The sequence below is a fragment of the Gopherus flavomarginatus genome, chromosome 3 (assembly GCF_025201925.1).
Source record: "Gopherus flavomarginatus isolate rGopFla2 chromosome 3, rGopFla2.mat.asm, whole genome shotgun sequence".
Classification (NCBI taxonomy): domain Eukaryota; kingdom Metazoa; phylum Chordata; order Testudines; family Testudinidae; genus Gopherus; species Gopherus flavomarginatus.
In genome coordinates this window covers 208,653,142-208,760,634 of record NC_066619.1, presented here as the reverse complement: position 1 = coordinate 208,760,634, position 107,493 = coordinate 208,653,142, and the positions used below count along the sequence as shown (strand labels likewise).

Genomic DNA, 107,493 nt, shown 5'->3' with positions numbered 1-107,493 from the left:
AAGGGGGGTGAAAGGGCTTGAGGGTACTCCACAGGGAGGAATTCCCAAGTGCTCCTTCCTGGGTTGAAAGGGGGATTTTTGTGTTTGGGTGGTGGCAGCGTTTACCAAGCCAAGGTCAGAGAAGCTGTAACTTTGGAAGTGTAATACAAGCCTGGAGTTGCAAGTATTAATTTTTAAAATCCTAGTGGGCCTCCACCTTCTGCACTCAAAGTGCCAGAGTGGGGATTCAGCCTTAACAGACCTCAAAAAGCCCGGATACAATTTTACTTGAACAGTTCACAAGGGTGCACTTGGGAGGTGGCTGGCCCTGTCATGCTTCCCTGTTCTAATGTGATATTTTTTGTTGCCCTTAACAAAACAAAAAAAACCCGGTGTAATAAAATGTTACTTAAGCACACAGATGTTAAGGCCAGAAGAGACTATCATGATAATTTAATCTGACCTCCTGTCACAGAACCTTACCCACCCACCCTTGTAATAGACCAGAGGTTGTCAAACTTCATCGAACTGCGACCCCCTTCTGACAACAAAAATTACTACATGATCCAAGGAAGGGGGACTGCAGCTTGAGTCCGCTCAAACCCTGCTGCCTCAGGTGGGAGGGGGAAAAGTCAAAGCCCCAGGGCTTCAGACTCAAGTGAGAGGCCTGTAATCTGACCCAACCACCCGGGACTGAAGCCCTTGGGCTTTGGCTCTGGGAGGTGGAGCTCAGGCTTTTGCTGTGGCCTCAGGCCGTAGGTCTTGGGCTTCAGATTTGGCTCCAGCAAGTCCAAGCCAGCCCTGGTGACTCCATTAAAATTTTGAGAACCGCTTTAATAGACCCATAACTTCTGGTTGAGTACTGAAGTCCTCAAATCATGATTTAAAGACTTCAGTTATGGAGACTCCACCTTGGTTGAACATGAATCTTTTACCCCTTTTTTGACCACTCCAGAAAAGACTAAATTTGCTACTTTTGCTTTATGTGCACATTATTTCAATCAGCTCCATAAAGAGACCATGTTCAGAGTTGTGGCAGAGGATGGATATAATGGTGGTGTTTGTACATTCAGGTCTGCTGAGGGTTGTGCAAAGAGGAGACATTCTTGGTCCCCTATTTCATTTATCTGCAGGATGGGTAACATTCTAGCACCTTTTCTTTCATTTACATGATTGACTAGTTGAAAATAGAATTTGGCTGAAGGTAGTCAAATACAGGTACTGTTTACTGATCTGCTTGTTGTACCGATCTAAAGAAAAGAAGGCTAGTTTTCTGCGGTGCACAATTTCTGGAACTTCATTTTGCTGGGTATTTTGAGCATCAGGCTCATGGTTAGGAATCGTAATTTTAGATTACTTTATTGGCCTGATTAGTAATAAGTGTAAGATTATCTCTAAATGTGCGGGTGTTGTAAAGCGTTATACCAGGGGTTGGCAACCTCTGGCACGCGGCTCGCATCCAGGCCAGTTCGTTTACCTGACACATCAGCAGGTTTGGCTGATCGCAGCCCCTACTGGCCGTGGTTCACCACTCCAGGCCAATGGGGGCTTCAGGAAGCGGTGCGGACTACGGCATATGCTGGCCATGGCTTCCCGCCACCCCCATTGGCCCGGAGCAGCAAACTGCAGCCAGTGGGAGCTGCGACTGGCCAAACCTGCTGACGCAGCAGGTAAACAAATGGGCCCGGCCTGCCAGGGTGCTTATCCTGGCGAGCCGTGTGCCAGAGGTTGCTGACCCCTGTGTTATATGGTGGATGAGCCAGATATAAGTTGTTATGAAAATCTAGGCCCAGTTGTTGTTTAACAGTCTTGCTGCCTTGAACTTGTGATATCATTAACCTTTATTCTAAAGTAGTCAAGCTTATAGTTGCATATTTTCACCTGTCATTAAGTAGAAATAGTCATGAAACAACATGTGAGATTTGAATATCCTTACAGGTTGGATTCATACTTCATAAATGGCCTTTAAGATATAACTTTTTTTGTTTGTTAGATTAGTGGGAAGCATGTTATACCACAATAAACCAGAAATAGAACTTTGGAAAAAAGGGTTTTGTAAATTGAAGACACTGAAAGATAAATGTTTCAAAATAGTGCTTGAATCCAAAAACTATGCAGAAAATAAATGGTGTATCTCCTATGAAAAATAAGCACTCAGTTCCTTCTGCTCTCCCAAGGTATGTATGGTTAACAGGCTCTCTTGGCATGCCTCCATCATTTGCTATTTAATAGGCAGAATAATTAGTTTTAGATGTTCAGTTCACAGTAGAAAGGAACATTGATGGACCAGCTAAGCTCATAACAGCCTATCCAGCCTGATGTAATCCTGAGCCAGACGGGCTGTAAGCAACTCAATCATAATAGAGGTTCAGTGAAATGTTACCGCTGTTGCTTATTGCTCAAGAACATAGTGCTTTCCAATAAGAAACCATCTGTCAAGTAGAAACTACAGAGAAGTTCCATATCAAGATTTTTTTAATAATCTACTCAGCCATAAGAAACTATAGGAACCCCGTCTTCCACTTATTGGCATCAATGGGAATTTTGCCATTAACATCAAAGGTGCAGGACTGGGCACTAAGGCCTCAGCTCTGCAGAGACTTTTATGCATGTATTTAACTTCACACTTATTAGTAGTCCCAATAAATTCAGTGGGACCACTCCTGAGCTTAATGTTAAACATGTGCATAAAACTTTGCAGGAGTCTTCAGTTGAATCTGTCTTTGATATTTACATGAAGATTCAAGTTTTGATTCAGCAGGTGGCCAGGATAATGCCATCTTCATCCAGAGAGCCTTCACTTGCATCAATATTATAACTGATACAAATTGCCTTTGAAGAGGTGACCATTAGACTTCTAGGTTACTTAAGCATGTTTTTCATTAGGGTGTCCCTGGGTAGCAGATAGGGGAACATCCTGCACATGCCAGACATCTGCAAATACCCTAATGGACCAACTGGCAGCAGAATCTCTCAGCAAGGCATGGTGGGGCAGTTAGTGGCATAGCTACCACTATAAAGTGCCACATAGGGCCTATGACTAGGATGTCAAAGAGAATAAAGATCTCCTTGTAGTGGTACCAGACTCACTCTGCAGCACCTCCTGCTGGTCATCTCAGGGAATTAGCTTTCTAGCCATCAAAGCGCCCCCTGCAGGCTGGTGTCCCGCTTGCCACTGCCCCCCCCCATGTCCCTCCCAGACCCTAGTGCCCTTTTACCTAGGGTGCTGCCCCTCCAGGCAATACCCCACAGTCCAGGTCTCCCCTCCCCAGGGAACCCCCACCCTCTATCTCCACTTTGCCTAAGCCTATGGGCTACTGCCAGTCACCATCTAGCCCCCTTTCACTGGGGCTGACTGCAGTCTGTATAAGCCAGTCATCATAGGCAAGGGAGGGTTTTAACCTGCTGCTTTTCCCTGCAACCCAATGTCTCCAGGGGCCTTGGACCAGGCTCTGCAGCCTGGAGAGTTGCCACCCTGGAGCTCCCCGACTCCTCTAACCTTCCCCAGCCCTGCTTCACTCCAGTACCCTTAAGCACTCAGGCAGCTAGGTCCATCTCCCTCCTCAGCTAGAGGGAGACTCTTGCTCCTGGCCCACTGCCCTCTTACAAAGGCCAGCTGGGCCCTTATTAAGCCAGCTACAGCTGTGGCTGCTTTCCCAATCAGCCCAACTTTCACAGTTGCAACCCTCTCCAGGGCTGCTTTTACCCTTCCAGGGCCAGAGCAGTGTAATCATCCCACTACACTCCTTAAAATAAGTCTTGCCAGGGTATTGTGGGATTTGGTAGTGTTGGTAGGCAGTTCACTCAGGAAAAGAGAAACTCAAATTTCAAGGGTGTCAGGCTTGGACAACTAACCTATAAAGTTCATCCAATAGATATGCTCATATGAACATGCCTACTTTGAATAGGGAAGTGGGAACAAAGATGACTTTGGTACAAATTAACACTCTTTTCTTTTGCGTTTTTAATTTCTTGCCTCATTTCACCTTTGTTCCCTTTTTTACTCAAGACATACGTTACTTTTTATATTCAAAGACTGTCATGTATTAATATTAATGATCTGACTTGTCTGACAACTTCAAGTTAGACTTTTATTAGTCATTTAATAAAGAGACTCTTGTGATTTCAGGGATGTCTAAATGTGCATCTGAATATAAAAGAGGAAATGCTTGTTGGGGTGTCTATTAATTTGAAAGAAAAATTGATGGTATATCATCACCTGCTTAAAAATAAGGGTTAACATGAATTTAGCTATTAACTGAAATCAGTTTGTTCTTACCCTTAGTAGGGAAAGGGAGGCTGTTCCTATAAAAAGGATATATTGAATTGAATACTCCTAGATATGACCATTTAATTTGTTAAATATCCCACAGAAGTGCCTGGATGACTAAGGATTCCAGATCTTATTTTCAAAAGTACCTTAGTTATGTTAACAGTACAGAGAAAGATGTGTGGCAGTGAACCTCAGTCAACTGATGAGGGTTTGCAGGGTTCATGCTAAGGGGCTAAAAATAGAAATATAGACATTTAGGCTGGAATCCAGACTCTTGCCTTGGCTACACTCACACTTTACAGCGCTGCAACTGGGGTGTGAAAAAACACCCCCCTGAGCGCTGCAAGATACAGCGCTGTAAAGCGTCAGTGTAATCAGGGCAGCAGCGCTGGGAGCGCGGCTCCCAGCGCTGCACGCTACACCTGTAAGGGATGTGGTTTACATGCAGCGCTGGGAGAGCTCTCTCCCAGCGCTGCCGCTCCGACTACACTCACGCTTCAAAGCGCTGCCGTGGCAGCGCTCCGAAATTCCAAATGTAGCCATACCCTCTGACTCCAGCGAGGGGGAGAGTCTCAGAGCCGTGGCTCCAACCTGAGCCCAAACATTTACACTGCTATTTTTAGCCCTGTCATGAGAGCCCCATAAGCCCAAGTCAGTTGACTCGGGCACTGAGATTCACTGTTGTGGTGTGTAGTTTTTGGTGCATTTAAAAAAAATTTTTTTACCTCCAGACATTTAGTGACAAAGTCCTATTGACTTTTAAAAGACTTAAGCTCCTAAGTGCTTAAGATCCTTTTGAAAATAAATGGAACCTAGGTTATTCAGGGTATGTCTACATTGCAATAAAACACCTCTGGGACCTTCCCCACTTTCGGAGTCCCAGAACCCAGGTTCCAGTCTGAGCCTGAATGTTTGCACTGCAATTGCAGTGAGCCCAAGTCAGCTGACAGGCCAGGTACAGGTGTTTCACTGCAGTGTAGACATACCCTTAAGTATTTTTGAAGATTTTACTCTTATAGGTTTTGTCATTACAGATGGACCTGGTAGCTACATCTATGGTGAAATTTGCCAGACATATTTCCGTAATAATACCCATTTTTCAGTTGTTTATAACTTTACCAAACTTTGACCATTTGCGCTAAAATTTTCCATACTGGATGTCTTCCTCAGGCTGATTTTTTTTTTCTTTTCGTTTGAAAACTTCAGCTAAAGTGGTTCAGTGATTCCAAGAATGAGATTAGGAAAAATATGTTGCTGTGTCTATGTTAAAAAAAAATTCAAACAACCATTCATTGAAAAGCTCTAATCCCTCCAGGCTTTGGTGCAAGTCCCTCAGATTTGGCTGGGAGTCTCCCACTGTCAGAAACATGACTTTTTCTCTTCCTTTGAAAAGATGCCCAAATTTGGTCAAGTAATATGCTTTTGAAAACTGTTTGAACATGATCAGTAGAAACTCGTTAGAGTTGTGCAGATAAATTCTCTGAAGATTCTGCCAGTATTGAGTTTACTCCCAGGGGCTGCAGGTTTGTAGAAATTTTGGTGGTGCCCAGAATGCTCAAAGCCCCTTGCCCCCCCAAATTCCACCCCTCACCTGCCTAAGGCTCTGTGAGGGAGTTTGGGTTGGGGGAGGAGGTCTGGGGTGCAGACCCTGGGCTGGGGCAGGGGATTGGGGCATAGGACGGTTGAGAGGTTGGGTTCTGGGATAGAGTCTGGGGTGCAGGCTCTGGGATGGAGTTTGGATGCAGGCTCCAGGCTGGGGCAAGGAGTGGGGATGCAGGAAGGGGTGAGGGGTGCAGGCTCTGGGAGATGGTGGGTGGGTGCTGGGGGGGGTGGGGACTGCCATCACATGTGGCTTCCTTCCTCCCCTACTGCAGCCTGCTGCCCCTCACCCTAGCCTCGATGGGGATGAGGATGGGGCTGCTCCCTGCCCACTGTGGGGCAGGAGTGGTGGCTGCTGGGGAGGTGGGGTGGATCACAGGGTCAAACACTTACCAAAGCCCCAGAAGCTGAGGTGAGTGAGTTCCAGTCCAGATGTCTCCCACCGGTAGCCCCCTTGACGTCTCCTCCTGGTGGGTGCTGGGAGAGGGGAGGGCTGCCAAACAGCTTCCTCCCCCTCCTGAGGTGCAACAGCAGCCAGCTGCCTCAGCCTGCCATGGATGCTGCTCTTGTGCTGTGCTGTGCTGTAGCCAGTGGCACAGGCAGTTGAGGGAGAGGTACCACTTTCAGGCAGGGACACTGGGGACAGAGCCTGGGGGAGCCGCATGGTGGGGGGCAAGCAGAGGCCGGGGACTGCTCCAGATAGAGCCAGGGGAGAGTCCCAGCTCCAAACATTGGTGGAGCAGAGCTCCTGGCCCTGAATATTCCTGGAGCCCAGGCACGACGGGCCATATAACTCGCCACCCCTCCTTACTCCAGCCCAGCGGTGCTGGAACTGAATAGGACTTTCCCTGCTATTGGGAAAGAGATGAGGAGTCCTGGAGCCTGAGGACTTGGATTGGCTGGGCAAGGAGACTGAAACTGGGACAAAGAAGCCCTAGCAACCTTAATTCTGGCATTTCCTAACTTCTGAGTGTTTGATTTTGCAATCTTAATTTTCTTTCAACATAATTTTTTGGATGTAATTTATGTATACTTTGAATGAGATACTCCTTCCCATATTTATGTCTGACAATTTTTCTAGTTGAGGAGAGGAGGAAAAAGAAGCAACTGAGAAAGAAACTCAGAAAAGGAAAGGAGAGCATATCATATTTAAGAATGAGAAAGAAGTTAGCCAGAAAAAACTAGGGGTATATCTTCAATGCAAAGTTAACCCAGGCTCTTACTTGGTTTTGTTCCTCACATGGCTCCTATTCTCACACACAATTCTCTCACTGGAGTTTAGTGATGCTTTCAACCCAGGCAATCTGGGCCATTTGGGACTATGTTAAAATCTGAGTGCTTCTTTCACTTAGGGCTTGGCTACACTGGAGAGTTGCAACGCTGGTGGTGGGTTTACAGCACTGCAACTTACTCACCATCCACACTTGCAAGGCACATACAGCGCTGCATCTCTCTGGCTGCAGCGCTGGCTGTACTCCTGCTCTGCCTGGGGTATAACGATTGTGGCCACCAAAAGTGCTGTAACTGGCCTACAGAGGTATTCGGAGGTATCCCAGAATGCCTGTTCAGCCACTCCCAACCGCGCTGCAAATGTGGCCACACTGCAGCACTTTCCCTACACAGCTGTACGAAGACAGCTGTAACTCCCAGTGCTGTACAGCTGCAAGTGTAGCCATACCCTTAGTCTAGTAACCTGCCCACTTTGTGGTGGGAACTCAGATTAAACCACTCAAGTGCTGATAGTCTTCCAGTGGCAACATCCCTCTCCCCCTTCCACAGTACCCCCTGTGTGTCCAGAAGGACAGAAAGGTTCTCCCACAATTCACTGGGAAAGAATCATAGCACAGCTCAGCTCCCTAAGTACCATGGTGGATTCTCCCAGAAGTCCTAATGATATACACAGGTGAGTGCAGCACCAATAGGGACACTGCAATTTGGGTCTGGCTTTGCAGTGTGGCTGCTCACATCTGAGCTAGGCTAACTTGGGTGCCAGTCACCTGGGTTAACTGTGCAATGAAGACATATGCTAATTCAAAAGAAGGGAAATATGTGTGAATGAGGATGAGCGGCCAAATTAACAACTGTAGCTGTGCCTATAACTGAACTGGCCTGTATGTAAGCATTGCTCTGTTGAAAAGTGCTGATGGCTGCCATCAGGTTTTTGATCCAAAGACAACTACAGACCTAGTTAAATCAATGGGTATGCCAAGCATTATTTCAAACTCAATGGAAGGAACAGTTAACTCCCTTTTGTAGCCATCTGTTCTACATAACAATGGGAGGATGCCCAAGGCACATGGCAGGTGAGAGCTAAAATGTGTGGGCTTTAGGGTTTCTCTGATTGAATGTGTGGGGGTTAGGATATCGGGTTTCCAGCCTGTGTGTGAGAGAAGCAGAAAGCTAGGAGAAGCTGCTGTGTGACCCTGAGACAAAGCAGAGGGACAGTGCTTCTTGGGCACACGGCTCACTGGAGTGGCAGACATGGGGATTTCTAAGCAAGGAAACTGCCTGCTGTTTATTTCTACTGTGTTCAGGAAACAAGATTTTGTGAAAAATTTTGAAATAAACAAAATTTCATCAAAGAATATACCTGACTCATATCATTGATTTCTTCTCATAACAGAAACCAACTTGCAGGGTCCTGAATATTGGCTCATTACCTATGCCAAAGGCAAACAGTATAAAAGAAAATGCAAGGGGAAGAGGGATAGCCTGGGAGACAGAAAAGTTACTCTCAGAAATTATCAAAGGCTGAAAACTCTTAACTAGTGCTTTAGTAAGAGTAGAATTACTCCCAGGTTAGGGGAAAAAGACATTTCTCCATGTTAAGAGGATTATATGTGGGTCTGGTTCCTGCTGCTTCTAGTGACTAAATCCAAAGTGAAAGCCACTTGAACCTCTGCCTGTAGACCAGATTAGCCCTTGAGATAAGGATTGAGCTCAAAACTACAGTAAGAAGAAAAGGTGACAGTCCTGCATGTCCAGCCAGCTACCACTTGCTGGTGACCAACACCAGAGATGAAATATAGGGCTTGTCTACAACACAAAGTTGCAGCGCTGGTGAGGGGGTTACAGCGCTGCAACTTAGGAGGTGTACACATCTGCAGGGCATCACCAGTGCTGCAACTCCCTGTTTGCAGCGCTGGCCGTACTCCCGTTTTGTCTCGGGTATAGAGGATCCAGCGCTGGTGATCCAGCGCTGGTAATCAAGTGTAGACACTTACCAGCGCTTTTCTTGACCTCCGAGGAATAAGCAGGTATCCCAGCATACCTGAGGAAGCCTCTGGTAATCAAGCAGGTCTCCTTCCCCGGTTTGTTCTCGCGTTCCCCGAACCAGCAGGTCTCCTTCCCTGCGGTTTGCAGAGTGGTTCGGGGAACGCGAGAGCAAACCGCGGCGAAGCTGGTCTCCTTCCCCGGTTTGCTCTCGCGTTCCCCGAACCCCCGTGCAAGCAGGTCTCCTTCCCTGCGGTTTGCAGGGTGGTTCGGGGAATGCGAGAGCAAACCGCGGCGAAGCTGGTCTCCTTCCCTGCGGTTTGCTCTCACGTTCCCCGAACCACCCTGCAAACCGCAGGGAAGGAGACCTGCTTGCTCGGGGGTTCGGGGAACCCGAGAGCAAACCGGGGAAGGAGACCAGCTTCGCCGCGGTTTGCTCTCGCGTTCCCCGAACCCCCCTGCAAACCGCAGGGAAGGAGACCTGCTTGCAGGGGGGTTCGGGGAATGCGAGAGCAAACCGCGGCGAAGCTGGTCTCCTTCCCCGGTTTGCTCTCGCGTTCCCCGAACCCCCCTTGAAGCCACCCAACAGCGCTGCAGTGTGGCCACATCTAACACCACTTGCAGCGCTGGTTGCTGTAAGTGTGGCCACTCTGCAGCGCTGGCCCTATACAGCTGTACTAATACAGCTGTAACAACCAGCGCTGCAAAATTGTAATGTAGACATACCCAAATAGATTCCACCTGGAGTTCACATCTTTAAAAAGAAAAAAAAAAGTTGTATGCTGATAGCTTACTGATTAGGGTGAAGGCCTGGGTTGTGGGAAACTTCGTCCCTACTGTGTCTGATCTGGAGTGATTCAGAATTAAATCTGTTCTGAATCAAGCTGAGCAAGGACTCAAACCTGGGTCTCGCAGTACCATAACCACCCAACTATAGAGTCTCTCTTTTTTTCTGTGCCCCAGACCCAAAAGCATCCTGCTGAAAGTTCTGTGGACACTAACACAGATCTGTGAAAAGTTTTGGCTTTCATTTTGGCAAAAATGTTCTACAATAGCACTACTTCCAACTGTAGCATCCAGCTAAAAGTTCTTCAGTAGAACACAGACACTAAGAATTTGTTTGATTTTCTCTCTTGCAAGGATTCAATTACATAAATTTACCTTTATCCTGAAAAGGGTGACTGCTGGAATAACTGTTGTTAAAACTTGAGAGTTGTTTAAACATGTTACTTGGGTAATACAAACTCTTCACCTGCATAATTATGTACCCAATAATACTATTTTTGGAATAAAAATGTGATAGCATCTATAATTAGGCTTGGAAGAAATCAATTTTAATTTTTTTACAATTTCAGTGGATAATCTGTCTAAGCAATTTTTCAATTTTTGTTAATTTAGATGTTCAGTTGTGGGAAATTATGGGAGGGATCAAATAATAGAAGGGTTAGACAATTATTTAATGACAATAGATGCTGAGGTTCAAAAAGTTAAAGCTGTATAACTGTTAAAACAAAATCAACACCACTTGTCAAAATATACAAAGTAAATATCCTTAAATCAAACTGAGTTCTAATAAGCATTTTTCTTTCTTTGTATTTTGTAAATTTTTATTATTACCAATATTTCTTATAATTGCGTGTTGCTTTGCGTGTGTGATGAAATCAATGTTTACTGACATTTACCAATAAAAATCTATCTATAACCTACAGTGTAGTTGATCTTGCAAAACGATATGCACGCTGCCTTTAAATATGGGCTGTAATATGATTATACCATTTGATTTCTTGCTCTCTGATGGAAAATAATAAAAGTAGATTCTAGATAACTGAGTGAGTACAAAATCCTGCATCTTGGGTTATTGTGTGGGACTGCTAATTGCTTTGGATTTTTTCATAGTGCGGAGATGAAGGAAGAGGGAGGCATGCGTCAGGACCGTAATTGGGCCCTGGATGATCACTACTTCCCACCACCCAACACAGATGTAATGAGGTTGAGTAGTGCTCTTATAAGAAAAATTAAAAATACTGATTATTCCTCAAAGGTTTTTAATTACTTTCAACTATAAAGGCAACACAGACAAAATAAGAAAAGCAAGATTATAGACGAGCACTGAATAAGGATTAATATAAATGGCAAGTTATACTGAAGACAAGCACAAGTACATGTTAAGTTATTATTCATTAGCTTTTTACTACTATCTTAACACTATAGTATTGATGCAGCTTGAGATCAATTCTGCCTGAGCAACCAGACTTCTTTACTCCATAACCTTACCCTGCATTTGCCCAAAAATACGTTACCCTTCAGTCGGCTGTTTTCCGCACTGGCCAGGTACAGACGGTCGTGAAGTGCACATCCCTTCGGTTCAAGGGGTGTAGGTCAGGTTTCCCTTATGACTGAAACACACACGCTGTCCCGTGGCTTCGCACTTTTTATCTGATCTGTCGGCCATGTCTTAAAACAGACTGACCAATTAGGGTCAGTCAAATCTTGAATGTGGTTAGCATTGTTACCTTGGCTGTATCATTTATGCTTACTTATCTCCTTGTGTCACTTTGAACGTATAATTTATACTTATTTTCTTGTAGCCAATTGTTTTAATTGTGGGTTAGACAAGCAGTGCCCAGGGCACAACTTATCTCACTTTATAAGAGTTGGAATGTATTATCTGGTTGCAGCGCATTTTGACCACAAGTCAAACTTAGCTTACTTCTGCAAAGCTTGCCCTTTTCACTTCTGCAAAGCTTGCCCTTTTTACCTTTGCAAAATGGAAGTTTGAGGTCTAACACTGACAATACCTTTGTTCATTTTAAGCTTGGCAATACTTTTGTTCAGCAATTAATCACACACAGAAAATTTGGCTTTCTGATATCATTGAAAAGTTAGTAAGTCTTTGTTTGACTTGGTCCAAGAAACTTCTAACTTCAACAGAGCTCCTTGCAGATCAAAATCAATGAAACCTTTCATAATTTCAAGACAAACTCCACATTTCTCTAAAAGAGTAAACTTAGGTTCAACTTAATGTTAAAAGTAAAGATACCTGTTTCTTTAACTAGTGTGTCTGTGGGTGCTGTGTAAAGGTTATATTTGATTAAAGTGGGATTGGCTTATATAACACATTTATTGAATCCTTGGTTCACTATGTGTATTTGGTGACATGATACCAAGCAATCCTGAGATGGAATGTGGTGACAGAGCAGGGTTGCTCGGTATAAGAAAGAACCTTATGGACAGTTTGAAAGGAAAGAGTAATGGATACGAGGCATTATCAGATTCATTTAGGCCTTAGCCATGCAATCATTCAAATATAATTAATTTTAAACACATCAGTAGCCTCACTCCCTTAATGGGCTACTCTCCAGCTCAAAATTAAGCATGTGAATAAGTGCTTGCAGTTCCGGGGCCTTAATATAGACAGAATATTTCCTGAGTAGAAGATGGTACAACTAGAGGTTTTGAAGCAGCAGATCATTCATTTAAAAATGTGGACTAAAGAATGGGAAGGAGATTTAACTACTGAAACTGATGTGACAAGTGAGTATTTGAGACAGACAGATGTGTTAGACTGCTGGAAAAGAAGAGGGAATAAAAAATAAAATCTTGCCAGATATAAGTGAATCACTTTGGAATTTGCTTTAGCACCAACTGGACAACATTAAGGAATACAAGTTAAAGAATTAGGATCTGAGAGAACTTTGTCAAGCAAGAGCTAAACTAGAGACAAAAAACTGGAAGGTGGTATCTCCTAAGCAGAGAAATTTATATAAAAGGTATCGGCAGAAGCCACACAGGAAAAAAGAACAAAGAGATAAAGCTGACAAAAAGCTATGGAGCTTGAAGAAAAATTAGAAGCCCAAGCTAAAGAAAATGAGGATATATCTGAGTTACAGGAAAGTGTTGCAATGTTCAGAGATTTTAATCAACAGACTGGAAAAGAGTTTGAAGAATGTGCTACTAAGGTACTAAACTGAAAGAGATGCTGAGATTAAAATACTTAAAGAGGAGCATGCGGAGGGTAGATAAGTTGCTTCTGTGAAAGAGAGACCATAGAAACTCCACCTACGAAACTGTTCCAACCAACAGCTGAATTTAATCTTTGTATGATCGCAGCTATTGTGTAGAGAATATTAATGAAACACTGAGAAGGTATGAGATAGACTTTACAAAAGACTAGTTGCCAGGATAACCGTAAAATGAGTCTCATAAACTAACAGCAGCTCCACAGGTAAAAAGGAGTGTTGAAATTTTGCCAGAAGCAGTTGCAGGACATTTAGAAAGGGTTTGCGCTGAGTTGCTGGAAAAAATAAACCCTTGGAAGACTTAGATGGGCGTGAAAGATAAATCTCCTCCAAATCCTTTATGTCTAGCCAAAATTGATACAGTATATTACTAAAACCAGGTTTAATCCTGATAAAAATCAGTCCCCTCTGCTCTGCAAATGATGCCAGCATTCACAGTCTATTTCCACTTTTCACACCTTTCTGCGTGGAGCATCCTTGCTGAGCTCATTTCCATTGCCCTCTATTCTCTCCACATTTAAATCCCTTTAGAGCACACTTTTCTGCCATGCTCCCTACAAGGAATCTAGTTGTTTTACACAGATGCGTTTTGCCAAGATGGGGCCAACCACCACCTCAACTACTCTATTTATATGTGGGAGACTGTTCCACTACTGTCTGTCTGTCCTTGGATTGTGAGCTCCTCAGGCAAGGATTGTGCCCTCTTGTTTCTCTGGAAAGCACCTACCATAACCAATAATGATGAAGAATCATGAATTATGAGTTTGTGTGATGATTTAAGGAAGATATGAAGCACTATTTGCTAATTTCAACACCACATTTTCCGCTAGCAGAAATAGCCAAGAGGTTTTTGTCCAGTAAGTATTGCAGGAAAAGTGTTTTATAAAACTACCCACTCTCCCAAAACAAAACAAGTAAACACACTAAATACAGGCAGCTTTAAGTAGGTGTTCCTGAGGTCCCTGCGGGATTGCAAATGGGGAGGAGTGGAGAGGGAAGGAACAACCACCCCATCACCGTAAGTTCAAAGCAAGGAAGAGGGACTGGAATTTAAATTCAGAGGCTATTGTAATATATGGACAATTGCAATGGCTCCCAGAAGGCAGGAATGGGGAATCACTGGAAGACATAATGGGAATTGTTAGCTGGCCAGCTATATGGATGATTTTGTGCCCTTTTTTTGCTGATTCTGTACCCAAATATTTTGTCTTTGTATTCCATCAGAATGTCTGTGAGTAGCGCTATTTCTACTGCTAATGTCATCCCATTCAGAAAACATTAAATTGGTAAGGCAAATATTCAGTAGCAATTCTATAGGCAACAAAAAGACTTGATAAATGAAGGATCTGCTCTACATTTGTTGCACTGGTGAATTTAGATACCAACCTATTAAGAATTTACTCAAATTGTGCGGAAAACCTTAGATACCTATAGGACTGTTAATACAGGGTTAGGGCCCAGTCCACTGTAAATTGAAGTCAGTGGGATTGCTTCCATTGTCTACAAGTCCCTAATAAGGAAGACTGACAGAAGTATCAATGACTTAAATAGACTGATATCAGGAACTTAATCAATTCTAATTAGGATAGATCCAACTACTTTCCATATACAGTCAAGAGAATTGAGTCAAACAAAAGATGATACAACCACCTAAGCTGTAGCAAGACCATCAAAACCTAAAGCTATAGGAGCTCTTACTATGCTACCTGTGTCATAACATTTTTTCCCAGATCTGGACCTTAGCGTCCAAAATATGGGTGTTAGCATGAAAACCTCCAAGCTTAGTTACCAGCTTGAACCTGATAACGCTGCCACCAGCCAGGGATTTATACAGTGCCTAGCTCACTGTGGTTTCCCCAAAACCTTCCCTGGGGGACCCCAAGACTCAGATTCCTTGAGTCTCACAACAAAGGGGAATAAACCATTTCCCTTCCCCCTCCTCCCCTCCAGGTGTTCTCTCCCTGGGTTCCTGGAGAGATATACAGAAGCAAGCTCCGTGAATCTAAACAGAGGGACTCCACCCTCCCTGTTTCTAGTCCTGGAAAACACAAGTACCGAGAGAGCTAATCTCTCTCCCCCTCGTCACCCAGAGGGTATGCAAAGTCAGGCTAGTAAATCTAACACAAAGAGATTTTCCCCCTGTCTTCTTCCTCCCACCAATTCCCTGGTGAGCTGCAGACTCAATTTCCTGGAGTTCCCACTAAAGAAAAACTCCAACAGGTCTTAAAAAGAAAGCTTTATATAAAAAAGAAAGAAAAGGACATAAAAATGGTCTCTCTGTATTAAGGTGACAAATACAGGGTCATTTGCTTAAAAGAAAAAAATGAATAAACAGCCTTATCCAAAAATAATACAATTTAACACATTCCAGCAACTACACACATGTAAATACAAAAGAAAACAATATAAACCTATGGTCTTACTATCTTTGTACTTACAACTTTGGAAACAGAAGATTAGAAAGCCAGGAGATAGAAAATCACCCTCATAGCCGAGAGGGCACAGACACAAGACAAAGAACTCACACCCAAAACTTCCCTCCACCCAGATTTGAAAAAGTCTTGTTTCCTGATTGGTCCTCTGGTCAGGTGTTTCAGGTTACTCCTTTCCAGGTGAAAGAGACATTAACCCTTAGCTATCTGTTTATGACAACCTGTAAGTGCCATTATTGGTATTATCCAATAGATTTCCCCAAATAATTTGCAAGAATGTTACTTAGAATTAGCTGAATAGCTTGAGATATTAGCAACACGTTTGTTAGGATGTCATTGCTTGGTTGCTGACATAAGTACTGTGCTATTCTTGGAGAACTCGGACTGTGCTTTGAGAGCCCTGGGCTGAAATTGATAATATTGGATAATATCATGAGAGCTTTTTGGAGGTCAATTTGTTACCTACCTGAAGATTGTGATAATTTAACAGCTTTTAGCAGCAAGCCTCAGATTATTTTTTTATTGTCTGCTTTTATCTTGCAATTCAGTGTATTTTTAAATGAAATAATACATATTTTACAGCAGTGCCTTTCTGTAAGGGGTATATTTGTGGGGCTTTAGTTGCTTATCTTCTGTTAAACAACTTCATTTTTACATCACTTGGAGAAGTAAGTGAGAGGAAAACTAACATTTTATATACATTTTTGCATCGAGAAAAAAACTTTCCATGGATAAACAAATAGATGCAACAAATTTACAATTATTGTTATATGTATTAAAGCAGCAAATATGGGTCCCAAGTACCAACACACAGTAAGTGACAGCCAGTGTGCAAAGCATATACCATCTAAATAGCGAAGACAAAGTTTGGGAGGGGAAAGGGGCAAAGAGACTTACCCAAGAATATGCAGCAGCTCAGTGGAAGAGCCAAGAATAGAATCTTGCTCTTCTAAGTCTCATTCCAAGGCCCTTTCCACTAAGGGTAATTTTACATTGCAAATTAGTTTGGGTGATTAGCACTCAGGTGTAAGTGCCCAGATTGTCATAGCTTGGGTGTGAGCAGCCACACTGCAAAAGCCACACTTGTGGTCACTCAGCTGTACTCACTCATGGAAGGTTCCTTCAGAAGTCCTAGCACCTCACGTTACTCTTAACGCTACAGTTTGCTGAGTCTTTTCCGGTCAACAGTGAGAGGAATTGTCTTGGGCACATATGGAGAACTGGGAAAAGGGAACAGAAGACTAAGGCCACTCTAGTGGGTAAACAGCATCCACAATACAGAGTGGGTGAGTTTCTAGTCTGAGTGTAAGCAGTACTCAGACTTTAGTAGGGATGGGCCAGCTAGCCAAAGCTTTAGAAATTTTGTGTGTAGATGGGAGTGGGGTTATGGACAACCCCTGAATAAGAGCCCAAGTTAATTCTGAGGTGAAGATGAAGACAAGCCCTAGGACGCACTACTTCCCAAGAGGCATCTGTGTTTTGAGTGACTAGGTGAAATTCTGACCCTATTGAAGTCAATGGCCTCTCATTAACTTCAGTAGGTCCAGAATTTCACTCATTATACTTACAAAATACACTATGCAGTAGTTGTAAAGCACTCATCACTGTAGTATGTAGATTTCTTACACAGCTGATTCACTGGAATTTGCACTTTATGTCAGAAAGCTACACAGCCACTACTTATGCACTATTTGTTTCTTGGCTAGGGAATTCAGTCTCCAGAGCTGGAAAGTTGGAACCTTTCAGAAGCTGTAAATAATAAAGGCATGGGTCTTAATTTTGATTTTTCTCCTCTCCTACAAATGACTTTGTATATTTTAGGCCTGGTCTACACTATGCATTTAAACCGATTTTAGCAGTGTTAAACCGATTTAACAGCGCACCCATCCACACTATGAGGCCCTTTATATCGATATAAAGGGCTCTTTAAATCAGTTTCTGTACTCCTCCCCAACAAGAAGAGTAGCGCTAAAATCGGTATTACCATATTGGATTAGGGTTAGTGTGGCTGCAAATCGATGGTATTGGCCTCCGGATGGTATCCCACAGTGCACCACTGTGACCGCTCGGGACAGCAATCTGAACTTGGATGCAGTGGCCAGGTAAACAGGAAAAGCCTCGCGAACTTTTGAATTACATTTCCTGTTTGCCCAGCTTGGAGCTCTGATCAGCACGGGTGGTGATGCAGTCCCAAATCCAAAAAGAGCTCCAGCATGGACCGTACTGGAGATACTTGATCTGATCGCTGTATGGGGAGACAAATCTGTTCTATCAGAGCTCCGTTACAGAAGACGAAATGCCAAAGCGTTTGAAAAAAATCTCCAGGCTATACAGTGCTGTGTGACAAGCATAACAGAAAGCCAAAGAATCAAATGGACGCTCATGGAGGAAGGGGGTACTGAGGACTCCAGCTATCCCACAGTCCACAGCAGTCTCCGAAAAGTATTTGCATTCTTGATTGAGCTCCCAGTGCCTGTAGGTTCAAACACATTGTCCGGCGTGGTTCAGGGTATAGCTTGTCAATTTACTCCCTCCCTCCACCACGTGAAAGAAAAGGGAAAGAAATCGTTTCTTGACTTTTTTCAATGTCACCCTTTGTCTACTGAATGCTGGTGGTAGACGCAATGCTGCAGCAGTGAAGAGCAGTATCCGCTCTTCTCCCCTTCCCGGTGGCAGACGGTGCAATATGACCGCTATCCATCCTCACCATCAGCCCTTGAGTGTTCCTGGCTGGCCTCAGGTGAGGCTGGCCGGGGGCGCTTGGTTAAAAATAGGAATGATTCCTGGTCATTCCCAGTAGATGGTACAGAATGGCTGGTAACCGTCCTCATCATAGCAACTGGGGGCTGAGCTCCATCAGCCCCCTCCCTTTCCTATGTAAAGAAAAGATTCTGTACTGCCTGGACTATCATAGCAGCAGCATGCTGGGCTCCTCTCCTCCGCACCGCTTAATGTCCTGCCTGGACTGTCATAGCAGTGGGAGGCTGCCTCCCCTTCATTTTATCTCACTAACAAGTCACTGTTTCTTATTCCTGCATTCTTTATAACTTCATGACACAAATGAGGGGGACACCACCACGGTAGCCCAGGAAGGTTGGGGGAGGAGGGAAGCAATGGGTGGGGTTGTTGCAGGGGTACCCCCCGTGAATGGCATGCAGCTCATCATTTTTGCGGGATCTGACACGGAGCAGCTGTGCTCTCTGATACATTGGTTCTCTAGTACACTTTCCCCATATTCTAGGCAGGACTGACTCTATTTTTAGAAATCATAAAGGAGGGATTGACTCGGGGAGTTATTCCCAGTTTTGCCTTTGCGCCCCCGGCCGACCTCAGCCAGGGGCACCCATGATAGCAGCAGACAGTGCAGAACGACAGATAACCGTCATCTTACTGCCAATTTACAATGGCAGCAGATGGTACAGAATGACTGATGACCGTCTCTGCTATCATGCAAAAGCAAACGAATGCTGCTGTGTAGCACTGCAGTAACGTCTCTGTTAGCAGTATCCAGTACATATATGGCGACAGTAAAAAAAAAAAAAAAAAAAGCTGAACAGGCTCCATGGTTGCCGTGCTATGGCGTCTGCCAGGGCAATCCAGGGAAAAAGGGCGCGAAATGATTGTCTGCCGTTGCTTTCCCGAAGGAAGGAATGAGTGATGACATTTACCCAGAACCACCCGCGACCATGATTTTTGCCCCATCAGGCACTGGGATCTCAACCCAGAATTCCAAGGGGCGGGGGAGACTGCGGGAGCTATGGGATAGCTACAGAATAGCTACCCACAGTGCTACGCTCCGGAAATCGACGCTAGCCTCGGACCATGGACGCACATCGCCGAATTAATGTGCTTAGTGTGGCCATGTGCACTCGATTTTATACAATCTGTTTTACAAAACCGGTTTATGTAAAATCGGAATAATCCCATAGTGTAGACGTACCCTAAGTGTTGTTGTGAGCACTCCTTAGATTTAAAAGGGGTTGTTATTGGAGTAGGTATAGTGAAAGTGAGTATCAGTGATAGTTGTAATGCTAAAGCTAGAGTTAAGAACTACTCCACATAACATCTTTCTGCATATAATTGTATAATTATGTTTTGCAAGATAGTATCACTCAAAATTCAGTATTTGGTAAAATCTCTGCTTTGCAGTGCCATTATTTTCAACATTTTCTGGTTAGTGTGGCCGCCTTCAGAGTATCTGCATGCTCCTAACCATTTATAAAGCACAAATGAGACCTGACAATGAATGCATAAGCAATTGTCTCTTTATCATTGCATATTGTGGCGAAATTGCCAGAGCCCATCTTCGTGTTTACAGGCTGTGTCAGAGTTATTGTAGTTATCAGTCAGCATCATGATTCCCTTTAGCAGCCTGTTATGATGGGATATTGGATTTAAATGGGATATAAAATCCGTTCTGAGTTTTCATGCACTGTATATTGACAAAACATTGCATTTTTTTATTCCCATAAATCTACTGAGATTGCTTTGTTGCAGTGAAGTAGGTAAAGAATAAGTAGCTGAGCTGAGGTATGATTATCCTTTGAGGACACAATATTCTAGAAATTAATGGCTTCAGGGATGCTTCAGGACACTGGGGAATATAGCTAGTCACTGCTAAACTACAAATCTAAGTAATCTAAAAAACTCTACATGGAAGTTTCCCAGAAGTGAACGTACTAGTAATTCCATTTTCCACCACTATAAATGTGTTTTATTTTATATCGAGTTGTGACTATAGATACTAAACTATCATTTCTCAAGCAACCTCAGCTCAGCATGACTCTTCCACATCAGCGTTGTTAAACTGATATAATTTTTAAAGGCTACCTCCACTGTTGCCAAGCTACCTGATTCCACTTTGCTGATTGGAACCTCTGGAAACTGCATTTCCCCTTTTAGTGCCATGTCTTGAAGTGTTGATTAAGCACAGTTAGGGATTAATGGCTCAGAGAAAATAGCATGAGCCAGAAATTCAGGCAGGATTGAGATTCTTCTAAACAGTTCACCTAACTTTCTACAAGCACTAAAAGAGAAGAGGGCACAAGGGATTGAGTTCTTTACCTTTCCATATTAGACTCATGCTTCTCTCTAATCAGCAATGATTGAGTTCCCTTGAGTAGTACATTTGTTACAACAGCTTGCCCCTGTTTTCTATCATAAAGAACACGTGATCACTACTGTCAGTAACCTAGTCCCAGATTTGGACCTTAGCGTCCAAAATATGGGGGTTAGCATGAAAACCTCCAAGCTTAGTTACCAGCTTGGACCTGGTACTGCTACCACCACCCAAAAAATTAGAGTGTTTTGGGGCACTCTGGTCCCCCCAAAAACCTTCCCTGGGGACCCCAAGACCCAAATCCCTTGAGTCTCACAACAAAGGGAAATAAACCTTTTCCCTTCCCCCCCCTCCAGGTGTTCCTGGAGAGATACACAGAAGCAACCTCCGTGAATCTAAACAGAGGGATTCCACTCTCCCCGTTCCCAGCCTGGAGAACAGAATTACCAAGAGTCAGTCTCTCTTCCCCCCTCACCCAGAGTGAATGCAAAGTCAGGCTAGTACATCTAACACACACAGGTTTTCCCCTGACTTCTTCCTCCCACCAATTCCCTGGTGAGCTGCAGACCCAATACCCTGGAGTTCCTCACTAAAGAAAAACTCCAACAGGTCTTAAAAGAAAGCTTTATATAAAAAAGAAAGAAAAATACATACAAATGGTCTCTCTGTATTAAGGTGACAAATACAGGGTCAATTGCTTAAAAGAAATATGAATAAACAGCCTTATTCAAAAGAATACAATTTAAAGCACTCCAGCAACTATAGACATGTAAATACAAAACAAAAAACCAACTTTGTACTCACAACTTGGAAACAGAAGATTAGAAAAGCAGGAAATAGAAAAATCCTTCTCTAGCTGAGAGAGATTCAGGCAGAAGACAAAGAACTCAGACACAAACTTCCCTCCACCCAGAGTTGAAAAAAGTCTGGTTTCCTGATTGGTCCTCTGGTCAGGTGTTTCAGGATACGTTTTTTTTTTTTCAGGTGAAAGAGACATTAATCCTTAGCTATCTGTTTATGACAACTACTACTGAATGACTAAGAATTGGACACATCCTATTAGATTTATTTGTTACAGTGCCTGTCCCAATGCTATCCTGACCTGCTACTTTTTCTCATCCATCTCTTACATCCTGTCTTGTGGATTGTAAGCTTGTGGGGCAGGAACTGTCACTTATTACATACTTGTACAGTGCCTACAACAATGGGCTCAAAGTAGTCAAGACCACTAAGTGCTACCATAATATAAATGTTGCAGTACAGTACAATTATTATTTTTTTCCCCAATAGAAAGTATTTGAGATTTGACGTGAGTCTAGTTTGTCACTTGTTTAAATTACCCACACTGTGCACACACAGTCAGATTTTATAACATCAGGTGCTCAGTATAGCTGGTTGGGAATTTTCTGTTGGAATGATTTCCCAACAGATAAAGCAGTTTCTCCAAAAATGAAATTTTCCACAGGAAAATCTCAATATTTTGCTCAAACTTTTGATTTTGTTTTCCATTGGAAAAATTTAAATGAAATTTTGGGTCAGTTTGATCTGAACTGGAATATTTCATTGAGATGAACTGACCTGAAACATTTCATTTTGAATCAGTTCATTAAACTGTATTTCACTGTTGGCATATTGCCTTATGGATGTTTTAGTTAGGCACCCAGTTTCTCTGAGATGAGCTCTCTGATGGATTACATCTCCCATAATGCAATATGGATTTCCCTACAACCAAGCTCTCTGATGCACCATGAGAGATGTAGTATAGCCAGGGAGCCTAGTCCATAGGGGAGAACAAAGGCACTATGACCCTACACTCCCATAAGGTAATGCACCACTAAAGGAAAATGCAGTTTAATATTGAACTGAATCGAAAGAAAGTATTTTAGACCAGCTCAATAAATTGAAACAAAACATTTTGATTCCAGGAATGTTGAAATCTTTATTTCCAAATTTAATTTTTTTCAGAACTTCCAATCTATAAAATTTGATTTACCCTAATTTGAAGGGAAAATCAAAGTTGAAATTTTGACATTTCCCACAGGACAGAAATTCTGAATTTTGCTTAGATGTAGTCCTCCTTTTCCAGCTAGCTCTCTTAATTATTCTTTAGTATCCTCAGAAGTGCCAGGTGCTTCAGTGGTAACTACAGTGATGCCCTTGACTGCAGACATCCTTTGATTATTCAGGATTGCCGGTCACTGTAACTTCAGTTTGATACAGTTAGTTTTGAAGGAGCTACCTTGCTGTCCTACTTTTCCCAGGTGAATGGCTTTGCACAGAATGTCCTTAATCTTGTTATAACCCTTGTGTCCCACTGTGCCAAAAGGACAGCAGTAAAACAAAATATTTATGGGACCTGAAACTGTAACTGTCCTTTTCATTTCTGCAATTGCAAAACTTGCAAATATTTTGTTTCTTGGTGTGTTTTAAATCTTTTCATAAAAGTTTCTGTGGTATTCTGAGCTTGCTATTCATAATACTCCCACAGGCTTATTTCAGGCAGTTTGATGTCTAGCAAGAGAGAAAAAATTCTTCCATGAACAGTTAGAAATAGGTAATGAATCATGATATGAAATTCCTTAGATACATTTTGACCCTGTTTTGAAATCAGTCAAAGGGAGTACTTCTATTTTTTTAAGAAGTAAAAATTAAATACTGAACAATTTATGAAACCATCTGAGCAAGAATATAGATAGTAGTACAGTTTCCATGGTGAGAGATCTGAGCAAGATTTTTGTCCCCATAAAGGAAGCAGAGTATCCTCTTCTGAAAAATCATTTGTATTCTGGGTCATGGGCAACTCTATAACATGTCAGCTGTCTGGCAGCAAAAATATGAGGATGAGCTGAAAGTATGAATGATGTGCACATATAGAAGAAAAGCTATCCTTCTACAGCGAATTGGTGTAAAGTCCTCAATGCAGCCCATTTGTCCAAGTTAATGATTCTTAGTTTCCTCATTATACATCATTCCTCTTTGAAGATTTTGTCACAGTTGCAGGTTGTACAGCTTATTGTCTCTTTTGTGGTTTCTCTGGGTACATCTACACAGCAAGCAGGATCCCATGGGTGCAAGTCTCAAACCCCGGGTCTACAGACTCAAGTCACATGGCTTGTGTTACAGCCCTAAAAATTTCTGTATATACATTTCAGGGTTGCGCTGGAGCTCAGGCTCTGAAGCTCAACCCTGTCCCTCAGCTTCAAAGCCCAAGCTCCAGCCTGAGCCCAAATGTCTACATAGCTATTTTTAGTGCCACAATGCAAACTCCACAAGCCCAAGTCTGGAAACCTGGATTCTATGACTCACTGCCATTATATCTGGCTGGCTGTGAAGACCTTTAGGGGTTAGGCCTAGTGCCTTTTACCTATCCTGGAGTGGAATTCCACAATTCTCCTTCTTAAGATGGATCCTGAGATACAGTGTCCTGTGTATTGACTATTACCTAGCAAGTCTGACTAGGTCCAGGGCACCTGTGTTTCTCCCCTGTGGGAGTCTGTGATCAGTTGCATATATACTGACTACACAGCCATCTTAAAATCAAAGTAACGTTTATTTTAAGAACAAAGCATTTCCAGAAAAAAACAAAACAAACAAACAAACTAAACCAACCCATCAACAGTCTACAGGAATCTCTATCTTACCTAAAGTCTTACCATACTTGGGCAGAAATAACTTCTTCAGACACCCCCAGCATGTGCCTGTGTCTGTCTGGTGCCCTCAAACAACTTCCTCCTCTCTTGAAAGAGTGTACCTTTTAAAAACCCTGCTATAGTTCTTTTGTTCTTCTGTGTTCACTAGACTTTTCCTGTCCGTGTTCAAACCAGTTTTATAGATTGGCTGGAGGGGGGAGGTAGAATCTTCAAAGCTAATATTTTGGTCATTGTCCCTTAACAACCCTAACATGTTTACTAAGGGTTGGCTTCCCTTCAGCCATTCTTTCCCATCCTGCCTGCTTTTCCAGACAACCTCTTTAAACGAAACCAACATATTCCTCCTGTAAACATCTCAATAATGAGGTTAGCATACATTGTTCATAAATATTACTGAGCAGCTCCAAATCAATCACAGACGCTACCCTATGTTTTCTAACACATTAAATCAGCCAAACCTGTAACTGCCCCTTCTCTGAGCAGAAGGATACAATATACTGCTCATACTTAGGTGCTGCTCTGACAAGTAGCAAGTGTCCACCTATTTTAGAGTCTGATTCAAAGTCAGTGTCATCATTTGACTTGACTTTACTGGCTTTTGGATCAGGTCATTCATGTTTACTCTTTTGCTTCAAATAATTGTAAGTGAATTTAATTTTAGTAAAACAGAATATCACTTGAATGTCCATAGAGATGGAAATTCTCTATGATTCTGCTCTACCTATTTTTTTTTTCAGTGTGATTTCATTTGGAATTTAACTTACAAGTATCCTGTCTAGATGTGAGATGGTATCTCACACTCCATGTATTTTAAACTCTTGGCTACTCTGGTAAGACTACTAAGGTTGCTATTAATGCTGGTGGGTTTTGTAATGTGAAACTGTACTGTTTACTAAACCATTCATTTAATATAGGACACAGAACAGCTATGGTAACAATTCTGGGTCACTCAGCTGGACCAAATTCAATCCAGTCCACTTAGCTGTGGCTCCATATATCCTATTAAAACCCCATGAACGATCTACTCTATTTTTACTTAATTTTCATTCTGTGCCTAAATCAATGCATTCTACAAGAGTTTTAGTTTGAAGAGCTTTTGTTTAAAAAACAGCCTTTTGCTATCATGGCAAAGACGCTTCTTCTATAACCATTGAGGATACCACCTGTTGCTTCCAATACACGGTGGAATTATCATGTACATACACACACACACACACACACACACACACACACACACAAATAAAATTTAAAGTAAAATCAATCACCATGCAATCCTTATTTAACTAAATACCTATAGCATTAATTGGAGGAGTGACAATATTTTTTCAAAGCTGGCAGATGTTTGATTTGCACATCCAGCTTGTACTGAGTCAAAATATTTAGAATGGAAAAGAATACTATGAAGAATTAGGTCACACTTGCTGGTGAGTAGATCTGGTTGAATCTGATTACTGGAGAGTTTAGTGAATGAAAATGATGAGTCTTTTTGGAGATCATATTATATATTGTTTATGAGTATTGTGAAGACCAACAGCTCTTTGTGAAAATATGCAAAAATCCTAAGAAACCTGTATTTTAGGGCAAATGATTTTTTGTATGAAAATTCATTCCACAAATGTTCTCGGCCTTTTGGCTAAGATCATGTGTAGCTTTGCTGCTCATTGTTTTCCTGCTTTAAAAATTTCAGTCAACTAGTAAGGGATCAGAAGCAGCACCAAATGAGTTCAATGGCCAGCACACAGTGATTAACGTGGGCGTGGTTGTGAGGGGTTGCAGATGTAACAAAATAAATAAAAATTGATCTGGATCATTGAAGGGCACACTAGAAGCACCACAGGTAAGTAAAAATATGGACACCTAGGAGAAGGGTCAGAATCTGGGGAGTGCATGGGCTATTATAGCAGGGATAAGGGAGAAACAAGAGAGAACCTGGGGGTGGGGAATCAAATCCATATATTCAATGTCTGTATACTAATGCAAGAAGTATGGGGAATGAACATGAAGAACTTGACATACTAGTTAATAAACACAACTCTGATGCAGCTGGCCTCACAGACACTTGATGGGATAATACACATGACTGGAATATTGGTATAGAAGGCTACAGCTTACTCAGGCAGGACAGGCAGGGAAGAAAAGGAAGAGGTGTTGCCTTACATATTAAAAATGTGTAGGTTGAGATGGAAATAGGAGATGAACCTGATGAAAGTCTCTGGGTAGGTATAAAATGGGTGATGTCATGGTAAGAGTCTACTACAGACTACCAGGCCAGGAAGAAGAAGTGGATGAGGCTTTTTTTAAACAACTAACAAAATCACTCAAAGCAAGTGACTTGGTGGTGATGGGGAACTTCAGCTACCCAAACATATGTTGGGAAAATAACACAGCAGGGCTCAGATTATCCAACAAGTTCTTGGAATGTATTAGAGGCATTTTTTTATTTCAGAAGGTGTAGAAAGCTACTAGAGGAGAGGCTGTTCTAGATTTGATTTTGACAAATAGGGAGGAACTGGTTGAGAATTTGAAAGTGGAAGGCAGGCAGCCTAGGTAGAAGTGATCAAGAAATGGTAGAGTTCATTATTCTAAACAGTACAATGATGACGGTGGATTTCAAGAAAACAGATTTTAGAAAACTCAGGGAGTCAATTGGTGAGATGTCATGGGAAGTAAGTCTAAGGGGAAAAACAGTTCAAAAAGACATTATTAAGAGCAAATTATCCGACTGCATAGGAAAGATAAGAAGTGTGGCAAGAGACCACCCTGGCTTAACCAGGAGATCATCAATGATCTGTAACTCAAAAAAAGAGTCCTAAAAAAAAGGAGAAACTAAGTCAAATTACCAAGGATAAATATAAAATAACACAAATATGTAGCAACAAAATTAGAAAGGCCAAGGCACAAAATGAGATTAAACTAGCTAGAGACATAAAAGAAACAGATGCAACTTTTAGATAATGTTTTCACCTCTTACTTCTACAAATACATTAGAAGCAAGAGAAAGACCAAGGACAGGGCTGACCCATTACTCAAAGAGGGGAGAAACCAATAATTGAAAATGTGGAAATGGCAGAAGTGCTAAATAACTTTTTGTTTCAGTTTTCACCAAAAAGGTTAGTAATGATTGGACATCTAACATGGTGAATGCCAGTGAAAATGAGGTAGCACCAGAGGCCAAAACAGGGAAAGAACAAATTAAAAATTACTTAGACAAGTTAGATGTCTTCAAGTCACCAGGGCCTGATGAAATACATCCTAGAATACTCAAGATGCAGACTGAGGAGATAGCTGAGCCATTAGTGATTATCTTTGAAAAGTCATGGAAGACAGGAGATTCACAATGGGCTGGCGAGACTGCATGCAAATGACCTTGTGGGTGTCACCACAAGAACAAACACATTTGAGATACAAATACAGATTGTAACTTTTCCATTAACACCTTACACAATACACTTTGTACAAGAGTTGTTGCAGTTATATAACAATAGTAATATCAATGATATAAATGGTCATCTTCAATCATGCAACCTCCAAATTACCACAAATAAATACTTTCAAAGGGAGGCATGGATCAGTGTTCACATCGCACTCCCCATCGGTAACTGGCTCAAGCTGGGGAAACTAATGATCCAACCAGTGGACAAAATTCGGTGATGAATCCTGGTCATGTGCCACCTGAGGCACATTGCACAAATGCTAAGAAGAAGAATACCTTCAAAGAAAATCAAGATCAGTTCACATACAATTCACTAACCTAGAAAAGTGTCTAAATTCATAGTGAAACAAGATCAGCTTGTGAAGGTTCTATGGTATTATCTGTTGGGTTATTGCTAAAAAAACATGTAGTTGTCACTGTAGTAATACACTAAAGAGGACAGAAGACAGCAATATTTTCAGCCACTCTTTTGATCACAGACAATGTAAAGCTGTTTAAAAAATCTAGCTCAGACTGAAATGGAGTCTTGTTTCTTCAAGAGCCTTTCACCAAGCACATTATCATGCATGTCAAGTCACTTTGATCCAAAGAAAGCCAAGTGACTCCCTAAGAAATTTTTTTTACAATTTTCTTAGATAAGGACACACTGTTGAGGCCTCAGCACCTATCTCAATTATAGACTTTGTATTAAGAGCTTAGGCCCTGTTCCAAAGTTAATTAAAGTTAAAGGAAGTCTTTTCATTGACTTCAATGGGCTTTGGATCAGATTCTTACTGTGTTTGATATATAATCTGAAACAGATCCATTTGCAGCTCCAAAAATAAATCAGGGGCCTTTGGCACATCAGTACTTTAAGATTATGTAGATCTCATATCTATAATCTATATTGTCCCCAAACACCAGAACCTGAAATAATAAACTCATTTAAATGTTAACTTTTACATTTACTTTCTATTTTATGTAAATTTTCCTCATTTATTATATGGAGTTAAACAATATTTATGTGAAACCTTTTATCCAAAGGATCCCAAATGAAGTCACAGCACATTACTTTAAAATTTGTCAATTGGCTTGGATAACTAAACAAGCTTTAGTTATCCAAGCCAATTGACAAATACTGACAGACAACCTCAGTATTTCTAGTAACCAAAAGATTTACTATAATAAACAAAACAGGATTCTACAAATTCTGAGGTCAACATTTTTATTCAGCTTAGCTAAATTGGACCCATTATTCTTTACCAGCCATGTAAAACATAACCACTATACCCACATCTTGAGGGTGTGGGGGAGGCAAGCAGGTAGCTTGGCAGAGAACTTGGCCACATGGTAAGTGAGGCGAGGGTAAGTTTGCAATTAAAGATTAAAACATAGTCTAAGTACATTTTATGAATTTTCACTATCACATAATGTTACGAACACTTTAAATAAGGGATATAACAGTATACAGCTGGTGCCATTAGAAAACCAGTATTGACCAACAATCTCCTCAGCACAACCTCTAGGATTCCATAGTTGGTCTCTATTCTCAGTATGAGGTGGAAGGATGTCCCAGAGGTTAGTGCACTAGCCTAAGACTTGGGTTCAAGGCTTTGCTCTGCCATAGACTTCCTGTGTGACATTGGACAAGAGCCTTGTGGGTAAAATGAGGATACTAGCACTTCCATACCTCACAAGAGTGTTTGTTGTGGGGATAAACACATTAAAGACACTTGTGAGACACTCAGATAGATAGATATTGCAGTACAGCAGATCCCCAGAGTTACAGATACCTCAGGAATGGAGGTAGTCTGTAACACTGAAATGTTCATAACTCTAAACAAAGCCCAGTTCAGGTTTCAGACCCAGCAGCTAACACTCCAGGCCAGTCTTCAGCAGCAGTTGAACCCCTACTCAGCCCCCAGATGAGTTGTCCCCCTCCCTGCAGAGGTGTGTGTGTGTGTGTGTGTGTGTGTCCGGGGAGAGCGGGGGTAAAAACAGCATGTCCCTTTCCTGGTGGGTGGGGGCTGGGAGGGGTGAAAGTGGTGCAGACCTCAGCCCTGCTCCTGCTTTGCTGGCTGATTCCGGCTGCTTTGGGTTGGCAGCCCCAGCCTCTTGTTGTAACTGGCTGCCCTGAGTGTGTTTATGGAGGTGGTGGTGTCAGGGTGGGGACAGGCAACCCAGATGTGTTTACCTATAAGATGCACAGGTACAGTACAGTATTTGTGCTTTTTTTTTTGTCTTTGCTTCTGCCTGATTGATTACTTCTGGTTTCACTTGGTGTCCAGTTGACCGATCAATCCCTAACTCTGGTATTTGTTTGTATCTTTGAGGTTCTGCTGTATGTGTGATAAATGTTGAGTTTATAATGGTAGCTGAACATTGCAGGCAAAATCCTGGCCCCATTGAAAATGACATTTTTCCATAAACTGCAATGGGGTCAGGAATATACCTTTCGTAATATTTTTTACTTTTTTGATGTCATGTTGCTTGTTTTACATTAATTAATTAATTATAATACTTTTGTGCCCTACACAATTCTAAAACTGTGTTCTATGCAAATTCTTGATAGGCCCCTTTTTAAGTGCAAAGATTCTCTGTGCACTGAAGAAGCATAAGGACAAAAACTGTAGCATATCCTAGGTCCTGAAATTCCTTGAAAAATTGTCAGCTCTTAAAGACGATTCAATATATAATATTTGTGATTGATATTATGAAGGAGGGAATATCCAGCTAGTAAAAACATATTAACTAAGCTCACTAACTACCCCAGGCCATAGAACTTCACCAAGTGATTCCAATATTAAGCCCATAATGTCTAGTTGCGCTATGATATATCTTTTAAAAAGCAATCCAACATTGATTTAAAGACTTCATGTGATGGAGAATCCACTACTTTCCTCAGTAAATTGTTCAAGTACCTAATTACCTCATCTAAAACTGTGCATCTTATTTTCCATTTGCATCTGTCTGGCTTCCTTTTCCAGTCATTAGATTTTGTTGTGCTTCTGTCTGCTTGGTTAAAGAGCTCTCGCTATCAGAAATCTTGTTTTCACATAGGTACTTATGGATCATGATCAAGTCACTTCTTAATCTTCTCTTTGATATGATAAACAAACTGATCTTAAGTCTCTCCTTATAACATGTTTTCCAGACCTTAAATAATTTTTGTAGCTCTTTTCTGAACAATTTTCAGTTTTTCAACATCCTTATTTAATTGTGGCCACTAGACCTGGACACCGTATTTCGGTAATGATCTAACTAATGCTTATTCATACATGATACTCCCCTGTTTATACATCTAGCGTTCACTCTCTTAACCATACATAATCTAGTTCTTTCAAACTGATTTTTTTATTACTTTGGAGCAGTCTGCATTTTGGCAGATGTAAATGATATTTGAATGTTTCTTGGCACTCTGTCAGTGAGATTTATTATAGTTATATTTTATTTTAGAAAGTGTTGTACCTTTTCTTCTGCCAACTGATTTACCACACATTTTAAATACAATTAAATTGTATTTCTTCTCCTCCAGGAAAATGTGAACTTCTGTAATTGTGTAGGCATATATTGGGAAACTGGTTGTTAACTAAGGGGCAGAGTCTGCCACACTTACTCATGTTGAGTAGTCCCTTATTCCTTCAGCAGTCCCATTGATTTCAGTTGCTCTAAGCTTTACTAGTGGTAGGCAAATACATATTTGTGGGTTGCGATTTTTAGACAAATATTCAGGCAAAAATTTTGTAACAGAAGGGTTTGGAATGAAAAAAATGTCTCTTCAATGTGGGGGAAAGGAATAAGATGTAGTATTCTTTTAAAAACAAACAAAAATTAATTTGGTAATTCAAAATCAAGGTGTCATATAAAAATAAGATGGAAAAAAGAATTTATTCAAATAAATTGAGATTGCCAAAGTAATATTAACATTGATCAAAGATATTGCCAGCTTCCAGTTTCCTCTCCTCCCAGATGACCTTTGTACCTAGTTTGTATTTAAAAATAAATTAAATAAAACATCCTTTAGTTTCCATGATTCCATGTTCTGAATGAGTTTAAAGGTTTTAAGGCAACTGAAATTTGAAAAGTATCTTAGACAGATTCTTTTCTTACATCAGTGTAAATTTGGAGCAACTCCATTGAAGTGATTGGAATCACAAGGGTGTTAAATCAGTGTAAGTGAGAGAAAAATCAGGATCCCTGTACTTGGATAGTCAGTATGTGGAATGAAATGTAGTAACCATCCCACAGCACACCGACTGAGGTCTTTATAGGGTAGATGACTGGCTCGTTTGTGAACCGCAAAGTATGATGTTCCAGTCAAGTTCTCCTTTCTTTGTGGGATGTACAAACTGGCAAGGAAGTTTCATATCCCCCTCCTCAATCCTGCCTTTGAGGAGAGTGGATAGTGTGCCCACTACCATCAAGTTAAACAGCAACAGAAAGGTTAGATTCCACCTTTTGCCATTGCTATGCACAGTTATCTCATACTGCACCATGCTATAAAGGACATGCTCTGGAAGAAAGACAAGTTGGCACAGGAGAGGTAAGATGGTTGTTTGTTTATTATCTGCAGTGTTCTTGCCACTAGAAGACAGATTTAAACAGAACCAAAGCTCTGTTAGTATTGATTTAATAAAATAAAACTTGATTATTAGTCATGTCCTCAGAATGCAGAATTACATCTAACATGCTCCTCTAGCTGCTGCAAATATAAATTAGTATCAACTATGAAAATAGAACTGGAAAAGTTCAATTAAGTAATAAGGTCCTCTGCCATATGACATTTTCTCTCTACCCTTCCTCCCACACCACCAAAGAATTGAAGAACAGTTGTTAAGGTTCTGGAAGAACTTTTATGCTAGTCCTAAAATACAGAGTAGAGAAAATAAAATTTAAGTGGAATGTTAGGTTATACAACAGCAGCATCTGCTAACCCTGCTAATTGGAGTCTGCTAAATCTCCATACTCCCACTTTAAATTGCACTATTACATGTCTATCAGAATTTCCATTATAAAGCCAAAGTATTCCTGGGAGACTAAGTAGCTCAGTGGGTTATCATACTTACCTTTCACCTCCATGGTGCATTCAAATCCTGACTGAATGAGAAGTGAATTGAGTTTGGTGTTCACATTCTGATCTCCTATTTGTCTACACCACATAATGATACATGACTGGCATGTCCTATTCAAGAGGTGACTGCACATGAAATTAGAGTGGGTGTTGTAAAATTAATCAGAAGGCACTAGCAGAACTGCAGCATCTGAAAAAACTTGTACATCTCCTGGCTATAGCCAAAAGTATTCGTACCATTGACTTACACTTTCCTAGGGATTTGAGTTCTTTGCTATTCGCAGCAACTGTATAAGAAACCATGATCGCTGGAACTGAACAAATTCAGGCACTGTAATCCATAGAATTTGTGTGTATAACACCAATATTTCCTTTGTTTTAGTTTCTCTAGCAGAGAAAACAATGTCTTTCACTTCTTTGTTTAGAAGTGAAGGAACACTAAGGAGAGTGGTGCTGGTGTTTAGCAGGAGTTTTAATTTAAAGCATAATAGCTAATTTAGACTAACTTCTTGTATAGATGAGCCCTTAGGTTTTTCAGTAGTATCAGCATTTTGTCTTTCTAGTATATCATGACATTGGTTATCCAATTTCTTCATTTGGTAAGATTGCTCATTTCCTGAATCAGCTCCCACCCTAATACTTAATTATCAAATGGTTTAATTCTGGACAACAACACTAAATTCTCTGTTGATCGTGGTCCATAGTTTGAGATCCACTACCATATCAAGTGGTATGGACTATGATTTCTAATCATTATGATTCCGTGTGGTTGTGATGCTGCTGTTGTAATTCTGGAGTATGTGTACCAACTATTAGAGTGCTAATAAGAAGTATCTTCATATTTTGTGTTCCTCAGAGACTGTCAAAGGTTACATATTAGTCTTCAGTACTTCTTGTAGTTTATAGGAATTGGATAGTACCCCTTTAAATAGTTTGTGAGCCCTTTGGTGGCCCTCACTATTTGATTTTCAAAGCCACCCAAACCTTCCCTGAACCAGCAGTGTGTATATGTAGCTTGTCCTTGCATGTGGTAAATAATGGTTATCTGCTGTGCTTATATTGCAGCAAAGAATCCTGTGGCACCTTATAGACTAATAGACATTTTGGAGCATGAGCTTTCATGGGTGAATGCTGCATCTGACGAAGTGGGTATTCACCCACAAAAGCTCATGCTCCAAAACGTCTGTTAGTCTATAAGGTGCCACAGGATTCTTTGCTGCTTTTACAGATCCAGACTAATACGGCTACCCCTCTGATACTTTGCTTATATTGTTTCTTCATATGCCATTTGTTGTGTAAATAGCAAAAGACAACACATCTCTTCTCACTTCCTTGGCAACAGGAGAGCTGGATCATACCACAGACATCCCCTAACACAACACCCAGTTTTTCGTAGTCTTTCCTTTGCCCCTCATTAACACATCCTGCCGTCCTAGAATGGGCAAATGGCCTTATACTTCTTATGCATCTCCTTTCACTCCACACATCTCCTTTTGTAACATTTTTGGAACTGAAGAACCAGGATTTCTTATCCAGGCTAGGCAGGTGTGTGTATATTATGAGTATTTTCTGAAGTACCTGGTTTCATAATGAGTCAACAAGATGACCTAGTTCAGTGGTTCTCAAACTTTTGTACTGGTGACCCCCTTTCACACAGCAAGCTTCAGAGTGTGACCTCCCTTATAAATTAAAAACATGTTTTTATATTTAATACTATTATAAATGCTGGAAGTGAAGCAGGGTTTGGGATGGAGGCTGACAGCTCATGACCCCCCCCCATGTAATAACCTTGTGACTCCCTGAGAGGTCACAACCTCTAGGTTGAGAACCCCTGATCTAGTTGCAACAAAGGCTAATATTGTTCTGAGGTATATTAACAGGAATGTTTTATGTAAGATCTAGGTGGTATTGTCCCACACTGGCTGGCACTGTGAGGCCTCAGCTGGAGTACTATGTCCAGTTCTGAGCATCCCCTTTTTAAAAAAAATGTGGACACATTGGAGAGAATCCAGAGGAGGGCAACAAAAATGATACAAGGTTTAAAAAACTTGACCTATGAGGAAAGGTTAAAAAAAACAAACCTGGGCATGTTGAGAAAAGATGACAGTGTTTGGGGGGGGAGGAAGAAGGATGGATCTGATAGCAGCCTTCACATAGGTTAAGGCCTGTTATAAAGAGGACATTGATTGATTTATCTCCATTGAAGATAGGACACAGAGAAATCAGTTTAATCTGCAGAAAGGGAGATTTAGGTTAGATATTAGGAAAAACTTTCTAACTCTAAGGATAGTTAAGCATTGAAATAGGCTTTCAAGGGAGGTTCAGAAATTCCTGTTCCTGGAGGTTTTTAAGAGTAAGGTAGACAAACTCTTTTTAGGGATGGTCTAGGTCTACTTGGTCCTACTTCAGGGCAGACTCAGTGACCTCTCAAGGTCCCTTCCAGCCCTACACTTCTATGATTCTGTGGTTCTATTACATGCTCACCCATACAGCTGGTTTCCATATCAGTTCTATTTGATGTCTCCAACCTGATATCGTAAAGTGACCCACCTTCTTCCTACTGGGTGAGAAGTGGGGGACTTTCACAGATTATAAAGACAGAAGGTGTCACTGTGATCATCCAGTCTAACCTCCTGTATAGCACAGGCAATAAAACTTACCTGAGTTAATATAGTACAGGGAGGCAAGAGAAATACACAATCCCTATCCTATGCTAGTACTCTGGTTAATGAAACACAGAAATTGCCTAACAAGAGCAAGACACTTCCATGTTTACTGAAGGATTTGTGAGTTATTTTGGACCCTTATATTGTCTAAGTAAAGAGTCAGTATAATAGCTTAGACTTAGCTAAAGTTCTCCTCAGGGAGTTTCTTATATTTTACTTATGGTGATTCTTGGCACTTAATTAAGGCATCTGAAATTCAGAAGCACTTCAGGGCAATTTTCATTTGGTAAGAAGCAGTGCATAGGACTATACTTTTGCAAGGATGCTATGTGCTGGCTATAATGGCATATCGGCACAATTCCCTAATTGTGGATGTGTAATGCCTGGTGGCCAAGTGGGTTAGCTGCACAGCTGTTAAGGCTGATGCTAGTGGGCATGGGTTCATTACTAGTCTCCCGACAGGATGTAATATTCCAAAGCACTCTTTCAAAATTTCTTGCTCATATAATTGTTTTGTTAATGATAATGGACAATAAAGCAGCATAAATTCATAAATTCAATTTGAGATCTCTCCATGATCCCTCCTAAAACAGCTAGATGCTACCATTGATTATATATGAAATAAAGCTGTTAGAAAGCCATAACAGAGCACTGCCTTCTATCAGATCTCTTGGCTCTATAGCATTCTGTATGTCCACAGATATGAACACAAGTGGTAAGTCAGGACAATAACCTCAAATGAAGGGGAGAAGAATAGTAGAATAACATAACCCAGAATACTTGGGCGGGGGGTTGCACGGAAAACAAACAATTTAAAACTAAAGGTGGGCTCCAAAGTCTCCTCAGGCTGATATGATTTGCCCAGAAGTAATGCACAGTGACAATAATTTTTTTTTGCCAGTACCACCCAAAAGCCAAGGCACTATTACTGGAGGTGAGGACAGGGGAAAGGGATTGGAATATTCTCTTTAAAATTATATTTTCAGTGTTTAAAAGATGTGTTTGAGACTGTGTCTGTGAAATCAGAAGGCCTTTTCTCAGTAATAAACTCCTATATTTTAGTGACACCAAAAAGCATTACATTATCATTACAATATCTTTTCAAAGTTAACTCCCTGCATTTTCTCCCTCTGCTGTACCAGGAGGACACATAGCTACAGGGAGAAATAAAATTTCTATGTTTAAATGTTACTAATTTCATGGAACAAACTGATTTGGAGAAGATAAGAACATCTCCACCGAATTTTCATTTGTCATTAGAATTGATCTGAAACTGAACTCTTTTTGGTGGAAGTGTAGGGAGTGCAGATAATGAAATTAGGTATGTCCAACCATCTCTGCCTGGCTAGTAGGCCTTCTTGGGAGGAGTTCAGTGGCCACCTTATTCTTCCAGTTTTCAGGAGTTGATCAGAGGGCCTGCTTAGTGTTCACAGGGCATAGCTGGAAGTCACTGTCCACAAGCTTCTGTGTAGCAGCGGACTTTTCCCCTATTTTTCAGCATTGGGATCCAGAAATGCTCCACAAGGTTCAATTACACAGCAATAGCATACTGACACGTTAGAGGATGAATGGCTTTTGGGGACTCAGGAGAGGGGACTTTTGTTCCTGGCTCAATGTCAGACTACCTACGTCTATCTAATCCCTCAGTGCCTCAGTCCCTCAGCTGTAAAATGAGGATAATATTTCACAGAAATCCTGGGAGGATAAATTAATGTTTGGTGCGGCTTAGATACAATAGTGATAAATGGCATAGGAAAGGCCATAAATAAATATACTCTGTAAGACACTTTGATGTTCAGATGTAGTAGAATTTGCTGCAGTATTCTAAAATCCTTGTCTTTCCATGTGAGAACAGAGATTTCAGACTACTGCAGTGTACTCTGTAACAGCTGCAGCAGAACTTCAGCAAAACATTTCTGGGCCCTGATTCTTAAAAAGGGGGTGTGAAGCCAAAAGTCAGTGGGGACTGAGGGCACTCAGCACCTTTCATGATTGAGGCCTTGATCATCATTGCATGTTTTATACTTATAAAACATGGGGGAACGGAGTTTGTGCTCTTGTGTGTGTTGTGGAAAATTGACCACACGGTTGATTTTGAATCAGATAGCCTGAGGCTCCTTTATTTTATATGAGCATGTATGCAAGGAAAGTCAGCAGGGCCTCATGCAAGGTGGCAAGCTGCTCTGCCTTCTGTAAATTTTAGATAGCTTATAAAGATTAAAACTACAGACAAATTCCACATACTTCCGTATTAATTACCTTATTTGGAATACATTGCAAAATTAATATAGGACAAAAGCAAAAACAAGCGTCTCGCCCACTAGGACCCCCCTCCCCCGTTACTCACTGTCTGTTCTTTTGTGGTCAGCGACCTTTCTAACACAACTGTTGTGGTTATATATTTCATAAGCCTGGCTATTGCAAATTATGCCACTTGAGGACTTTATCACTCTGCCCCCTCATGCCCTTTATACGCACAAAGCCATTGTTCCGTTTTGGGAACTTTCCACTGTGACACACAGAAGCAACTTTCAATCACTCTTTCATCACTCTGTCCCCCTCCTCTCTGCCCCTTATACACAGACACAAGCTGAACCAAAGTTCATCACAGCCTAGAAACAAGCTTATCCAAAGTTTAGGCCTAAAAGCCTGGCCAAAGTTGTAAGCCCACCACACTTTCCCTCACATGTGAAAAAAGAGTTAAGGGAGGGCTCCAGAAAATTCTGCAAATTTCCTCCAAATTGTTCCAGTGGGCAGAGCAGAGTATGTCCCTTTTGCCTTCATGCTCACATGGAAGGAGCAGGGTCAAGCCTTAACCTCTGAGGGTTCCTCTGAGCCACTCTAGGCACAGCCATTCGTGGGGCATCTCTGTACGTTTATGCTTACTCCAGAAAGCTCTGCTTCCTTTCCTGGCTCCCTGGAGGCACACAGTGGTATTTCCACCCCATGAGTTAACCCTGGGACCTTCCTGCAGAGGAGGACTCCATGATGCAGAATGGTAGGAACTTATCCCAATTATTCTGTACAGTGGTTGTAAGGGTACAATTCATATCCCCAAGCCTTGCCTTTGCCTTCTGCCTCTCTACTTATGCATCCCCAGGAGAAACTGGGGTAGGTTAGAGAATTGTGCTGTGCAAGTGGCTGGTCTCCCTTCCTCATGGGAAAGGGGAAATCTGTGTGTGGATCTCAGGCAGCTCAGTCTGATCCACATGGATCACTGTTGTAATTGTTTGTTTTTTTTAAATATGCATTTTAAAGGAATATTTTCAAAGCTAATAGTGGGAAATCTCATAGTTTTATCCTTCTGACACCAAAAACAATGTCTCCCCCCATAAATTACCATGATGCATTATATATAAATACAAAACAAATAAAAGCCACTACAACAACACTGGAACAGACTGTTTTCCTTCATGTCTTTGTGTGCTCTGTACTTGTGATCAGGCAGGATATTTAAATGTATAAGAACTGCCTCTCTGAAGATTTCAATAGCTGCCTGCTAACAAAAAGAATGAAGTAAACCTGCACAACAGAGAGAAAAGCTCCTTCAGCCTACACATGCTTGCAACCTGAAACAGGGACAGTAGGTTATATATTCAGTCTTCCAGGTTTGATAATCTCTTAACAAAGGATACAGCTTGAGAAAAACCAATAAACACTAAGCAAAAATTTCTACTGCCATAACGTCATTGATTTCAGCAGAGAATTTGGCCCTCAGTTAAGATAACACTCAAAAAAATAACATCCAGTGCTTTATAAATTGTGAAAGATGAAATCTTAATTATGATGTCATCTTGTTATATGTAAAAATAGTTTAATATATCATCTGCCCTATTAAGAAAAAAAGTTCTAATATACTCATAAGTACTACAGCAAACACCAAAATTTCATGACTAACATTTTTATAATAATCATCATGTAAATCTATTGCTTACAGAAATAAATTATTCAGTGGCTATATGTTTAAAATGTATTGCATTTTAATATAGTTACAACACTTATTGTGCCCACAAGCAGAGTTTTAGACTCAACAGTTGAAAAATGAATTGGTCATTGAATGTCACATGAAGTACACAAAGGTTGTGTGGCCTTTGGTATTTTGCAGATGGAATAAACAAAAATAAAATAATCAGCAAAGGAAGAACAAACTGTTTACAAAATCCAGATAAGAGCAGAGCTGTCAAAAGCTGAGACAAGGCAGAAACCCATGTGATGCCACTACTAAAGACAATTAGGCTGAGAAAGAAAAATAAATAGTAATAAACAATAAATGAGTCATAATTTTAAAATTAGTCTTAACTAGAACATATAGCTGAGGAAGTGTTTTGATTTAGTTATCATATGATGAACTTAAATCTTTCTCTTAATAATTGTGCCTGGACCTTATGCCAATTCTGAATGGTCTGACAATGGGTAAAAAAGACTAACCAGGAAATTGGGTTGAAGAACTTGACTTTTTCCTATGTTTTAATTAATAATTTTAATTCATAAATTGCAAAAAGCTCTAGGTCCGTATGTTATAGACCTGTCATTTGTAGTTCAGCAGCAGAAATAGGCAGCCTCATATTCTGTTCTTCAATATTGATCTCTCTGTTTTTTAGGATCATTAAATTGGATTAATATCCTGTGTGCGCAGAGCTCACTCTGTACACTTTCCTAAGAAAAGATGTTTAATAGTTATTTTCTATATTCGTTTTTATGTTGCCTTCCTATTATTATTACTCCTTTATTGTAACTTATTAGGCACTTGAGTATTTTGCATTTCCCTGCACTCACATGGGGCTAGGTTCTGATGTCTTTACTTTGAGTAGTACCTTACTCCCAAGAAATCTCTTTGAAATCACAAGGAACCATGAAATTAATGAGACTACTCAAGGAGTCAGGGACTACTCAGAGTAAAATCATCACAATTTTGCCCTTAATAAACCACTGATATAGTTTTAAAAAAGGAATATATGTTTCTTTAAAGAAAAACTTTTAAAGGGGCTTCATTAATAAAATTTTTGGTTTAATTTCCATAGGGCTTAGAAGTCAACAACACTGGGCTGTATTGATCAAAGGAATAACAGGTTAATATATTTCATTTCTGAATACTACCAAATAAATGTTATTACTATCTATATAATAAGATTCCAAGATTGTTACTCTTTCTGTGTGTCACTTTGAAGTCTAGAATATCTGAGTCAGTGTGAATGGATTGCAATAGTTACAAGCATGGCTGAGGGCTCTTTTTGTTTAGAATATTACCAAGCTGAATCATCACTGGAACTCATGGTCTGTTACTGGCCATTTTTTACATTTTCAGCCTTTTTTTGTAAACTTTACAAATTACCCTCATGATAGATTTTCACATAGGTCTGTAATAATCTTTTCAGATTGTTATCACTGAAACTTGTATACAAACAGTTCTATATTTATAAGGAACAGCACATATGTAGAGAACAGAATGTCTTTATAAAGAGCTGGTTAACCCTAAACAAGGAAATTAAGTAAATGCTACTGGAATCGTATTTTAACAAGAATTAAATTACTGCTGAATGCCATTTATTCCCTGAGGCGAAAATGCACATGGGGTGGAACACACATGCAAGGTCTCCCACACTGGAGCCGAGGATAAGAGAGTACTAATAGAGGTCCAGCCAGGGAGGACTCTGTGCACTGTGGAGGGGTTTCCATTCTAGCCCCTCATAGGCTAGCACCTTGCTTTAGTTGAAGCACCATTTGGCTTAGGTAGATAGGATAGTTGTCAGGATCAGGACATATGATTAGTTTACCAGAGCAACAGGTAGGGAATTATTATCACAGGCTATTGCTAGAATATCCCAAAGGAAGAGGACAGAATATATTGTTCTACCCCAGTACAAAGCTGGGAGATGCTTTCGTGCCCTTTGATAGTTGTAATGCATTTATTGAGAGCAAAAAGAGAAGGGGTAGAGCATGGTACCAGAGAAACAACGTAGAAAACTGATTGGTTAAATCTCATTTCAGATGACATATACACTACCTTTTACTTGTAAACAGGTAGGGTATAAAAAGATGGCCTTATGGGTGTAATTTTGGGAGCACACCTTTTGCATACAATTTATGCAATGTAACAATGCTGCATCAGATGGCTTTCACCAGACACTGGTATCATACAGAACCTTTTTCTTATACTGTATTGTTGGCTTATAGCAATAAACCTGACTGACATTGATTATGTGGTCTCTTGAGTATAAACTGACTCAAGCAATTGTTTATAAAATTCATCAACACTAGGAACACTTCTGGTAAAATCCTGGCTGGTTAAACCAATGGGAGTTTTGCCATTAACTTCAATGGTGGCAGGATTTCGCTCTTGGTCTTTAATTGACTTATGTGATTTTTTTTTCACCCTGCAAGTCACATAGAATAATGACGCTACCCATATCTATTTGAAATATTTTTTGTTGCGGTGGTGTTTATTTGCTTTGTTTTCTTTGTTTTTCTCCTTTTTGTATAGGTGTGGTTAGGGCTTTGCAAAATGTGCTGGTTTCAGTTTATAGAGGTTTTGAGAATCTGTACCACTGAATTTAGTTCACATGGATTCACAGCCTTTTAGTTTTGAATTTACTTGTTGAAACCAGAAAACTTCATCACATTTTCTTTTCCAGTCTCTCCATTTTACAAGGTCATCCACCTCTCATCCTCTTGCAGATGCCATCTTCTGAGGGTATGAATGAGGCTCACTTCAAATTCCCATGACAAACATCTTCAGTGAAATGGGTACCCTGCTCACCTCTCCGGCTTCTGTCAGAATCCTCCACTCTTGGAAAAAGACAGCTGATCCAGAGTCATATTCTCACCATAAAATGTGAAAGAGTGTAAGAAGAACTGCCTTGGATTTTGGCATGAAAAAAAATACCCTCTAGGACAAGTAATAGGCTCTAATAGCTGCTATTACTCCTGGTTTGTCTCTGCATTCCTACAGCCACACCCCTTTTCTTCTAACAGTGGCTGCCGTAGAGACTGCAAAAGTGATGCCACTGCTTTTTCTATCCGCGAGGAGGAAAACAAAGGGTAGAGAGAATGTGTCACACCACCTGCTAACACCACTCATTTCTTCACTGAGACATGATAATTCAGAATATACACAGACAGTTCTTGTAGAGGGTGGTCACTGGCTTGTGTTGCACACAACATTTATTCCGCTTCACTAGGGCATGCTCAGCATACCATCAGTAGGTTTATTTGTTATGAAGATGATTCAACTAAGACGTGGTCATTGGACTGATGAAAAGAGCTACATAAGTTCTAAATACTGTACATAAGTACAAAATATTACCTTGACACCTCTTCTACTGAGTGCACAATTTTTGTTTATACAGAAAAGCTAAGAAAAAATTATTTTCCTCCATTCAGCTAGAGAAAAGACTGTATGCTGCATCTGTATAACAACTTCCAGACTCAGAGAAATGAAAATATGCTATTCAATATTAGTCATAGACTTTAAGACCAGAAGGGACCATCATGATAATCTAGTCTCACCTCCTGCACATTTCAGATCACAGAACCTTGCCCACCCACTCCTGTAATAGACCCATAACCTCTGGCTAAGTTTCTGAAGTCCTCAAATCATGATTTAAAGACTTCAAGTTACAAAGAATCTGCCATTTACTTTTTTAAAACCTGCAAGTGACCCATGCCCCATGCTCCAGAGGAAAGCAAAAATCTCCCAGAGTCTGTGTCAAACTGACCTAGGGAAAAATTCCTTCCCAGCCCCAAATATGACGATCAGTTATATTCTGAGCATGTGGGAAAGATCCAAGAGTCAGACACCCAGGAAAGAATTTTCTCGAGTAACTTAGAACCTTTCCTATCTATGTTCCATCATCAGCCCTTGGTGATATTTGCTGCTAGTAGTCACAGATCAACTACATGCCTGGAGAAAAGAGGCATGGCCTCATTCAGAGATTGACAGCGAGGAAGGGGCAGACACCTGCTAGTGGGCAGAACCACGAAGGCCATGCTCACCACACCAGAATCAGAGGAGTGGGACAGGAACAGTAAGTGTAAAAGGTGGGTCCTGTAGCTCAGTTGGGAAACAACTGCCAAAAGAGATGGATGTGTTCTCTCCACTGCTGGTGCAGAAGATCACAGAAGACTTCAGTTACCTTGAGGATTTGCCCGAACTGCCAGACCCGACCAATGCTGAAGAGCTGCTGGGATTGTCACTGGCAGTATACCCTGAGGAGACAAAGGATGAGCCTGGGGTTCAGGTACACTCTGAGAGGAGGGAAGCCCAGGAATAGCCAACTGTAGTCTGGCTGCAGAGGCATCTGAAACATGGTCGGCATGTTTTGGTAGGATTCCCCACTGACACAGTGGCAGACCACTGTGCCTCTGTTAGGGCCCTGGGCTGGGAAGCAGTGGAGTCAGGTGGCCCTGCATCTGCCTACCCCTGCCACCCCACCACTGGGATGGCAGTACTCTCCTTCTTCAGGCCAAGAGGCCTGTGCTTGTTTGTCTCCCACCAGAGCCAGTATGACAGATTGTACCTGGGTGCCTGACCCCTGTCAGCCCCCTGGACTGATTGCTAAGTGTCTCACACCTGGCCAGAGCTCCCTGGACTGTTTTCTGGGCACCTCACCCCGTGCTGGAGCCCCTTAGATTTTGTTGGGCGCTCACGCCTGCCTGAGGGCTGGAACCCAAGACTGTGTTTGGTACCCCGCCCCAGTTGAGGGCCTGGGTTCCCAAACTGTACCTGACTATACTCTACCTGAGCAGTTGGACTTTAGACTGTTTGGTGCCCAGCCTGCCTGAGGGTTTGGGTCGCTGAACCACTCACTGCTCTACCTCACTGGAGGTACCAAGGACCGAGACGACTAACTTTCCCATTATCTTAGACTGTTCTTACAGGGGCAAAGAGGTGTGGCCTCCCTCGGAGATTGAGAGAGGGAGGGCCACACATGCATACATGCCTACAATGCCATTGTAGGCAGTCTTATTATACCAGCCCCTCCATAAACATATCAAGCTCAGTCTTGACGCGATATTTTTTTTTTGCTCCCTACTATTCCCCTTGGAAGACTATTCCAGAACTTCACTCCTCTGATGATTAGAAACCTTGTCTAATTTCAAGCCTAAACCTGTTGATGGCCAGTTTATATCCATTTGTTCTTGTGTCCATATTGGCACTTAACTTAAATAACTCTTCTCCCTCCCTGATATTTATCCCTCTGATGTATTTATAGAAAGCAATATTAAAATAATCCATGTGAATACTTTATTTCACAGAAAAAAAATTCTGATAGTGCTATACATTCTTCTCTTGTGAGAAAGAAAGAGAATTTGTAGCTCACTAAATCAAAGAGCTTCTAATACCAACCAAAATATGGGATTGAGATTTAACAGAATCTTTAATAGGGGGCTGAATTATTTATAAAATCCTTGAAAATGCTCCAAGAGAAAACTAATGAGAAAACAGGAATTGTCTTGGACTAAGTACGACAAGCAACATTTTAGTTATAAGTTGCTCTTTTAGTAAAATCATTTGAGTGCTCCACAAAATAAATGTTGTGAAAATGCTTCTGCAGACGTTACCCTAACCAGTAAAACAGACTAACAAACAAAAGCATTACTGAACAGAAACAGCTATAAAGATTCTGTGAGACTTGCCAGAGCAGAATGTGTCTTCTCTACCAATACAGAAATACAGATGTGATACCTGATTGAGGGTAGGTATTTATAATCATTCTTCTCTTTGGAAAAGTACTCTTCCTTTCCCCCACCAACACACTGCTGCCTTCATAACACTGGGTAAAATGTTGTTGTGGGCTTTTTGCCTGTTTGGGAATTAACTATGAAAAGTAGGTCAAGTTATTTTCAGTTAAAAATGTTCTAAACAGGTACAAGAAAACCAGACAGAGATTATATTAGTCCAAACAAAAAGGCCTACTGATAAAACTCAAGGACAGTGCTATCATGCCTGGAAAGCAAGATATGGGTCTGGAATTTAATCAACCAAGATTGGTGTGACGGATATTGGACCTAATTGGTGGACAAAACAATGAGGCAATAAACTGTGCTGCCCATGTGTCACCCTTCTTTGTGGGGAGTCCTTAAAATGAGACTTTAAAAAATCATCATCTCAGCTCAGTGCATCTCAGCTGGACTCTGTCTTCTCATCTTGTCCCAAGTCATCTCATCTTCCCTGACCCTAAGACAGAGGTGGCAGAACAGACCAAAGGACTTTCTTCCTGAGAGGAAGGCCATAAGGCCTTGCTCTTGTTTAAGGGACTTTATTTTTCATCTGAGAGTCCTAAAAGTCATTAGATTGTGACATCCAGTCCTCAGCCCATCAGTGAGGATACCTACTTGTCAGCAACATAGAGCCTGCAGTCAGGCACATAGGGTCCTGTTCTGTCTACCTTCCCTTTTTGTGTTACTTTTTAGCCTTATTAGTCTTCTTCCTATCCTATCTCTCTAAGCATGTCATTGGATCCTGAAATCAATTGTATTGCTTGCTTTAACACAGTGATATGAGACAGCCCATCCAGCCCTGCCCTGTCTAAGGAGAAAGGGCCCACTCAGGTCACTTGCCTAACCAAAATGTGAGTCAAGGTCCAACCAATAGGTGTCGTGACTGGCAAGCCAGCCCAAAAACATCTGTTCATAAGTTATCAGCCACCCAATGTTCCAAAAACATAAACAAAAGCATATTTCCCCTATTTTTCCTATCCTGTCTCTCAATCACCTTGAGTATGTCTGCCTGTTCTTTAAAACACAGCAGGACTGAAAGTAAAACTCACCCTTTCCTTTTCATCTCCCACCTATCTCACTTTCAGGGGTTGGTCTGATATGTCTAAGGCTATGTCTACACTACAGCCTGAGTCAGCAAAACCTAAGTTGCTCAGGGGTTACCTCCATCGCATTCAGCTCCTACAACAGAATATTAAACTGGTGAAAAAATGGCTAAAGACAGCCCCCAAATAGAACTGCTTCTTTCATTTTATAACCTTCCAAGTTCATCAGTCAGGTAACTCCATGGTCTGCTTCTGCATGTGATCACAAACTCCTACCAGCAGACTTCCTTACTAGACAACTTCTCCCTTGCTAAACCAGTTCCTCTGGGCAGGACCCAACCTTTTGTTTAGAAGAGCAACAAAATTTCAATGGCTGACCTTTTAAATTAACAACCCTCTTTTGGTAGCCCTCTGCCACCTGCCTTTTGGAACTCCAGTTCAGCATAGAGGCAAATGGACAATAGAAAAGGCAAAGTGCCGCACATTCAAGATGGAGTTTGCAGCTTGGTAATGATACATACAGAGTTCATAATCTCACGCAGAATTAACAAATTGTACAGATTTTTTCCCCAATCACCACAGCCCCCCCTGCCCCTTTGAATCTCACCCATCACTTCTAATATCCATCAAAAGCTGAAGAATATCCTAGTCAAATTTGAGTAAGTAGGAGATCCGAGATGGGCCTGATTAATGTTCCCTATGAGTCATGTTCAGTTCAATAGAGAAAGAGACAGACATACTAGTACTGGCTGCAATACAGAAAGGTATTAATAGGCAATTAACAATGCATATGAACAGAGTAGTTTCTAAAGCCACAAGCTCATCTGCAGTATGTTTTAAAACAAAATATAATTCAGAAGAAAAGAATATCTTAAACGGTATCATCTTTCAAAATATTATATAAATTAGTAACAGCACAGATGGTATATGATCAAAATCAACATGAAATGGTAAGGTAAAATAGCTGTAAATATGCAAAGCCACTGAATTGTTAATAACAGAAGATGTTCAGAATTGATAATAGCAATAGACTATAATTAGCCTCAGAATTAGAGGCTTGCAGGTAAAAAGGCTAGTGAAACTAATATGCATAAAAACATTGTAATTTAAATATATATACAATATACATGGGTTCAGGGAATCTAACTCTAGCCCTGAAGTACTGTGCTATTTCATTAGAACCAGCAAATGTAATTAACCAGTTCAGTTTCATTATCCACTCTGATGAAAGTGTACAATAAACCACAAAAATGGCAAAAAATAAATTAGATGTTATAAATTTCTACAGTGTTAATAGAAACATAGGCAAGTTTATTTATTTTATCTTGACAATGAGTCCATAACAAAACCAAAACCAGTTCAAGAATTCCAGAATTCAAAATGAAATATCAGATGGAAATCGGTATGAACTTAATAAACCCTTCTTTCTTTGCAGATTTGGTACTGTTCTCTTTTCTTTTTAATGACCCCTTTTCTCTTAAAATGTCCTTTCCCTTATCGTTGATTTAATTCTAAGTGTTGCAGGTAAATGGAAATCAACTCATTAATTTTTCTTTGCGAAAACTATATTTTGCGTTCCACTCATTTCACCTTTTGCACTTAAACTAGGGACTAGATCCACAATTTGGGGAAAATGGCATGTCTCCATTGATGCCAGTGGAGTTGCATCAATTTACACCAGCTCAGGATCTAGGCCTAAGTATTTATTTTATATTGCTCCTCCTTTAGTATTTGTTTAATTATGGATTTGAAGAATTATATTGCTCAGTTGGATAAGATTTTTGTATGTGCAAGATTCATTCAGATTTAATTTATTAGAAAACCCTTGCTTTTGTGGATTTTGTATAGATATATATGACCAGACTTTGTACATCCTTTATATGAGTAAGAATTAAGATATCATTTTTATGCACAAATGAACAGTTTTGAAAGTTAGATGAAGGATGGATAAAATTGGTTTAGATTTGTAGACTTTGAGTCATTTGTTTTAAGGGGTAGAGGTAAGGTTGTTTTGTATGTGTATTGTAAATGTGCACATAGATGCTGATTCTATTAAAATATTAGTTCTATTCAGGACAATCCTATTTTTAGGATGGGTAGAGGGGATAGTCATTTGCATTTAGACATTAACACATTCTGTTGGATAGCAACTGAAGACCTCTTCATACTTACTATGAATACATGTGACTCCAAATTCATGTTCACGTGTAGTATTGGAAAAATTCCATACGAGGTTTTTGAGAACAGTTAAAAATAAGTTTTTAAATGAGATTACTTGATTTTCTGAAATGGTAATTTTAGATACCCTTTTAAAGTACAATTTAGCAAGGAATATTAGGATGTGCTTCTGTGTTTTATTGACTAGAGAAGGACTGCTGAGTTGAGACCAAAATTTTGTTATGCTTTAGCTTTTCTTTTCTGAAACTAGTAACTTTCCGTACTGAATGTGTCTGTTGATTTCGTGAAAGATGACCCAGTGAAGCTGATTGCTGCATAAAATATTGTGAAGCTGAAATGTTTGATCAGAATGCAAATATTCAAGGAGGGATACATAATTAATCAAAACCACTGACACACTTGATAGATCCTACAGCACTCCACAACATCAGTGGATAGCAAAAACTAACATTAATTAGATGTGTGGTATATCCAGCTTCTTTATGTGGCTTTTCATCTGTTTCAGGTAAAGTTTATCTGGAACCCCTTGACCGATAAGAGCACTTGCTTGTGCTGCAACAATTTTCTGGTTTGAGGATTATTGTACTCAGTCCCTAATAGCTAAGCTCCTTTTCAATGTCAGTATTTTCTTACATACATTTGTATGTGGCATCAAAAATATTTGTGGTGCTAAAAACAAACACAAAAATATTTGTGGTGCTTTCTGAAGAAGAGAGTGAGATAGATTTTTGAATATATTTTACACATCATATAAGCAGGAACAATGGCATGAGATACATTTGCATTTCATAGTTGATTGCAACCCCTGCCCACTCACTCCATCTGTAATGATGATATGTATACTAAAACATAAACACCCATACCCACCTCCCAAATCGTTACCTTGTGACATCTATATATTCTTCAAGAGTGCAAATAAAGATTTATAGTTTATTGCACTTAATCCCTAAGCCTCAAATTATCCCAAATTTTCTTTGAAACAGGAACAATATAAATAAAAATGAATGAGTCAGCTTTTTCTAAAACTACATTCATTGATGAAGTCAGGGATTCACTATAACTTCAGTTGGCACTGGCAGCATAAATGTTTGTCTGCTAAGGTCCTACTTTCACATATAGCTCCTGAAGGTGGAAGCTACATATTTGTATACATCCTATTTTGTCGATGTGAAATTTGGATGGGCAAGGGATGCCAGATTGGACCCTTGTTATAAATCCCAAATCTCTGCATCTTTCCTTTGCAATGATAACATTTAAAAATTCTCCTATTATTATTATTTCCCCATTATATCTCCGTAGGGTAAAAAATTAAACAAACTATTTCACATGAAGATTTATTATTAATGACTTGTATACATTGGCACAGAATGGGAGAAGTATACATTTGAAAATAATGTCCATTTAAGTTAGATAGGAAATAAGGATTTTTAAAGACACTTTAAATAGTCTAAAAACCTGGAATACAAGAGATGAAACCATCATTTGCTTCCAATTTAGTGCTTCTTAAAATTAACTTCAGAATACACTTTAATGCATAATTACATAGGAAACTAACACTAATTGCTTAATCCAAAACAGCATAAAAATTAAAAGCCTGCTCCTGTACCACTGAAAACAATGGGAGTTTTGCCAATAGCTTCAAAGAGCTCAATATTGAATCCTAAATGAGCGGGTGCTTACTGATGATATCATCGGTATCATTTTTCCTACTTTTCTCAGCATGTCTGCAGAGCCATAACAAACCAACAAGAGTGAAGGTTATTGTTGATGGGGACTTTTGGACACTAGAGCCAAAGCACAGATTTACATTTGCAATGAAAGTGTGTTTGTGCATGTATGTGCTTATATCACATACACAAATGTTATTTGCCTTTTATCACATATTGAAAACTTTCAATGGACAATCCAATGAATTTTCTTGGTATAATTTTACCGTTCACTTAAAAAATATATTTTCCTACAACTATTCTTGTATTTTATCTCTTTTCTCTTCAAAACAATGTTCTGATTTTTCACTTACTCATCAGCTTAGTTTGCTGGTCTAATGTTCCTTTTAGAAGAGTGGTCCTCAGACTGTGGGGTGTACCCACCGGAGTGTGTGTGTAAAGGAATGTTCAGTGCAGTGCACAGTGGGACTCAGCACTGTCCCATAAGGGACAGGGACACCCGGCCCCGTTTTGCCCCCAGCCCAGCTCTGGCCCCGCCCACAACTCTGGCTCCAGCCCTGCCTGATTCCATCTCCGCCCCCACTCTAGCTCTGCCTCTATCCCCAGCTCCTCCCCCATCCACAGTTCCGCCCCCAGTTCCGCCTTCAGCCCAAGCTCCTCTGCTAAACCAACTGTGCAGTAATGGGTGTGGGAGCAGGGCAGAGGGGGAGCATGGACACATTCATTATGGTAAGGGGGGGATGCAAGATAAAAAGTTTGGGCACCAATGTTTTAGAATTTCTGTCTTGTCTTTCTCTCTTATTTCTCCATATTCTCTCTTTTCCCTCACGCTGTCTCTTTCCTTGTGTCTTTCTCCCAAATTCTATAATTTTATTCAACCAGCTTCCCACCATAATCTTTCCTAGCCACCAAAATAGCACCCCTTCGTCCAGCATGTGGACAAATTCTTCTCAACCACAGGTTTCCTTCCATCCAGTTCCTCCACTCTTGCCATTTCCTCACCCTTCTGTTGAGGTCTCCTAGCCTTTCTTTTGAGTTCACCTTCTTTTTCTAAATTGTCAACATTCTCATTCTTACTAAGAAGGGGGAGCCACTAGCAATTGGGCCATTCAGACTTAAAAGATTTTTCTCTGCTTCCAATCACATTTCTCACCACTATCTTCTCTGCAGTATAGTAAATCTCCTTCTAGTGCTTCCTGTGGTAACAGGAAGTGCTTGAGTGAACCACTTTGTGAAGTGAGGTGGTCAGCAGTAGAATGGAAGCTGTTGTGGTCACTGATAATGTGTAGCACCAACCAGCTGCTCCAATACATAGGAATGGGGTAGTGATCAGGGTGTCGAAGAAGCTGTGGTCTCCCAGCAAGAGATGAAATGATGAACCTTCTTGTGCATCATATCAGGACTCAGGAATCATGCCTTCCTAATCTAGAGAAAACTGTAATCTAACGTCAGAAGAGGCAAAATTGACAGACAGATTTTATGAGGAATATCTACTAATCACCGGTGGTAGCTCGTTCATTGATGTATCTGGCATGTCCATCAGAAAACAATATTGAGTACTGAATGGTACTAAAGTGAACAATTCATGTGGAATCTTCTCCTCCCACCTCTTATTTAGAAATACCTAAGTAAGTATTTTCGATAGGAGACTAATTAAAATAATGATTTCTCAGTAATGAGAAGTTTCCAAACTGGTTCCATTTAAACTGCAGGAATAAAGTGGTGTGTTGGCTGACGTGCTAATATTTCAAAGCTCCATCCATTAAAAACAATTGAAAAGAAAAATTACTAGGAGATCTTTTTATCATTAACATTTCCTTCTCAATTTTTCTGTGATAGAATTCCTCAGACTTTAGGATATTTCATAATGTACTCCCCTTCCAACCACCAAACATGAGCATTTTCTATTTCAAATGTATGCTTTCTGCCCATCACTATTATTGCCCTCACTGATGTACCTTAGATTCATAATCTGTTCAATTACCTCACATTTTATTCTGATGTAATAGTTCAGTCTGTTATATATTTTTTCTTTTTCTCCCATGACGTGTGAATTTAGGTCACTGATAAATCCATACCTTTTCAAAGGCCAATGGTAGTAGTACAGATCTCAAATGTGGTTCTGATTTGATTCCCTCTACTTCATGGTAGAAAGTTTGCATGGCAAATCTGTAAATCAGATGAAATGTAGTGTAGTTCAAAACCTACAAAATACATTTGATAAAGGCATTAGATCAAAATGGACAAGATAAAAATCTCATTTTTGTAGCTCTTTACTAATGTATGCTCCTCTCAATTAATAAGGGAATTTGCAGATCTGATAAGAGCTTGAGAATAATTGAAAAGCTCTGCCACTATCTCCAAAATGATACTTCCTTTGCAGCTCTTCTAACAATCTAAACTAACAGTTAATATTGGATCAGCATGGTGCAGTGATCCAAATATTGCTTTTTATATATATATTGCATGGACCTTGCCCTCAGCTCAGCTGTGTTTTAGCACATTCAGGTGAGCAAGGACCTTGTATTCTGGCTTTGTTTATTTGTGTGATTATATTCAGAAGGCCTGATCCAGCACCCACTGAAGTCAGTGGGAATCTTTCCCCTGACTTCAAAGGGCACTAACCTTTAGCTTGGAAGATTAAGCAGAGACTGTCAAGTTACCCATTTTAACAAAAGCAGCTCTGGCAAAGCTGCAGAAGCACCTTGAACACAAACCCTCATAAATCCTTCTCAGAGAGGACTCCATTATCTTGTTAGTGAATTCTTTGGAAGAAGGCATTATTGTGATTTTAATTAATGATGCCTAGATAAGAATGATGAAGTCCTTTTGGATTAATAAAACTTTTGATTTTTGCCTGTTTAGATACCTGTTTTTTGGGGGATATTCCTTCTCTGTTTTAGAATTTCTGAATGCAGTGGGGCACAGACCTGCTTAGCAGTGTCTGAAGGGAATTGTTATTTATGGCTGGTTTTATCATTTTTAGTTTTCTTGTCTGTCTTTTTCTTCTTGCTTTCTTCCTCTTCAGGCTGAAAGTCAAAGAATATTAATCAATGTCTTCAGCACAATTGCAATACAGTCCATTAGGAATAATCTATTCTAGCCTTTTTCCTCTGACTTTTCTTGTTCAAAATCTGAATTGTCCCCACTCTGCAAAAGATGAGCTGTAAGTGGAAGAACAATCTCTCTCTTTCTTTATTTCTTCTTTGTCTATGGCCTTTCTTAAAATCTAAGGGACAGATTTTTCCACTCTAATTTGCATTTAATAGTACTCAGTAAGAAGTCCTATTAAAATCAACAGGATTACTTGAAGAGAAAGATATTACTCAGCTTGAATAAAAATGGCAAATTCCCTAAAGGAATTTAGGTTTTCAAGTTTGTTTTGTTATTTAATAGGAAGCTCATCTTCTGAATCTGATAAACTCTGTTTCTCTTCTGAGCTATATTTCCTTTTTAACTGAATGGGCTCTGGGAAAGATATTATTTGTCTTTTAATGTTAATAGGGACTAGATGAGAATCTTTCACTTCCTCTGTGGAATCAGTAAGGATAATTTTATTTTTGGATATTTCCCCTGTGTTTTTTGGAACTATATTTTTGAACCTTTACCATCAAAAGCTTACTAGACATAAAGAGTGAGCAACATATTGAGATATCTATTCCTCTCTCCTTAATTGTCAGACAAAAACTATGTAAAGATGGAATTATGGTTAAGAACACATATCAGTAAGATAAAATACATTACAACTGCAGTTATACCAAAACTAAACATGATTAAGCCAAGGCTTAATGTTAAACATAAAAGGAATCCAAACATGTTAAAGTATGGAAATGCACAGTTAAGGCCCCCAAATAGCCTAACTGCTCTGTAATGCCACCATGCAATGTCCTGTTAATTTGATTAACACATTTTATGGTCTCCAATAGCATGAAACTGAATTATAAAGACTCTTTTTGACATATTCTTCTCCTCATTCGGTCACTACAGGAGAGCGCTAAGGTTCTTTGGGTTATGAGAACTACAAGGTTGATATAGAACTTTAAATTGCTCCCATTGGCACTTTGCAATTGGCTAAGGGTCCCAGAATTTGCAGAGTAGCATTGCCTTTTATATACCACCTTTCTAAAACCAAAGGAGATTTCTCCCATCCTCTTCACATCCTGCAGCATCCTGGTGAAGTAATGGCTCCTGAATATCTCAGGTGGACTTGCCTTTCACACACCATCTTTCCAGGACCAGAGGACTCCTGTACCTTACATGTATACTGGTCCCCAGGAGATATGGAGACCAGAACCAATCTTCTTTGGTCCTAAGCAAAGAGTTTGTGAAAGGATTCTGGATTCGCAAAGAAGCCTTGCTTTTTCATGCACCATTTGCCGAGGACCAAAGGAGGTTTGGTCCTAGCCTCCATCTACCCTGCAGAGTCCTTGAGATTGTATTGCCTCAGATGTACAGAGCAGCCTTGTCATGCACCATCCTCCCAGTCCCAGATGAAATTGGTTCTAGTCTCCACACACCCCACAGTCCCTTGGACAGAGATGGATTAGGGATTTGTGGGGCCCTGGGCTTGAGAAAGTAGGGGGCCCCTTCCCACCTCTTCCACCTGCATTCCCCCTCATTGCACGTCCCCCCAGGGCTCCTGCTGGGAAGTGAGTTCCCCCGTTCCCCTGCAGGAGCACCAGGTGGGTGAGGCAGGGCAAACCTCCATGTCCTGACATTGCTCCCCAGCAGGAGTGCTAGGCAGGCAGTGGTAATGGGTCAAGAAGTTCCCCGGCAGGAGCGCCGGGCAAGCGGAGCAAATTGGAGCACCGGAGTGCCTTTTTCCAGGGGCCTCTGAATTGGCTGGGGCCCTGGGGAACAGGCCCCCTTGGCCCAGGGGCTAATCTGGCACTGGTCTTGGATCTGTAATGATCCACAGATGCCTGGCGTTTCCAACTTTCTTCCTCCTGCCTGATCAATCTGGCTGGGCCAATCCAGGGAACCAGAAGATCAGCATGGATCTTCAAATTGCCCTCTTTGGGACTTTGAAACTTTCAACTCCCAGTTGCCTGGGATCTTAACCAGCACAGAACCACTCAGGAGCTCTACCATCTGCTCAACTGAGAAAGCTAAAGACAGAGACACATTCTCCTGATTGACATAGGAGATGGAAGTGTTGAGAGACTCTGGGTTAGGCTAAAAGAGGTAAAAAACACGGGTGATTTCATGCTAGGAGTCTACTACAGGCCACCTAACTAGGTGGAAGAGGTGAATAAGGCTATTTTTAAACAACTAACAAAATCATCCAAAGCCCAAGATTTGGTGGTGATGGGGGAACTTCAACTATTCAGATATATGTTGGGAAAATAACACAGCGGGGCACAGACTATCCAATAAGTTCTTGGACTGCATTGCAGACAACTTTTTATTTCAGAAAGTTGAAAAAGCTACTGGGAGGGAAGCTGTTCTAGATTTGATTTTAACAAATAGGGAAGAACTCGTTGAGAATTTGAAAGTGCAAGGCAGCTTGGGTGAAAGTAATCTTGAAATCACGGAGTTTACAATTCTAAGGAAGGGTAGAAGGGAGTACAACAAAATAGAGACAATGTTATTTTGGTAAGCTCAGGGCTGGTCCACACTACGGGGGGGGAATCGATCTTAGATATGCAATTTCAGCTACGTGAATAACGTAGCTGAAGTCGAATATCTAAGATCGGATTACTCACCCGTCCACATCGCGTGGGATCGATGTTCGCGGCTCTCCCTGTCAATTCCGGAACTCCGTTGGAGTTGATGGAGTTCCGGAATCGATATAAGCGCGCTCGGGGATTGATATATCGCGTCTAGATCAGACGCGATATATCGATCCCCGAGCAATCGATTTTAACCCGCCGATACGGTGGGTAGTCTGGACGTAGCCTCAGAGAGCTGATAGGTAAGATCCCATGGAAATCAAGACTGAGGGGAAAAACAACTGAGGAGAGTTGGCAGTATTTCAAAGGGACGCTATTAATGGCCCAAAAGCAAGCTATTCCGCTGGGTAGGAAAGATAGAAAATGCGGCAAAAGACCAGCTTGGCTTAACCACAAGATCTTGCATATCTAAAAAATAAAAAGGAGTCATATAAAAAATGGAAACTAGGACAGATTACAAAGCATGAATATAAGCAAACAATACAGAAATGCAGGGGCAAGATTAGAAAGTCAAAGGCACAAAATGAGCTCAAACTAGCTACGGGAATAAAGGGAAACAAGAAGACTTTTTATCAATACATTAGAAGCAAGAGGAGGACCAAGGACAGGGTAGGCCCACTGCTCAGTGAGGAGGGAGAAACAGTAACAGGAAACTTGGAAATGGCAGAAATGCTCAATGACTTCTTTGTTTCGGTCTTCACTGAGAAGTCTGAAGGAATGTCTAACATAGTGAATTCTAATGGGAAGGGGTAGGTTTGGAAGATAAAATAGAAAGAAGAACAAGTTAAAAATCATTTAGAAAAGGTAGATGCCTGCAAGTCACCAGGGCCTGATGAAATGCATCTTAGAATACTCAAGGAGCTAATAGAGGAGGTATCTGAGCCTCTAGCTATTATCTTTGGAAAATCATGGGAGACTAGAGAGATTCCAGAAGACTGGAAAAGGGCAAATATAGTGCCCTTCTATAAAAAGGGAAATAAAAACAACCCAGGAAACTACAGACCAGTTAGTTTAACTTCTGTACTGGGGAAAATAATGGAACAAGTAATTAAGGAAATCATCTGCAAACATTTGGCAGGTGGTAAGGTGATAGGGAATAGCCAGCATGGATTTGTAAAAAGCAAATCATGTCAAACCAATCTGATAGCTTTCTTTGATAGGATAACGAGTCTTGTGGATAAGGGAGAAGCGGTGGATGTGGTATACCTAGACTTTAGTAAGGCATTTGATACTGTCTTGCATGATATTCTTATCAATAAACTAGGCAAATACAACTTAGACGGGGCTACTCTAAGGTGGGTGCATAACTGGCTGGATAACCATACTCAGAGGGTAGTTATTAATGGTTCCCAATTCTGCTGGAAAGGTGTAACAAGTGGGGTGCCGCAGGGGTCTGTTTTGGGACCGGCTCTGTTCAATATCTTCATCAACAACTTAGATATTGGCATAGAAAGTATGCTTATTAAGTTTGCAGATGATACCAAACTGGGAGGGATGGCAACTGCTTTGGAGGATAGGGTCATAATTCAAAATGATCTGGACAAATTGGAGAAATGGTCTGAGGTAAACAGGATGAAGTTTAATAAAGACAAATGCAAAGTGCTCCACTTAGGAAGGAACAATCAATTTCAAACATACAGAATGGAAAGAGACTGTCTAGAAAGGAGTACAGCAGAAAGGGATCAAGAGGTTATAGTGGACCATAAGCTAAATATGAGTCAATGGTCTGATGCTGTTGCAAAAAAAGCAAACATGATTCTGGGATGCATTAACAGGTGTGTTGTGAGCAAGACACAAGAAGTCATTCTTCTGCTCTACTCTGCACTGGTTAGTCCTCAACTGGAATATTGTGTCCAGTGCTGACAAGAAAGATGTGGAGAAATTGGAGAGGGTCCAGAGAAGAGCAACAAGAATGATTAAACGTCTAGAGAACATGACCTATGAAGGAAGGCTGAAAGAACTGGGTTTGTTTAGTTTGGAAAAGAGAAGACCGAGAGGGGACATGATAGCAGTTTTCAGGTATCTAAAAGGGTGTCATAAGGAGGAGGGAGAAAACTTGTTCATCTTAGCCTCTAAGGACAGAACAAGCAGCAATGGGCTTAAACTGCTGCAAGGGAGGTTTAGGTTGGACAATGGGAAAAAGTTCCTAACTGTCAGGGTGGTTAAACACTGGAATAAACTGCCCAGGGAGTTTGCGGAATCTCCATCTCTGGAGATATTTAAGAGTAGGTTAGATAAATGTCTATCAGAGATGGTCTAGAAAGTATTTGGTCCTGCCATGAGGGCAGGGGACTGGACTCGATGATCTCTCGAGGTCCCTTCCAGCCCTACAATCTATGAATCTATGAATCTGACAAATTAAAAGGTAGATGAATAACAAAGTCATTTTTTTAATCTAAGGATTTCTAAACCAACCCCAAGATCTTTGGGAATGGGAAAGTTGATTCATAAATTTTGAAGACATAGAGTTGGCAATACTGCATATAGTGCATTTTCTGTTCCATACATAAAACTAATATTAAAGTGAAGGCTGAACAATCAATTAATGAGAAGTCTGCAGGTTCAAATTTCAGTTTTAACTCTGAGCCTTGCTTTATATCATTTAAAAGTATTTGTCAAATTAGTACAATTAATACTTTAATGCAATCAGGACTGGTTACATACACTAACCTTGTACGGTAACACAGTATCACATACATTCTTTGTATTGCCAAATCTGCATAATTTTAAGGTTTGACACTCTGGTGTCATTTCCCATCTTTTTTCTCCCCAAAAGAGAAACCAGGATGTCTGGCAAGATTAGGAAACTCTGTTCCTTTCCCCGGAAGCTACTGGGCAACCCTCACTCCTCACCTTGGGACAACTGAGCATAGAATCCTTTATGAAATTATACCATTCATTTCCCTCTTCAAGATGGAATTTCTCTGGAATTGTTTCTCTGAATCTCTCCCACTTCATGCCTCTTCAAATCAGTGCATTAAGGTAATGGTCCTTTAGAGACTCAGAACTAACTTTTATTATTCTTCTATGACCTGGAAATCCCAGGGCTAGGTCCTGCGTAATACACAGAATGCCCTTTATCTCTCCTCCACTGCTTGCTCCGAGTGACTGGGCACTGCTGTGTCTCCGCCTAAGGGCGTATGCCTTCTTCCTCATCTTACAGTCAACCTGTTGGCACAGATTGAACAGTTGCCAGAAGCTGAATCCTGCTGTCAAGGTTGAACCTAGCAACTAGTTCCAGAGAGCTTCCATCTCTTACCTTCAGGGGGAGTGTGAAGGAGTCTTAACCCACAGAAGTCAGCTCTTTAGTCACTATTCTTATTTGAAGTCCATTGTGCGTGGAGAGAATATGTAGTATGAGAAAATTCACTGAGGTTTATAATTACTGATTCCAATAAGAATTTTCTTTTCAGCTCATGCTAACTTCTCTCTCACTGTTGGAAGCTCAATGGAACATCTCTGCACAGTGTCTCCTATGGCCTTGCACTTTATTAGTGTCCATTCCCTTCGCTCTCCCATGGTCTCCCTGTGATAGCTTTTAGGGAGTAGAACACAGCTCTTTAGTCTGAAAGGTGCCCTCATTTAATTTCTGTTTCAAAGAGGAAAGGGGGAATTTCCTTTAAGGTTGTTCACCATTCACACCCTGACCCCTATCCCCACCCCTGCCCCATCACTAGCTCCCACACATGTTCTTCATACATGGCATTTATCCATTATCAAGGACTTCTTTGGGTTCCTTATCTTTTCTCCTCATGCTGCCTGTTCCGTCTCTTCTTTATATATTTTTTTTATTTCTCTTTTCCCTCTGCTTGACTTTCCCTATGTGCATCTAGAATCATGAGAGTCTGCAACCAGCCACTTTGCTGTCATGCTACTGAACTGCTGAGTCCCTTCTGAAAGGCGGGCCAGGCTTCATCTTCTACTCCACATGCTGTGCTGATCTCAGTGCTGATTTCAGAGCACTGGGCTTTTGGGGTGACAGGATGACATCATAGTGAAGACTTCAGGTACTTTCTTTGCTGTATCATTCCTTTTTTCTCAGATTTAGGCAATATAGTAGAGTTCTCTGAGTCTCCCTTTCCTTCCTAGTTTGAGCAGGTAGTCCCTGTACTTGGAATAGGGATATCACTAGTACAGATGATATATTACCAGTAAAAAGGTTTTTAAACCCTAAAGTTTTAAACTGTATCCATTGTTCCATTTGCCAGGTAAATTGAGTTATTCCCATTCTGACATCAAAGGGATAATTCATGCTACTGGCTTTAGATGCTCTTGCTAATAGGCTGGGTCTATTTTTTCCTTTTATCAGTGTAAATCATAAGCAACTATAGATACACATATGGTTACACTAATAAAACATTGGTGTGATGGAAGAATTATACTCACAATTTTATATTTAAATCTAGCATTTTGTGCAAACTAGATTATTACAATGTCAGATTATAATATATCAATATATAAGAGCATTTTTGTTGTCTTTTTGGCTATTTTTTGACAGAAACAAGATTCCATCTCCCACAAAAGTGGATGAAATGAGCCATATGATTGCATAGCCAAAATACTTACAAAGGTCATAAGATACCTCATTAATAGATTATAAAGTCAGAAGGGACCATCGTGATCATCTAGTCTGACCTTTATAACCTCAAGCCATAGAAATTCCCTGAATTAATTCCTAACTATATTTTAGAAAAGCATCCAATTTCAATTTAAAAATTGCCAGTGATGGAGACTCTGTCAAACTCTTGGTAAATTCTTCTAATGGTTAATTACTCTGACTGTTAAAAATGTGTGTCTTATTTCCATTCTGAACTTATCTTGCTTCAACTTTCAGCCATTAGATCTTATTATACCCTTGTCAGCTAGTCCATTACCAAATTTTTATTCCCCATGTAGGTACTTATAGAAGATAAACAAATCACCATTTAGCCTTCTCTTTGTTAAACTGAATAGATAGAAATCCTTGAGTGTGTCATTACAGGGCATGTTTTCCAATCCTTTAATCATTCACATGGCTCCAATTTATCAACATCCTTCTTGAACTGTAGACACTAGAACTAATTTCACCTCTCAAGGCCAAATTATGAGAAGCTAATCCGTTTTTTCTTTTATATTAACAAGGAACTACAAAATAATAACCCCACCCTTCACTCCCACATACAAATCTGTGTGAGATATGGAAGATGTTTCATGTATTGTGTGCTGGGTAATGACATGAAAAGACTCCATGTTTCTAAAACTAAATTCGTTGTTTATTAAAGAAAACTCTTTACAGAGATGCTGCAAACTGCAGCTAGAATTCAAGCCATGTGCAAACAAACTGACTTTCTGGTGACTCTCCAAAGCGCTTCCCTCCTGTGGTCCGTGAAGATTGCTATAGGAGAAGTAAAGAATAAGAGTCAAACTCAGTAACTCAAACTTATGCTTCAGGGAATTTTGTTAATGTTAAAAACAAAGTGATCAATGCTCTGGGAATGTATGGCGTTCTCCCTGATAAATAAATAGCTCTCATATAGATCTGGTCAAAAAATTTCAATGGAACATTTTTGCCAAAAAATCAGTTTTGTCAAAATCAGAAATTTTTTTGGGGGGTGGGGAAGTCAGAGTTTCAATTCATTTTGTTTTTACTTTAGTAGTAAAATATTAAATGTAATAAAACATATATTGTATTTATTTTAATAGAAGAGTAAAAACAATGAATTGAAACAAAGTCAAAATGGCATGTTCTTACCATAGTAAAATAATAGATTCCAGAATTTTCCTTTTACAGGAAATTTAGAAATTTCAGCTTTTTGTTTTTATTTGAAATTAATTTTTTTAAAGTAAGAATTTCCTGCAGAACGAAAAATCCAGTTTCTCACCAGCTCTATTCTCTTAGAAAGATCTGCAGTACTGAATTCACCTTGTTGCTGCATAGGAGGCAAACCAAATTTGGCAGTTTTCCCTGGGAGATATGGGAATGGTCATTTTTGGTATTGTCCCTAGTCACCATGGATGTGGAAAACCCACTGCTAGAGATAAATATTGACAACTCCTTGTTCTATCCTTTTTCTTCACCTTTTCTCCCTCTTATATTACAGGGTTGTAAAGGGCAAGTTACTTTTCTTCTAGATGATCTTGCTGATGAGTCAAACACTGGCAGGTCCAACCCCATGGTACCTTAAATCAGAGCAGAAATCTGACCAGACCACAAACACAATGTCCAACTCTAAACTCCTTGTGGTGCAACCCAGCTACTCATAATAGGTAGTGAATGGAGGAGGAGTTGCCTAGATTTGAGTTGGCTGGCAGTCTAGGTACTTACTTAAGCCAAGAAACAGACAAAATGAGCAAGAATCAAAATGATGACCATATTGGTCAGACATCACCCAGCCTAAAAGAGTCTGTACCAGCAATTTGGAAACTTCAGCTGCTACAAAGAAAAAGAAAAAAAAAAAGCTAGGAAAAAACAGATTGGTCAGTGCCAAAACAAGAGTGCATATTGGAACATGGGATTTAAGAATACTATATGAGTGTGGCAAAGCCAGAATGTTAATTGATGAAACTCAAAACCAGAGCTACATCCTTTTCCAGAGACATTCTCAGTATTTGTGAAACACACTGGGCTGGCAGTGGTGAACTCTCCATAAAGTACTGCAAAATCATTTACTCTGGAAGGATTGTCAATGCCCAAAGAGAAGGATTTTCCTTCATACTATCAGAAAAAGCTTACACTGCTTTGGAAAGCTATAGGGGCATCTCATGGCCCTCTGACTCTAATGGAAGTCTGCTCACTCACACAGATGCAGAGGATAAACCAGTTTTACAAAGGATTTCAAAGAGAGATTTCCCTAACTCCATCTAGATATTTTTTTATTATAATGGGGGAATTTAATGCCATGATTGGGAGTGACAACAACTAGGAGAATAACATGGTAAAGAAAGGAATATGAGCAAGAAATAAGCAAGGCAATAAATTGATTTTTTTTGTGCTATTAAACAACTTGTTTCTAGCAAATACTGCAAACCAATAAAGAAAAATGGTACTAGAAAAATCATGATCAGCTTCATCTTACTAAGATAATTGCTGAAAAACAAGTGTCCTAAATTGTAGGATCTATAAAAACGAAAAAGCAGGTTCAGACTTTTGGGTAGTGATTGCCACAGTCAGGATCAGACTTAATACTCTAAAAAAAATTTTGGGGAAAAAAGACAAGAGCATCTTTGGTGTTGGATCCTGACAAATACAGGCACTATAGTGACCTTTCAGAACACCATCAGTGGCCCTTTACCCCTATTTTAGACCTAGTGGATGCAACACCAGAACAATTCTGGACAGAAGTGAAAGTCATCACTCATGCTCTGAGCAAAGAGGTTTTAGAAATGAGTTTGCATCCAAAAAGGAAAGACTGTGTGACACTAGAGATAGAAAACCTATCAAGAAGAAAAAAGAAACCATATCATGAACTTCTGAAAGCTGAAAGTTGCTCTGAGTGGAAAAACAAATACAGACTGCGTGACAAGGAATTTAAAAAGAGTGGTTAAAAAGGTTAAAAAATACTGGCTTCGGAGAGAAGGAAAAAAGCTTGAACAACACTGTCAAAAACATAATAAGAGAGGGCTTTTTCAGAAAGTCAGAGTACGATCAAATAAATTAACATCTGTGACAAGTCAGCTATGTGATGCTCAGAAGAACTAGATACTAGATAAAAATCAAAAGCTTAAAAGATGGAAAGAATTTTTGCATCAGTTATTGAACATGAATACTCAGGTTGACTCAGTTGTCCTTGAGGCTATCAACTGTAAAGGCAACAACAAGAAACACATATTGGAAGTAGAAATTGAAGCCTCAGTCAGGTCTCTGAAAAACAACATGACACCTGCTCCAGATAACATGTTGCCTGATGTGTTGGTCTTATTATTTAACCTCATTTGGATGAAGGATGAAGTCTCTGAACACTGACAATGCTCAGTGATATGGAGATGCATATTAAAAATTTTTCAGAGGAGCAGCTGCAGTAGCAATCTTATGTAACCAAAGCAAGAGAGCGTTCAAAATTAAAAAAATTAATGGAGGATGTGTTTTTTATATTTTACTAGCCATAATTGACTTCTGCAATAAAAGCTGAAATTTTCTAAAGTATATTGAGGAAACAGTAATGGGAAAAAAATCCTGCAATCTGGGAGCTGCATGTTGACAGATATTCTTCCTCTTACCTTCTGAATTATCTAAACCTCACTGAGCCAAATGGTTTCCAGTCTCTAGTGGGTTTTTTCTGTTCCTTTTTCAGCTGTACTCTTAGCTTCTATTGATCAATAGGAGCTTTTAGCTTTCATGCTTTTGAAGAGCTTGAAATACAGTAAATGCACAAACAACATGACTTTTTTTCCCTTTAAACCCACATTTATATAGTTGTACCTGCAGCTCACAGACTTATCTGCTTGGTAAAGCAGGTTGCACTGTTACACATAGACTTTTTATTGGCACGTAAGGAAATGATCAGTTTTGGGAAGACATACTGTTGTGTTTGTTCTGGTTATACAAAGTTTTGGGGAACAGAATCTATGAGCAGCAGGGCAGTTTGCTCTCTGCCTTATTAGAGTCAATACTTGAGGTAGAGGAACTCTCCGGAATCTGGGCACTGGTTTGGGGCATGGAAAGAGGAATTGCCTGCATGCTGTTTGAGTATCTCTATTTCAGGACTGTGTATACATAAAACAAGTTACATTTGGAATTTATCTGACTTCATGTAACTGATTTCTCTTCCATTGGGAAGATGGCCTGCAAGACCCCCAAATCTACTAATGATTAGCGGCAGGTGATGCTGGTGTCAGAACAGGGCATGATGTTAGAAGAGGGCACAATATAATCTTTCATGGATTTATTGTAATAATTCATTAGTGTGACTTCACAAAAGACCTCTATGGATCAATCCTTAAACACCCAGAACATTCTTAATGATAGCCAATGAAAAAGCCTTTCAGGTTTTTGTCTATTAAACATCCCATTATGTAGCAAATTTCCTGCTTGCTTATTCCTATGAAGTTGATAACAAAGTAATAGCTCTGAAAAAATAAAAATAACTACAGCATAAAAAAACAACTTTGACAAATATTGTGAGTCATACAGAATATTGGATAGACAATAATGTCAGTATTTGGTATGGAGAGAAATATTTTTATATGCTCTGGAAGGAAAATATCTGTCATCCAATGCTCCCTTCAAAGAAACCCTATGGCATAAATTCATATATTGTCCATGAATTAGCTGATTCTCTTAATTTGCCCTTAATAAATTGGGTCTGGCCAAAATTGAGGAGTCAGCCACCTACCATATGTGAAATAACCATCCTTGAGGGCATCACCAAGAGTATGAAATAGAAGATGGCCAATCTTCAGTGCTCAGGTGGTTCTAGAACACTCCAGAATGACATTTCATCACTTTCCTTGAGATGTGGTTGTCAATAACCTAGTCCCAGATTTGGACCTTAGCATCCAAAATATGGGGGTTAGCATGAAAACCTCCAAGCTTAGTTACCAGCTTGGACCTGGTACTGCTGCCACCACCCAAAAAATTAGAGTGTTTTGGGGCACTCTGGTCCCCCCAAAAACCTTCCCTGGGGACCCCAAGACCCAAATCCCTTGAGTCTCACAACAAAGGGAAATAAACCTTTTCCCTTCCCCCCTCCAGGTGTTCCTGGAGAGATACACAGAAGCAACCTCCGTGAATTTAAACAGAGGGATTCCACCCTCCCCGTTCCCAGCCTGGAGAACAGAATTACCGAGAGTCAATCTCTCTTCCCCCCTCACCCAGAGGGAATGCAAAGTCAGGCCAGCACATCCAACACACACAGGTTTCCCCCTGACTTCTTCCTCCCACCAATTCCCTGGTGAGTACAGACTCAATTTCCCTGGAGTTCCCCACTAAAGAAAAACTCCAACAGGTCTTAAAAAGAAAGCTTTATATAAAAAGAAAGAAAAATACATAAAAATGGTCTCTCTGTATTAAGGTGACAAATACAGGGTCTATTGCTTAAAAGAATATTGAATAAACAGCCTTATTTAAAAAGAATACAATTTAAAGCACTCCAGCAACTATAGACATGTAAATACAAAAGAAAAAAACCATATAACTCACTATCTGATCTCTTTGTACTTACAACTGGGAAACAGAAGATTAGAAAGCAGGAAATAGAAAAATCCTTCTCATAGCTGAGAGAGAGGCAGATCGAAGACAAAGAACTCAGACACAAACTTCCCTCCACCCAGAGTTGAAAAAAATCCTGTTTCCTGATTGGTCCTCTGGTCAGGTGCTTCAGGTTACTTTTTTTTCAGGTGAAAGAGACATTAACCCTTAGCTATCTGTTTATGACACGCCCCCCAAATTGCAGACAGTGGGGAAGCTCACTGGCAGCGATTTCCTTCTAGAACTTTAAAATAAACAGATTACTACAACACATGCACCTTTACATATACCACTAAGTATACAACTAACAGACTTCTACATTTTAAGAACACTTTTTAACTACTAGATTTTGGGAAACTCTCATGGGAGAGTGCATCAGCTACTTTGTTAGAAGCTCCTGAGATGTGCTGAATTTCAAAATCAAATATTGGAGAGCTAAACTCCAACGAAGAAGTTTTTTGTTGTTCCCCTTGGCAGTACGAAGCCACTTTAGTGCAGCATGGTCAGTTTGTATCTGGAACCGCCGTCCCCAAACATATGGGCGTAGCTTTTCCAGGGCATACACAATGGCGTAGCATTCCTTTTCACTGACTGACCAGTGACTTTCCCTCTCAGACAGTTTCTTGCTGAGAAACATGACAGGATGGAAGTTGTGATCTGTTGCTTCCTGCATGAGCACTGCTCCTATACCACGCTCAGATGCATCCGTGGCTACTAGGAATGGCCTGTCAAAATCCGGGGCCCTGAGTACAGGGTCAGACATGAGCGTCGCCTTAAGCTGGGTAAAGGCCTTTTGACACTCATCAGTCCACTTAACTGCATTTGGCTGGGTCTTTTTGGTCAGGTCGGTCAGTGGGGCAGCGATTTGGCTGTAGTGTGGTACAAATTGCCTGTAGTACCTGGCCAAGCCTAAGAAGGATTGGACCTGTTTCTTTGATCTTCGGACAGGCCACTTTTGGATAGCATACATCTTGGCCAGTAGAGGGTTTATAGTTTCTCGACCCACCTGGTGCCCCAGGTAAGTGACTCTGTTTTGGCCTATTTGACACTTTTTGGCCTTAACAGTTAGTCCAGCCTGCCTGATGCGCTCAAAGACCTTTTCCAGGTGAAGTAGGTGTTCGGGCCAGGAGTCTGAAAAAATGGCCACATCATCGAGGTAGGCAACTTCAAATTCTCCCATTCCAGCTAGTAAACCATCTACCAGCCTCTGGAAGGTGGCGGGTGCATTTCGAAGGCCGAAAGGAAGGACATTGAATTCATACACCCCCGCATGGGTGACGAATGCTGACCTTTCCTTGGCAGGTTAATCTAGTGGTACTTGCCAGTACCCCTTGGTTAAGTCTATTGTAGAGATGAATTGAGCACATCCCAACTTCTCTAATAGCTCATCGGTGCGTGGCATTGGATAGTTGTCTGGACGAGTTACCGCATTTAGCTTACGGTAGTGCACGCAAAAGCGTATTTCCCCATCTGGTTTGGGTACCAGAACCACTGGAGATGCCCATGCACTGGTAGATGAGCGGATTATACCCATCTGTAGCATGTTCTGGATTTCCCGTTCTATAGCAGCTTGGGCATGAGGAGACACCCGGTAGGGTGGGGTTCTGATTGGGTGAGCATTACCTGTGTCTATGGAGTGGTATGCCCATTCAGTCCGTCCTGGGGTGGCTGAGAACAATGGGGCGAAGCTAGTGCACAGCTCCTTGATTTGTCGCCACTGCAGACGTTCCAGGGTGGTTGAGAGGTTCACCTCTTCCACGCCACTGTCTTTTTTCCCTTAGTAGTAGACACCGTCAGGCCACTCAGCATCATCTCCCTGGACTGTAAACTGATAAACCTGTAAGTCTCTGGAACAGAAAGGCTTGAGAGAATTAACATGGTACACTCTAGGCTTTAGTGAGGAATTGGGAAATGCTATGAGGTAGTTCACAGTTCCCAGGCGCTCTTGGACCGTGAATGGCCCTTCCCATGATGCTTCCATCTTATGGGCCTGTTGCGCCTTCAAGACCATAGCCTGGTCTCCTACCTTGAAGGAACGTTCTCTGGTATGTTTGTCATACCAGGCCTTTTGCTCTTCCTGAGCATTCTTTAGGTTTTCTCTAGCAAGGGCTAAAGAGTGTCGGAGGGTGCTTTGTAGGTTGCTTACAAAGTCCAGAATGTTAGTTCTTGGAGAAGGCGTAAACCCCTCCCATTGCTGCTTCACCAACTGTAATGGCCCCTTAAGCTTGTGACCATACACAAGTTCAAACGGTGAAAACCCTAAACTGGGATGTGGTACAGCCCTGTAGGCAAACAGCAACTGCTGCAACACTAGGTCCCAATTATTGGAGTATTTGTTGACGAATTTATGTATCATGGCCCCCAAAGTTCCATTAAACCTTTCCACCAGGCCATTGGTTTGATGGTGGTATGGGGTGCCAACCAAGTGGTTCACCCCATGCGTTTCCCACAGTTTTTGCATGGTCCCTGCCAGGAAATTAGATCCTGAATCTGTAAGGATGTCGGAGGGCCAACCTACCCTGGCAAAGATGTCTGTTAGGGCCAGGCACACAGTGTTAGCCCTGGTGTTGCCTAGAGCTACTGCTTCCGGCCATCGGGTAGCAAAGTGCACTAAAGTCAGTACGTACTGCTTTCCTCTGGGTGTCTTTTTTGGGAAAGGACCCAGAATATCCACAGCTACTTGCTGAAATGGGACCTCAATTATGGGGAGTGGCTGGAGAGGGGCCTTGACCTGGTCTTGGGGTTTTCCCACACTTTGGCATACCTCACAAGACCGGACATACTTGGTAACGTCCTTGCCCATCCCCTCCCAGTGGAAGGCCTTCCCCAACCGGTCCTTGGTTGTGTTCACCCCAGCATGGCCACTGGGATGATCATGGGCTAAGCTTAAGAGCTTCCCCCGGTACTTAGTTGGAATCACCAACTGTTTTTGCGGCTGCCATTGTTCCCGGTGTCCACCAGAAAGAATGTCCTTGTATAAAAGTCCTTGGTCTATAACAAACCGGGATCGATTAGAAGAGCTGAGAGGTGGTGGGGTGCTCCGTGCCGCCGCCCAAGCTTTCTGAAGGCTGTCATCTGCTTCCTGCTCAGTCTGGAACTGTTCCCTTGAGGCTGGGGTTACCAGTTCTTCCTCAGACTGTGGACTTGGGCTTGGTCCCTCTGGAAGCGATGTAGGTGATGGGGTTGTTTCCGTTGCTGGTGAACCGCCCTCCGCTGGCGCACCTGAGGGTATTCCAGGCTTTGGCTGAGCCTTTTGGGTATGGCTGTTTGTTGCTTCTGCCAGTTCTGGCTTGCTGGCACGCTCTGGCGTTGAGTTTGAAGATGTGGTTGCACTTGCTGGTGCTAGTTGCTGTTCCAGTTCCGGGCCTGGGACTGGAGGTGCTGTGGCTGTTTCAGTGGTTGGCATGGAATCCAGGTCTATTACCTCTGTCTGGGTCTCTGGTAACACAGACGGGGCGTCTGTGGATGGCTCATGAACAGGAATGGGTCTGGAAGCTTGCCTGGTTTGGCTACATGTAACCATTTCCACTCGCTTGGCCCGCTTCACCTGGTTGGCCAAGTCTTACCCCAGTAGCATGGGGATAGGATAATTGTCATAGACTGCAAAAGTCCACCTTCCTGACCAGCCTTTGTACTGGACAGGCAGTTCAGCTGTAGGTAAGTCTACAGCTTGTGACATGAAGGGGTAAATTGTCACTTAGGCCTTTGGGTTTGATGAATTTGGGGTCTACGAAGTATTGGTGGATAGCTGACACTTGTGCCCCTGTGTCTGTCCATGCAGTAACCTTTTTTCCGCCCACTCTCAAATTTTCCCTCCACTCCCAGGGTATTTGAGAGGCATCCGGGCCTGGGGATCTTTTGGGTGATGGTGGTGTAATGAACTGCACTCGGATGGCGTTCTTTGGACAGTTGGCCTTGATATGTCCCAGTTCATTACACTTAAAGCATCTTCCATCTGATGGGTCACTGGGCCGAGGTGAGTTACTGGAGACTGGTGAGCTGGAAGAATACTGTGTCTGTGGCTTTACTTGGGTTGTAGGTGGGGTTTTTGGCTGCCCTCGGTTGTAGGGTTTATGGTCGGTGTGCCCCCTGGGGTATTCGTTCCCCTTGACAGTAGCTTTCTTGCTTTCTGCCACTTCCATCCATCTGGCTCCAATTTCCCCCGCCTCAGTGAGATTTTTGGGTTTTCCATCTTGTATGTACCGTGTTATGTCCTCAGGAACACCATCCAAGAACTGCTCCATTTGTATGAGGAGGTGCAGTTCTTCCAAGGTTTTAACATTGTGTCCTGATATCCAGGCCTCATAATTTTTCCCAACGTAGTAGGCGTGTTTGGGAAATGACACATCTGGTTTCCACTTTTGGGTTCTGAAACGCCGACGGGCATGATCCGGGGTGATCCCCATTCTGTATCTGGCCTTGGTTTGAAAAAGTTTATAGTCATTCATTTGCAGCTTAGGCATTTCAGCTGCCACCTCTGCTAAAGGTCCACTGAGCTGTGGCCTCAATTCTACCATGTACTGGTCTTCAGGGATGCGGTACCCAAGACAGGCTCTTTCAAAATTTTCCAAGAAGGCCTCGGTGTCATCACCTGCCTTGTAGGTGGGAAATTTCCTGTGCTGTGGAACAATCATTGGCGCAGGGTTGTTAGGGTTGGTTGTGTTTTGCTTAGCCTTTTCTAATTCCATGGCCTGTCGGTGGGCTTCCCTCTAGAGTTCCAGCTGTTTTTGGTGGTCTGCATCTTTGGCTGCTTGCTCTCTTTTGTAGGCTGCCTCTCTTTCTCTTTCTCTTTCTCTTTCTCTCAGCTCCATCTCTTGTAGTCTTTTTTCCAGTTCTCGCCTGTGTTCAGCTTCTTTGATTTGTTCTTCGGCCTTCATTTTTGTCTTGGTAGGCATGGTTCCTGTTTTCTTGTGTTGGGGTGCCCTCTGGTGTTTATCTTCTGAACTGCAGGCTCTGTTGCCTCCAGGGGTCTGCCTAGCAACAGTGCCTTTTTCCCTTTCTTCCTAGCTAATTTTTTCAATGTAAAGTAAACCAGAAAAACCACTTTATTTGCATGTATATAGTGCTGGTATTTGCCTCCTAATGGGAGTGCTATTGTGTGACAAAAGACCCTTAACAGTCTCTTAATGGTTGCTTGCTTAATATGCAAGCCACAGCTGCCAGAGAGAGCAGAAAAAAAATTCTCTCTGGTTCCTTTTAAAACCAAACTGTTCCCCTCTGCTTAAAGCCCCTAGCAGAGAAAAGAAAAATATAATATTCCTACTGGCTTCTGGATTCTATCCCACCTCTGCCACCATGTCAATAACCTAGTCCCAGATTTGGACCTTAGCGTCCAAAATATGGGGGTTAGCATGAAAACCTCCAAGCTTAGTTACCAGCTTGGACCTGGTACTGCTGCCACCACCCAAAAAATTAGAGTGTTTTGGGGCACTCTGGTCCCCCCAAAAACCTTCCCTGGGGACCCCAAGACCCAAATCCCTTGAGTCTCACAACAAAGGGAAATAAACCTTTTCCCTTCCCCCCTCCAGGTGTTCCTGGAGAGATACACAGAAGCAACCTCCGTGAATTTAAACAGAGGGATTCCACCCTCCCCGTTCCCAGCCTGGAGAACAGAATTACCGAGAGTCAATCTCTCTTCCCCCCTCACCCAGAGGGAATGCAAAGTCAGGCCAGCACATCCAACACACACAGGTTTCCCCTTGACTTCTTCCTCCCACCAATTCCCTGGTGAGTACAGACTCAATTTCCCTGGAGTTCCCCACTAAAGAAAAACTCCAACAGGTCTTAAAAAGAAAGCTTTATATAAAAAGAAAGAAAAATACATACAAATGGTCTCTCTGTATTAAGGTGACAAATACAGGGTCAATTGCTTAAAAGAATATTGAATAAACAGCCTTATTTAAAAAGAATACAATTTAAAGCACTCCAGCAACTATAGACATGCAAATACAAAAGGAAAAAACCATATAACTCACTATCTGATCTCTTTGTATTTACAACTGGGAAACAGAAGATTAGAAAGCAGGAAATAGAAAAATCCTTCTCATAGCTGAGAGAGAGGCAGATCGAAGACAAAGAACTCAGACACAAACTTCCCTCCACCCAGAGTTGAAAACAATCCTGTTTCCTGATTGGTCCTCTGGTCAGGTGCTTCAGGTTACTTTTTTTTCAGGTGAAAGAGACATTAACCCTTAGCTATCTGTTTATGACAGTGGTACTTTGGACAGGGGTGCAATGAACAGGCCATTCCTCCCATCTCCCCTTTGAGCAGCTCTGAGTGGAGACTCAGCAGCTGCTGCCTCTCCTTCTGCTAAAGACAGCAGTGCACGATGGACCTGCCCTGTCAACAAGGGGCCAGGTCTATCACAGACATGCACTTTCTTCCTCAAGGAAGTGCTGGGACAGGCCGAGCCAAAGAAGCACAGCTTGGAGAGTACGGGGGGAGGGGGGCGGGAGATACCATGCAGCTCTGTGAGGCCACCAGCACCCCTGCTCCTTGTGGAAAGCCCTGGTATTAAGGCTAGAGCACCAACTTCTTTCTCACAAAGCAGTGAGGAGGGAGTGGGGTCCTTTACTGCCACATAGGCCAGATTCCTGACAGGAGTATAGTGACTCCCCACTGCTATTCCTCCTCCTCTGATCTTGCTGCCCATAAGCAAGTTGATTCAGACCTGTGTCAGCAGTAATGGAGTAGTGAGTTCTGGCACTTCTCTTTTTAGGACTTCAAGTATTGCCAAGCTTGCAGGTTATGCAAAGTAATCTTCTTGGATGATCCATCCTGCCTTCTACATTTCTTTTATAGTTGCTTCATAAGATACTTTGCTTTTGGAGCAAGGACTTTTTCTAAGGACTTGAAATCCAAAGTCTATGACTTAAATTTTGACCAGCCACTGTATTTGTGAAGTGAAATATTGAAAGTTTGCACCACAGCGGAATGCTGTATAATTTCTCTCATGTTTCCACTGTAGACAGGCTAGCTCTGTGTTTAGAGAAACTTGAATAATTGGTTAGCATATGAAGTCACAGGACCTGATCTTCTGAAGTGCCAATCATGCTCTCATGATTGCAGCCCTAATGAGGAGTGGGGAATAATTGACCTCAGAGTGCTATTTATCTAATTAGAAATATGTAAAGTAGTCTTTTCCCCCCTCTCAATTGTATATGACAGTAAAGAAGGTTAGAGTTGGCACAACCCCTGTATAATTAAAAATAAAACATTTTAATTTTGTGTTCATGAAAAAATGAAAATACTTGTTCTGGATATATATCCTTTCCTGAGTTTCTCAGGCCATCACTACAGGTGCAGTGTCTTAACGGGGAATTTCCATAATCTTAAAATGGGTTTTTTGCTAGTTTAACCTTAACTTTGAATTTCCTACCTTTCTAATGATTATTGCTGGTTAACTACAGTGTGGATTTAGTGGTTCCCTGGGAAAGGGAGCAATCATAAGACTTCTAACAAGAGACTCATTAAGTACTTACAGGCCTTCTTAACACACACATGCTTATGAGCCTTAGGCAGCTCATCAGAGACCTCCCTAACAGTCATTAGGAGTCTTATGGCTAGATCACTATTCTATGAACTGTAAGAGCTTGAGCATTTGGATTCTGGGTTGTGATATGGCCTATTTTACAGATGAAGTACCAGCCACAAAGCTCAGATCGAGAGCTGAACATCTCCAAAAATTTGGGACTGTTGAGTTGTAGCTAGGATTTTGTTTCTCACCCATCTTTGATAATAGAGAGACAAGGTGGGTGAGGTAAGAAGTTGGTTCAATAAAAGGTATGACCTCACTCATCTTATCTCTCTAATATCCTGAGACCAACATGGCAACAGCAATACTGTACCCATCTCTGATAAAGTAGTAGTCTTATTAGAACCTGAGTGGCATAATTAAACAAATTAAGATTGTTGAAATGTGAAAATTAAAATCAGCTGTACTAAACAAATCCATGCTGTATCAGATTGTTGCACCAGCACATCATGAGTATTTGGGATGAGTGGGTCCTACAAAAGTCCAGGAAAAACTAGAAATGTGACAGAGGTTCTATCCAATAGCCATGGCCAGTTCACTGTGAGATCTAGCTATCATTTAATTAGAAATGCTGGAATCACTTGTGCCCTTCTTTTTTTGTGGATCTGTGATAGAAATAAAGTATTATAATATGGTCTATTTTTATTTGCCCTCATATTTTAAAAACTAGTAATGCTAATGGTTCTTATAAAGTTTTCTATACTATAGGATGACTAAGCTACTAGAAACCAGCAATGGATGGGTAGATTTCAAAAGCATTGGTTCACATAAACATACAAAAATGCAGAGGTTTATCTCAATTTATATATGCAACTGTCATAAGTTCAGACTTTCTTCTGAGATTTTTCTATTGTTGTTGATTTCAAACAAGCCATAAAATGTGAGAACCATCACTCTGGTTCCTAGACAAAACTAGGAAGTGCAGAAATGCACAGACACTTTTTTGAAAACAAAACAAAACAAAATTGATTGAAAATATTTCATAACTTAGAGTTTCAGGCTTATTTTATTCAAGTTCTTTCATCCATTCTTATTAAAATAGCTATAAGAAATAATATCTCTAAAACAGTGTAACAGCACAAAAGTTCTAGCCAAGGATGTAAAATGGATAACAGTCTGTATATTTTATCAGTATGCTGCCTCCAGGATATTGTCTTATTGCTTTTAACCTGTAGCATGTTCTTACATTCAGAATATTTCTGAGTAGTAGATGTTAGTGAGAGTTCATAAGAACTGATTCACTATAACAAAGTCTGCTTATATTCATATCCATGGTATGTATGATACAGTTCAGTTTAATATTGCTAATGCAACTGTGACATAAATGTACATGAATGCTAATCAGATCATCATGCAGTAGAATGCAGGAAAAGGCAAACAGCTTCTACAGTGTATACAGATAATACTTTCAGTACAAATTTTACAGTTGACCTGATAGCCTAAATAAATTGATTTTTTTTCTCTTTAGCACTCATAAAATATCTAAATTGTTAACCGTAGCAAAGTATTTGTGCACTATGGAGTGATTGCAGGCACCAGTGCAAATGTGAAGTTAATACAACATTGTATGACATTGAAATGATTTGTAATTCTAAGATTATATTCATTTTTTTTAATCCGCTCAGTTTAGCTTTTGTCTGAGGATTGCATAGTTTGCCCAGAGAGCCTCACTTGCAAAGACAAATCCCCAAAAGAAAAGAAAATCATGTAGCAAAATAAACAAACAAATCTTCCAGGACAAATTGAAAAGTGATGGCATGCTTATATTTTAATACTTAGACAGTCTTAATGGCAGTGAGTCTAGGTTTCTTGAATATAGGAAGGGCTGTCATGATCCAATTGTGTGGAGTTCCTATACTCTTCAACCTTCTGGGAGATGGTCTTTAATGTCCATGTGCTTCAAAAGATACATTTTGAACTTCAAAAGATTATGTAACACTACATATAATATACTTATTGTCATCCCACAATTTGTAGAATGAATTTAATTGCCAATGACATTGCACTCAGGATTCCTCTGGATAGCAATAGCATAAGACAGGACATGAATTATACTGAAGTAGTAATCTGCCTTGGATGACTACATTCCTCCTCAAAAGCCATGCTGGTGGCCTTGATGTGGCAAAGCAGGCACACAAGCTTAGCTCTGTGCTATTGTGCTCTATTAATTGCATGGCTAGAAGACAATCATATGACTAGTATAGCCCAATTCATTTGATAAATGATATATATGTTTCATATAGAGCAATATTTCATTTGGATCACCAATCCCTAAATTGTTTCTAAGGAAACAATTCTAATAGTATTTTAGCCGACATAGCATACCAAGTGAATAACCTTTAGAGCAAGTATAAAGGGGCAGGATGACTAGTGCATAAGGCTTAGGTCTGATTCTGCTGTCCCTTTCAATGGTGTAAAATGAAAGTCATTGGAGTTACAGTGGTATAAAATTAAGATAAGTGAGAAGAGGACTAGGCCTGTAAAATCCATATATTAAAAAATAAAAGGATTGGGGCAGATGAGAACGAGATGGGTTAATATTGTTGTTAAAAAATGACAGTGAGATAGCAAAACATATTGCACATAAGGAACTTCAGTAAATGCAAGTGGCAGATAGTTGTCAATTTGAATAGCCTCTTGTGCTTTACTTTCTTCTACCCTTCTTTAAATTGAACATCTCAGTCTGTTTTAAAATCTGATCATGAAATTGGACAGAGAAATCACCCAGAGGACTAATCTTTTCTCATATGTAAATATTCTTCCATAAAAAAAGACTTTTTCTGCTCCTGATTTTTGTTTCTGCTGCTGCACTTGCTGTTACAGAACTGAGGCACATTCAGTAATGATGCCCTCTGGGATGCTCTCTTCTTCTTTTTTGTAGGTATTCAAAATGGAAAAGCAAACTTTTCTGACTTTTCTGTCTTAATGACATTAAGTTGTCATAGCCAGGGTTTAAAAAGAGCATAGGAAAACAATCATGTGAGGCATTTTCATCTGTGTATCATACATTTAAAAATACAGTGGAATCCTTTCGCAGGGAAATGTATTACATTTCTTCCCAAGAAAACTGCACTATAAGAGAAGAATGGGCCTTTAAATATTTTCTGATATCCTACAAAGGGTGCTTGGGTGACCTGATTCCATCAGTGGCAGTAAGTAGGGGCTTAGAAAAATGCAATTTCATGAAGTCTGGAAAACTTTAAAAAAAACAAAAAACACTGGCACTGGGTTATATAGGGAGGCGCTAACACCTACTGCTACAAAACAGAAAATTGAAGTGAAATCTTAGTAAAAAGCTGTGACGTTTTCCATATTAGAAAGTGTTTGAAAGGGACATTTACGGTTTGCTGGGAGTAAGAGGAACAAATATGGAGAGGACTGATGGATGGAAATATATTTTTGTTTTGTTTTTCAAAAAAAGATCTTTACATTTGGAAAATAGCAAAAGACAAGTGTGAGGCAGTTCATCAGTTTTATCTATTATTATATATGCCTAAATCGAACACTACAGAAAAAGTGACTGAAGGCACATCAGTAGCATTCTTCTTCCTATGACTTTATGGGAGTGTATAAATCAACTCTGACCACATCACATGTTATGGCGTTAGTCCTAGTTTTGATTCATGTGGCGTAGAGTCAGATGGTCATGTGATTACAACACTAGGACCTAGGAGAATTGGGTTTGATTAATGCCTCTTCCACAGATTTCCTGGGTAAATTACTCAGTCTCTTTGTGCCTCAGTTTATAAAACAGGAATGATAATACTTCTTTTTATCAACACATTGTCTGTCTTGCCTATTTAAATGATGACCTCTTCAAGGCAAGGACTGTTTCTTGCTCTGCGTATATATGCTGGTTATCCTGGTCTCAGTCAGTGCCTATCCTTGATCTTGATCTGGGCCTCTTGATACTACCATCATAAAAATACATAAAAATAATCATGATAAAAAACTGTCATTAATTTCCTCTGTTAAAAAGGTAAGACACGGATATTAAACTGAAGCCAGAGCTACTACGAAAGTTGTAAACGTTATTCTTTCCCCTCTATCCTTATTGGAATATATAGGGCACACAGATTCATAGATTTTAATGCCAAGAGGGATCACTGTTGTCATCTAAGCCAGGTTTACATTTAATATTTAGATTGAAGTAACTTCGTTACTCAGGCGTGTGAAAAATCCAGACCCCCTGTGAGGCATAGTCAAGAAGACATAACCTCAAGTGTACACATGGCTAGGTTGATGGAAGAATGCTTCCTCCACCTAGTTTCTGCCGTCTGAGAAGGCGGATTATTTACAGTGATGGAAAAACCGCTTCTGTTTTGTAGGAAGCATCTTCACCACAACCCTTGGTAAGTTATTTCAGTGGTAAATTACCCATACTGTTAAACATTTGCACCTTATTTCTAGTTTGATTTTGTCTAGCTTCAACTTCCAACTCTTGAATCTTTTTATACCTTTGTCTGCTAGTTTGAAAAGCCCTAGATTATCAAATTTCTGTCCCCCCATGTTAGTACTTATAGACACCTTAACATGCTCTTTGTTTAACTAAGAAGATTGAGCTTTTTGAATCTTTTGTTATAAAGCAGATTTTCCAATCCTTTAATCCTTCTAATGGTCTTCTCTGAACCCTTTCTAATTTTTGAACATCTTTCTTGAATTAAAGGACACAGTATTCCAATAGCAGTTACACACACTGCTAAATACAGAGATAATATACCCTCCCTACTACTACTTGATATTCTGCTGTTTATACCTCTAAGGACAATCACAACCCCCTAGTCCTTTTCAGAGTCACTGCTTCCTGGGACAGATTCCCTCACCTGTAAGTATGGCCTACATTCTCTATTCCTATATGTAAGACTTACATTTAGCTATGTTAAAACACATTTTGTTTACTTATACTCAGCTTACCAAGCTATCCAGAGCACAGCTTATCAGTGACCTGTCCTCTTCATTATTTACTATTTCCCCAGTCTTTGTGTCTGTATATTTTATTGGTAATGATCATCAGTAACAGAAAAGAACATAAACATGTTAATTAGCATAGGGCCAAGACTGATCCTTACAGTGTCCCATTAAAAACTTACTGACTCCATGATGATTCCCCATTTACAGTTACGTGTTGAGACCTATCAGTTAGCCAGTTTTTGATGAATATAATTAAGGCTATGATATTTTTCATAGAGGCCATGGAAGTCACGGAATCCGTGACCTCTGTGGCTTCAGCCCGCAGCAGCTGGGAGCTGCAGAATCCCCCTGCTGCTCCTGGCTGCTGCGCTCAGCGGGGGGACTCTGCAGTTCTGAGTCCCCACTGGTGGTGGGGGCCTCCGGAGCTCTGAGCAGGCCCACGCACCTGCCAAGCCACTTCAGGTGGTATGGGAACTCCACAGCTGAGCTCCCCATTTTGTCATGGATATTTTTAGTAAAAAGTCAAGGACAGGTCATGGGCTTCCCTGAATTTTTCTTTATTGACCATGACTCATCTTTGACTTGTTAAAAATATCCGTGACAAAATCTTAGCCTTAAATATATGTGCCATGTTGATTTTTCCTCTACACAAAATTACAGAATATTACAGCAACATGATTACATTAATTAATCAAATTTATGTCATCAAACAGATATTAAGTTAGTTTGAAAAGATCTATTTTCCATAAATCCATGTTCCTTGGCATTAATTGAATTACCGTCCTTTCATTTTTATCAATCAATCCCCATATCAGACAATCCAGGATCAATGTCAGGCTGACAAGCCTTTAATTGCCTGGGTCATTCCTTTTATTCTTCTTAAATATTAGCACAACCTTAACTTACTTCCAGTCCTCTGAACTTCCCCAGTGTTCTAAGACGTATTAAAAATCAGCAGCCCAGAGAACTTCTCAGCCAGCTCTCAAAACTCTCGGATGGAAGGTATCCAGACCTGTAGTTTTAATAATGTCTAGTTTTAGTAGATACTGTTTAGTATATGCTCCTTAGTTACTGTTAGAATGGATATTATTACATCATCATACGATATTACAAAATGGTCTATTTCCAAAATACAGAACAGAAACATTTCTTGAACACCTCTGCCTTTTCTGCATTATTATTGACAGTTATACAATTTTCATTTATTAATGGACCAATACTATTGTAATGATTCCTTTTGTTCTCAATATATTTGAAAAATGCCGTCTTATTGTCTTCATTTTGCTGACTTTAGATTTCTCCTTTTGTGTCCCTGATCAATTTTCTAGAATTCCTAGCTTCTGATTTATATTCATTACTATCAACTATCAACTTTGTCTTCCCTACCCCACACTCTCTTTTTAAATAACTGCTTTCCCTTTCCTTCTAAGCCAGATTGTTTTTTAAACCAACATTGCATTCTTTCTGAATTATGGCTTTTTAGCTATCTATTTAATTTCTCTCCCAACTGATATGGCTCAATTTCATTCAGCTTTGTGAAACTGACTCCTTTAAAGTACTAGGGATCAGATCCTCAAAAATTTTTAGGTGCCTAACTCCCATTGAAATCAATAGGAGTCAGTTACCTAAATACCAGAGGATCTGGGCCTAAGTATATAAATTACTGGTTTAGACTTTATTTGGTTTGCATATAACAAATGTAATCAAATCATGGTCTCTTGTAGCTAAGCTACCACAAATTTTTAGATCTGTGATAAGTTCCTCTTTACCTGTGAAGATGAGGTTTAATATAGAATTTCTTCATATTGGATGCAAAAGGATATTTGCATTAGGAAATTATCTTCTATAATATTATATTTAGAAATACCATTGATGTTTTAGTATTGTCATCATGAGACCTCCTGCATGTGCACTCAAATCAAAGTCCCCCCTAATTACATAACTTCTTTTTCTTTACATTATAAATAGGTGTTTAAGGAGCTAGTCATCCTATTATCTATGATTTGGTGGGCTATAGCAGACAGCAAATTAGTATCTCATCTTGTGCTTTATCTATTAGGACATTAATCCCTAACATTCAAGATCATTTACTTTTGAGTTGTCAGTGATTCAAAAAGAGGTGAGGCCATTTTGACATAGTGCCACTCCTCTCCCTTTTTGCCCACTCAGTCTTTTCTAAATGGGTCATAACCAGTGGTTTTAACTTTCCAAACATACTAATCTTCCCACCAGCTTTAAGAAATAATGACTAGGTTGAATTTATACTAATTAAAGAGCAATTCCAATTCCTTTTGTTTGTTACCCAGGCTCCTAGCATTGAGGTATAGGCAATTAAAGAATTTCTTCTCTTCATGTCCTTTGGTTCCTTGATTAATTTTGTTCTCAGCATCTTGATTTCATACTAGATGAAGGCTTATTTGTTCCCTTTTTTCACCTTCCCCTATATCCATTGTATAGCAACTGGGAATCTGAGAATAAGGACAAGTCTCCTCAACAGAAAAAAAGCAAGTAAGGATTAAGCACAGAGCTTTTAGAAATGTGAGGCACTCTTGTGCCAGTTTCAGGGACAATCATGAATATGTTTTGGCAGCTAATCTTGATCCTGTGCCATTTCTGCTGTGTGCCTGCAGATTCTACCTGCTAATCTTATATGTCTATCTGCTAATCTCTTCAGAACATGAAAATATCCTCATATCCACTGTGCGTGTTTATGAGCCTTCCATCAAGAGATCAGAAAGACTGTAGTGATAGCAAAGTTGTAAGATAACTTATATGGGATAGGGCTTAATAAACTTTACTTGGTCTCCCAACAGCACTCTATTATTGACAGTAAAGGGAAAGAAAGCTAAAAGAGAGCAATGATTTAGAGATATGAAAAAAGATTCTGAGGTTTTTATTATTTGTCTAGTGTTCCCCATCTGCTAGGTGCCTCACTGTCACACTGAAAGAAACAGTCCCTGTCTGTGCTTGCTAACTAACTAGATATCATTATGACCATGGGGCACTCTGTATTCACACTCTATATACTACTGTAATGATTTTTGTACAAATACTCTTTGTGGGGGATCATTTGAAAATTAATAACACATTGGTTAATAATATCATTATAAAATATATGTAATAATACTGTATGTGTAATTATGGATAGTCACTAATATTATGCCTTAAAGTCTGTGATGTCACTAAAATGTGCATAAACCAGGCATGTCAGGAAGAGTTGATAAACAGGTTTATTCCTGACAAAGGAAAGAGGACGACACCTCAGATCAGATGTGGCCTAAATTCAATGGACTATTCATTTGTATCAGAACTTGCAGCAGGAAGAGATAGTTTGCATAGTAGCAATCACCAGCCGGTAAAGGTCCAGCATGGAGCCTTATCTTTCAGATCTCATTGTTTCTATATTCAGCAGGAACACTATTTGGGGGTGCACTTGAGAAGACTATATTTCAAAGGTACACTGAACTACATAGAGTTTTCACCTTAGTTAGTCTTCACCTTAAGAAGACAAAGAAACCAAGGGATTTGATTCCAGTGATGATTCTTTGCCTGGCCAACCAGTAAAAAGCTGGAAAAACTGTGAGTCAGAGAAAAAAAATCTTGAACAAGATTGTATTGTGCTCGATTAAGTTTTAGACTTTTAGATGTGTGTTCTCACTTTTATTTGTAACTATTTCTGACCTTAAACTTGAACTCACTGGAAACCTCTCTCTTTTTGACTAAATAAGTTTGTTTTACTTTTTATTCTAAATCAATCCTGTACTGTGTTTGACTTGAAGTGGTTATTAACACCAGCTAACACAACAAGCTGCTGTGATTTTGTCTCTTTAAAGGAGTAATGGACCGTATTACTTCTCTGAAAGTTCCAGGAGAGGGCTGGACATTTCAGGGCAGACAGTTTTGAGGCAATGTGAGACTGGGGGTGTGGTGGGGTCACTTGGCTAGTAGTAACCCAAGCTGGTGTAGACCAGAATGTGGCTGTGATATAACAAGTAATCTGCTGGAGTCATAACTGGAGAACCAGGGCTGCTTAATATATAGATACTGATTACATGCTTGCATGCTGGCTGGGAGAAACTAGACAGGGAGCTACAGCAGTAGAGCATTTTAAGGCACTTGGGGTTATAGAACAAGTAGTGACACAACCTCTGACTGGTCCTGTTTGAACTCCAAAATATGCCAATTATACAGATTAGCAATTGAGAAAAAGGCAGTAACAAATAAGCAGGAGATCAAGATTATAAATACACTTTTTTTTTAATGTTATCCCTCTGTAATCCTCCTGTTCTAATCAACGTTAGCAATGCTTTTTCTACTTTTCCTAGTTTCCTTCTTCCCCATATATGCCACATTTTCCCCAGCAAGGAGTGAGAATATCAGTCAGTAAAAATATGCTCTAAACTAAACTATAGTCCAAAACCTAAAATTAGTCTCTTCTTCCAAGAATAATATATGGGGAAGGCCAGGATCTCCAGAGAGGTTAATGTATTGTTTCATCTACATGATAGAGGGGGAAATTTAGTATTAATACAGATTTATTTCAGCTGGTTCATTTTAACTCCAAAGTAAAATGGAACTAACACAAAGTAAATTTCCCTATTTGAGGATGGTACAAGAGGGAACAGTGAAAAGAAGTTATCTGGCTGAAGGCAAATGTCAATAGTACATATTCTGTTACAGAAATCAGAATAAATTCTTCAATGTAAAAAGAAATAAGTTGTGAAAGATAATCTTTGCCAAGACTGTAGTTAAAAAGTTTAAGTAGACTACTTCATTGACTTTTCACTTCTTGGGTAATAGGAAGTTACTTCACAAATCCAGATTATAGCATCATAGGACTAAATCTGGCCCCTTTGTGTGCCCCAGTATTAGGAGAATAAAAGGGATATTCACAATCCCCCAAAGATATATTTCCAGAACTAGAATTGTGGACCCTTGGACAATAATGCCTATCTACACAAATCCACAGAATCAGTGGAAGTGAGCTTCTACTGGTTCACCACAACTCTTGATTGGATAGAGTCAAAGCTAAGGGACAAAAAACAAAACAAAAAATTATTGGGTTACATCCACAGTCTAACTCTACAAAGAATCCCAGTTTCTCTGAATATTCCAATCTTCCTTGTCTTCATAGGTCATGAAGACAGACTTTCCATACTATTGTGATTAGTATATTTTATGGTTAAAAACACTTGCTTTGATAAACAAGATATTACATTAAAAAACTAAACTTTCCATTCTCACTATCAGTAAAAGCCAAACATCTTAATTTCATCATTCTACATTATTTCAAATTAGTCTGAAAGTTTTCTAGAAGTTTGCTTCACTTAACAATAGGTCTTTGTTTAGCAATAGACCCTTTGTTATACATTAACCTTTTCTTATAAACTCCCCCAGATCCAGCATTTTAGCTCCTAAACCTTTCATTAGAATGTCATATGCCTGCCAGGTTCCTTTAAAGGTTTGCCAAACTTTGTGAAATCAGCGGCCAGGTTTGGTGTGGACCCATTCACTCCCTACAGATCTTAGGGAGGGATTAAAAGTTTTGTTCAAAACCACATGAAACTCATCAGATCCCACTTGAATTGAATCTAGAATCAAAGCAAGATGCAGGGGTTGTGCATCCACACAAACTGAATGAAAAAAATGACAAAGAACAAGGTTAAATACCCTGAGAATGGGCATCTCTTAGCTCTAGTCAGCATGTGTGGCTTCTCTGAACTTATTTAGTCAGAAATAGTGTTAAAGAGAGAAGAAAAATTTTATTTATCAGATTGTTTTATATCAATTGCTATATTTTACTATAAACCATTCTTTATTGTTATGTAATTCCTGCATCACATTGCTGTTTATACTTGACAAAGATGAAAAAAGCTATTAATACAAGTATATATTCCATATCACTTATTCTACTTTCTAACCATAACTGCTATCAAGATTTATCACAGAGAAAGAGTCATTAGACTAGAACATCTATTAAGTCATTGTAATAGTGTATGATCCTACACACACAACAAAAAGGTTAATGTGGGCCTGATAGGCTAATTATGTTGTCTGGCTGCACCTGGAGGGTGGTTCAGGCTCCATTAAATATGAAGACTAGCTGGGAAAGGAACTGAGCTGTGACTATGAAGGTAAGCCATCTGGAGCAGAAGAAGATTGGCCTGGCTGTGAGGCATGGGTTTGGCTGTCTGCTGAGGCTCAGGCTGGCTGTGCTAAACTGGCTGGTCAGGGGCAGATGGAAATGATAAGAAATGATACTAAAATCAGACTAGAAAATGTGGATAGGAAAAAGATTGAGGAAGACTGGATGCACACAGGGAAAAATAAAAGAGAGTCTTTAGAATCAGTAGCAGGAACAACAAGTGGGAAGGCAGGAACGGGACACAGGAGAAAATTACTTAATAGTAAAATCCCTAGCTAAGGCTATAAAGACAGGATACTTCAACTCCCTGAGGAATGCAGAGTGTATCAAAAAAGTGTTGGAGACACAGTAAGAGCTAGGAAACTACCTTCTGGAGACTTGTTAGTGGAATGCAAAAGCAAAGGACAAGTAAGGAAGCTCCTTAAGACAAAGGTGCTAGAAAGCTAAAAAAATAAATAGTCAGCTACCCAGATTCCTAACTGAAAAATAGGGGTAGTGTATGAAGTGCTACTTGAAGTGCCAGAAGATGCAATAAAACAAGGAACAGGTGAAGAAAAGGTGATACATGCTAAGAGGCTAATTAGCAGAAAGGGATGTGATAGCCCTCAACAGCTGTGGTAGTCACATTTAAGGGAAGGATACTTCAAGACAGAGTAACTCTAGTACATCAGATGTTCTGGACTTAACCATATATACCTCCTCTATCGAGATGCTACAGGTGTCAAGATTTGGTGTCATAGTAAATAATTGCAAGGGTAAATTATGGTACAACAATTGTGGAGTTGACCATTCATATGACCAGTATGAGGAAGGGAAAAAACAAAAATCCTGTAGCTGTGGAGAAAAACACAGGTCACCATATGGAGGCTGAGCTGAGGCAAAGGAAGCTAAAGAAATACAAAAACCAAAATCATTAGCATCTCATATGCAGAAGCTTCTAGGAGACATCTAAAAGGAGAAACAAAAGTAGACCAATAGAGGGACAGGGATTAGCAAGCAACAAAATAATGGGAAGGAATTAATGAGTGATATCTGAGTAAAAGGAAGTGACATGCCAATTATAGAACAAGATTCACTGCATTTATGATTTGCCATAAATTTGTTATTCTCAGACAGGAAAGAAAACAAAGAAAATAAGATTTATAGGTATAGCTGCTGAAAAGTAACTATGAGTGAGCAACCTAAGTGAGGAAAGGATTGAAGTTTAAGAGAATGGGGGTGACTATTTTTAGATAAACTGCACACAGTTTTATAGCCTATGGGCTGAGGTTAAAGAAACATTATTGATATTGAAAAGAGAGCCTGATATAATATGCATACAAGAGACTTGGCTAATAGACAAAAAATAGACTATAAAATCCCATGATATGGTATATTTACACATGATAGATTGATCAAGAATGGGAAGAACTCAAATTACCTTGAAGTAGAGTTTAAAAAGCTCAATATTGAGTATAATGCTATTGAGATACCAATACAAAAAAAATCCACCTGTCTCTCAAACTGTATAATGTTTATAACCGCTGCAGGAAACTAGATGCTGAAAGAATAGTATATGTGATATGCCCATAAATTATTTGCTGTGATCTGATCAGTCACAACCGATTTTGGGGAAATAGGACAAATGATGATAATGGAAAATATTGAGCGATGATGGAATACCTACCAGTCCAATACAGCAGATAGAAGCCTTTCTTGGCTAGGCCTGGTAATAGCTTCTAGTAATATAGCAAGCAAATACAACTTAGAAATTTACAGAGAGGAGGGAATGGGTAGTGAACTCTTCCCGATGTTAAATTCTTATTAAGGAAAAAGAAATATTGAAGACAAGAATAATATCCCTCCTTGGAACCTAGAAAAAGTAAACTGGAAACTCTTTAGATACTATAAGTGAGGATATTAAGCAATTCATTAGTAATGTTACTAAGAGAAATATAAAGACAGCCTGCCTAACTGATTCAAGGAATCAACCGCAATTAAAATAGGAAAAGTGTAAAATAGGAAAAGGTAATTAAGGAAAAGAACAAGGCAGACAAGAAAGCAAAATCCACACTCAGCTATGAAGGCTTTATCTCACACACACACACACACACACACACACACACACACACACACACACACACACACACACACACACACACACACACACATATATATAAATAGATATTTAAAAAACCCAAACAAATAAAAACTAAGACAGAAGGACAAAGGTCTATAAAAAGGGAAAAATAAAAAAAAGAAGCTGGAGGAGATACTGTGAGAGAGTAAATAAAGATCTCAATACATCAGAGGAATGCTAGGAACATCAGAAAATGAATGGACTAAAGAGTAAGAGCAATACAATACTTGGCCTTCTAGTTGAGGGCCATGGAGTAATAACTCCAACAATGAAAAAATGTCAAGTATCAGAGGGGTAGCCGTGTTAGTCTGGATCTGTAAAAGCAGCAAAGAATCCTGTGGCACCTTATAGACTAACAGACGTTTTGGAGCATGAGCTTTCGTGGGCGAATACCCACTTCTTCAGATGCAGATGAAAAAATGGAAATTCTGGTGGCCAGATCTCAAAAAGTCACTAATAATGAGGATCAAAGGGTAGAATTAGGGAAAGGAAAAGAATGTTCCTTAGTGATAATTATGAGATGAGGAGGTAGGAAGACAAAGTAAATTTTATTTTAAATGAAAACTTGAGTATGAGGGAACTCCAAAAAGGGATTATAAGAAACAAAAACACCACACCAAGGAAGCACAAAATAAGCTTTGAAATGCCTGCACACTTAGGTGATGAAAGCCTGAGGGTTACATTAAAATTATACAATACCCTATGGAGGAAAGGGGAAATATCTGGGAAGTGGAAATATGCAAGTATTGTCCCAGTTAGGAAATGAGGCAAGATGTACTCTAGGCCTGAGAAAATATACACCAACTGCCCTTACAACATGTTTAGGTAAAACTATGGAAAAACTGGTGACAGAAAGATTAGTAGAACACTTAAAAATAGGCTCATAGATGAATCACAAGTGGGATCAGAAGAGGTAGGATCTGATTACATGCACAAGGTGGTCAGACAGAAGAACAAAAAAGTTTGAGAACCAAAAAATACTTGATAGTATCTTTCATGGGCATAGAAAAAGCCTACAACGTGTTATGGAGAGAAGGACTATTATATAAAATTGGCAACCATAGGTATTGAAGGAAAAATGCACAAATGGATAAGGGATTTCCTAAGCAAAAGAACCATAAATTCTAGGAAGGGAAAGCTTTTTTCATCATTGCCATAAACAGACAGTCCAGGGTTAATTCCTCTTTTACCTGTAAAGGGTTAAAAATTTCACATAGCCTAGCTGACACCTGACCAGAGGAACCAATAGGGGGACAAGATTTTTTCAAAGAGGGAGGAGGGAAATCAGTCTTTGTCTCTTCACAAAAGTTTGTGCTGGAGTGAAGGATCTAGGAATCAGCCATCTAACATTTCTAAAAGTAGTAAGTGTTTAGAGAAGAAATGTATTAGATTACGTTTATTTTCTTTTGTGACTTCATTTTTGCATAGACGGAGAATCAAACTGAGTGTCTTTGTATAACTATAAGGTTTTTGCCCTGAGGGACATCCTGTGTGTTTTGGATCTGTTGTCTATGAGAGTAGCTTGCATGCTAATCTCACAGAGGTATTCCTTTCACCCTTCTTCTTTAATTAAAAGTCTTCTTCTAAGAACCTGATTGATTTTTCCTTGTTTTAAGATCCAAGGGTTTTTTGGATCTGGGCTCACCAGGAATTGGTGGGAGGTGAATCAGTCTCAATCCTGCCAGGAAAAGGGGGATAAAGACTGGGGAAATATTTGGGGGAAGACAGAGTTTCCAAATGACTCTCTCATAAACATTTGTTTAAACTATTTGGTGGTGACAGCGACTAGATCTAAGCTGGTAAATAAGCTTTGGGCTTATCTCATACAGGTCCCAACATCTGTACCCTAAAGTTCAGAGTGGGGGTGACACCTTGACAAGCATATATTATGTTACACAAGGAACTCCACAGGGAGTTCCATTAACCCAATCCTTTTTCAGATCTTGATAAATGACCTTTCAAAAGAGATGAGTGCAGGAATAAGCGTCACATTATTTGCAGATGACTGTGCCAAAGGAACCAAATGCAGAAACCTTGAAAGTGATTCTGTTTGGTGCAATGATGCACTACAGAGGAGTACAGAATGAGGAAACAGGAGATGCTTCAAGTTCTCCATTGAGAAAACAAAGGAAATGACCTTCACAACACAGACAATTCAAAAGGAGGTGTAATTTTATATAAAAGACCTGCAAATAAGCATAGTGAAAAAGTACAAATTCTTAGGTCTGATATTTGATAACAAAATCACCTGAGAGATCACACTGAAAATATTGTAAGTGCAAAGGCAGAATCAACATGCTTAAAAGTATATCTGGACCCTCCTGGGGAGTGGACAAGAAAATGGTGCTAATGCTGTACAGAGCACTAATCAGACCTATTAAGTATAGCTTTAGGCCTTTAGGTCAGCATCAAAAACAACCCTGAAAAAACTAGACTGTATCCAGGCAGAGGGACTGCCTATAGTATGTGGTTCCTTCATTACTATGTCTCTGTGTGTAATGCCAAGAGCAGATGGAGAAATGCCTATCACTCTTAGAATGGAGCTCCTGTACGTAACCTTTTCAGCCAAAGTACTAGGTAATATATACTGATTGTTGGGAATTATGTGGAGACTGGGTAGGACAAAAACTCAAAATTCCTTTTGTATGTATGATAAAGAAGTAGATAAAGGATCTCACTGATAAAAATGGGTTAAAAGAGGCCAAATCTATAGCTTTGGGAAAATAATCTAACACTGAAAAACCATCACCACCACCACCACTGAAAGACATGGAACTGTATAATAAAATAAACAGGAAGATCATGATAAATATACAAGGTATAGCAAATCAATAGATCTGTGATAAGTAGGGACGCTATTGTCAAATAGGGATGGCTCCAGAGAGTAAGGTTCCAGTAGAGTAGGAACAGGTTTCTTTGTGCCCACATTCCAACTCAAGAAAGTCATAACACTGACTTTATCTTTGCTTCTCCAGCTGAGCTAACAGGATATTGTTGGCACTAAGTTAGGCCTTAGATGTCGGGCCAGCTGCCATGGCCATCCTGTCTGATTCCTTATAATGCTGCAAGCACTATATAATGGCAATTCTGACAACAGAAATGACGTGCTTAATGAAATATTACTGCTAACTGAATTGGTGCAATTGGATATGACCATAGTAATAGCATGGATCTAAGCACATGTAGGGATAACTGGCAACAAATTATCAGACAATGAGGCCAAAAAAAAAAAAAAAAAAGCTATTGAGCATGAACAAGACCTTCCTGAAACTGTGTGTGGTGTTTGTACTAACACTCAAGCACCAGGATAATCAATTTAGGGGAGCCATATCTGAAGAAGTAGGTTTCTATTGCCCCAGACAGTTAATGGGTCTGTGGCAATCCAGTTTGGGGTTAGGAAGTTCACTGTAAGGATTGCGGTTATGGAGGTTTGTGAGGCAATTGGCTCTGTGTGGTTTACCCATGGGTGGTTGGCATAAGAACTATAACATAAACTGGCTGGTTTTGAGAGGAAGGGATTTCCAAACTTCGCTGGGGTAGTCACTGAACTCGTATCCCAATAGTTTGCTCTCCACAAGGGGAAAGTGAGTATATGAACAGAAGATACTGGTCTATCATTCTGCAAGGCCTTGTGGACCACAGGAGCATGTTCATGAACACTAATGTGGAGTGCACTGGAAAGGTTTATGATGTCAAGCTGCTGAGATCAGAGTTGCATGCAATGGTGGAAGCAGAGACTTTAATCCCCAGGTATAAAATTGTTCTATATGGTATATTTCTAACTGTTTTGGGGAACACTGCATATCCACTCATAACTTGGCTAATGAAACCGTAGTGTCAGGATTTCAATTTCAAATGCAGTAGCTGCAGAATTGTCATGGAATGTGCATTTTGTAGGCTGAAAGCTCATTAGAGATACTGAAACACGTCTATATACCAATGTGAAAAGTGTTGGTAGAATATTGGTGTGCTGCACACTCCACAAAATTTGTGAGGATAAGGAGAACATTTCCATCCTGAGTGGCTCAGGCCAGATCTGGTTTGAGAACTGTTTACGGACAGCCGGATCCAACCTACATGCACACATGTGGGCAAAGGAAATGAGGGATGTTATACGTTCACACATCACAGCAGGGACAGAGAAGATATCAGCCTTTTGCCTATGCCTATGTCAAGGGAAATCTTAACATTCCTTTCTTTTACCTGCTGTACATGTAAATGAGGGAAAATATATAGATACTTTAGAACCTGAATAGCTTTGTAACTCTGTTCCATTTTGAATTGCTATTAATAATGCTCTGTTACCTGTTCTCAGGTGTCAGTGCACACATTAGGTAAGGCAGTTATTGCAGGGAAACCACATTGTTCTATTGGCTTGATGTTGGCTCAGCTTGGAAAAAAGAAACTAAGGGGGGATATGATAGAGGTATATAAAATCATGAGTGGTGTGGAGAAAGTGAATAAGGATTGTTATGCACTCACTGCTGCTGCTGTTGTCATTATTGACACCTGTATGTAAGGCAATTCATCAGTTTAGAATCATTAATAAGGTAGGAGTGCTGATGGAAATACTCTTGGCCATTGTAACTTTTGGGTTTTTTTGTGTGTGTAGGGGGGACATATGAAACTCCGTTTACAAGTATAATGGAAACACCTCTTTAATGCAATGATTTCAGGTTTCTCTTTACATGGGTGAAGTATGCATTAGCACTTACTTTGCCACATTTAGTGTTCTGAAGTACTTTGTAAAATAACACATTTCAATGCTTAATTAAAACCCTTTTTCCAGAAATGTGCTACCTGTGAAATTGATCCTGGGATCGCAATACACTTTGTGTGCCTGCAGTTCTTTTCTTTGTTTCTGAAGTGCCACATCTTTAGAGGCTGTTGCTCATGGGAGTGCTTGCAAAGTGTTTATGAGGGAGGTTGGAGAGGAATAACTTAATTAGTGGTCAGTGGTAACATGGAACTGTAACCCTTGCAAGGTACAATTAATACATGTTGGGACTCCCTTAATCTGTTTGTTACATCACTTGAGGTGGGGGAATGGCTTTTGTTACATAGAACTGGTAGACACCTTGTGATTGCCATTATGTTGTGGGATTGTCTGTTTGGTTTTTTGTGTACGTGCTCAATAAACTCATTAACAAAGATATTGGATGAATCTACAGTGTATGCTTCTTTGGGTGGCATGTAGCGTACTTACCTGTTTAGCTTTCCTCTCATCCTCCGCACCTTGCACAGGTATAAATAGCAGTGCAGATAGTGAGGTAAGGCTCAGTGAGTAAAGACACACCTAAAGGATGTATGTATTCAAATACATACTGTGACAGATTTATGTTATCAATCTGCCTGGGGCTTCAGGCTGAGACTGCAGGATCTTTAGGGGAGGAGATGAAGGAGCACACCAAGTGACTAAGTTTAAAGCTTTATTAACCAAATAATAGCGATGAGTGTTGGGTGCACCTCATGTCACTCAGAGGAAGGAAGAAAGAGTTAGTGTCTGAGCCCTAATCCACTTCCATACTTACACATGCACAACACAAAGCTGGCCAAGCCTGGGTGCAACGTAAGAAGAAGAGGGGGAAGGGTAGCCAAGAGTTCTGCCCTATGCACAATTGTCTAGGGTCCACTGTAAATCTCTGACTTGCTTCAGCTCTCTGGCGGGTTTTGAGCCCTGGGTTCTTCCGGGGGCATTTTCGTCCAAGGACCCTCGTCCCCCATGCTCTCTGTACCAGTCTGAACCGGCCTTCTGCGGCTCCCTTAGGTTGCCCAAAACACACTGGCTTCAGGGTTGCAAGGCTGATGTTTTTCAACTCACTGGCCTTCGCAATCTGTCTAGTTTTGCAACCTTGTCAGGTCTGTCTGGCTCAGTTCTCCTTTCTCACAAGCTTCTGGATTTTTGGCAGCACAGAGCTTGTTTGTGTGCGTTGGCCTTGGGCTCCAGTTTCATTCCTTATCTTCGAGCCTAGCTGGATCGTCAAGTTAACCCATTCCTTTTCCCCTTCCTCCCCCTCAGCCTCTTGAAACCTGAAAAGGAATCTTTCACTCCACACTCACACCTTCAACGCTTCCAAGATCCTTTCCCATGCATATATAAGCATTAGCAATATACAATGCTGGTGCTTATCCAGGAGACCCCATGGAGGCACAATTTTTATTGTGAATGTGACAATACCATACATGTCTCTCTCACCGAAGCAGTGCCTCCCGATCTAAATGGCTGCTGGAGCCCTTCCCTGCCACAGGGACAGGGTCTGGCAGAAAGAAGGCAGCAGAAAAAGACTCAGCCTTGACAAGCCCAGGGGCACAATTTTATTTCTAATGTTCAAAGTGTTCACAAAAACTTGCTTTTGAAGCAGAAATGCAGACCTTGTGCTTGTGGTTCAATGATTGATTTATAACTGTATTTCTCTTAAATGATAAGGTGGGTGAGGTAATATCTTATTGGACCAAGATCTGTTAGTGAGAGAGAGAAGCTTTCAAGCTTATGCAGAGCTCTTCTTCAAGTCTGGAAAACTTACTCAGAATGTCATAGCTAAAATAAATTGGTTCAGTAAAAGATATTGCCTCCCCTACATTGTCTTTCTAATATCCTGGGACCAACAGGGCTACAACACTCCATACAACATTTCACTTGAGGGGAACTTGGTGTTTGGTAAGGGGATGGGGTGGGACGTTGCCATTGCTTGACTGAGGAATGCCCCAACACACAGACACAGAGCAATGCATGCCACATTAAACAGGGCAGCAAAAATAGTTACACATGACTTCAAATACCCTTATTGTTAGTGCTGAGTATCTTGCTGGACAATGAGGCTGGCTGTGTTTCCAAGGACATTGTGAGCCATTTCAGCTGAAAGCATTGGACAGCACCCAGTCCAGCTCCTTGTTGAAGGGTAGCATACAATGTGCATGGTGGACTGGTTGTTAGAGTCCCAGGCTTCCCTATACAGGAACTTATGTGCTTAGTTCTTTCCCTTCACAGCCTTACTATTCAATGGATACTGTTCTCACTAGCTTCTCTGAATTTGCACAATAAAAGTGAATATTCTACTGTTCCGGCTGAAATCATGGAGTACTTAGCCCAGATATTGTTGAGCAACTGGGTATGGCTGGCACAAAACCATGCATTGACCTGTTTACAGTGGCTAATGAACTCCAAGGGTTTCATGTTAATAGGCCATTGCATTAATCCTTCTATTTAAGCAGGCAAAGCAATATTTAAATTGATTTTTTTTCAATCAAAAATTAATTTGGATAATGGAAAATCAGAAAGGTAATTTTAGTTTTATATATTCCGGAGCTTCCTCACAATATAGGAATAGTTTATAATGATAGGTTATGATGATATTAATCTGAAAATATTTAAAAAATAAAGACTTACAATGTGTAAGATAATTATGTGCCTTTATCACAGAAATGTATTATTGTTTTGATTAGAACTAACAGTGAGCCTTGTGGAAATGAAAAGAGATGTTATCTCTAGTCTTCCATTATTTCCCTAAGGCAAATTTCTCCTCTGAACTGCACTTTATACTACTTATCTGCAGTGCAGGTTCCTATTACATATTCTACACTTGTTCCATGTTTAGAACTCCCAGAGATCTGCTGTGCTGACCACAGAAGACAGTTTTGCCTTGAATGCTGTTAATATTGTCATGTTTTAAGAAAGAAATTGTTACTGTTAATCTTATAAAATAGAAAGTTAATTTTAATTATTACTGTCCCTGCCCGCAGGTATACGGGATCTTGGGGAGCAATTACCACACAGGTGGGGTGCCAATTAATTTCTTTATTAAAGGAAAAGGGAAGTGGTGGGAATTTAACAATGAAATACGATGGGATGGGGTGTATAGGGTGTTTACAATAAACAATGATGGGGGGTTCTTATTGAACAGTGTAGGGAGTTCTAACAGTGGGGTGCAGTAAGTATGGTTCAGCACAACGGGATACAGTACAGTCAATAAGCAACTCAACTTTATATAGGAACAACTCTAGATACAGTGTGGAATGCAAAATGTACCAAAAAGAAATGCAAAGTAAAATGGTAGCTTCTATATGAAATGGTCAACAATCTCAGATGGAATGCATTAAGTGGTTAATAGCTATATATATAATGTAACACAATAGTATCAATGCAAATACAAAGTATATCAGAAAAGTGGAGGCGACCAATGGGGTGTTATAACCACAAGTAAGATGTGAATCACAGTGCAATGATACAATATGGGTGATAAGTGAAATTATGCAATGTAACAGCATAGAAGAAAATTAATGACTTAATTTGTGAGGTTGTAATAGCAGATAATCTGCAAGAGTGTACCTAAAGACTGAGTCAAGAAACAGGAGTGGGGAGGGGAGTGAATGATCAGTGGCAACTGATGAGAGGAGAGTGCAGCTGCAAGCAGCGAGAGACTCTGAAGTCCTGCGGGGTGAAGCCCAGAGCAGTTTTCAGGAGCCTGCGGGCTGGACGTACGGAGACAAGAGCAGCTGGAGCGCACTTACGGGGAGTCTGGGAGCAGCAAGAGGGGAGGGTGCTGAACATGCAAGTGATGGGAAGGCACATGGAGAATGGGGGAGACGGCTGAGGGAAGAAACAGGTTGCAGCAGTGGAGAGCACTTCAGGGAAGTTGCGCAGCAGCGGGGTGAAGACAAACGGAGCAGTGTGATGGCGATCTTCAGTAGGGGAGGGGCAGCGGAGAAGCGGGGGCACGAACACAGGGGATACAGGGAGAGGCAGCAGAGAAGTGTAAGGAAGAACTGGAGGGACACCCAAAAAAAAGGGACAGAAGTGGCAAAGGGTTTGGGAGGTTACACAGGGGGAGAAGCAGCAAGGAGTTACAACAGGGAAACACGGGGAAGTACACAGAGAGGGAGATTGGAGCGGGGGAAAAACAGACACGGGAAAGTTCAGGGAGAGATTGGGACAGCGGGAAGATGAATTCAAACAGCAAAAACCTTATCTATCATCTAACTTAGTCAAATTTATATAAAATGACAAGCAGCTTATACAAAGTAACAAAACAGGTACAGAATACGACCAGGCAATGGCTTTTTAAAATCTGTCTTAACCAATGACTAGGCAAAACAACAAATATCACAATTCTAAGCAAACTATAACAAGCAACTATAGGGAGCAACAAAACAGCAACTATAGCAAGGCAGGTGAAACTTACAAGCGCTACAATCTTAGCAAACTATGACTCATTCAACTAAAAAGCAAAACCTATGGTGCACCTTATGCTATGGGGAAGTCATAGAGGGCAGAGTAGTATGTACCCAGGATACAGCTCCCAAGGCAGCTCCCTAAGGAAGCCAAGGGATGGTGCCTGCAGCAGTGGATATGGCTGAAAGCAGTGAACCCCAAAGCAAAGCCCACAGGAACAGAGCTTAGCGGTGGCACAAACTTATTTTTAGCGGCAAAGTGTCATGGAATTTAAGAGAGGTTTTAAGACACAGACCAAGGTTTAGCTTGAGTCTGTGTGCTGGGGAAACAGAGCCAGCAGCTAAAATAATAAAATAAAAGTATAGAAAGTTTCACAGAGGGATTCTTAGCAGTCCCCAAGGTAGCAGCAAAGGCAGAAGCAGCAACAATGTCAGAGGAAGCAAGGAGGGCTCGGTACGGTCTCGATAATCAGGAGATCTCTCAGGCAGTAATTCATTTTTCATGGGAGGGTTTTTAAAAAAAAAACGAGGGTACGCTCAAAAATAAAACAAGAGCGGAGAACGGACCCCCCAGAGCCCCTGGCTGATCAGACCAGGCAGCAATGCAGGAACCTTTCTGATGTTTGTTTTAAAAATGCCTGTTTTTAAAGGCAGACTCAGGCAGTTTCCAGCCAGTAATCCTGATAGGCTCCCTCTGTCACAGGGGAGGAGACACCGGGAAAAACTGCAGATGAGCAGAGAGACGTGCCTGGGCAGAGTCCTGAACAATAGGTGTAAGTTCACACCTCAGGACTCAAAAGCGCATGAGGCCTATGACTCATGCCCAGGATCTTAAAAACACATTAGGTCTTGCAGCTCTGGACATTGCCTACCCTACACCAAGCCCAGGTTTAACAAGGTGATAACAGGACCAACCCTTTGAACAGGGCAGTGGTCCCACTTAGCACGCAGCACCAGTGGCCATTCCTTTGAGAAGGGCAATGGCTCTTGGTAAACAACTTAACAGCCAGGGAGGGGCGGCCACAGGAGGAGAACAAAAACAAAATGGAGTATGGGGACAGCTGTAAGAAACAAAATGGAGTAGGGGGATAGCTGTAACAGACAATTACTAGGGCAGACTAAATAGGCCATCACTGCTCATCCAATATTATGATATGAGGCACAATCATTGCTGAACCGTATTCAGTTGAAACATAAGTATAAGATCTTAACATAATTCAAATCTCTGAGAACTTTAATACAGATATGGCACAGAAAAATAAAAGATGGGGTTATATTTATGTGTGTGTTCTCTTGAGCTTCATTGCATGTTTAATTTTAGGATTCAACAGAGCAGTGAGTAACTGGAAATGATACTCTGCTGAAGCTCAATAAGATACCCAGTAGTGGATAAATGATACTATCCCAAAGTAGTAATTAAAACCAGTAGGCTGCTTGTATTTCAACCCATTAGATATCATGGAATAGCATTTTATGCTATTCAAAAATCTGCAGGTATAAAGAGAGCAAAGGCTGAGATGGTCCATCCATTATCCTAATAGCAATATCTCTTTTGAAGAACTGATTTGATTCTCTGTCATTTTAGTTATGAGAGATGGAGGTCGAAATGTTACAGGTATAACAGCAGTGAATAGTCCTACTACAACACTAGACATATTGGTGGCCTGAAATGTATTAGACTTAGTGAAGAGAAATATGTATTGTTCAATCCTTCACTGGAATCACTTTGTACATAAAATAATCCAATGTTTTCTGTCATCTTGAACAGATTGATATCTTTGACGCTTGCACATTCACTATATTTTGAATAGTTTATTACTGTTAAAATTATGTTTTGTATAATGTCTTCAGATAGCATTTGTTGTATGTTTGTATTTGAATAGTAGAGGACAAAAATAGCAAGCAATACATGAAGATAGGTTGTCCACATCACAACTGTAACTATGAATGATAATGTATGCTGCTGCACGGTTTCCCTCCAAAATTGTCTGTCCGAGTTGCCCACAGCTTTAATGCAGTCAGTCAGGGCCAATTTTTTAAAAAATAGACAGATAGATTGAGGCACTTTTGAAAATCCCCCTTGTGTGTCTAACTCCCACTGACTTCAAATTCCTTAAGACTTTAAAATCAATAGGGGTTAGACACCAAGTGGGGTTTTCAAAGGCACCTAGGCACCTATCTACATTTAAAAATCTGGTGCTCTGTGCCTATACTTGCTCTGCAAATGCAGTTCACTCCGTTCTTTTTCTTCTCTACCTCTACCAAAAATGCAATATTTAAAAATCTAAATTAATGTGTCTACAGCAGATAGGCAGTGGTACAAAAATGCCCTGTTGCTAATGGTCCAGTATTCTAGATAGCTGAGAGGCATGTAGTGTAGGTCCAGATTTGCTGAATAAGTTGGGGTTCTCATGCAGCCATGTAACCTCTTCTGAGCAGCCCCTCTCCCTCCTTCCAGACTTCAGATAATATCCAGAGGCTCATTTCTCTTGTACCTTCCAAAGTGGCTGCCTCTGTAGGCTTGAGTTTGGAGAAAACAATCTCTTCTGCCACCAACAATAGGAGCACTATGGGAGGGGAGGAAAGGAAGAGCAGGGCCAATGAGAGGTTTGGGGGGAAGCCGGTACTAATTACCGGGGCCCGGCGGGTCAGAAGGGGGCCCAGGGCCTGGCTTCCCCAGCTTTATCAGCTCTTTTTAGCCAGCCTACTCTTGCTGGGGGGCCTGAAAAAAAATTTTCACCGGGGCCTGAACCCGCTTTTGGCGGCCCTGTGGAAGCGACACCTGTACTAATGGAGCCCAGCCATCTATATAGCCTCTTCCTCTTTCCACTTGGGGGCTTGGTTTTCTGGGGCAGTAGGCACTCCGATAGAGAGAGGAGAAGAGGTCTGCTGGAGGGATTGTTGCCTTGCTCTCTGGGGGAGATAAAGGCTCCCCCGGCATAATTGAAAGACCATCTGGCACACTGATCTGCCCTGCTTCCTTGTGAGAGCAGAAGAGAGGGGAGAACTGCACACTGGGGAAAAATGGGACTGCACATTAAAATCAAACAAAAATACCCAAGACAAGCTGGTGGCAACCTGGGCAAGTAATTATGTATACTGGGTCAGTGGTCCTATTTATTCCTGCCTTAGTGCATCTCACCACTGATTCTTAACATTTTTCAGCAAAATATCATTTAAAAATTTATTTTAAAATAACATTTGTAACAATTAGCACTAGCTGTAGAGACTTTTTCATCCTTCAAACACTTGACATAAGTTAACCACTTCACAGCACTACATGAGGTAGGTAAGCAAATTGTTTTTCAGGTTGCTTTGAACTTGAAACTAAAATGGTTCAAAGGATGGAAAAACTCACAGAAAATGAAATCCCATGATTCAATACAGTGTCACTCCTCATTCAGGAGCCCTTGTTTAAGTGTTTTATTATGTTCTCCAAATTTAATTGTACAGGAAGAATCAGGGATTTACGTATTAAGTTCCCTGTGTATTCTACAAATGATGCAAAATGGAAAGTTTTAAATTATTGTAAAGGTAAAAGTAAAATGTTCTATTCGTCTGCACTAACACCTAATGTTCCATAGATTTAGCTGTAAGTATGGGTGAAATGATAGTTACGCTTTTTTTCCCTAACATATACAAATGTATGACATTTTCCACTGCTGCAATTTGGATCATTAGTTTTTAAAAATGTTTAGATGAATACAAGTGATGAGTTAAGAAATCTGGAGATCAGAGTCACTTACTGCTGTCCATCTCTACAGCACATGAAAGAAAATATCTTTCAGAACTTAAAGGAAACAGCTCAGAAGCTTTTACACAGATACATCTTTCATCCTAGGAGGCTTATTTCAGGATTCAAATATATTAAAAGAATAACATCTTGCTGTGATTCCTGACAAATGGGAGGGATAATAAAACTTTACATGATGGCAGTGTATAGTCTTTTCTTCCCAGCATTTTGTAAGATTACCATCAAAAGAGAGTTTTCACACATAACACAGCTGTTTGAGACTATGGATAAATAAAGATTACTATTAAAGGTACGTATGGATTGTATAATTAGTGGACCAAGGAAATACAATTTAAATAATTCCTAATAGGAAATGTTTAATTAGGAAAGCATCAGTTTTGTCAAGTTGTTTTATTACTGATAGTTATAACTATTTCCCAATCATTAATAAGACTGTTGTGATGTATATTTTAAAACTGATGACCATATCTTGATCTTAAAAACACAAAGAGAAAAAATTACTAAAGAAAAACTCTTTAAATTATATTAATGAGCATGTTTTCCTTTTTTTCAGTTTAATGAGGATAAGCAACATAACCTATCACAACATGTTGCTCAATAAACAAAGTGGAACATATGTCGCTAATATTAGATTATTTTGATTAACATTTTGATGCTTAAAAAAGTCAAAAAATATTGGCTTCTTTTTCTATAGGAATTTATTAGCTACAAGAATTATGGAGAATAGGGGTAAGAGGAAGTGGAAATGCTAAATATCAGCAACAACCTGTGTGGAGTGGATAGTAACTGAATGGGTTTTCAAACATTTTTAGGGTTCTGAACATGTCCACAATCTCTTGAATCAACACCCTGCCCTTTTTGTAATTACCCACACCACCTTGCTTCGTCTTTAATATCATGCAGGTCATCTGCCTTCCTATTTGCCATAAGCAAGAAGTCAGCACCATGTGACCAGCTAGCTCTCTGTAGCTTGCCAACAAGTCCTGCATAGACTACCATTGGTCCTTGGACCTTTGGACTCCAGTTTGAGAACCACTGGAGTAAACTAATCCAAGTTAGACTTACAATAGTTTATATATATTTATATAAAATGTAAAAACAGAGAGAAGGTTGGAGTTAGGACTTTTGTGCAATTAAAATCTAATCTTCAGTGTTACATTAATTTAGGATTGGATTCTTACATTTACAGTAACATAATAAAAGTAGAAAAAGTTGTCTTATGTCTATAACATATCCTATTCTTAAACTTGATAATTAGAGCTGGATGAGCTTTTTTGGCTTCCTTTCTGCAAACTTTTTGTGGCAAAACAAAAATTATTTGTGCTGTCTTATTATTTTCCAGGTCACAAAGCTGGGCAAACCTTGTTATAGCATAACACATTGATTACCAGCAGGACACAGTTGACCTTTATCAGGATGTCCTATGTTGGAGGAGGAGACCATGAGGGCAAATAAAATACTCAAATAGATTTAATGCTATTTTTTAAAATGTAGTCACAGCAAACAATGTTTATGATGTCAACAGTAGTGGAGGCCTTTTCATCTGCACCTTGTGAGGGTATGCGTAACCCACACAGGCCTTGTAAGGGTAAATGTGGGCCTGAGAGGCCAATTAGCATACCAGGCTGCTCCTGGAGGAATAGCCAGGCTTAACTGATCATGAAGCCCAGCTGGACAGGAGCAGGCTTGATAGTATAGTAGAAAGAGAGTCTGAAGCAGAGTGGGGCTGACTGCAGAGAGTTTGTAGTTCCCCACAGGAATTAAAGGTGGAGTGAGGAGGAAGCCCAGAGAGAAAGTTGGCCTGGGACCTGAGTAGAGAAGTCTGGCAAGTGGCAAGGAATGATGAAGCCACCCCTTGGAGTGGAGCAGGCTCCAGTTAGTAAGCCCTGATAAAAGGGCAGGATTTGGGCATTGGTTTGAGTTTATCATTTTAGTTCAGGATTTTTCTTAGGGGATTCTAGAACAGGGCCCTGGGAGTCCCCGCACTGAGAAAAGGGTGAGTCTAGAGAAGTTGTGGGGAGAAGGCCTGAGACACACCTTGATAGGAAGACACTCGGGAAGCAACAGCAAGTAGTTGGAAGGAGCAGACTTTCAGTGCTGGTTATGGGGTTCCTTGGTTGGAACCCAATTTAGTAGGAGGGCCTTGGTTCCCATACTAGCAACTGGTATGGTGGTGTGAAGTTGGAGAAGTGGACAAGGACAGAGAGCCTTGAGAAAGAGGGACTAGGACCTCAGGGCCCAGAGCTTAGGCTGAAGGGACTGTTTATTCCATATACTTTGTTACTTGGTAAAGAGAGACTTTAAAGTGACCTTGCTAGAGGGTCAAGTCCTAAGAAGAAAGACCACCACAGAGATGGAGCAGCCATTGACAGGGGGTTGCCAGTTGGGAGGAGAGTTGCTGTGCTTGGCCACAAGGAGGTGGTCTAATGGTGAGTGAATTCTTTCACACACCTAGAACACTCTTTTTCAAAAAGAAGCAAAACATGTACTTTATCTCTGTTACTTTTGTTTTTGGCAAAATTCTAGATTCTCCCATTTATGAGTCAGTTACACTTTCACATAACTTTAAGAATTACTTTGTTTCTAAAGTAATTCTAAATTTGTTTCTATCAATCAATAGCAGTTTGGCAAAATGAAGGACCTACTTGCTTGTGCTTGACACTTGGAAAAGACAAGGTACCTCTGCACCTGTGTGCAATGGGAACATTCCTGCAGCTAATAGATCTTACTTATCAGGAGACATCTCTTTACCTTTCACATATCTTGGATATAGAACAATGAACTAGAGACTAATTCTGCTCCCACTAAAATCAATGGGTAAATTACATTGACTTCACTAGGGGTAGATTTTAGTAAAGAATACAACTTTATTTAGTGCAGCTGACCCATTATGTTTCATCAAAAATCTTAAGTCATTTTCAAAGATTCATATTCCTTCCCAACAAATGAGTGTTTTTCAGTTATCTTTAAGTAGAATCAGGTTTTATCTAATCTGCTGGCAGCACATTTTCAGATTGCAGTTAAACACAAATCTAAAAATCAAAACTTTTTATAGGATTAAAAATCAAATTAGAATGCTGAAATCCTTACAAAATATCTTCACCTTTTTAGGTCAGTACTTTTGCCTGTAGGAATTGCTGACAATTAGCTCTTACCTATGTAAATATCACTAATTAAATAACTCCAGGCATCTATTTCATTATTTAGATAGAACATGTATTAAAAACCAGTGACCGCAAAACTGTGTTTCTATGGTTACCATTATGAGACTGAGAGCGTTTTCTGTCAATGATAAATTTACTGTGATCATGGCTGTAGTATCATTTTCTTTTCTTTATTATTTTTTTTTAAATCTGAATCTCAAAGTTACATCAGTTTAAAAAAACCTATATTCTATAGTGCACCCATACCAGATATGTAAGGGAATTGAAGGTCATGGCTGACAACAATATGTACACTGCACAGACAAGACTTTTCTAAGATACCTCACCATTCTGACTATTCAGCTAAAGAAACTATTGATTCAGCCAATGCTGTCCATAGTGGAAGCTACAATTGTATTCTCAAATGAAAGTTAAGCCACTTATGGGCCCACTCCCACTCTCATTAAGGTCAGTACTAGTTTAAAACCTTGTTGTAAACAGAGCTGGTCAGGAAATGGGATTTCTGTCTCTGGGGAAATGCTGACCCCTCACTCTCTAAAAGCCAGATCCCTTTAAAGTGTCTCTGGGCACGGAGCCAAAAAACAAAACATTCAGAATTACTAGTCACTTCTGAAAATTTTCCCTTGGTTTTATCACTCGCATCTTTATAGAAACCAAACAAGGTAGCTCCCCTTTCCCAATACTCAGCCTGATGAAGAAGTTTGTCACCTGCATTTGAAATGGCTGATACTTATAAACCTCCCTCTGCTCTGCATAATGCCTCATATATCAGACAGGCAAATTGTTCTGCCTATAAAAATTCTAATGTAACCCTTTATTGTAATTTCAGAGATGTGGGTGCATAATGGCTGTCTTGAACAAATCTACAACTTACCTTATATATAAAGGCGTGTCTTTGTTATCCAACATATGTGCTAATAGATGCCATAATATGTGAAATGAGTCCAGCTTTAAGACTGGAACACAGTTAACTACACACTGTAAATCAGTCCATAACAGCTCAGTAACTTACTTATGTGGTGACTTTGAACACCAGCTAATTAAATGGCTACTGGAGGGCCTACACTAATTCATTGGCAGGTCCTAACTCTCCTTTCAGCCTGCGCTGGAGGAAATATTTTGTGATGGCCAACCAGTCTGCCCTCCACCAGAAGCAGGACCAGAAGAAATCACTCTGCTGAATCTAAGGAATTGGGATCATACAAGAAGAAACTTCTGGTGTCAGATTCTCCATTCAGAAAAGGACATCCTGGTGTAGCCTGGAAGCTTTCCAACTTTAGTCCCAGCTCTCACTAGGCACATTTTTATTTGATCTTTTGGTGTATCCTCTGGATATCTCACTATTAAAATGAGGTCTCTTTCTACTTGGAGAATTATTCATACTGTAGCTTCTAGAGGAGAAAAGAGAACAGGTTTCCACATTACTCTAAACTGATCTACACATAGGTACTTAAACGTTGCTATATGTAAGGGTCTGCCTACATTTTTATTATACTTTTTTATTATGCTTTCCTAAAACAAATAATTACTCCAAAAGATGAAAGTTGCTATAGATGAAACATTTTTCACTTTTTTTTAAAAAATTCAAACTGTCAACAATAGTACAAGCATGAGAAAAGGAGGTGTTTTATAGTTTATAGCTTCCGGACCTTCTTGATACTGTCTAAATTAAAAGCATTAAAAAGAATGAAAGCAGACAAGCAATTAGTGCAAACTATGTAATACAGTCACTTGTCCTATTTTGAAATAGTTGCAATACAAATGTAACTTTCCCTCTCAAGTCTGACCTGAAATCAATGAGTTTTTTATGTGAGGAATGCCTTATGGTAGTGTGTGTTATCATCATTAAATCATGCAGTATGTTTTTAATATCATTTTTGTCCAGTTGGGAATTCTCTTTGATCCTCATTCTTTTCAAAACTGTTTACTCTGTTGTAATCACATTTGAATGAGCAATACCATCTGCTCATGTTAGTTTTTGAGTCAGATGTTTTAGCTTTTGTTTCCATCCTCTACATTGAAGTCCAATGGAGGGATCCCTGAAGAAATTTTACTGCTAGAAGACAACACTACAAATCGTCAAATGCACAGAAAGATTGTATCCCCGAATATATTCCATATACTAAGGGCCTACTCCTGTGAGGCACTTAATGTCTCTTGAAACATGCTAAACACCTTCAACTCCCAATGGAACTCATTGGCAGAAAAAGGCACTTAGAACCTTGCTGTAAGTGCTCAGCACTATTTAGAATTGGGATTTAAACCAATTTTTAATAATGACTTGTGAACCTCAAAAAGAAAGATTGGACTAAATATCTGCATTTTTTAGATACTTATCTGAAGTACAATCATACCACCTGGGTCTAGGAATTGGATTGGAAATGTAAGAACAGACTTTCTCATTCTATTTTATACCAGTACTTATACCATACTCATTACCATAGTATGTGAGCACTCTCCAGTAGTGCATTAAGTGATGTGACCAACATTTTTTCTCTCTCTCATTCTCTTCCCAGAAGGAGAGTTGTATGTCCAGTGGACTGTGGTGTTCTGCTAGTTTTTTTTTTCTCAGCTTTTTGGCGTGAAGGGGCACAGGGTTTCTGTATCTGTTGCTGTGTATTTATGTTAGAGAAGGCCGGTCAAAGAATTGCACTTTGGACTTGGAGCAGAAGGTAGTGAGGTTTGTGATGGCCCTTAGCTCCTATGGAGTTCATTTCAGTCTCAGACTGGCTCCTGAGAAAGGTCTCTCTCCTGCACAGATGACCTTTCCTCTTAAAGTTCCACTGTGCCGGACAAGTGCAGTTGTCAGCCATGGTCTTATGAGTTTTCTGGTGTATCTGTTTTCCAGTCTGGTCAGATAGGCTTATATTTTGTAGTATTCTTTGATACCTTTGATTCATAGTTCATCTAAATTCAGGAAGCAAAGAGGCATACAAGTAGGTTTTAAATAAACAAAGTAAATAAAACATTTTTGAATTTGAGAAAGAATTAGGTTTATGTTCAATAGAGACAGAGATGGATTTAGATTTGTGGCCAGAACCCAAATAAAGAACCTTGGGGACCCCTATACTCAGGGCCGGCTCCAGGCACCAGCACAGGCGCGGCACATCCGGCTCTTCAGCGGCGGCTCCCTTGGTCCCTCTCTGAGGGAAGGGCCTGTCGCTTAAGTAGAAAGTGGCACTGGAGAGCTACCACCAACTGCGCCGTCAGCAGCAGCAGAGAAGTAAGGATGGCATGGCATGTGGTGTATTGCCACCCTTACTTTGTGCTGCACTGTACCTCCTGCTTCCCTAACCCATGCACTCCACTCCTGCGACCCTAACCCCTACACTCCCCTTCTGTGCCCATAGGGAAACTTACCTGGATGCACAGAGTGGCTGGCACTGCTGTTTGCTCCCCTTTCAAACGCTGCTCCTCCAGACCCTTCTAGGGAGTTGTGATGGGGGAGAGAGGAGAAACATCAGGGCTACCTGCATCCAGGTCACTTTCCCCACATGGGCTGTGTAAGGGGAAGGCAGAGAGCAACAGCTCCTGATGCTTGTCTCACAGCACAGCTCACAGCTCACGGGGGGAAGTGACCTGGATGCACAGAGGGCTTGGTGTTGTTTCTCAGTCTTCCCCCCACCCCCTTACAGCCTCCTAGGGGTGTGCAGAGGAACTTGGGAGAGTGGGAGTGTGTGGAGTGAGCAGTATCTGTGCACCACGGCTCACCCCACCCGACTCTGCTGTGAGGAAGCAGAGAGAAAACTAGGTGCCCCCATGCATTGCTTCTGAGTTATGTGGTGCTCCCCTGCCATCTGGCAGCATGCACCTCTGTGCTGCTGCATGGATGACCCACCCAAAAGGCTGACCCTGGAGCCACCAAGGGTGCCTGGGCCATCATGGGGAGCCCTGGACCCTCCACCCGCTCTGGGTGGTATCCTCGGGGGGGTACTCAGGCTGGGGGCTGCTCTCAGCCCCACCCCCAGCCTCTGCAGAGGGCAGGTGGAGGATCTGGGGATCCCTACAGTGACCTGAGCCCCCTGGGTGGCTCTTACCATGGCCTGGCTCCAGCTTCTGGCCTGGCCAGGGGTCAAGGCCCTGGGGGAAGAGGAGGAGCATGGTTTGGGACCAGAGTTTTGCACAGCTGCATATTCATTTCATAGTCTGGAAAACTTTTCATGTAATGCTTCATTCAAATAGTAGTCCAAATCCTGAGCTGGTGTAATTCAGAGTAGTTCTATTGAATATACTGACTGATGCTAACTGAAGATGTGGTCTGGTGTTCACCCTTTCATAGGTTTTATCCAGAATACACTGTGCACTTAGAAGAGCCAAACAATTTCTGTTTCCAGGAGAAGTTTCTAATGAGCAGAAGCCTGAGCCATGTGTGGAAATTCATGTGCAATTTTGAGCTCAGTTTGCATGCACAGTTCCTGCAAATATATGAAAATCAGAAAGCTATGTGCACAAACACTTAATAATCAGCATATTTAGTGTAGATTATTGCCCTAATGGTGCATGTGTGTATTCTATTTGAACCCAGCAGAGAAGGAGATAGACACAGAGATAGCTGATAGAAATACACCCCTCTGCTATGCTGGCTTTATTGTTCTTCTGGCAGCAAAACTGAAACTAACCTAAAAAATGAGGCTTTGCACTGGGGAGAAGAGAGTGCTCAAACATTTAATGGGACGGGGCATCACACTGTGTATGCTATTATCCTATCTGGATGTCCAGCTGTGGAAACTGTGACCAGAAACTGGTTGGGCAATTGTGTACTCTTTTGTATGTTGCCCTGTGCTCCTTTGGGTTTTGAAATCCTTGCATAGTGAAATACGTATCTGTATGGTTTAATCATCTCTCAAATGTCATAGATTACTTCAGGTTTTCCTCCCTG

The 107,493-nt window shown here is 40.5% G+C and overlaps 1 long non-coding RNA gene across 1 annotated transcript; it reads left to right on the top strand.

The window, feature by feature from the left end:
* The first annotated feature begins 21,059 nt into the window (after window positions 1-21,059).
* On the top strand, window positions 21,060-65,550 carry LOC127047875 (uncharacterized). The gene is made up of 2 exons (XR_007773503.1): window positions 21,060-21,093; window positions 65,487-65,550. It is a non-coding gene; the product is annotated as an uncharacterized LOC127047875 (long non-coding RNA).
* The last annotated feature ends 41,943 nt before the right edge of the window (window positions 65,551-107,493 follow it).